This window comes from Nyctibius grandis, chromosome 1 (assembly GCF_013368605.1).
Source record: "Nyctibius grandis isolate bNycGra1 chromosome 1, bNycGra1.pri, whole genome shotgun sequence".
Classification (NCBI taxonomy): Eukaryota; Metazoa; Chordata; class Aves; order Nyctibiiformes; family Nyctibiidae; genus Nyctibius; species Nyctibius grandis.
Genome location: NC_090658.1, coordinates 13,408,757 through 13,548,221, shown reverse-complemented (window position 1 = coordinate 13,548,221; position 139,465 = coordinate 13,408,757). Strand labels below are relative to the sequence as shown.

Below are 139,465 nucleotides of genomic sequence, written 5' to 3'. Positions count from 1 at the left end.
TGAAGATTTTGTCTGTGAGTCCTTGTGCTGCTCAGTGTCACCCTCTCAACAATTTTACTTTTGCTTGTGTTTGTAGTTTTTCTCCCTGGCATTGCTTTAGCTCACACACTCTCACAACAGTCTTTCCCACAACCTAGAGATACTAGTGTTAAACTCGATTGAGGGTTTGGCATCAAATCTGGTCCTTAGCTCCCAGATGCCTGAACCCTGGGCTGAGGGGTTTGAGTTGAGCTGGCAAAAGTAAGAGCTAAGACACCAGTAAACACAAAGGTTTTTATGTATCCTGTCCCTGTGGAATGGGACGTGAACCATCTTCTCAGCTTTCCTTTGAGCCACGTTCCATCTGATACAGATCACCTTGTGTGTAGCTAAGCCTGTATTTCTATGCATGTGACCCTGTTAATGTGATCAACACTAGCATATTTCACATGTCTCTTCATGGACTGGATTGCTCAGCTGTGTAAAGTTCCCTTCCTTGTCTTACCAAAGGACATGCATTTACAGCTAACCAGACCAGAGTTTCAGAGGGATGGAAATCAAGGGATGGCAGACAGTATGGTAGAGGACACATCCTGGCAATGTCCAAGTAATGACTGTGTGGCTGTTATCCAAGGATTCGGGAAGATGAAGTAGTAGTAAGAAAGATGAATGCTTGGGAGGTTTTCACAAATCCTACTAGTAAGGTAGGACCCAAACATTCTTGGATGTAACAGCTGGTAGCTCTGATAGCATGGAGGTGATCACTTCCTGCAGGAAGAGGCACTGCTGTTTCACGTGCTAGATTTAGACCAGTTGTAGTGATTCTGTCCCGAGCATCTTACATTTCAGACTTTATCTCAAAAGACAGGTTTTAATTCTGAGAACTCACTGTATTGGTGAGTTTGATGGGATTTAGAGCTGGAGAATATGAACATGGAATCACTTTTAGTAGAGGAACAAAAACCATCAGGAGTTCATATTTGGAGGGAAGAGAGAAACCAACTAGGAAGAGCTCCCTAGATGATCATATTTAAACATGACACAAAGGACTTGAGTACTTTGAAGTGGATCTCTTGGTACCTTTTCCCTCAGGTGAGCATGCGAACATGAAAAGGACTTTGCACCTCTAGAACATCATTGTACCTTGAAAAGAAACTAAAAGACAGAAGCTGAGAGCTGCTAGATAAGGAAGCTTAAGAATTAAAGGGTTTATAAATAGTTTTCAATCCAGCTCACAGTGTGGTGAGGTCTTCCTTTTCATGCTCGCTCTCACCAGTGTTTTCAAAGGGCTCCCTGGCTTGCAGCCAACTATCCACAGTACACCCAAGTCCTGTGAAAATGTTTCTTTAGGTCTCCTCTTGAGTTCAGGAGCATGGCTGGTGTCTGCTCACTGATCTCTGGTGATGCTTCAGGCTCCAGCTGATGGGGACTCTCCCTGCCTGCCCACGCACCAGCACAGGCCACCCTCCAGGCAAGCTCAGCTGCTCTTATGAACAATGCTCCCAGGAAACTCTCTCCCCATAGAGTCCCACTTGGCCATCCCCAAGGCATAAGGAGCGAGAATGAAGCTGACAGCAAGTGTCTTGGCAGTTGTGCCATGATTCCCATTTCATTAACATATCATAAAAGACACAGTAAATGCAATACAATTGGTAAAGCAGATTTACTCACTGCTACAAAAAGTGAGCAAAGCAAGTCCATCAGCCGCTGATATGGACTGCAGAGATCAAATGCTGCAGAAATAAAGCAAGCAGAGTCAAAAGAACAACTGGATTTTGTAGATAACAAATAGTAAAATGATTATTCAGCTCCATGAATAAATAAAAAACAGCAGCAAAAAAAAAGGCCCAGGCAGGAGTAAGTGTGGCCACTAGCCAGTGAAGATGGTTAGGTATTAAAAGTAATCTAAGTGTGGTTCAAATCAGTAATTAAAATAGTGTTTATGAGGCATTAATACTCCCAGGCAGCAGCAGGAGGAGATGATTCACTTTGTCCTAATTTCATGACTGTGGTTAGGACTGAAATACCTATTTGAAACATTCGAGTATATGGTAAAATACCCCAACTAGTGTCATCATGGTCTAACACATCAAATGAGTGCTTTGTCTGAGATTTCAGATGATAAAAAACCTACAGGGTAAGAATATAATTTGTACTAGTCAATGTGATTTTCTGGAAGTTGGCTTTGTTAGGCAAATATGGTGGTTCCTTTTTTTTTTACATTGCACAGCTAATCATAGACAGCATTTGACTAAACATCCCAAAACACAAGGAAGGGCAACACCGAAGAGGTTGCACCGCAGGGCTCCCTACAGCCACATTCTCTGACGTGCTCTCAATGCCACAGATTGGCACACAGACAGACAGGCAGAGTGAAGGGAGGTGCAAAGTTTTAATGCGTGGCTCAGAAGATGCGATGCAAAAAGAGATGAATTAAGGAACTTCAGAAACTTGTGTACTGGGATGAACCGACATAAAGACATGAACTGCATGTCAGTAATTACATACGTGATGTAACATAACATGATGTTACCCTCAGCAATTACATACATGACAATACAATCTGTCTGCAGGCATATAAAATGACCTAAAAATAAAATTATGTTGGAATTTTAACCCAAAGCATAGCTGTAAATTGAAAGCTGTTAATAAGCATCCAGTTTGGATGAAGGAGTCACAAAAACTGCATCCTTAAACAAGGAATAGGTTGGAGGCAAGAAGACCACCTGGAAAGTAATACTAGATAAATGCCCTGTTCCTACCCTCTTTCCCGGGCTTCTTGCTAGTGTTGGAGATAGATAGAGTATTGGGTGAGTTTCTTATTGATTCGAGGGGTCAAAGCCTGAGTCAGTTCCAGTACTGCTGAAACTGCAAAGTGCAGAGGATCCCTATTCAAACACAGAGCAGAAAAATCAAAATGAAGTCTTGGTCACCCAAGCTAGGAGCCAGGGGATGCCTAGGTTTAAATGAGAAGGTTGGTGGAAGGAACGTAATTAGTGGAGGAAGGTGATCAGTGCAGGAAGGCGGAGCAGTTCCAGTGCTGGAGGTCTGGTGCTGTATGGTGAAGGCAGCTCCCCTGGACACTCTGCAGCTTCTCTGTACTCCTTTTGGGGAGGAACCCACTGGGAATGGCCTGGGAGGGGGAGAGAGGGCACGACAGAGCTGTGGAGATGCTGGGAGGTGACGAGCACGTAGCCACGTGGGCAGAGAAACACTGGCAGGGCAAGTGTTAGACCTTTCTTCACCCACTCAGTAATTACCTACAAATCACTCTCAGCATCCAGTCTCCCCGTCTCCTCTTTCAGTGGAAGAAACCGTGTGACTGTGCATACTTTCCCTCCCACATCTTTACTGTCTGCACAAGCTTTCCAAAAATAGTGTTCCAGCGCACTCTAAAGCCTGCTCCAGGCTCCCCAGGCAGCATTGCTTGACTTTTTGGTGTAAAACCCTGGCACTTCATTTAAGACGTAGCATGTCAGGGCCTCAAGGGCACTAAGGGGTGTTAATAGCCCTGCACCTGCCACCCATGCAGATTCTGCTTATGGCCCAGGACCTCATTTGAGCTCAGGCCAAATTCTCCCATCCCTGTCTGAGCTGCATTTGATGTGTCCCTGTCTCCTGCCCTGGCTGCTGCATGGACCTTGGACCTGCCATGTTATCTTTGTCTCCAGCCCCTTCTCCTGCTCCAGACCGGGCTCCCTGGAGGGACTCTGGTCCCGGTTCATCCCCTCACTGCATCTGGGGCTGTTGGTGGACCCTGTCCCACCCCCAGCTCTGCCAGCCATGCTGAGACCCCACGGGACTGTGCCCTGTTGGGGAGAGCATGGCCAGTGCTGGGCCACCCCCCAGCTCCTGGCTCATCCCCTCCTTGTGCTGCTCCCTGAACCAGTGGGTGTGTGTCTTGAGCTCCCTGGCAACATTTTACTTCACACAGGATTATGCTCTGCAAGTGACAGTGATTTAATCGGATGGCATCTCACCCCAGAAAACATTTGATCCTGCCTGGACTTCCCACTCCTACTGCGTCTTTCTTTCCCTGGCTGAAGGAGTAGTTTGGGTTTGCCCTTCCCTCAGCAAAGCGCAGCCTAATAATTTGGGCTGAGTCTCTGCCCTGCTAGTTTCCCAGCAGCACTGGTGAGATGCAAATGTGAAGAAAATAGTTCCACAAGATGACCATAGGAAGTGGCACAAGACAGGTCTGCGGGGTCTGGCTAGGGAGCAGATAGGGTGTGAGCGCTGGCTGTGGAACCATGATCACATGTGGCAGAAGATGTGGAAATGGCTCACATCGTTTCACACTAAAGCAGGATCAATGTTCATATTTCTGACAGGCGAGAAAAGAAGCTTCATCCAGAACCAGTTTACTTACAAAATAGTTGTCATTTGTTTGTGTAACTGAGTAAAATGACTGCACACAAGACAACGGCAAGTAATGGAAAGTACAGGAGTCTTGTTAATGTGGCACCAAGTCATAATGGCATAAAGACACTTTCTTCTAACACCAAAGATCTTCAGGAGCCCCAGAATCTCCTTGTTGGCTGCTCCTCCTCTTTCTCCAACTGAGCTACAAAATCTGGTGCGCACACATCATGCCAAGAGCATTTGGGCACACCGCTGCAGTATGGTGCACCTTAGATTGATACTGCAGGTAACCTCAGCTGACTTCGGCCAACTTGTAGGACCTCACTGTCCAAACAGCCTTTGCAAATAATAGGAAAAAATGGAGATTCTCTGTGTGTGTCACATCTCCCTCCTGCAGGCATCCCAGCCTGTGATGAGCTCCAGTTAGACGGGGACACCTCTGCCCTCTGAGTGTAAGGTTAGTCTAGCTCATTGGCTCCGATGATGGACACGTATTTTCATGGCAGTCAGGCATAACTCATAGGGGAGGGAGGATTTCAGCATCTGCAGCTTTCCCATAGGAGAAAAATACCATTTAAGCACAAACCTGCATCAACTGATCAGATCTCCAGCTACTCTGCAGTGGTTGAGATACCCGTGGGGTGGCTCTAATTGCTAAAGGAGCAAATCAACTCCCTTGCTACTTTCACCATCCAGCCTATTACAGCTCCGCACAAGGTGTTATGAAATTACTGCTGGAAACAGAAAAGCCAGCGCATTAGTGATAGAGTCATTCAATAATCTTCCCTCTCGACGAGTAGTTGGCATCCCAACAAGGAGAAGAAAGATTGCAGAAGAAAATTGTACACATGTGAAGTAAAAAGTAAACTCTTCTTTCCAGCTTCATCCATGAAAGCAGCAGCAGAGGACTCTGCCCGCTCTCACTGCTGCTGGGCAAGTCCAAGATGTTTGAGTCAGGTCCTGGGTCTAATTAACCAAGTGGTAGGGCACAGCCAATCACAGCGTTTGCACATGTGGTGGTCATTAACTAAATCTGGTGACTGGTTAAATGAACACATTTGGGTTAGAGAAATACAGCAATCAAGTGATGTACATTGTAAGCAATTGCAGTATGAACAGCAGAGCCCCAGGAGTTGCAGTGCAATGATCCGTAACCTCATTTCTGATGGGGAGGCTTGAGCTGCTTTGCAGTTTAAATATGTGACAGCATATCAATGAGAGTTTCTGTTCCTTGCTCTTAGAAGACCAGTGGTGAAGAAAAACAATTTGTCCTTTAGTTCAACTTGAGCTTAAACTGTAACCCTGGAGCCACAGCATTGTCAGATATCCCTGCTTCACTCCTGTATGCTTCCTTCATGCTAGTCTTAGGATGAGCACTGAAACGGTGCAGCACATTGAGCACAGCCAACCAGGAATGCTGCTGAAAAGACCAAAGATCTCCTAAGGTCACAGCATGGCGTCCTTTGCCTTGTAAGCGTGAGCCCATGGTGTTATCCCCCTCAGTGTGCTTTGTGCCCTTGCAGCATTTATCTGGGTGATAGTCTGAGCATTCAGCCACAGCAGGAGACTCTACGAAAAGCTTTTTCAGACTTCCTCATCTCTACCTGCTGCTCTACAGTCCTTTCTTGCTAGCCCTGTGCTGCAGGGACTGGGGCAGGCAGGCACCGGCCGAGGCAGTGCAGACAGGCAGCTCTCAGCAGCGCCTGGCAGCAGGCAGCACTTGCACTTTACCTGTACCCAGCCCCTTGATGTGCCTGCATCCCAACACCAAACCTCACCACTTTCTAGGTAGATGGCCAAACTATAGCTCCTTTAAATCAGAGCATGTCCTAGGACAACAGCTTGGAGAAAGGTTCGGGACGACACATCAGCATCCACAGACACTCAAGACTGTAGGGCTGGTGGAGAAGGGAGGATGCAGACTGTGAGGAGAGAGGCACAGAGTGTGAAGATGCAGCAGGAGATAACCTATAGCAAGCTGTCAGTAACTGTGCTACCTCACATGCACCCTGCACAGGGTGCTGCCCCTGCTTGCTGCACGAAGCACTGCTCCCTGAACCTGTCAGGATGCGACCATCTGGGACGCGTTATCCCCAGGGGCTGCCCCATGGGTCCAGCCTGTCCAGAGCACTCGCTGCAACGGAAGCGTGCCCATGTCTTGTACCCAGACATGGCGAGGATGTTAAGGGACTTGTGGGAAAGCGTCTTGCAGCCTCTCCAGACAGAGTTGGGGTAAAGCCCCTTCTCCCACTGCTTCCAGTTTAAATGCTCTAATCTCATCCCTTTTCCTAAGCTTGCTCAGTTGTGGGGCAGGGAGTTGTGTCTGTCTTGTCTTGAAGTGCCAGTCGTCCTCCAGCCAGGTCTCTGCTGGCCATAGAAGAGGTTGCACAACCTCCTGGCAGTTTTGGCAGGCTTGGGGTACCTGGAGCTGCCACTGGATGTTTTTTGTTCCTGGTCCATGGACTAGGGACTCTTCTTTGAACCATGTTGGTTGTGTGAATCAAGCTGTGCCAGCTCTGATGCCACACCTCCCCAGCTGCTGAATTTTCCAGGCACTGTTTCTATAACACTTCCAAAAATTCAGCAAATTTTCTGCTCCCTGCCACCCTGGGGTCAAAGCTTTTGCCCAGCAGCTGTGTGATACACAACTGTGTGTTACACACCTTTGATGACCAGCCACCTTTCAGCCTCTCCGATGCAATGTCCATTCTTGTTCTGCAGTGCCTCCGGCTGAATAAAGGGCTCATTTTATTGGTTAAGAGCATAAGAAGAGTGGAAACTCACATTAAAGACCCACCTCTTCCAGGAAAACGCTCCCTGAAGCAGACAAAGAACCACGGTGCAAGGTCTGTGCCGTGGTGGCAGCAGTACCTGTGCCCTGTCATGGGCTGCACACTCATTCCTTGGGCTGTCGCATCGGTCCCCAGAGCACACCAGCTGTGACCTCGCAGGAGTATGCCACAGCCCCTGACACGGCAGGCACAGCCTCTCTGCGTGCCAGCACCGCAGCTTCCATCGCTTCCTTACATGTGTCCTGGGAAAGCACTTTCCCAGGTGGAGAAAGGGACTTTGTGGGGAAACATTTTCACTTCTTCCATCCCTTGGAGGACACTGGTGAGCCAGTGGCCCTCACCTGCAGCCCACCCTTTCTCCCCAGAGTGCTCATCTCCCTGTTTGCACCCATCCAGACACTCACCTCTCTTCTCTTCTGGGTACCCTCTCACCCTCTCTGTACTCCTGCTCCCAGGTCATGACTTGACACAAGCCATACTAAAAAACCCTTAGCTGATACACAGCAATCAGGCTTCTGTGGCCGTGGGCATCCCTACACGGTGGATCACCCCTGCTCTCCTGGGGGCCTGTTTTATGATCCAGCTGGGCTGGCTGGTGATCAGCTCACACTGGACAGGGTTTGTTGCAGATCCTGAGCCACTGAATGGTACCCCCACACTATAACGACAATGCTTTCATAGCACTCTTCCCACAGCCTCCTTTCCTAACTTGGACCTCCCTCTCAAATACCAGAACAGGAGAAAAGAACTCTTAAAAAGAGAAGTCACCTCGTGCTGGGTCCACTTGAAATGGATGTGTTGTGTGCACACAGGATAATTTCTTTGGCTCTACCCCAAATGGAGAGTTTCACTGTGACTTTTGACAACTGTTCGGCACGGTCTCAAAGTCCAATGAAGCGGCTGTATGAAAAGCCATGGGAAGTTGAGCTCTAAGGACAGAGACCACTTGCCAAGCTCATGTTGCTGCTCCTTGGTACATAGCTGCTCTGAATCAGCAAACTCCATAGAAAAGATGAAATTTGAGGATCTCTTGCTGGAAATTGGTGGCTTTGGCAGATTCCAGATTTTGATTTTGTTTATCCTCTGCCTCCCAAGAATCAACCTTCCCATGCATTTCCTGCTGCACAATTTTCTTGCTGCTACCCCCTCTCATCACTGTGCAATTCCACACCAAGCGGCATTTGTGAACCTCACCATGGAGGAAGTTCTGCTCATCAGCATCCCCCGGGAGCCCGACGGCACTTTCAGGTCCTGTGAGATGTTCTCACAGCCTCAGTTTCACCTGCTGCTCAATTCGTCTCTGCAACCAGAAAACAACTCCATCATCCAGCACTGCCAACACGGATGGGTCTATGACCACTCACAGTTCACCTCCACCATCTCCACCCAGGTAATGCCTGGCCTGTGATCTAGCCAAAAATGAAGTTAGCTCAGTGTTTTGAGGAGCAGATGGAGAGGTGTTCACTGGGTGCACAGAGTCAGAGGGGAATCTTTGCATTTTAACTAGTGGAAAGGACTTGTTTAGAGAAGATTGCCTGGGATGGGGAAGCTCTCTGAAGCTCGGAGTTAGAAGCCAACATCTATTATTATTATTACAAGCATCTTGCTTAGATTGTAGTTAGAAGCCAACATTTCTCATTATAAGCATCTTAATTTCTCCAGATGATTGAGAGATTGGAGGGGGCAGGGGGAAGACACACTGATAGGATTTTCCCTGTTGGGCCACATGGCATTTGCACAGGATTACACCCTATCAGGATTTCATATGAGGCTATGACTTGCTTTCTTGATTTTCCAAACACTTTGTAACTTCTATTCCCTTGGCTACCCCTCCTCACTGATCTCCGGCTTCCCCTCTTCTTCCCAAGATCATGCTGCCTCTTTTCTCTTACCACCAGGGTCTCTTGCTGACAAGCCAAATGTGCTCTCCAAGGGCCTCCCACTGAGATGCAGCATGCTGGCCAGCCATAACCTTGAGCCTGCCCAAGGTCCCTGCCCATCAAACATTAACCACTTGCCTTCTGAAATGCTTTGCTAAGGCTACAGTGATACCTCTGGGTGTTAATGCTTTACCTTCCTTGAAAGGTGGCCCAAAGCACGGGAGGTCTTAGGGAAGGGGACAATTTGGTCAGACAAAAGGGGCATGGGTGGGTTTGAAATGATAGCAGCTGACTGTCTCAGTGAGAGCAGGGCCAAGTCTTAACCTAGAGCTGGTGCCTCCTCCCCACCACCCAACCACCCCTGGTTTTGGCAGGCACAGAGGTAAGGGTCAGATGTGCACCAGGTCTGTACCTGATTTCTGCACTGTTTCAGGCAGAAAGGTGTAAAGCACCCTTGGGGGAAAAGGCAGGGGAGGTGCTCTGAAGCAAGGATGCTGAGCATGGAGCCTCGTGATGCTGCACCCATGGTGCAGCAGCCCCAGGACATGTTCAAGGAGACGGGGCTTTCTCTGGCATCTTTTGCTCTTGCAGCAGAAAAGGTTGCTTAAGGTCTGGCTGGCCTTGTCAGAGAGGCTGTGAGGCTGGGTTGATGATTAAATTAAGTTTTGCCAAGTTTGCACATACAGAAAATTAACTCCGCAGCTTGGGCACACCATTCAGTAATGATTAGCAGCATTTGCACCTCCAAGAAAGTAAAATGATGCTCATTAACTTAATTAGGAAGAATGTCTAGACCAACTTCTCAGTAAGAAATCAGTAAGCTAGCATCAGGAGCAAGAATTTGGTCTGACTCCCCCTCTGCCCTCCTTCCTCCCTGCACAGACAACTTCAAAGGAAACTGGTCAGTGCAACAGTAACTGGAGATCAACATGACTCTCGTGAAGGCTGAGGCACGGTCTCAAGCTCACGGCACTGTGGCACCCTGCACACACCCATCTCACCAGGGCAATCCCAGGAGCATGACAGAAGGAGACATGCACCCAAGCAGGCTGAGAGCAGCTATCACAGGGGTCAGGAGAGGAAAAAGGGGATCTCTCCACAATGAGTGGTCCCCAGGAAAGCTTTCTGATGCCCAACAAGTGTCCACAGAGAGGCTGCCACAGTGGGCATAGATAACTGGGAGGCGTCTGAGTTTTGTAAGTTGCAGCTTTACATTTTTCAGGACTCCCAGCGTTGTCCTATGTGCAGTTTAGTGCAGGATTCTACCCCTCAGTCAGATTTAGCCAATATCAATTGCAAGACACGATAGCTGACCACCAGAGGGAAGGGGTGTGAAAAGACAGCTGGGCACTAAGTCTCATTGTGGCCTTGTGTTTCAGTGGGACCTCGTGTGCGAGCAGCGTGGACTGAACCAGGCAACCGCAACCTTCTTCTTCATTGGCGTTACGGTGGGGGCCGTGGTATTCGGATACCTTTCAGACAGGTTTGACCCCTTTCAGGCTGTTCCTCCAGGGCTTCAGATTCATGACGAGAACTTCACAAACCTGTGACCTGCAAAAGGCAATCAGGGGGGCAGAGAAAGGAGAAAACACAACCGTAAAGGGAGAATCCAGTCTCCCACGTGAAAATTGGATTAAAGTCCCATTGGGAAGCAATGCAGGGGCTAAATACTCCATGGATCAGCCAGTTGCAGCCCACCAGAGAAGCAGCTCTGGCCCTGGTTAGGAATAAGATACACTGCAGCAATGACCACAACACTGTGGTCAGCATTGCTGCAGGAACAGTAAAAATTGAAAAAATCCACTGTCTGTGAAACTGGTTTCAGAAAAGATAAATGTCTAACAAAGGAGAAAGACAGCTAAAGGAAACCAAAACATGAGGCTAGAAGAGTTAGCTCTTGCAAATACATGGAAATTGGTTAAGGACACCCAAGTGAGGGGCTCGGAGCAAGTGCATGTCATAGCTGAAAACAGAGTCTCCAGAAAGCAAAAACTGACTCCGTCATCTCTAGAGAAGCAGGGTAAAGGAGGTTATTAGAAGCAGGGAGGCATTCCCTGAGGAAGAGCTGAGGCAATGAGGAAAACAGGAACAAATCTGCTCTCTCTGGTTAAACGTTAGAATGTGATAATGTAAACCTGAAAAAATCAGAGTAATAAACTAGAAAGGGCATCAGTTAAGAAATTAAATATTTTTGCAAGCAGCAGAACCAGGAAACCTACCAGAGAATACATAGTGCAGGCATGCAATCAGGATGTGCTATCCGCTGTACGCCATTCGTTATTCAACGCCTGAGCTTCCCAATTTCCTTCCTCTGGGAGCAAACAAGCATTAGCGTACAGCATGCTACAAAATCACTGCACAGCAGAGGGGAACCAGCTTCACAGTATGAAGCACCCAGAGACTTAGCGCTGAAGATGGGAATCTTTACATCCGTATATTTGCATACGAATATATCAGTATACTTTTGCAAGGATCCAAGACACCTGGCTGATCTTCAAACTGTGTGTCTTGGCTTTGTATCTGAAATGGTTTTATAGCACAATTGGAGGGAAAGAAATTCCGAATCACAAAAAGGAGCAGTTAAAAATAAGGCAGAAGAGAAGGTCTCTGCTAGAGCAAAACGAAAAATAATTTATTTTTCAAATGGGTTGTGACAGGGAAGAGCCAGTAGAAGATCAAGGCATAAAAGGAGCATCTGGAAGCAAAAAGGCTGTAGTGTGAGACATAAATGAGTTTGTGCTCACAGTGGGAGAATGTGTAGGGGCAGATGCTGGAGCTGGAGCTTTGAAATAAGCTGGTAAAAGAAGGCATACAGAAATACATCAGGTGGATGCCAGTGAACTGCCAGGAGCAGGGAGTGGTCATCCTAGAGCCCTACAGGACCCTTGGGATGAAAAAAGCTGGAACACTGCTGGCATTGTGTGACCTCCACAGGGCTGGGAAGGTATCATGTATCAAATCAGTTTTGCACTGGTTTCCAAAAAAGATGTCGGGAACTACACCCCAGGTAGCCTGACATCTATCTGTACCAGGCAAATTAGCAGAAACTATTCTGAAAGATTGAGTCAGTGGCCACATGGTTGGATATGACACGCTAGTGAAGAATCGGCAAGGTTTTTGCAAAAGATCCACACCTTACAAACATACTGGGTTTCTTTGAATGTGCTAACAGGCGCGTGAACAGGGGAGATACCATCTACATGGATTTCAAGAAGTTTCCTTAACAAAGGCTCCTAAAGAAACTGAGCTGCCCTAGGATAAGAAGGAAGGTTTCTGCATGGCTAAATAATTGATTAAAAGCCAGAGAGGAGAGGGGAGATACAAGTGTTCAGTTGTGACTATGGAGGGAGACCTGTGCTTGGATTTGTGTGCTTTTCAGCACATTTATAAATTATCTGAGAAAGGAGCGACTGACGAGGTGATGCTGAGTGACCAGGCTGGTAGAGATGAGATCTGAGTGTGGAGAACTGCAGACAGTGCTTAAAGAGCTGTGTGACTGGATGGGAGCGTCAGAAGACAAAATTTCAGGGTAAATTAAAATAAAGAGAGAAACAATTCTAACTTCTCACTTAAAATTGAGGCCTCTGAGCTGACCTTAGCTGCTCAGGAGAAAGACTTTGGGGTTACGACAGACAGCTCTAGGCAAACATCCACTCAGCAATGAGTAGCAGCTGGGGGAGCAAATGGAAAATTAAGAATCATTAGGTAAGGAATATAAAATTAAAGAGAACATCACTATGCAGTAACATGTAAATGCATGGTGGCCCCACATCTTGAATACTGTGTGCGGTTTTGATTTCCCTTCACCCTCCTTCCCCTTCTCAAAAGCATGCAGAAGAAATGGAGAAAATTCGGAGAAGCTAACAAGAAAGACCAAGTTATGGCTTGACTTCCAATTAGCCAGACCAGGACCCTTCAGTCTGCTGAAGTGGCAGCTAACAAGGGTCTGACAGCAAGCTGTGCCCTTGTGAGCAGCCTGGAGCAGAGCCACCTGCCTTTTAAGACCACTTAAAAGCTGAGTATCATTAGCAACCTTCCCTTTCTCTAGCAGAGAAGAGGTTCCACTTCTTTGTGCCCACAGTAATGCAGAGATTTCATCTCTGGTGCTCCAGGGTGAAAACCATCCGGTCCTGGCATTTTGCTACAGTTCAGGTTCATTTTCTCCTAAGCCTCTACAGACATTTGGATTTGAGAACATCTCTACTGACAAATTTTACCCTGGTAAACCCTCCAACAGACTTCACTGTGAACATATATATACAAAAAAATATATATACATTGTTCCTGTTATTGTCTGCTCTTTTCCAAACACTCCTTTTGTACCTTGGCCTTGTACTGGATTGGCTGTATGATGCTTTGGCAGACTTCCAGATTGGGATATTTATGGAAATGGCTTTTTCATTAACTTTTATGCCTGTGCAGTTTGCTCATTTTATGATATTTTCTACGTGTAATCTTTCAGAGGTTGTGCTTTCCTGCCTCTCCCTCTGAAGACAATTTTAACAGCATTATTTCTAGCAGCCTCCCTGTAGCCTGCAGTTCAATCCTGCCAGCTTGCCTCTGGTTTCCCTAGCAGGTGGCATGCATTTGCTGGGAGAGTCTAGTAATGGGTCCATAAATAGCTGCCTTGCACCCTACAGGGAATCTTACGATTTTATATCCTTCTTACTGTATTTGCAAGAAAAATCTTCATTTAAAAAAATGTATCTTCTTTCTTAGGCAGTTACCCTGTTGGAAACCAGATCCAGCTCTGGTGTGTTTCTGGATGTTTGCTGCTCCAACCCAGGGGCGTTACGATGACTTTTGCAAACTGTCTCTGTTTACATTTCAAAGCAGATCCAGCAAACTTCCTGGGCCCAAGCCACGAGTTGTTTTTTCTCCACTAGATTCATTAACTAGCTCCTGCATTAAGTCATTTGATGATCATTTTTAGGAATGTTATTGTGGCATTATGTCCTGGCACATCACTTTTTCCCCTGGAGCAATCATTCTTGCCACCATCCTTCTCAGGTGGCCACTAAGAGAGCCTTAATGCCAGAATCAGACCAGGATTTCAGTGCCTATAGACTGAACATTACCTGTTTACATGGTTAATTTACTACTCCAGTCTGAACCTGAGCTTTCGTCACATGCAGTGCTGATATTCATCAGAAGACTAATGCCTTGTGCTTCATTTTGATTTTTAGATTTTCATAGGTTGTGTAGAAATACATACACACGTATTTCTGTATGTTTGTGTGTGTGTATACATGTCCATTGTGTGTATTTGATTTTCTATATTACTCCACACTCTCCACACAGGACTCTGCACCAGGGGTAAGATGGTCCCACAACTTCCAAAACCCTTGGGGAATGACCTCCTAGCAGATTCCTCATAGACCCCTTAGGACATCATTTGCACATGTGGGCTGACAATTGGATTCCTTTTATTTTCCTTTGGGATCTTTGTTTTCCTTCTAAGGATTGGGGTGAAAGTGTCACGATTCTCTCCTCCTCAAGAGTGGTCGCGGTGGTTGGTCCTGAGTGATCCATGGGAGGAGGACATGCTGAGCCAGGCATGGGGACAAATGTTGGAGGGAGCAGCGTGTGCCAGCAGCATGGGATTTCAAGCTGACCGCTGCTTTTGATGATGGTGTTGAACAGGGGAGCCCCATATATTGTTTTGATCAGTGCTGATCTTTCCATTGGAGAGCCTCGTGCCCGACGCTCATTGGGGGGCTGGCCCTCTGAATGGGATTGCACCACTGTGGCACTGGCTATATCCAGATCTGTTTCCCCTCTCTGGGGCATTGCATCTTGCGCTCTTTTGCAGAGCGGGCAATATTTTCATTTTCCTTCTCGAGTCTCTGGTTTGCCCCATTTCAAACCCTGCTCCTGGGACAAGTTTCCAGCTGCTGTAACCCAGCCTGTGCTCATGGCAGGTTCGGACGGAAAGCCATGCTCCTGCTGTCACTTGTGTGCTCTGTCGTATTTGGGATGCTGAGCGCCGCCTCCGTCTCCTACAGCATGCTGGTCATCACGCGGACCCTCACCGGGGTGGCCCTGAGCGGCGTCTCCCTTATTGTATTGCCTTTGGGTAAGTATGTGGGGATTTGTGTGTGCCCAGTTGTATGGGGGGACTTCTGACAGGCAGTGGGTAGGTAGGGTCTTGTCTACCAGACAGGGCAGAGCTAGTAGGAACAGGAGTTTGGAAATCGTTGCGTGTGCAATTTTACTACGGGCAGCCAAAACAACATCCCTCTTGGAAGGATCAAAGAATTACAATCTTCTGTTAGTCTAATTAATGCTTTAACAGTCTACTCCAAATATAACAACCACTTATTAGTATTTCTGTTACAACGTTAACACTTGCAATCCATGCTACCCAATTCCTGCTAAGGATCATCAGTAGTGTAATAAAAGCCATAGACCAAATATCTGCCCCTTTTCTCTGACACTGAGTTCTCACCCTTCAAACACACTGTTAAGACAATTCATCAGCATTGCCATGTCCTCAGCAGGAGGAGGACGGTGTGTCATTCATGGGGTGTTTCTACCTCCCCAGTCTTGAATTTGCTCACAGTTTTCATATGTTCCCAATCTGCTTTTTCAGAAAGTAATGGGGGGAAAGAACCACAAAAAAAAAAAAAAAAAAATTCATACAGAGCTAGGCAAAACTGAAGCTGAATAATTTAGGTAATTACATAGTAAAAAAAAAACTTCAGGGTACCCAACAGAGCACTGGATGATTCTGTAGATACAGATGGGACGTACTAGGCAAGACTCATTGTACCCAACAGCAAGTTACAGGTGCAGGAAAAATTTCCAGGGTTTTTGCACATACAGCCAAAATCAAGCTAAGATGGCTTCAATACTGTGAAAGTCCACACAAGACCTGACGAATCCCAAGGCCTGCTATGTTTTTTTATTGCTGTAAAGGTTGATGCCTGCCAGGCAAAGGAGAGCTTGGGGGGGATATTTCTGATTGTTAGAGGTTGTAGCAAGATGTCCAGATCTTTGGAGGAAAATTGGCTTTTACTTCACGCACACAAACAAGGAGAGCACCATCTGTTCTGGCTTTACATGTGCATTAGTATCTATGTTGTGTAGATTCCACATGAATGGCAATCTTAATATATTTCTTTCATCTGGAATAATAAGTGGGCAGAGAATGGGAAACTCTGCAGGCAAAATGGTTAGGGGAAAAAATTATCAGTTTGTTGAAGACGACCATTTGAATGCTATTGAATAGGATTTAAAAAAACATCACCTAAGGTGTTTTTAGCAGTTTCTTACTATATGTCCAGTATTTCTTCTTTTAAGGCTTTATTTTAGTTGCTTACAGCTTTGCAAGAGGTTAAGAATTGTGGATGAACTTTTTAAATGTGCCAGATGTCGGCCAAACAGTGGAACCCCCCTGGAGGAGAAGACCAGGAATGTTACCTCACTTTGCCCTTGTTAAAAAGCCCTGCAGACCCCTTCCTGAAGAAGTCCTATGTGTCCCAGCTGAACGCTGCCTCCTTTTGCAGGGATGGAGTGGGTGGACATACAGCACCGCACTTTCTCTGGGGTCCTGACTAGCATCTTCTGGAGCATCGGGAACATGCTACTGGCCATGGTAGCGTACTTCATGAGGGAATGGCACTGGCTATTAGTAGCTGTAACAGGACCTTGTCTCCTGAGCATCGTCTGCCTGTGGTGAGTGCCACGACCTGCAGCCGGACGGCTGTTGGGGATGGGAGCGGGTTATTATTTGCCTCCTCTGCTCTGTGAGCGTAGCAAATGTTGCAACACTGATCCTAGGATTGGCTCCAGCAACCCAGAGAGGAGCAGGACTCGTCTGTGTCCTGCACTCAGGTTGCCCAGGCATGGCAGCTCTTGAAAACTGGAGCAGCCTGGGTTTCATCTCTCCTCACCTCCGACAAGGCCAGGAGCCAAGGTCGCACCACTGCTTTGGGGACAAGGAGGAGGCAGGACTGGGGCTGCAGCCAGGCATTTGGTGGACAAGTTGCAGCACAAAGGAGAAGGATTTGGTGCTGCAAGCACTGTCAGACATGGCTCAGAGCAAGCAAAGACATCCCAATACAGGGAGGCAGGGCCAGGCCAGATCCCTGGCATTAATCCCAGGTAGACTCAAGATAAATAACTTATCCATCCTCTGTCCCCATCTCATTGGGGAAGATACCTCTGGTACCAATTTTTCCATATAAGCCAATGACATCTGCCTACTAGGTCAGGTGCATTTATCTCTGCACTTCCCATGACCTTTCTCAGCTGTATAACCATCCTGATGGGTCAATTACATCCAGTTTCTGTGGGCTGTTGCCCCCCTGTAGCCTTTTTTTAAGAAATACCTGACATCTCATAAGCCTTAAAATGGGAGATGGTTCATTTAATCAAAGAAACTAATTTTTCTTCTTTTTTTTCATGTAGTAACACATACTAGAATACAGGGTCAATTCACTGATACTGTGACTGTAATGTGAAGTGTATTGGATCAACTTACTCGATGATCCGAAACAGTCCTTTGAATAAGCAGCTCCATTTCCTGGCTGGACAAAAGTCCCGTGTTGAAATAAGCAAGCAGGTATTCCCACAACTGCCCCTCTGAAAACATTCAGAAATGGGGGTCTGAGTCTCCTCCACCTTAGGGTGGTTGTTTAGTTCCTCTTGGACATTGGTGTGGTGCTGGATCACACTGCAGAAATCACAGATGTGTCTCAGGGCGATGGGGAGCTCTAGGTGGAAACCATGTAGAATAAGCTCTGATTGTTAGATACATGGGCCCCAAAATTACATGCATAATCGCTGAGCAGAAAGAGTGACATTCAAATGCTAAAGTGCCTTTCAGCTGCCAGCAAAGAGGCTTCTAGAGGCTATGGTTTGCTTGCTTACTATGTCTGTCCATCAGCATGAAGCAGCAGATTAAATAGCTGCACAGATCTAGCAGAAAAATCCCAAATAATACTTATGAAAAATGGGATATAAACTGATGCTGTTGTTAATCAATTGCTCAAAAAAAGATCTACTGTTTCATTGGTGATGAGGGTTTTCTGGCAGAGTAACATCTGATATTTTCCTGATCAAGTCCAACACAACTAAAATATGTGTTCTGATGACTTTATAGTTTTAGTTGTTCTGCTCTTTCTCTAGGACAACCAGCCATAAAAAATTTGAGTCCTGGGAAGTGCTGAAATTCACATATACATTTGGACCCACCCTTTCCATGATAGACGATTTTCTTTTCTCTTATGTTAATGCCTTTTATGGAGATTAGTTCTCCAACAAATTATACTGTCATCTGATCAAAATTCAAGCACCCAAGAGGTCAGTGATTGTTGGACAATTAAAAGTCCCTTAAGTATGGAATCAAAATCTAATTTAGCACACTGTAGATATTGTTGACACAATGTCAGAACGCAGTTGAGACATTAGACAACCAAAAGACATAATATTATACTCTGCAGATGGTGGCAATGAGCGCAAAAAGCCATCTTTCACTCCGTATATTTCCCAAGGTGCATTGGGCTATAAGTTTATGGGAAGGAGCTGAAAACTTTCCAGAAGACCAGTTCTGCAAATGTTTTTGCTCTACACATCCTTTTCAGCTACTGCTTGAATAGTGACAGTAGTTGTTCATTAGGTTTTTTTGTAACCTGATTTAGGGCACATTCATCACCAACAGCTTACAGGGAATTGGTCTCAGACCACTCCAGTGGGAGACTCCAGTGAGAGATTTTTGACAGCTATGTGACCTCAGTAGACCTCATACCCACACACTTCTTCAAGGTTGTAAGTCCTCCCACTGACTGCACAGGATGCTCAGCTGAAAGTCTCCATGAGAACAGTAGATCCTGTTTTCTGCTTCTCTCAGGGGACAGATTTGGGTAGGTGTTGGCTGCTCTAGCAGAACATGGCCACTGTGGGGTATTTCCAATGTCTTCTGGACCCTGACTGCTATGCAGACCCACAAAACACCATATACACTCTAGGCCAGATGGGCTGCACAGTGGCCTGGGAAGCTCCAGGCCAAACAGGACCATGTAGCCATGAACTGCAACCAGATACAAGATCAGACAAGTCCAAGAAGAGGGAGTTGCAGATGCTAGTTTATGACAAGTGCTGGATCTTTTGCTGGAACAGACAGAAAAATAAGAGTCACAGGACTCTCACCTTACACAGGTCTGCTAAGCAGACCTCTCAGAGTTGCTAATTAGCTCTACAGTAGTACAGCATCCCTTGTCGCTCAATGGCTATCATGGATACTTCACTGGGGGCCACAGCCTCAATGACTTAGACCCCAGTTGACTGTCTTGTGCAGAAGGCTTTGATTATTGTGAAAACCAAATAATTTTAGCAATTAACAAAGTAAGTATAGAGCTTACTAAATCCTTTCTACATATTAATTTTTTTATATCCTACAGTTTCAAAGTTTAAAGAGTCCCAAAAAGCATGAATCTGTAAATATAAACTCTCCAGGGCCAATTTTAATTGATAAGAGTTTGAAACTTCAAGCTCAGAAAATTCAAGCTTTGATCACAGATCACATGATAAAAATTTTGGCTAGACATACTTCAATTAGCAGATTGTACTCCTTCAAGGGGAGAACAACACGTACATGTAACAGGGTGTCCCCTTACTCTCATTCTCATGCACCACAGTTGATATTTTTAGCTGAGGTTGAAGTCTCATAGAGAAGACCCCCTCTCTTTGGCCAGGGCCACATATGTGGGGTGGAAAACATGGTGCACCAACAGGAACACTGTCTTCTCTCTTCACACCAGGTGGGTTCCAGAGTCTGCCCGGTGGCTCATAGCCAATGGCAAAGTGAAACAAGCTCACAGGCATCTGCTTAGATGTGCAAGAATGAATAGAAGGAAAGACTTCGCTGTCTCACCAGAGGTGAGAAACTGAAGATCCAGACACACATGTTCTTCCTCTCCCATTTTCTCTCTCTCTATTTTACTTTTATTTGATACCTGAAGCAATGCTCAGCCTGCAGTGTGATCTGTGAGGCACTGTGGTCCACAGGGAGCCATGCTACACTTTACTCTGGAAAGCAACTACATCCACTCATAAAGATAAAGCCGCACCTCAGCTTCCATAAGGCCAGAAATCCCCTTCATTAGGTGGGCTGTCTTTCCATTCATTATTGCCATGACAAGAAGCCTCAATGCACTGGACACTGGACTAAATAGGCAGCATGAGAGAAGCACAGCCTGGAAAAATAAGGCAGAGGCATCACTCCCATAACAGGCAGGAGAGTGTGCAGATGAACGAGCAATTCGTGCAGCTTAGTGTTTGCCTCCTTGGTTGCCATAGTGTTTGCCAAGTGTTGGCACAGTGCTAGCAGAAAGCAGACATGCATTAGTAGCATGTAGTTAGCATATTTTCTCTCATATTGCACTTGAGATACTGCATGTAGTGTTATCCAGAAATGTAAAGGCTAGTCCACCTCAGGCTGCATTTAGTGTACATATGAAACTGGAAGATTGTCAGCCATACTGCCCCAGTGGTGAATGGGGGTGCAGAGAACATTTGGCATGATCAACCTTTTCCCCTAGCGAAAGCTCTGCTCTCAAGTCAGTCATGGCTCTGCCAGCAGTTTTAAAGGAACGTTGCAAGGGTGAGGCGTTGGGCAAAGTAGGCATGTACCCACTGGTTTGAATCCATTTTTGCTTGACCTCAGAGGTGCAAAGGATGGAGTGAAGATGCTCAGCCAGATGACTGAACAAATACAGGGGAAGGAGAACCCTAAAAAAGAGCCACCTATTTTCAGCTCCAAAGCTCAAGGTATGAGGCTGATCTGGAGATCTTCATCTTGTGCTCAGTTCTATCTTAAAAAGGTTTTTTTCGCATTCAGTCTCACAAATGTTGAGACCTTGGTCCATGATGCTTACTTAAGGACACTCTGGTGACTCCAGGGGACGGTGATAAGCTCAAGTGACATCCCAGCTCTAGGGAGGACTCAAGGGCCAGGCAGAAGGTAGCCTCTCCCTTTGGAGAGACACCAGAGCATAGTCAGTGCTCACAACAACCCTTCACAGCCAGGCTTGGATGGCTGCACATCTGTCACGTCTGACTAATTTGGTCCACATGGTTTGTCTCGACCTTCTCAAGAGCAACAAAGCTCAGCTGTGAAATCTAGTGCATATGGAAGCTTGTGGTTCATTAAACATCAATCTTTCCTTTAACGTCCATTGGTTTTCCTCTTATCAAAAGAGGGAGATGGGAAACCCCTGCCACCAGCACAGGAGCCTTGTACTTTGCTGTCCTGGTCCAGCTTCACCTCTGCGTGCTCTTGCATCCACACCGCTGTCTTATCCTGGCCAGCATGCCATTTTTTAAAAGCAATTTCTTAATGTCTGTTGAAGAGGTGATTAGCCCTTTTGATTTACAACAGAAACATGTTGTTTCTGTGAGAGTTGTGAGAAATTATGAATTTACTGTTTGTGGCAGACAGGAGTTGAGTGTGGCTCTTCCATGCCTTTAATTAAGCCAGTAGCTCTGACTAAATATGTAAAAATAACAAGTTATAACCTCTTTCACAGCCTTGGCTGATGACTCTTTTTTTCAGAATGCAGAGTTTCACCAGGAAGGACATAGGCTTGCACTCTCTTACCATTCTTAGGGTTAGGAAATGTAGCTGGGGCTTCCCCACTATCCCAGCCTTGCACCAAGTCACATCATACTGTGACCACTAGACCACGATCAAGAAAGGCTTGCAGTGCCATCCAGAGGGACCTTGACAGGCTTGAGAGGTGGGCCCATGCAAATCACATGAAGTTCAACAAGGCCAAATGCAAGGTCTTGCATGTGGGTCAGCAATGTGCACTTGCAGCCCAGAAGGCCAATCGTATCCTGGCTGCATCAAAAGAAGCGTGGCCAGCAGGGGAGGGAGGTGATTCTGCCCCTCTACTCCGCTCTCGTGAGACCCCACCTGGAGTACTGCGTCCAGCTCTGGGGCCCCCAACATAAGAAGGACATGGAGCTGTTGGAGCGAGTCCAGAGGAGGGCCACGAAGGTGATCAGAGGGCTGGAGCACCTCTCGTATGAAGACAGGCTGAGAGAGTTGGGGCTGTTCAGCCTGGAGAAGAGAAGGCTCTGGGGAGACCTTATAGCAGCCTTCCACCTGAAGGGGCCTACAGGAAAGCAGGAGAGGGGCTTTTTACAAGGGCATGTAGTGATAGGATGAGGGGGAACGGTTTTAAACTGAAAGAGGGTAGATTTATATTAGATATTAGGAAGAAATTGTTTCCTGTGAGAGTGGTGAGACACTGGAACAGGTTGCCCAGAGAAGCTGTGGATGCCCCCTCCCCGGCAGTGTTTAAGGCCAGATTGGACGAGGCTTTGAGCAACCTGGTCTAGTGGAAGGTGTCCCTGCCTGTGGCAGGGGGGTTGGAACTAGATGATCTTTAAGGTCCCTTCCAACCGAAACCATTCTATGATTCTATGGTGACACCTTGCTGGATTCATGAGGTTTATAGGGACATACTTGTTTTTTCTTGTCAATATCCAGACATGCGGGCAACACAGAACTGCCTGATTGTAGTTTGCTTAATTGACTTGACTGTGCAACTGTGTGTTCTGATGGCTTACTAAGGTAACAGCTGATTTTCCTTAGTTCAGAAGACTGAACTTTTAAAGACATATAATCTCCAGATAATTGCACAGCACGTTACTGACGTACTCTCAGGTTTAATAGCATTGTCTTATAGAATTGATTAAGGAATTTCCCAGTGTGAAATTCTTTTTTTCATTATGAAAAACTTTGTCACTCATTCAAAAACTGCAAAGAATAGTTTGCAATCAGTGATAAAATCTTAGCTCTTCCCTAGTGAAATATACTGTTACTTATAGCTATCCTCTTCCCTTTCCTAACACTTTCTTTCATTTTGTACAATTCTTTTAACCAGAGAGCTCTCTGGGCTGGGATTTCTCTTTTATTAGATATTTCTGCAAGTCCCCAGCCCCCATAACTGTTCATCACCATCTTAATTGTAGGTGATGCTGTAGGCCTGCAGATTCCCTCACCCTCCTCCCTCCCCAGCCATCACTGAATTATGTGCATTTTAAGTTTCTTGGGATTCTTCCTGTTCTGGCTCTCCCAGTTGTCCTTCCGCATGCCAAGAAATCTGGCTAACACCACATAGTGGAAGATGTTTTCCATATTAATGTCTTATGTTACCCATTTTAACAGCAAATCATGCAACAGGATAGACAAGACGAAATGGCCTCAAGTTGTGCGAGGGGAGGTTTAGATTGGATATCAGGAAAAATTTCTTCACTGAAAGGGTTATCAAGCATTAGAACAGGCTGCTCAAAGAAGTGGTTGAGTCACCATCCCTGGAGGTATTTAAAAGATGAGCAGATGTGGTGCTTAGGGACATGGTTTAGTGGTGGACTTGGCTGTGTTAGGCTTCTGGTGGGACTTCATGATCTTAAAGTTCTTTCCCAACCTAAATGATTCTGTGATTCTATGATTCTATGATTCTAACTTAAAGAGAGGACAGACTGCCATCAGGGTAACTTGAATCTAATATTGAAATTCTCAGCGTTGCAGAAGTAGTCTGTTATCGGTGCTATGATTCATCCTGTGCATTTGGATGAAGAGACTTTATTTGTATGTGAAAAAGGTAAAAAAAAAAGTTTGAAAAAAATAGCTTACTTGCCATACTACAGTATTAACAAAAGTTACCAGATCCAGAGATGGGTGTACAGAAATAAAAGAAAAACATAAGCTCAACAAACCACTAGATAATGTGGGAAAGGATCATTGAGGTGCTAAACAGACAGACACCCTGCCTGGTCCAGAAAGTCCCTGAACAGCTGGAGGCGGTGACGTTTCTAGGGTATATCTCTACATGCTTGCTTGGCTCTTCTGTAGGCTCTGCTGCAGGATGTTGTTGGAGACAAGGCACTGGAGAAGATGATCCTCTGGTCCAAGATGCTGCAGGCCCTCTTCATCCATCTAAGTTGTAGGTTCCCTATGTGAGTCTGTGGCTGGGATTAAGTACGCAAAAGCTTTTGCCGAGGATTTGCTTTCTCTGAGGAGAATATTGCTTTGAGAATACATGGAAATAGTTAACCAGACTCTCCTCGAGGTTTCCTGTGATTCATAACCTAATCAATGTTAACTGTCCTACCCTGCATTTGCTGATGGGTTTGGACATGCTGAAGCAAGGCTGTCCTGAGAGGAATTCATATCTTCCAGTGTTAGGTGTCCACATTATCACTGTCTGCAGTCTCCTTTACAGTCTGCCATCTAATGAATAGCCGATGGAGGCTAGCATGTGATTCTTCTGACCAAACACGGTTGTTTGCTCTAGGATAAAATTGCTCCATCACTTCCACTGGAGATCTCCATTATCTACACAACTATGGCAACTAGCTTAGGTATAGCTGCATTGCAGACATGTAGTTGTGTGAATCTCTTGCATCTCAGCCAGTGAGTAGAACTTACCAGCTCTCCTGGTAGTTACCCCTCAATCAATTGCTAAAAGACCTTGTGAATAAGCACTCTCTTCTTCCTTATGGGCAGGGCTCACCTCTCAGTGCCTGACTTTTTTATATGTTCTGTATTGATATAAACAGATGCATAAATAATCACACTTTATATAAATGCACTCATGAGAATAAAGCATGCAGCTCACTGTTAGCTCCTGTCTGAGACCTGACACAAGGGCAGGCAACCACATGGGGAAGAGGGTGGAACTGGCCAAGACTGACTTTGCTAACACCATGATCTGCCATTTTTCTGCAACTCTTTCTGCCACATGGGGTATGCAGGTAAGAGGGATGTAGGTAAGAGGGAAGAAGAAGCCATGGGAAGAAAAAGAGGTCTAAAATGGTAGGCAACCTATAAAGTTGTAGGAAGATGTGTCGCTGACAACGTATGCCCAGAGAATTGTTCTGCAATGGGAACATATGGAAAATCCAAGGTGGAGCTGGAGCTCGGAAGGGCAAAGGCCCCAGCCTGTCTAGGGTTTCATGTCTGGAGCCTACAAGTACAGCAGATGAGCTATTTCCTTCTTTCCACCTCTCCCAGGTCCTCAGAGGGATGGCAACAGACAAAAAGCCAGGAGAGAGTTACTCCTACATCAGCTTGTTCAGGACACCGGTCCTGCGGAAGATCTCTCTGTGTTCTGGGGCTGTGTGGTAAGCAGTGTCACTTCACACAGGGGATTTGTCCTGCAGTTCCCCGGCTGGATTTCCCTAATCCCCATCTCCACACACTCCTTGCAGGTTCGGTGTTGCCTTCTCTTATTACGGCATGAGCTTGAACCTAACTGGCTTTGGGCTCAACATGTATCTCTCCCAGTTTGTATTTGGCATCATTGAGATTCCATCCAAGATGATCATGTACGTGCTGGTGAATCGAGTTGGACGACGGCAGAGTCAGGCCTGGGCACTCATCCTGACTGGACTGTGCATAGGAGCCAATGTCATCATTCCCAAGCGTAAGACACTCTTCTGCTATATGCAGTACTTGCTAAAGGGGAGGCTTCCATTCTATGCAGTGCTAGAGAAGGAGAACTGCAGATCTTGTCCACAGGCAATTCTGTATAGATATGTCCTCCACCTAAAGGGCATCTGTGGGAGAAGGTTACTAATGTGGGCTAGCCCTAATATCTGGTGGCAACAGATGGTCTCCAGTCACTGTGAAGTGGCTAGTAAGGGTCCAGTGATGGCAAGGTGAAGTGCCTGTCTTTATTACAGACATTGCCCAACGGGAAATGTCAGGACCTATCCTTTCCTCAGTTCATCTCCCACTCAGGCTAACAATTACCAAACTTACTGATCCAGACTTTGGAGACAGCAGCTCCAGGGCTATGGAGCTCCCTCTTTTTTCTGTAGGAAGCACTGAATCTTCTTCCTTCTTTTACCTGAGGCCACAAGAAGCTTCTTCCTAGAGGCTGCTCTTTGACCATTGTCCTAAATGTCTTTTCTTTCCTCCTAGCCTTCACCTCCTTGCGCTCTGTAGTAGCCATTATGGGCAAAGGTTTCTCAGAAGCTGCATTCACTACCGTCTTCTTATACACCTCTGAGCTCTACCCCACTGTACTGAGGTAAGAGATGCCACTCGCCTGAGTGCACAACCAGAACCTTGGTGGGATGTCACCCTCAGGTCTTTGACTGGGATGTCACCCTCAAGTCTTTGACATCAGCACAGCAGGACATGTCATTGGCAAGACTGCAGGACTGCTGCCTTGCCTCTAGAAGTAGCAGGCTCTAGGGATTACACATACTTCCAAGAAAGGGGAACAAAGCTGCCCTTTTTTTTACCTGGGTTGTGTGTGGTTAGGTTATGTTGATAGGGAGATGTATCGAAAGGTGAGGAGCATTCTGTGTGGGAAGATTTCTCAACCCCAATAGTCATCTGTGCTTAGTAAAGTCTTAGTTCCCTGTGATAATCTGCCAACAGCTGTTAAAAGACCCTGAAAATAATCATGTGAAATATCAAGTTCTATAAGGGACACATACTACCACATGTCTGACAGTCTTCTGGATATCAGATGATATTAAAGCAGGGATTAACTAGCCTTTCAGGAGGAAAAAGAGAGCTTATTTGAAATATCTGGGTAATGGTGACATAAAACCAGATTTAGCATCAGCATAGTTTGGGATATAGCTGAGACGGGTGGAGGGAATCACCTCGCTCGTTTCTTTGTGAGAGTCTGAAAAAACCCTCATGGATCACAGCAGGCCTTGTGGCTTGCTTCACCTCTGTCCCTCCCAGCCCGGAGTACCCTCCTCTGACAGTTACTCCTTTAACTTTCACTGGTCTGTTGCATGTGGGGAATGATGCATAATTAAACTGAAGTGGGCACACTGATCTGCTACTTTGCTTCTCAGATTGGTTCATATTTTTACATGCTCAAAGACTCTGACAGATAAAGACAAAAATGTTGATTCTTACTCAACAAAAATGTTGATTGCAGTACTTACTCTGCATATGCACAAGTAGGTCCTGGGATCCTTGTTGTCAGCGTGAAACACCATCCCTTCGCTGAAAATCAGTAAGCAGAGTAGGTCTCAGGTCTTATTTTTGGCCTCCTCTCCAAGCTCTCCTGAGCTTATAGCTACAGCAGGACCAAAGGTGCTCACAGGTATCTCTAGTGCATGCCACCTGCCTAGAAGTACCTGGGTGAAGGAGGGACTTTGGTTTGCTCTCAGCAGATCGGAGGACTTACTAGGGGATGGGTAGAAAATGCACTCAGGGTTTTAGACATTCAAAGTGGAAACAACTTTAGAGCAGATATTTTTAGCATGGAACTGCAGCTTCTTTCTCATAACACACATAAATCTATTTCTCATAGTAGCTGCGGTTGATCTCTGGGAAATACCATCATTGTAGGAAGATAGGAAAAAAGAAAAAAAACAATCAAAAAAAAAACCTGGCAGAGGAAAAACCTAGAGGGGAGGGAAGCCTCAGTGCTTATAGAAAAATAGGGGGAAGGGGCTGCACTTTTTCCCAAGGTCTGATATGAAAGAAGCACCCATCTCTTTCTCGTGGTGGTCTGCACCACCACACTGCCCTACCTTTCCAGGCAGAACGGGATGGGGTACACCTCCTTCGTGGCACGCCTCGGCGGGGCTTTGGCCCCACTTGTGTTTCTACTGGATGAGGTGTGGAGGTCCCTGCCCGAAGTGACGTACTGTGGTGTAGCAGTGTGCTGCGGCTCGGTGGCCTTCCTGCTCCCAGAGACGCTCAACGTGCGCCTGCCTGAGGGCATCGAGGACATGGAGAAGGCACAGTGAGTCGGCTCTGTCCTGCCCTGCACACCAGCTCTGCCGAGAAGCAGGGGACCTTGCTCTCTACCACCTGCAATTCCCCGTCTGTGGGCGGCAGCAGGTGAAGGGACAGCCCAGTGGGGATCGGGGCTGTCAGGCTTCCTGCTCTTCTCTCCATCAGCCCAAACATGCCTTCTTCTCTTCCAGAGTGAAAGGGCCACCACAAAGCAGAGCCCCCCAGCGCATGCCGCTACAGCCTCTGCCGAAGTGAGGGACTTCGTGGGACAGCCATTATGTAGGACTGCAAAAACGAGCCCTGCTCTGACCCGTCAATAAAAGAGCCTTTACTGCCCACCTAGCCTCTCTCTGCGGGGACGTGGGGCTGAGGACATTGGAGGAAGGAGGCAGAATGTGAAACCAGCTGGAGGGAACCAATCCACCCTGTAATGTGGCCAGGAGCAAGAACCCAGAAGTCTAACAGGGTGTGAAAATAAAGGCACCCTGTGCTAAACTCTTCCAGTCTTTGGCCTTGTTGGACTAGCAGCACCTTTCAGATCAGTGCACAGCCTTCCAGAAACTACAGTCCCTTGGTTTACACACCACAAGAAAGACAACAGCAATAAAAAAATACTGAGTGTGAATCGTGCAAACACAAATAATCTCAAATAAACCTAACTGGATGGTGGATAAACCATAAACTGTAGCTACAAATATTTCTTGAATTTGGAAATGGTCTGGACATTTTTCACACTGGAGCTCAAAGCCAGCAAAAAGCACATGCAGGAATGTCACTGAGAACAGGACAACTGCATGCATTTGTCCCACATACACAAAGAAGAAAAAAAAAAGCTTTTGCAGATTATTTAAATCTAGTGTGCATGCAATAAGTATCCTTTAAGCTAAAAAAAAAACCAAACACCTCACTACAGGAACTTTTGCATGAAATATTGAATAATTCATTATTGGACTTCATTCTGCTTACTGGTCTAACACATCAATCTTAAACTTATGGAATGCCTTTGCCTCTTGCACTTGCTTCTGCAAACAACCGAGATGAGACACCAAATTATCTATAAATTTGGATCCCTGACAAACAGCACTTTTCTTACATTGGCAAGAGGGAAGGGCCTCAGCATCCGAGTCCCAGGCGCACCGTGATTCCCTGGGCTGTGCGGTGTTCCCAGCTGTTTCCAGTGCATGGCTCTGTGAGGACAGCACAAACTGCGGATGCACCTGAAAGCGGGTGGAGGGGCCCACCCAAACCCAGGGCGAGGAGCACTCCCTAGTAGAAATAAGCTGCCTGGCAAAATTTTATACGTCACCTTTTTGCTTTAATGCAACAAAAGGAAAACAAACTCCCCAGAACCACCCTCAGGCTGAGACAATTTTGCGTATTATTTCTGTCTTAAAGATTGGGTCAAATAACCTGCCAAATCCCTGGGACAAGAGCATCTCCCCGTGGGGAGCACTGCCTTGGGTTCATCAGCGGCAGACCAGCGCTAATGATCGGCTAGCCGCAACACGCTGACATTAGTGATAGAGCGTAACATACCTTCAAAAGTGCCCTGTGAAGAGCACTTGTTTGGGCACCTTTACAGGGCATTCCCCGACCTACAGCGAACATGTGCTGGAGATACCTCGAGGTGCTTGTGCCACAGGGCAGCACGCAAACTGTGCCGGGGAGTGGAAATCAGTAGAAATTTCTGGGTTTGGTCAAGCCTGGTATCTCCCACTAGTTCACATTTAGTAACTGCAGGAGTTTTAACATCTTCTCTATATGCCTGCGAGTATAATATAAATCATATTCGTAATGCTGCCACCAGTTTCTGACCTGGGAGCAGCACAGCCTCACCTTGTTTTGGCCACCCTGCTAGCTGCCATGGGAGAGCTGGAAAGGATGTTTTTCCTTTGCTGGCAGAGGAGCCTGAGCAGCCCAACACTGCAGCACCTTCTCCTGAGCCATCCAGGCTAGGGGGCACAACAAGCTGTGAAATTCATTTTGCCGCAACCTGGTAAGCGCTAGTCCAGGAAAACTTTCAATAAAGAGGTAAAGTTTCACTCCAGAGCAGGAGAAAGGTGAGATTGAATGTCCTGATTTCTTCCCCATCTCTTTTGTCTTGTCAAAAGGACAACCAATGGGGTCCCAAATTAACAGAGTTGAGGACTGACAGTTCCCATTCCCACTCTGCCCATGCAGGAGCATACCCACAGGCTCTTCACAGACCAAGGTGTGCACTAAAAAATTACCATGGCTCACTTCTACGTGGCAGGGTTGAGACATCGCTTTAAAACCCTTTTCTTTCCCTTAGGGAGGAATTTTAAGCTCTGATTTATATTCAGGAAAAAAATTTTAGCTTCAAAAAGACTAAATTCAGTATCCCAAGTTTCATCCCAGTAACAAATAGAATACACAACAGCATCCCATTTTAACAACCTCCACTTTGGCATTCTGTCGACGCAGATAAAAAATAATCTGACAGTTCTTTTTCTTGTGAATGTTGTCATCATCCATTTGGCCTATAGTTAAGTGTTCTGTTATTTTCCTTAAGACTGTTAATGAAATCGGTGTTTTATTATACCAGCTTAGAAACACTAGTTGTTCTCCCTGTCCATAATTCTTTCAAGGTGAAAAGCATTTCACTAAAAACATTTTGGAAAAACATTTCATTAAAAACATTTTGAAAATTTAGCGGGAGAAAACAAGAGAGCAGCCTTTTTTTTTTTTTAATTAAATTTTTCTGTCCATGAATCACGTAACACCTTGTGCTGTCAAAGAAGTAAAGGTAATAACAGTGTGCAGGTCACAACCGATCTACCACACATCTGAGTTTCCTTCAGCAAAATGGTCTTGATTTGTTGGAAAAACATCATGATTTATAGCAACCAACATTGAGCATGCAATGCTGGTGTCATTCCTCATACAGCAGCTGGAGGAAAAACAGTGATGGTTAATGAGAAGCTCAACATGAGCCGGCAATGTGCGCTTGCAGCCAGAAGGCCAACCATATCCTGGACTGCATCAAAAGCAACGTGGCCAGCAGTTCGAGGGAGGAGATTCTGCCCCTCTACTCCGCTCTCGTGGGACCCCACCTGGAGTACTGCGTCCAGCTCTGAGGCCCCCAATATAATAAGGGCATGGAGCTGTTGGAGCGAGTCCAGAAGAGGCCACGAAGGTGATCAGAGGGCTGGAGCACCTCTCCTATGAAGACAGGTTGAGAGAGTTGGGGCTGTTCAGCCTGGAGAAGAGAAGGCTCCGGGGGGACCTTATAGCAGCCTTCCAGTACCTGAACGGGGCCTACAGGAAAGCAGGAGAGGGGCTTTTTACAAGGGCATATAGTGACAGGATGAGGGGGAATGGTTTTAAACTGAAAGAGGGTAGATTTAGATTAGATATTAGGAAGAAATTCTTTACTCTGTGGGTAGTGAGACACTGGAACAGGTTGCCCAGAGAAGCTGTGGATGCCCCCTCCCTGGCAGTGTTTAAGGCCAGGCTGGACAGAGCTTTGAGCAACCTGGTCTAGTGGAAGGTGTCCCTGCCCATGGCAGGGGTGTTGGAACTAGATGATACTTTAAGGTCCCTTCCAACCCAAACCATTCTATGATTCTACGATATGAAACAACTGAAGAACTCACGGTTTTCATTACTGGTAGGTTTGTTAAGACAAACCTGATTTGGGGCTGGGGGGAATCTGATTTCCAGGCTCTGAATTTGTGAGATAAGACATCTTTGGTCTGCTGCAGACTTATGAGGACAGCAGTGATGGTTACAAACAAAAAGACCTTTCCAAAACCAGAAAAACCAAACTAGGTAACAACGCACGAGAAGGTAAGAACTCATCCTTAGGAAAACTAAAAGTTATCAAGAAAAATGTGGTTTGAAGAGTCGAATAGGTTAAGAAGATGAGACGGTCTGTTGGCTCTGCAGCCCCAGTGTCGCGTGGCTCGAAGCATGGCATCACCCCTGGGCACGGACACGGACACGGACAGACGAAGGCTGAGCGGGCAGAGCGGGCGAGGCAGCCCGGCCCTTCCCTCGCCTGCCCGCCCTCCTTCGGCAGCAGTTTGTCCCCCCGGTTCATCAACATCCACCCTGAGCCGCACACAGCACCGAGATGCGGCCTGACGAGCGCGGAGCTGGGGGGCACAGCCCCTTCCCTCCACCTGTGCCCCTGTTCGTGGGTCAGGGCCCGCGGGGCTCCCCTCGCCGCGCCCCCCAGCTCCAGCCTCTGCCACGGCTCACTGTCCCCTTCGTCCTGACTTTCACGGGGCTCCCGCCGATGGCTGCCAAGGCCGCGCGCGGTCCCCCGCCAGGAACAGCCCAGACCCGGCATCGCCCCGGGCCCGCGTCCGGGGCGGCGGGAGCGGGACCGGAGCCCCCCCAGCCCGGCCAGGCCGCGGGACCGCGGGTCCCGCAGCAGCGCCCGGCGGGGGGACACGTGTGCGCGGGGCCCGCCACCGGGGGGCGCTGCAGGGGAGGGGAGGGGAGGGGCCCGGGCCCAGCGGCGGGGCCAGCACCCGGGGCGGGGCCGTGACATCACTGCCTTTCCCGCGCGGAGGGGGGGCGGTTCCACTTCCGGGTGGGGCCCCCCCGCCCCGGGCAGGCGGCGGCCCCGGCCATGCGGAGCTGGTGCGGGCGGCAGCGGCCGCGCAGGGCCCTGCCTGGGCTGCGGCGGGGCCCTCTCGGCCTGGGGCGTCCCTCGGGCCGCCGGGGGTAGGGTGGGGCGGGGTGTCCGTCCCGTCCCGTGCTCCCCCCGCCCCCGTCCCGTGCTCCCCCCGCCGCCATGTACACCTTCGTGGTGCGGGACGAGGGCAGCAGCGTGTACGCCGAGGTGAGCCGGCTGCTGCTGGGCAGCGGGCAGTGGCGGCGGCTCCGGAGGGACAACCCCCGCTTCAACCTGATGCTGGGCGAGAGGAACCGGCTCCCCTTCGGCAGGCTGGGTAAGGGTGTCCCCCCGCCACCGCCGGCAGCGGGGCCCGCTCCCCCACCGGGCTGTGGCTGTGCCCGCCCCGCCTCGGTGAGCCCCCCCTGGGGCGCCTCGCCGCAGGCTGGCGTCCCCAACGGCCCGTCGCAGCCCCCCGTCCCCGCTGCGGTCACGGGGCTGCGGGCAGGGCGTGTCCCGGCGGAGCCCCCCGCGGTTTGGGGGTGGGAGGGCTCGAAGGATCCCCCTCCCACCCAGCTTGGTGCCGCAGCGGTGGGGGTGGCGGCGGAGGGCGCCCGGGGACCCCCCTCGCGTATCGCAGCCCCTCGGTGTCCCCTCGGCCCCGGGCGCAGCCCCCGCCCGGCTCGCCTAGTCCTGCACCTGGGGCCGCTGCCACCGTCGCAGGGGGCTTCGGGGGCCCCCCGGGGTTGGTTGGTGGGGAGGGCGGTGGTGCCAGCAGCAGCCCCCTGCCTGCCTGGCGCAGGGCAAGGGCGTCGCAGTGCTGAGGTTACCTGTTATGGGGGTGTTCCTGCGGTTTGGGATGAGGGGGGACAGGTCTGAGCCAGGAATGCTCCAACCCTGGCCCCGGAGGCCAGGCTGGTGGGGATGTGCCTCTGCAGGGGCTTGGTGGGGGGGACAGCACGTCTCGTCCCTGCTCGGAGCAGGGCGAGGGTTATTCCAGAGGCTCTGTATGTGTGTGTGTAGGGCCAGGCCACCCCCCAGCCCCCCTTTTTCCCCTGCTGTCTAACCCCCTCTGTCACGCTGCCACACACGGGGCCCTGGGAGCTCCCCTGTGCAGGCTCATCCAGTCCGGTGGCAGGCAGGGCTGCCACCCTGGCCCTCTGCCCCGCTGGCTCAAGATTAGGGGGGACAGTGCCATGCACTGCCCGGAGCCAGGAGAGCCGAGCTAGGCACTGGCAGGGTGGTGGGGTGCGGAGGGGAGCAGAGATGCACCGTCATTGCCCACGGCTGGGGGCGAGCCAGCGGGACCCACAAGGCTGGCAGGTCTCCATGCATGGTGCCAGCTGCTGTGCTGGCTCCTGTCACCAGGCCTGTCAGAGTGTGTTTGGGATGAAGATGCAGCAAACCCCAGCAGAGCAGTGTGTTTCCCTCCTGCGGTCCCATGCCTCTGCATCTGATGGCTGGCCAGGACCCTTCTGACCTCCCTCCCTGCCCTTGGCCCTGGTTTCTTCCTTCCTGGGGAGAGTTTGCAGGACTGCTTCTGGCTACAGAAATGTCGGAGCAGGAGGAGCCCCCTCACCCCAGCAGCTACAGGGCAGGACAGCTTTTGCAGCCCCTTGCTTGCAGTTGAGACCCAGCACTAGCCACTTTTTTAGATTTGCAAGTCACCAGCTCCAGCATCTCTTCCCTTGTCGCCACATGCGTGTGTGAGTGGAAAGTCCCCATCACGTGGCCATGCCATCTGGTCACCTCCCAGTGTCGGGGTGTCCGCAGCAGGCTGGGAAACACCGGGAGAGGCTTAAGCAGCGAGGATGCTAGCACCGGCCGTAGCCAGGCACAGCAAGCAGACCTGTGCTTAAATGTGGCCAGGACGCAGGGCCTGTCAGGATTAGGCTTCATGACAGTATGAGTACAGTTCTTTCATGTGAGTGGGCCCACGCAGCACATCGAGCTGTGATGGGCTCGTGGTCATCTCTTACTAACCCCTTCCATCCTTGAGAAGAGCCCTGGGGTGATGGAAGGGCTTCAGCGAGACCTTCGGCACATGTTGCCATGGGATGCCCGAAAATTCAAACCATTTCTCACAGCCAAGACACACCTATGACCTGTGGAGAGGGACCACACTTTGGCACTGGGTTCTTTAACCCATCCTTTTATAGCAGGAGCTGGTTGCCTGAAAACAGTAGGTTCAGATCAAAAATAACATGGTTATTTTGGTACATCTTCCAAAAAGCTGTATCTTCTCTGGTACATCTTCCTAAAGCTGTCCTGCTGAGCAACTGTTGCATCAAAGCTGGCTTGGTTTCCTTTTCCTAAAGGCTCTGCTTGGAGGAAGTGGACATTAATTCAGGGAACTGTAGGGATTTGTGTTACTCAGAGACTAAGCTAGATCATGACATGGGAGAGGGGTAGAAGTGGGGACTCTCAGCATGCATCACTGCTTCAATGCAGCTTTAGGGACTTCTGTTGCTCTCATTGATACCCTAATTCTTGGGGAACTGTGCCCTTAAGCTATAAGCGTCTGCTTGTAAGTCTGTATTTAATGGAAAAGCAGTTTGTGGTAAGGGGAGGGAAAGGAGGATAAGGCTGCAGAGGCCTCGTAGAATCATAGAACTGTTTTGGTTGGAACGGACCTTTAAGATCATCAAGTCCAACCGATAATCTAGCACTGCCAAGTCCAACACTAAACCATATCCTTAAGCACCACATCTACATGTCTCAAATACCCCATGGCTCAGAGGGTGCTGGACTACCATTTGCTCAGTGCCTTGGCAGCTTTTTAACCCTGCTAAATGCATGGTGCAGACCTCACAACGTGCCCCAGAACCCGTTCCCCTTCCTGCCTCGTGGTCCCTCCTTGCTGACCACCAGACTCCATGTCACAGCCCACTGCTCCATGGGGATGCTCAGGAAACCAATGAGGATGTGCCTTCCGGTGGGTCTGCGTGATCCAACAGCAGCAGTTTCAACCAGGTTTCAGCCCCTTCATCCCTCTCCTTTCACTGGCCCCATTCCTCCATCACTCGTGACAGGGTGGACTGACCACTGTGGGGCAGAGCCCACCCACTGTGGGGCAGAGCAGTGGGATCTCCTTCTGGACCTCGATTCCTCCAGGAACCAAGCAAAATCGATAAACTGGAAAGAGAAGGAAATTTGATGGGGTTTACTAGTTTCTTTCAGTAAATTAGTGCCTGAAGTTACAGATCTTTTCTGGAAGATGTTTTTCAGCTGTCTTGTATTTAAAGATTTTTGAATAAAATAGTGACCCAGGTCAGGGCCATGACTTTGGGGTGGAAATAGATATTCACTCTCTGTGATCTTGCAGCTGCCTGGTCTTTAAGGTAACGTTCGCTCCATGCCTTTTTTTCCCAGGCAAACACCAAGGGATAACTAAAACGCTGAATCCTTCTCCAGGGTCTAAAACACTCCCACGAGCATTTTTTTTTTTTTTGAAAAGAGAAGGTGAAGGTGGAAGTAATTGCCATGCTTGGGGGATCCCCCTGGTCCTAGGTTGTTTCAAACCAGAGCAGTTTTCCATCATGTTTTCCCTATCACTGCCCTCGTCAGTTGTTGTCACTGGTGACCCAGGTGTTGCCCCAGGCATCACTCACCTCTTGCATGTCCATGTTCAGCTGCACTGGTTGTGTGGGAGAGGCTGCGTGGTGTTGCCCAGATTTGCGTTACCCTTCGGCCAACTGCTGCCTTCCTGTCCCCCCAGAGAGCTTCCAGCTGAGTGCAAGTGTTCGAGTAGTGTGAGAAGGTGAAGGAAGGCAGGCTATGGTGTGAAGTGGACCACTGTTGGCAAGGAGGTACCCATCTATTTGGCATTCTGTTTGGCGCTTGTGAGACCACGCCCAGCTGGATACTGGGACCTGTTTGGGACCTTCCAGCAAAAGAAAGGCATAAACACCTTGGAGTGACTCCAGCAGGGGCCACCAGGATAGCCGGGGGGGACACAGGATGGCAGTGCAGCGCTGGGACAAGGACCTGTAGACACGGTAGGATCTTCATCCTTAAAGCTACTCGGACTTCAACTGAACAGGAGGTTGGAGCAGAGACCCCCAGAGGTTTCTTCCCACCCCAGCTATCCATCGAGGCTTGCTGCAAACTGCCAGAGGGAAACAAGGCTCCAAATGTTTTGATGTTTCCCAGTGTTTTGTGATACAAGGTCCGACAGGGAATCTTGCTGAATGTGACATTGAAACAAGGCCCTTTCCTAAGATGTGATCTTTGTATCATGGTGTGCTTCCCTGCATCCTCCTACTGCATTGAAGAGTAACTGAAATCTTGGCTTTTAAAAACTGCCACCAGCAAATGGAGGACCTTTTTGGGTGGTGCTGTCAGTTCCCAGTATGAATTAGGAAATTATTCTTTTCCTTTGGAAAATGGAAGTGTCAGATTCAAAACAGACTTGGGTAAACACATGGTTTTTCATAACTGAAAGAAAGAAACCACAGGAGCCAGTACCAGCTTAGAGCCTGTTTCTGTGATGCAGGGCAGGGAAACGGCCTCCTTTCTCTTCCCTACTGCATGGGTCCTTTGCGCCAAGCAGATGTTTTTCCTTCACTAATTGAGAAGTTTGTTCGACCTCTTTGTTTCTTCTTCTTGTAGGCCATGAACCCGGACTTGTGCAGCTGGTGAATTACTACAGGGGAGCAGACAAGCTGTGCCGCAAAGCATCTCTGGTGAAGTAAGAAATTCACTGAAATGTTACATGGGATTGGCAGAAGTGTTTCTGCTAACCGTTGTTGAGTGTTGAACCTGTTCGGAGGGTATTTCATGGAGCAGCTGCCATGGGAGTGACCTAGCATGTGCTGTCTTCAGACTCCTGTGCTGGTCGCTAGAGCTGTCTGTGTACACAAAGACCTCCTTGTAACTTCGGGGGAAATGCCATTTCCACTGAATTACATCTGCTTGAAACCGTAGAGTGTATTGAATCAGATTAGAGCCAAATCAAAAGAGAAGGAAAAAACCCAAACCTATCTGCTCTTTTTCCTTGTAGACATTTAATTAAAACCTGCTCCTTGTATTCTCTGTTTCATACAGAGATGAGACACTAATTTGCCTTTAGCTAATCAGATTTGTTGGTCAAACAAATGCTTGGAGGCGTCTCCAGGAAGAGCTCTGGGAGTTATTTCTGCATGACCAGCCATGCCAGGGTCTCCTGGGGAAATGTGATTTCGTTGTAGACAGCCCTCATCCCTGTGCAAACTCTGCAGCCATTAGGGCATCTTCATGTCAGAGCTCTTGGTCTCTTTCAGGCGTTTGATTCCATGTTAGTGTCTGTGCTGCCTCTTGCTGACACAGTCCTGCAGACTGTGTGTGCTGATCCGAGGCCTCTTCTTTCCCTGCAAAGAACCTGGTCCCAATTGCTTTCCTTACAGTGGTGATGGTGTTTGTCAGGAACTAGCAGAGTGTTTTTTGAACAAGCACTCACGGCACTCCCCAGCTGGATTCTCTGCGGCCTGTGGTCTAGAGGCAGCACTGAAAGTGCTTGCACACCTGCTTTTCTTTCCTGAAGCTTGGCTGACCTTTCTAACTGTGGGGTCAACCGTGCATCAAGCTACTTGTGAACCCAAGGGACCACAAATGACATTCCTCAGGGCTCCCAGGGTGTCGCTGACTGACTGCCATTTCAACAGAGAGACACAAATGCACAGAGAGAGTCAGCAAGTCAGGAGCTCTGCTTTTGGCCTTAAGGAAAGCACAGAGTGAGCATTCAGAGAGGTGGGCAGCTCCCTTGGCTCTGAAAGAAAACAGGCCTGGGTTCTGCTAACAGGAGTTTGCTGGTGTCTCTAGACATTACTGGTAGGAGAGATGTGCCAGAGAGATCGGAGACGGCATGATGCAAGGGGGATCCCAGACACCTCGGGACATGAAACATGTAGCTATGTCCTTGCTTTCAGCAGGTTCCCAGTGGTCTTCATCACAACTGGGACAGCTGATCAGATCTCAGTGGGGATGGGATCAAGAGCTAAGCACCAGCACAGAGAACATTACTGCCCTGGCTTCCCTTTTGCCTGTTGTGATCACAGCATCCTTCCTGCCCGGTTCCATGTTAGCAAACACACTTCCTCAGTTCCCTTGTGCAGAGATGATGCAGGGAATGCACTGCAAGCTCTAGTTACATGGAGGCTTCTCTACTGGTTGTTTCACAATACCCATAGTACCGACAAAACGTTTAATGAAACCGTGCAGGTCTGGTTCAAAGAACAGTCCGTGGCTGCAGGTTGAGGTTGCCATGATATCTTTAGGAAAACCCTAAATTTAAGGGTTTAAGGAAAATGTAATAGTTTAGCATGGACTATCTGTAAGCTGCTATTCATCACCAAGTGAAAGAGCCCAGTTAATGATGATTTTTACTTATTAAATGATGTCTATGGAGGTGTGGAGACTGGATATTTATCAGCCTGTCTCTCTTCACCCAGGCTAATCAAGACAAGCCCTGAACTATCGGAGTCCTGCACGTGGTTCCCTGAGTCGTATGTGATTTACCCAACAAACTTGAAGACCCCCGTGGCTCCAGCACAGAATAGAATTCACCATCTCATAAACAACACAAGGACGGATGAGCGGGAAGTCTTCTTGGCAGCTTACAACAGGCGGCGGGAAGGAAAAGATGGCAACGTGTGGATCGCCAAGTCCTCAGCTGGTGCCAAAGGTTCATTCTCCAGCAAAATGAGCCATCTTCTCGTTATTCCTTACTCTTTACTTAATCCATAGAGTCCTAAGGTTTGGCTGAGCCCAGCTGATATCTAGCCTGTCTATGAAGGGCTTCACCTGCCAACTCCATGCCAGTCAAGCCAGCGTAGGGCTCTCCTTTGTCTGCTTGGTGGCATGGGGCTCCTGACAAGCATTGTAACATGCTCATGCTACCTAGGCCATGGATGGCAGTGAGAGGTCCTCCGCTTTTCTAGACATGCGCCTCAAAATATGGGAAAGTTTGCTGCAGGGATAAGGCAGCCAAGACCAGCAGGCGAGGGGAACATGGAGAGCAGGAGATACCAGGGAGCAGAATAGGATATGGGGACGAGGGCGGGGGGCAGGACAGCAGCCTTCAAGGGCAAGGAGCCCAGCTGTCCATGCTGCAGTTAAGCCTGGTTTCGCCTGGGCAGAAATACCACTGCTTGTCTTTCAAGCAAACCCAGGTGCCTGGTGCCAATGGCCAACGCACAGTCATGCTGAGAGACTGGCTGAGCAGCCATGACCTTGGTGCATCCAGATTACACCCAAGCCTTCAAGGGAGTGTACCAGAGCAAAGACAAGCAATGCAATGTCTGTATGTCCCTTTAATTTGAATAAGGCAATGCATGCCTAAGTGAGAATGTGTCCCTCCTTGTTCCAGGGTCATTGCATCGCTCGCTCTACAGAAACAATGAGCTGTTAGACAAGATAGCTGGACACAGCTATAGATGTAACGCTTTGGTAACTATGTGCCGTCTGTTGGTTATGGCAGTATCATGGTCACATTATCGGAATGGCTTTATGAAACCTTGCCTTGCCATGTGTGCAGTCACCAGGCAGCAAAGCCCATCCCGAGGAAGGACCTGGTCTTTTCAAAGGGAGCAAGCCCACTTGTATTACTCATATTTGCAGAGTCAGTTTTGATGCAGTCTTGCAAAAATCACCAGAGAATGTGAAAGCCAGAGGTGGGTGCAGGGAGGCTGCATGTTAAAACTGTCCTTCATGCTGGCTTCCTTTACTGCTCTGCTCTCTTGGCTGTGTTACCAGGAAGCATCAGAAGAGTATGCTTATTTTCATCAGGGAGGAAGGGGAGATGAGTCCTTTCATTATGCCAGTGAGAGAATGTGTGTCTGTGTGGAATAACTGTCTGGCAAAGAATCAATCTGGGCAATTGAAAAGGCCAGTGCTGTGATTTGCTGCAGGATGGGGAAGTTTAAACTCTCCACATACTTTATTCAAGTGTGATCCCATCTTCCTTGAATTAAAGCAGAGTAACCTTTCATATTCATCAGAGCTCAAGCTGGGAATTAAAGTGGAAATCAGGGCCTCATGTTAATCTTCTAGGGGGAAGTTTTAAATGTCTGGGGATTACTTCTAATGAAGAAGAAAGCTTGTTGACATTAATTGCCAAGGCAGATCTAGCTCAGCCCCTGACTTGGGACAGGTCTAGTGCAAGCTTGGTCGTCCATCAGTAAAAGGAAAATTCAAGATGTCCTGACTTGAGAGATTTTTCAACTGTGGCTAGAGGTTTCGATGTTTTCTTTGAGAGAAGAGACGGCTGCCCCACATAATCTGCTTTGCTGCCTCACTGGGTTGCTGAGTAGGTGCACAGTTGAGCTAACCCCACCCTTGATTGACCATCTGTCCGGTGCAGAATAGGTGCCTGCTGACCTTCCCACTGCAGGGGCTTTACTGCCCTACAGAGATGTTGCTTCCCTCCTTCCCCCAGTGCTCAACCTGTGGTTGTACGAATGCGAGTTTCTGCCTGGCTCTGCTGTGATCAGGGGACTAAAAATCTTGCCCTGCCCCCCCCCGCCCCATAAAATGTGGGTGAGAAAGATACTTTGATGAAAGGACTTCCTTTTGGTGGAGGACACGTAGGGGGTCAATAGGGCTGGGAAGCTGTGACTCACAGGTATGCAAAGCGTGAAGCAGTGAAAGTACCTGCAGGGCTGTGTCGGCAGCCACCTTCAGAAGTCACAGCTAGGAGCATTTTCCATGGGATTATCATGTCAAATACAAACCTGTGTTCTCCCTGCAATGCCCCCTTTGAAGAGTGTTTGTTTCTTTTCACTCAGTATTTCCTCCAAAACACTTGGCACAAAGTTAAGATGTAAGTCATCAGCTTTAGTCCAAAAAAGTTAACTAAATGCCCGAAGACTGGACATAGTGCCAGAGAGGTGTTAGATGGTTTTACCTGAGCTGGTTTATCCCTCATGTGGCACCGTGCCATCCCTTTATCAAATCCCAGAAGGGATATGTTCTCTCTTTGTTGCTCTGCAACAGTGTTTTCATATCTGGACTCTTGCAAGAAATGAACAGTGACAGCTTCAGCCAAAATGTGGCGGTATTTAAGCAGCACATCTGACTTCTTTAATGAAGAACTATTACAGCAGGGGAAAAAAAAACACTGACTACATGGATGAACATTTTGAAGTAGTTCTTTTCCTAATTCAGCAATAATTTTAATAGTAACTTAACTTGGTGAGTGGGGCAACACTGCACAAGTGTGCATGTGTGACTGCCTCTGGCAGCCAGAGAAGCCAGGCAGGGGAGAAAGTCTGAGTCTAGGATAAATAACCACCGACCTCCCTCACCAAATGAAAAAAAAATTAAAAAAAAAAAAAAATCCAGTCTCTCAAACAAACTGCCAAAACCCTTGTTCTCCAAACTGCTGAAAACCAGGGAAAACCAAAACAAAATTCCACAAGTGCTGAACACGTGCGCCAACCCCCCCTCGCCAAGCCCAGCTGGAAAAACGCGCCAGAAAAGGAAACAAAATCCCCCAAACCAAGCAGCTGCCTCACTGCTTGCCAAGGTCCCTGTCTGCTGGGCATCCCCTCGCACCCAAATAGCCACCCCCTTGCAGACGCACCCCAGGCAGGCTGTGCCAGCTCAGGTACCCTCGGTTCCCTGGAACCGAAGCTTGAGCTCTGGTTACTGGGGAGCCAGGCGCCCCGTGGCATGATGAGAAGGAGATCCCTTCCCTCCGCAGATTCACTGCCTGATGCTGTGCAAACATGGCATCGCTTGGGCGTGTTGTGTGGCTTTTTGGGCAAATGAGCCATAGTCCACTTGGGCCCTGAAAAACTCCAGCAAAGGTAGGAGGATCCTCTACCTAATTTTGTCTTCGTCTTTCTGTGCCAGGGGAAGGTATCCTGATTTCTTCAGAGGCTGCAGAGCTCCTGGACTTCATTGATGAGCAGGGACAAGTGCATGTGATTCAGAAATACCTGGAGAAGCCTCTGCTTTTAGAGCCAGGGCATCGCAAGTTTGACATCAGGTAACATTTTCTGCGTCTGTAATAGCACCAGTTTTTGTTTTCATGCTGTTCCTTTCTAAGCCACTGAGACTAGAGTTTGTTCTCTCGCCCCCCAGGAGCTGGGTTCTTGTGGATCATCAATATAATATCTACCTCTACAGAGAGGGTGTCCTGCGGACCTCTTCTGAACCATATAACAGTGCTAATTTCCAGGACAAAACCTGCCACTTGACCAACCACTGCATTCAGAAGGAATATTCCAAAAACTACGGGCGGTATGAGGAAGGGAATGAAATGTTCTTTGAGGAGTTCAACCAGTATCTGATGGATGCCTTGAACACAACGCTCGAGAATAGCATCTTACTGCAAATCAAACACATAATAAGGTAGCCAGCAGCCTGTTGCATGGGCTAACTTAGGGTTTCAATTGCGTAAATTTAAGATAAAGCCATAAACACCCTAATGCCATTGCTCAATGGAAAGGGACCTTCATAGGTGCTGTTCTCACAGGGGTGTGTGTCAGTGTGTCTGCATGTTGCCAGCTGTGGCTGGAGAAGGATGGAGGGAGATCACTTGGTAAGGGAAGAGGGTAGGTTGAAAGACAGGGCTGGGGCAGGTTGAGGTTAAAAAAGGTACAAGGTGCAAGAGGGAAAATAAAGCTGGACTCAAGTCTGCAAGATCTCACTGCTTCCCCTACTGTAAGCAAGCAGCAGCACATCTCATAGGTTGTCTTAGTCCACACAGAGCCAGCTGCCTCCTGGGCACAGAAAGTGCTTGGAGAGAGATCTGAGAGATGATGGTGCTGCAGAGAATCCAGGTCTTGACAAAGTGATCCTTCATGGCGCAATTTACTTTGCAAGTACCCCATTGCTGTTATTTACACCAAAAAGACATGACACAATCTTTGAGGGACTCGGAAGCAAATGAGCTCTCAATGGCAGTTCCTTGGGGACCTGGTGCAGCCCTTTGTGGCCCTGCCTTCTGCTCCAGGCTCTAATCGCACATCATGTTTTTCAATATGTCTAATCTAGTAGTGGGGGTGGGTGCAGCTCTCCAGCTCTTTGGGAGTTAACTCAGGGGTGTCCCCACGTGTATTTTGATGGTTGCGCACTCTCACTTGCAGGGACCGGGTTACCATGACGTGTGTTGGATGTAGCTTGTAATTTGGGGCAGTCCCAGGACAAGAGGACCCCTCCACTTAACTATGCTATGCACATGTCCTCAGAAGCTGCAGTGCGACAGATGTGTCTGCAGGGCTTTTCATCTTGGGTTTCTGTTTTTCCCTTCACAGAAGCTGCCTTATGTGTATAGAGCCTGTAATCAGCACGAAGCATCTTCACTACCAGAGCTTCCAGCTCTTTGGCTTTGACTTCATGGTGGATGAGGAGCTGAAGGTCTGGCTGATAGAAGTCAATGGGGCCCCGGCCTGTGCCCAGTGAGTAATCAGTTTCTGTAATACCCTTGCAATGCCACCATTCACATGTCTCACCCAAAACATGGCTGTGTCCCAGCTCTGAGTGAAAATGGTGGAAGAAAGTGAATGGCAGGAGAGTTTTCCAGGCTAACCCATACCGGACACTGCTCTAAGTGCCAGTTGGTTTAAGTTCGTTGCTCCTGTCTCTATGTTTGGTATCCCCCAGCCTCTTTCCCATGTGAGATGGGGCACTAACCTCAGGTTTTGCACAAATGGGTTTGAATATATTTTTATTGGCACTATTGGGTTGAAGTTACATTGCAGAATTAATGCTTTGGGGGTCAGGTGGTTTCTCAGTCCCTCTTGTGGAGCCACTGTTCGCTGGTGAAGCTGAACACATGATAAATGAGCAGCATTAAGGGCAGCAGCTGGAAGCGAGTGACTGAATTTGCAGGCACAGGACCCCAGAGCACACTGTGGATGCTGCAGACATCAGATCAAAGCCTCCACCAGCCACAGGGAGGCTGGGACAGCCAAACAGCTATGGCCATGAACATCTCTGCATAGGCACAGCAGGAGGTGCTGTATGATGTGATTGAGACAATGGCAGGAGACTCTGAGTCTTTGCTAAAGGGGCATCTGTATTGTATACAAGCCCAGCAAAACAGAACAGGCTGTACAGCACTACATTAGAATTTGATTAGATTAGATGTAGATTAGGTTAGATATAGATTAAATTAGATTAGGTCATCACTGACAGCAGACAAAAAATACAGGTCAAACCTACCAGGCAGCCTGTTCAGCAGCCTTTTCAGGGCTAGGGCTTGGCGAGCTGTCTGCGTCCAGGGTGCCCTGTTTACCATGTACACTGTGGTGAAATACAGCCTTGCACCTCCTTGTATTGCTGTATGGGTGGAATTTGGTTGTTACTGGAAGTATTTGGGTTGCAGCAGTGCCCTGTTTGCTTTGTGCTTCTGTGGGCACTTGGAAGCCACTGAAAGCAGCTGAAGTAAGTTTTGGCTATTTGTGGCTTCTCCTCTTCGGGGTTATTCTAATTTCTAGCACCTATATCACAAAGTTCCCATTTAAGAGACAGAAATTGACTACTGAAAGCAGTAACATTCCCAGGATCTGAAAAAGCATCTTACTGTCATGTAGCCCCAAAGGCACAGGGTGAAAGACATCGTTAATCCTAGTAAAGACAGCTTTGGTACTAAAAATGTCCCAGATGCCAACACGTTCAGGGAGGTGTCTTTGTTTAGCCTGCACCCAGGGCTAAACAATAACAGTTTTTCTCTCACCCAGTGTCCTTTTCCCAACTGAAAAAGGAAATTGGGAAAAAGAGGGAGACTTGTGGGTTAAAATTAAACAGATTTAATAAAATAAAGAAATCAATATAAATGCTAACACAAAACACACAGAAGTATACTTAGCTACAGGTTGCAGTAGGTTGTCCAGGAATAGCAATGGTCAGCAATGAGGAAAAAAGGAAAAACAAAAGAGAGGAGAGCAAAAACAGCCTCCCCTCTCCCCAGCAAGCCCTCCCTTTTATAGTGAACTTGATTGTTAATGATATGGAATACACCTGTGGGCCAGCCTGGGTCAGCTGCTCTGGATTTAGCTGCTAATGGCCCTGATCACCATGGCTGGCCACAAACTGAAACAAAATCCCAATGAAACCAGGACAGGAGGTTAAACACATATTTCCTTCAGCTGAAAGTGAAGCTGTTGTTAACTCATTTGTCAAACACCTTGTCTCTCTTCTCCCTAATCCTGCTCTGCATGAGCTGTGCTATGGTGAAACACATCCCACGCTTCTGGAGGGTCCTGTGAAGTCTCTGTGCCTGGTCACAAGCTGATATGCACAGCTTCATCCCAGTGCAGCATTTCATCAAACCATGAATGCATCAGAGCAGTCCCTCTTGAGCACATCCCCACATTGACAGGGTCTGGTGTGATAATCATGACTCCCTGAGCTGGAAGGCCAGTGCAGGGAGGGCTCAGCTGTTGTCTGCCCCCATGCATCCTGCAGTGACTCAAGTCTGGGGCCTGAGAGTGTGGAGACTCTGCTCAGAAGCCTCTTCGACAGTAAACTTAGATAATGGGTTTTGTGGTCCCACCTGGCAGAGAGCAAATGTGGGAATGGGAGCACCATTGAAAAAGAAGATGGTTGCTGGGGTAGGCAGGGAGGAGAGGGAAGAGATGCAACCCTCCTCCTGTTTGCCACCCTGGAGCGACCTGTAATGGGAGCAGAATCTTGTAGATCCTGCTGGGAAAATGCATGTCTATGTAAAAATTGGTCAGGGGCCTGCTGGTTTGTTCTGCCTGGGCATCTGATTCTCTCTCTTTTCTCTTAGGAAGCTGTATGCAGAGCTCTGCCAAGGAATTGTGGATGTAGCCATCTCTAGTGTTTTCCCCCTCAGCGACACTGGGCAGAAGATAAACCAGGCATCATCGATCTTTATCAAGCTGTGATGACGACAGGAATGTCTCTGCTGTGCACAGGGAGAGACTGCACCCTTCGGGTCAGCACAGTTCGGTGGCTTATCTCAGTATCATGCCAAAAAGTGACAGGCATCTTCATTTCTGTGAATTCATGGGGAAAAACAACCAAACAGGCATCCACAGGGAGCTGCGATGAGCCAGAGCTGCTCAGATAACACTGCCTGCATTCACCAAAATCCACTTTAGAAACAGCTCGTGTGACTTTGATATCTGAAACAAATCTCTCTGGGAGAACAACAAAATAACCTTAAAATGAAACCCCAACAGGGATGCTATAATACTGTATTAGCTCCTCCTTTTCTGTAGAGATAATGTTGGGTTTTTTAAGGGAATTGAGCAAAGAGAACGATGGTCTTATGGGACATCGTGGCTGGGAAGTTGTCCTCCTCCCGCTGTGTTTCTTCTTTCCTCACGTACTGCATCATTAGTGCCTTAGCTCAGCCCTTTGTTCCTGCTCTATTATGTAGAAAGGAGCAAGCTCTCTTGCATCGCAGGATGCCTAAAACCAGGAATACCGAGAATTCTGTTTCCTTAGATCATTGTCCAGGCTGGTTGGCTGAACACCCAGGCAACGGCTGGCAAAAGGGTGCTGAACTGCAGACGGTGAACTAACCCAAGCAAGGAAGCAATTTTGCTCATTTATAGCTATCCCTTTTCCTAATGAGATTTGAATCAGTGTCCGTCCCAGTATGATGCAGTTGTATTCTGTTTAAAAGAGGCAGAGAGACCCCTCGGAGCTCATCGTCAGGCTGTAAGATTTCTAGCATCACTTCTATGCTAAGAGTGTTTCAAATAGCGGAAACCCAGTTTCCCCAGTTTCTTCAGAGACACTGCAGTGAATTTAAGCTCTTCTCTCAGCTTTCACCTTCATGCATTTGAGCCTTGAATCGGAAACCTTTCAACCGAAATTTTTATCCTGTTTGATGCAGATGATTTTATTCTACTCCATTTGACAAATATTGCTGTTTTCTGCCCTGAACACAGTCCACAGCTCAGTCCCAGCTAGGGGGAAGGTGGGTGAGGTTTTGTAGACCAGGAGAGAGATTCCTTGTGTGTAGGTTTGCCACATGGCTGGGAAGACACGTGTTTGGGAGAGGGGTGGTTAAATTCCTTGAGGTCAGTGAATTTCAGAGCTAAGATCTAATGGGAGTATAACATGTGCCCCTGGCGTATTGCCCACCCTGTGTGAATTTTCAGCATGAGCCCAGGATGTCCCTCCTAAGCTAGAGCACTTTGCAGAGCACAGCGGCACTTGTAACATCAGTGGGCTTTGTAGGGGGGTGTTCCAGGCTGTGTTCTGCTGCCTCTGGCGGGGAGAGGTGGTTGGCACCGAAATAAACTGGTTCCTGTTACCCGAAACAAACAAGAAGAGATTGTGGAGGTTGCAAGCTTCTGGCTGCCTGTGTGTAATGGGAAGTGAATTGAGCAGTGGAATTTCTGCCTCCCTCAGAAGATCCTAGTGCTTTGGTGTATTCATCTCTGCTGGTGACGGAAATTTCGGAGGTCTTCATGCCAGCAGATGATTCTGGCACCAGTCCTACAGGCAGGACTTAAGTGCCCAGGCCTCCTTGGAGCGATGCATTTTGATCGTGCTGTCAATGGGATGGACATTCGTTATGACACGTGGCACCATTTCACACAGGGCCACTCAAAGCCAGGAGGGAACAGAGCGCTTAGCAAAACCTGGTGGAAGCACTGCAGGGAGGGCGCATCCCAAAGAGCCACACAAGCACCTGCGAGGTTGTTGGCACCCTGAAGCGCAGCGTGGATCCACATCTTGCAGGGGCTGTGAGTGCGTCAGTTCGTGAGAGGGGAAACGCTGGGTGATAATCTAGGAGAGGGGTGTGGGGGAAGGACTGGTTGGGTTTCTTAACCTTAGGATAGCACACAGGTGTCAAAATGTCACCGCAGGCCAGGTGAAGCGTAGGGGTAACACTCCCAGGTAAAATGTAGGCTGTAACTGTTGTTACGCAGCTTGCAAAGTTCACTGCATCTCCATTCGCATTTTCACGTTAGCTCATGTGAGCTTAAAAATTACCCGGTTTTGCCCAGCAAAGGGAAGATCTAATAGCAATCACTCTGGTCCAGGGTGTGCCTGAGGTGGCAGAGGAGACATTGGGCTCTTGCAAGCTCTAGGGCAGACGAGAGCAGAGCATGAAGTGAGGGGAGATTTTCACCATCGTAATGGAACGAGAAATGCTCATTTTCTGGGGTGCTAGATCCACCCTTCTTTTACCCTCAAAAGGGAAATTGAAAAACCAAATCACTCCCTTACTGTGCAGTAAAGTGAGATCCCTGCCAACGTAGCAGGATAAGGGCAAGAAAGCTGCCTGGGTGCCAGCAAAGGCAGCGGCCACCTTGGGAGCAGCTGGTGCTGCCGGGAGGAGCAGTGACTCAGCAGACCCTGCCTGACTCCAAAGCCTTTTCCTCCCCCTTTCTCGCCCCGGTTTGCGTTGTGGCACATCAGTAGCTGGCTGCTTTTGCTGCTCAGCTGAAAATGGGGCTTCAGCTTGAGGGCAGAGCTATGACCACAGGTGATGTGGTTATTCATACCCTGCCTTTTCAGCTGGGCTTGGGGGAAGAGAGTGATTCAGGGATGCTTTAATCGCTGGCTTGTTTGCTGAATTTTTCGAAAATAAGCAACAGCCTGTGGAGGAAACCAGCAGGCATCGCATGTATTTACCAGCTGCTCTCAAAGTGCTCCCCAAGGTAAAGCACAGGAGGTAAATGATAAAGGACAGAGAGCACAGTGCCCAGGGTCTTGCCCAAAATACTAGCTAACAAGCTGGAGCAGAGCATGTGTGTATGGCTGAGGCCTCAGCATTGCAGCCATGGGTGCCCCTTGCAAGTGATGCTCACAAGCCCTTGTGAGACCTTTTTTTGTTTCCTTTTTTAGGAATATACAACAATAAATGTTTTCTAGCTTATTTCAGCTAAAAGATTGATAGAAAAGGTCTTGCTCCCTTTCCTGAGCTTTCGCAAAGGATGGTGCTGGGTTTCCAGAAGACACCTACCATACTGCAGGATGTCTCTAGTCTTGGTTGTATCCCTTCATGTCAGCCACGAAGGATTTCAGGGTGCGTTTTCCAGCAGGGTCTGGTCCTGCTGGACTCTGGGCTTCAGGTAAATCCCATGCGGCTTGTCTCATACCAGGTTAGTCGCAATTACCACGCAACAGCTATTGGGCTCCTGCCGAAATCCGGTGACCAGCTGCAGCCCACGGAAAAAGCCGGAGAAGTCTGAGAAGGCTCTGAAGCTGCTTCATCCAGCTGGCCTGGCTTCCCAGCGCCCTTCAGGACGTGCATGTCCCTGCTCTCAGCATTTCTTGTTCTCCATGTGCAGCTCCCCCAGGAGAGCAGTGCTGTGCGCTCCCTGGGTTCATCATCACGTTTCATGGCCAGTGTTCGCTACAGAAGCCCTCAGAGAACCCCAGTGTGGCAAGGATTGTGGGGTACATGCAGTGCTGCCAAGCTGGCAGCCCGCCGGCCCCGGGCACGTGTCCCCAGCTGCTCTCACGTCAGCATGTGCGTGGGGGGCCGGGGGGTGCCTGAGCTGGTGGATCTCTGGCGACTCTGCTCACATCACTCATAAACTGTCATTAAACATGCAAACCCCACAGCCTGCCGTGTGTCCTTGGGGTGGCGAGGCCTGGGGTGTCAGGCCCCCAGGAAACCTTCCTGTGGTGAGTGGTGACCCCCTTGCTGTGCAGGACCCCAGGAGCCAGCCCAGACCCCAGCGGAGGTTTCCTGACCTCGGGGTGACAGATGCCAGACAGCAGCATGGCAGGAGGGGTGCTGGGCTCATGCCCCAGGGCTGCACAGCTGGGAGTGGGGATGTTTGGGGGTCCAGGGGGTGCGGAGGCGGCAGGGAGTGATGTGGGGTGGGGGGTTTCAAAGCTTTCCCACTGCTGCTGGGGGGACATGGGTGCTGGGAGTGCCTGAGGGGGGGAGCACAGCTCTGGGTGACACGGGTGGGGGTGGCTGCGGGGCAGAGGTGGGTTAGGGATGGGGGACACGGGTGGGGGTGGCTGCGGGGCACAGGTGGGTTAGGGATGGGGGACACAGGTGGGGGTGGCTGTGGGGCGGGGATGGGGGGACACAGGTGGGGGTGGCTGTGCACAGGCGCGTTCCTTGCACGCGGCGGTGTGCGCCTTCGCGCCCCCTGGCGGCCCGGCGGCGATCCCCAGCACGCGGCCGGTGCCGCGTGCTCCCGCCCCCGCTCCGTTTCCCGTCAGGCGGCGCGAGGCGGCGGGTCCCGGCATGGCGGGGCGCGGCGGGGACCCCGCTGCACACCCGCACCGGCTGCGGCCGCGGCCCTCGGGGCACAGCGGGGCCCGGCGCGACCTGCCCGCCGCGCACATCGAGTCCTTCAACCACGCCGTCAGCGAGGGCGTGTACCGCGCCGTGCAGGTCGGGGGGGGGGGGCCGAGGGGAGGCGGGGGGGGCTCCCGCTGAACCCCCCCGCCGCCCGCTCCATCGGGTGCCGTGTTGCAGGAGGTGTCGCCGGTGGAGTTCGCGCTGCAGGACAGGCGGGTGGCGCTGGCGCTGGCCGGGGTGTCCCTCGCCCCCCCCGCCGTGCCCGCCGGGACGGTCTGCGCGGAGCGGAGGGTGTTCCCCGCCGAGTGCCGCGGGATGCGCAGCTCCTACCGCGGCCGCGTCACCGTAAGTGCCCGGCCCCGCGCCCTGCCTTCCCGCTGGCCCCCGCCCGCGCCCCGTGTGCTTCAGCTCCGGCCCTTGCCGGTTCCACCGGTCCCGGGGGTTCCCCAGGGCTCTACCCCGTGCAGAGCCGGGTGAGGCCCGAGCTCGTTGCGGAGAGCTCCCCCAAACTGAGCAGCCCCCCCTCCCCGCCGGACCGGGCCGTGTGCCCTCCCCTGCTGTCGCACCGGCTCAGGGACCTCGGAGCAGAGCCGTGTCACCCCGGGGCGCCTGGCGATCCCAGCCCCGCTCCTGCAGCAGCCCAGGTCCCCAAAGCAGCGCTGCTCCCCTGTAGCAGCCCGGAGTCACAGATCCATCCTGCTCATCGCTTTCCTGAGTCGCTCTGAATTTTGCTCGGAGGAGCAGCAGCCCCAGCCCCGGCAGACGATTCCCTCATCACCGTGACAGGGTGGCACAGCTGCTACTGTTCCGAGTTAAAGCTGCGTAGTTGTGTCTGAGCTGCGGGTTGGCACGGGGCACCCGGTGCAAGCAAGTGCTTGTTTGCAATTTCAGCTGTTTTTTTTTTTCCTTTGTCCGAAGCGTTACAACCAACAAGCGGCTCTAAGTGCGGTGTCTTACCTGAGCATTAAAGTGGAGTGGCTGCAGCTGGTCCACAGCCATTTTCCCAGTGGCTGTTCGATTTTCCTGAGCCAGAGATATTTTATTTTTCATACCTGAATTACTTCACACCTTTTTTTTTTTCCAGTGTTTGTTTGTTTAATTATTTCAAACCTACCTAACTGTTTGGAACAAAACACTGTATAGTGTCTGGTGTTTGCTCCTGCATCGCCTCGTTTCTTACAGTCAGTGGGTCCTTCTGCAGACCCACTGCCAGATCTTGTTATTGTAAATAAATTATTTCCTTTCACACGCTTTTCTTTCCCAGTTTTCGAATCACTCCTGAACATGTTAAGTGGCCAAGGCTTAGGAAAGGGCTCTGTAGGCTTATAGTGGGGGTGTCCCTTCGTTGAGCAGTTTTCGGTTTTCTTTTAACTGTTTGTTGACTTCTGAGGTTTCCTTTCACATCCTGTGGCTGCCTTTTTTATTTAGGCTGCTCTGTTGAAGGTTCTGAAAAGCAAAGGAGGCTGTGTCCGCTCTGCTTGCAGCTTCCTTACCTAGTTCTAGGCTTGCATGATTTTCTCCTGTAAACCCACGTTGACTGTTTTCCAGAGTGTAACCTCTGTGCATGTATCTACTAGTTCTGCTTTTTATTACCATTATTGCCATTTTACAGTAATAGAAGTTTGTTAAACAGATTGTGGTTATATTAAATGTGCAGTTTTTATAGCAGGAAAGATTACAAGGGCGACATAATTTGCTTGCTGTCTGCTTTGTGTCGTTTCAGGCTGACATCAGCTGGTCAGTGAACGGCGTGCCTCAAGGGACTATTAAACATCCCCTGGGGTATGTTCCAATCATGGTGAAGTCCAAGTTGTGCAACCTCTATAATCTTTCTCCACAAGAGCTCATACAGCACCACGAGGAGGAGGAGGTAACAGGGATTTTGTGGGTCAGGAAAATCTGCATTTTACGTAAGCAGTATCTCAGGCCAGCTTCTCTTTACAGGACTTGAGCGTTTATATTTTATTTCAAGTTTGACTTGTTATTTTCTCTGAGTGTACCCCATTTATGGTGGTTCCGTAGAGTATCTTGAAAAATTTGTAGTCACAGCTGTCTTTGAACACAGGGATCTCTCTGGTGCTGGTACCTACAGTTCCAGTGTACGACTTCTCAGCTGCTAACCGGTGACTGAGGCTGGGTAGCTGTGAGTGGGCCTCAGTGGAGACAAAGACTGGGAAAACGGGCATTGAAAGAGACATTTTCACTCTCAGTTTTCTTCTGCAGCTTTTTCCTTGTCTCCCCAGTACCACGTCAGCTGTGGGGAACTGAATACAGAATTACTTGTTAAAAAAATAATTCATGTCAGCTCTTCAAAGCCATTCAGCTGACGACACAGGTTTTTGGTTTTTTTTCTTTCTTCCTTTAAATTGTGGAACCTGCATCCTTTTCCTTGCACTGTGTGCTACATTTAGACTTAATAGTCACTGGCAGGGAGTGCAGCATTTCCCAATACAGTGCTGAAACATACGCCTTGCTGTGTGTTTCATAGTTAAAAATAAAAAGTTTGTTACGGCCATTTTTGTCTTTTACTTAAAATGCTGGGTTATGAGTTTCTAAGCACATTAGAGTGATTTTTCTTCTTCTGCCAGGAAATGGGAGGCTACTTTATAATTAATGGCTTAGAAAAAGTTATTAGGATGCTGATTATGCCCAGGCGAAATTTCCCTCTTGCAATGACAAGACACAAATGGAGAAACAGAGGCCCTGGATTCACAGAGTACGGTAAGCTGAACAATTTCCTGCAGCATCCCACTAGTACCTGCTTGACGGCAAACAGGAGTGACCATCTATAGCTGACTTGTGGCAGTTTCTTTTGGTGTAGCTCTTCTATAATGTTTATATTTTTTACTAAATATGAAAATAAAGGGTCAACACCACCATAACAGTACAAGCACGAGGCAGACGCTGGCCTCGGAGCTGCCTGAGCCACCTGTGCTGAGCGAGGATATGGTATTCCAGGCCTTGCAGTACCGGTAACCTTCTGTTCCGTGGAAGGTGTAACTAAAACCCCACCTTCAGCAGAAGTCGGTGTAAACTGCTGAACTTGTTTCATTGAAGTTGTTTATCCATACTTTGAGATGGCAGGTTTAGTTTACATGAAGCAGATTAACTAGATTCTTGGCTGTCCCATACCTTTGTCACATATACTCGGTAAAACGAGTTTAAAATTTAATTAAACCAGAAAAGTTACGGTTTTAAACTCGGGTGTTATCAGCTGCTGATTTGACTGGACCGTGGTGCTTGAGCACACGCTGTAATTCCACATTAATTAATTTCGAGGCAGTGCCAGTTTAAATGGTCCCATTTGGTTTATTTTGCTTTTCCTGCAGTGGATGGCGTGGAACAGGATGAGGAAACACTGCTTCAGCGGTGCTGCCCGAGCACAGAGGCGTGAAAACTTGACCCAGAGTGCAATTAGGAAGAGTACCTGTGTGTGGCTGTATCTTGTAACCTAAGGTTACAGGCGGGATAGTTGAGGCTTGGGGCTTTCCTTGCCTTAAAAACTGTATGCATCTTCCAAGCCTCTCAGCAAGTGCGCTGGCTGTCCTGAGGCGTTTGTCCACTAAGAACTGAATTGAGCAGGTGTATTTACTTGAAACGGGAGACTGATGCTGAAACTAGTGACCTGCCTCATGTTCTCAGACGTGAAATACCGACGTTTCTCTCGTGAATTGTCTCACGCCTGCTCGGACACGTCACAGCAATGCAGCCAGTTGGTTTTGTACAGCTCACGTTGGTCTTGTGTTAATTTTTGCAGGAGTAGTGATGCACTGTGTTAAGGATGAGCACACTGCGATAAACATGAACCTTCACTACTTGGAAAATGGTTGTGTCATGGTGAATTTCATTTTTCAGAAAGAGTTGTTCTTCCTTCCCTTGGGATTTGCTCTGAAGGTAAACAACCAGTGCTCGTGCTTTCTGTGTTGAATAAATACAGAAGTTTTGCTAAGCATTTTTATTTAAGTAATGAGAAGCAGCTAATGCCATATTAAGTATTTTCAGTCATCCTTCCTACACTGGCTGAAGGAGTGCGGTCCAGCTGAGCCTGTGCCTGTAACCTAACGCTTGGCTGCAGCAGAGCAAGTGTGTGGAGAGGAGGGGAGGGGAGAGTTACACAAGGGTTTCAGGGCTTTTTGCTAATGAGTGCTCTGGATGAAAGGCTCTTGGAGGGTGTAAGAGTTTGCCACCTAACGTGAAGATCTTGGGAATCTTTTTGAAACAGAATGACAGCTGTGCGTTCAGTCAGTGAACAACGTTAATCATTAAAGTCAGGTTGTCCCTTCTAAAAGTAAACTGGTGAACTGGCTTTTTTTTTTTAAGGAGAAAATAAAATACTGTCTCTGATTGCAACTGGAAGCAATGAAGATCTGGAAGGATCTATTTGAGCACATCTGATGGATGTAAACTGTTCTTTGGATAGCAGGCAAAAGTTTGACTTGAGCCAAGACTTCGTAAATTCTCCTCTAAAAGCATGCTTTCTCTAGTAGCAGAGCTGGAGCACTGCAGCTGTGTATTTTACCTACAGCAGCTAAGTGTTAGAGCACATCAGAGGCCTGTGGCACTACGTGATGGCAGCATCATGTAAACCAACCTCAGTGAATTTGTATCTTCTTTCCGCCTGCTGTATTCACGTTGTTGCACAGTGCATTTCACTTTTTCTTCAACTTTTGTTTCCACAAAAGTATTTACCAAGAGTACCTGATTACCTGTTGGTTTAATATGCAAAGGAATTGTACTGGCTTTCTTACAGCTCATGAGATCTCAGGATAAGCAGGCCCTGCTGTCTGAACTTCAGGTTCCTCCATAAGTAGTCACTCTCCGTGGGTTTGCATCCCCCCTGCATCAATCAAGCTCAGTTCTGTGCTGGTTTCCTGTGGCTTGTCCAGGTCCTGCTGCGGCAGACTGCTGCGTCTGCAGCCACACTGTGCTGCTGTTCTGGCTATGATTCTGGCTTCTTCTTGCTGTGTTGTCATCCCAGTGCTCTCCTCTGTTGGACAAGAGGCAGCACGTGCTCTGGCTGCTTCCAAATTGTGTATATCATGATTACCAAGCTGCAGAACTGAGCTTATATTGCCACCTTTCATAAAGAAATCGGCCTTAGTGTCTTTTTCTTGCGGCCCTCAGTTTTTCCCAGACTTTTTGAAGCCTACTTAAATGTGATGAACAAATAGTTTACTTAAAGAGGGGGCACATCTGTCAATAAATACAGAAGTCATTGGTGGACAACGTATTTGCTTAACCTTGATGTAAAGAAACAGCTAGGAAACCATTATAACACCAAGAGCTAAGAATGTTGGATTTAATTATGAGCTTTAGTATATGAAGTGCTGAAACTAAAGTGAATTTGTTCTCATAGCCTTCATCAAAAGGCTAAATTGCCTTTTGGTTTGCATGAGGTTAAGAAGTAGCTTGAGACGATGGTGAATTAAATTCTTGTTTCAAAGTGAGCTCATTCTGTAAAGATATTAGTAAATCTTACCTAAACAAGAGAAGCCTGTTAATTTAAAGGGTGCAAGTTTGTTTTTTTCCAAGGGTGTCATTGGATTGGGAGTACTTGTGATCACCATCAGGGTAGGAATATCCCCTGCATCACGCTCTGAGCACCTCAACCCTGCAGTATTTTTCGGTTTGCATGGTGGAAGGGTATTTCCACAGGACTGAAAACCTATATCAGTGGGGTGCCCTAGTGCTTTTGCTGCGTTTTATGGCCAGATGTTGCTGTGACTGTTTGTTTTTCTGATCTGGTACACTTCGGTTTTTCAGGCGTTAGTTAATTTCCCAGACTACCGGATTTTTGAAGAGTTGGTCAAAGAAAAGGAAGGTGACACCTTTTACATGAACTGCGTTACTGAGATGATGAGAGCGGTAGTGGATGCAGGCTGTTTGACACAGCAAAACGTCCTCGAATACCTGGGAAAGAGCTTCAGAATAAAACTTAACCTTCCAGAGTGGTACAGCAATGAAGAGGCTGCGGATTTCATTTTGAAGTACGTATGTGTACATATAGGAGTGTGTGGTTCCATGTAATTGTATTGAAATTACAGGCAGATTTAAGAGTACTCTGTCATATTACATCATACTTTGTTAACGTTTTTCACATGCATTTATAAAATGATAGCCAGTGGCCAGTTTTTGATGAAACTCCGGGATATTATGATAATCTCTACTTGTGGTGTTCAGAAATACGTATTTTAATGGGCTGACACAAGTATCCACAAAACAATTTCAGGAGAGAGTATCCGTTGTTGTTTAGATGTGATTTTCTGATGTATTTGATGAAAAACATAAATATTAAAGATTAAGGAAGAGAAGGTTAGAACTAGGTCTGTGACTGCTCCAGGCGCTATTTGTTGTACAGAAATACTGCAATTTGTGGCACTTACCAGTTTCACACAGTCTTTGGCAATTATGATGAGAATTACATTTCTCTTTTAAAATGGTAGAAATTAGATGCTTTAAAAATCTCGCTTCTTCCATGTAATAAGTTAGAAAGGAACAGAAGAGCTGGTTTTTAGACTGTCAGTGTGGCATTCAGCTGAGCAATTTCTTTTTCTGGTAAAGTAGGTGTTCGCTCTTTGAGAGGTTTTTTAGCACGTGAAAAGGAGAATTTGTGATGGGCAAGTCACAGAATCACAGAATCAATCAGGTTGGAAGAGACCTCAGGGATCATCGTGTCCAACCGTTGCCCTTACACCACCCTGTCAACTAGACCATGGCACTAAGTGCCATGTCCAGTCTTTTCTTAAACACATCCAGAGATGGTGACTCCACCACCTCCCTGGGCAGCCCATTCCAATGTCTAATAACCCTTTCTGAAAAGAAATTCTTCCTGATGTCCAACCTGAACCTGCCCTGGTGAAGCTTGAGGCTGTGTCCTCTTGTCCTATCGCTAGTTGCCCGGGAGAAGAGGCCAACTCCCACTTCACTACAACCTCCCTTCAGGTAGTTGTAGACTGCAATAAGGTCCTGCAAACTCCTCTTCTCCAGGCTAAACAACCCCAGCTCCCTCAGCTGTTCCTTGTAGGTCAGACCCTTCACCAGCTTGGTCGCCCTCCTCTGGACTCGCTCCAACACCTCAACATCTTTCTTGAAGTGCGGGGCCCAGAACTGAACACAGTACTCAAGATGCGGCCTCACCAGTGCCGAGTAGAGAGGGACGATCACTTCCCTAGACTGGCTGGCTACACTATTCCTAATAGAGGCCAGGATGCCATTGGCCTTCTTGGCCACCTGGGCACACTGCTGGCTCATGTTTAGCCGGCTGTCGATCAGCACCCCCAGGTCTCTTTCCACTGGGCCGCTCTCTAGCCACTCTTCCCCCAGCCTGTAGCGCTGCATGGGGTTGTTGTGGCCCAAGTGTAAGACCCGGCACTTGTTCTTGTTGAACCTCATGCCGTTGGTCTCGGCCCATCTATCTAACCTGTCCAGATCCCTCTGTATGGCCTTCCTACCCTCCAGTAGATCGACACTCCCACCCAGCTTGGTGTCATCTGCAAATTTGCTGAGGGTGCACTCAATCCCTACGTCTAGATCATCTATAAAGATATTGAACAGCACCAGCCCCAGAACTGAGCCCTGGGGAACACCGTGAGTGAGTGACCGGCCGCCAGCTGGACTTTGCCCCATTCACCACCACTCTCTGGGCTCGGCCATCCAGCCAGTTTTTAACCCATTTAAGAGTCCACCCATCCAAGCCCCGGGCAGCCAGTTTGTCTAGGAGGATGCTGTGGGAGACAGTGTCGAATGCCTTACTGAAGTCTAGATAGACTACATCCACAGCCCTGCCCTCATCTACTAAGCGGGTCACTTTGTCATAGAAGGAGACCAGGTTGGTCGAGCAGGACCTGCCTTTCATGAATCCATGCTGGCTGGCCCCGATGCCCCGATTGTCCTGCATGTGCCGTGTAATGGCACTCAGGATGATCTGTTCCATCACCTTGCCTGGCACCGAGGTCAGGCTGACAGGCCTATAGTTCCCTGGATCGTCCTTCCGACCCTTCTTGTAGATGGGCGTTATGTTTGCTAATTTCCAGTCAGCTGGAACTTCTCCAGTTAGCCAGGACTGCCGGTAGATAATAGAGAGTGGTTTGGCAAGTTCATTTGCCAGTTCTTTCATTACTCTGGGGTGAATCCCATCCAGGCCCATAGCCTTGTGGGTGTCCAACTGGCACAGCTGGTCACTAACTGTCTCCTCCTGGATCATGGGAGGTTCACACAGCCCCCCGTCCCTAACTTCAGGCTCTGGGGGCCGAGTGTCCTGAGGACAACCGGTCTTGACATTAAGGACCGAGGCAAAGAAGGCATTGAGCACCTCTGCCTTTTCCTCATCCCCTGACACTACACTACCCTCCTCATTCAGCAAGTGGTGGAGGCTCTCCTTGACCCTCCTTTTGCTGTTGATGTATTTGTAAAAGCTTTTTTTGTTGTCTTTGACTGTAGCAGCCAAATCGAGCTCTAATTGAGCTTTGGCTCTTCTAATCTTCTCCCTACACGACCTGGCCACGTCTCTATAGACCTCCCAAGTTACCCGACCCTTCTTCCAGAGCAAGTAGGCTCTCTTTTTTTCCTTAAGTTCTAGTCTAAGTTCCCTGTTTAACCAGGCCGGTCTTTTTCCCCGATGGCTTGTCTTCCTACAGACTGGGACAGCCTGTTCCTGAATATTTAGCAATTCCTTTTTAAAGCACGTCCAGCCTTCCTGGACTCCTTTGCCCTTCAGGACCGACTCCCAAGGGACTCTGTCCACCAACCTCTTAAACAGGCTAAAGTCTGCCCGGCGAAAATCTAAGGCAGAAGTTCTACTCTTGCCCCTCCTTACTTCCCCCACTATCGAAAACTCTAACATTTCATGGTCGCTACTCCCAAGATGGCCACCGACCCTCACATCTCCCACTAGTCCTTCTCTGTTCACAAACAACAGGTCAAGCAGGGCCCCTCCTCTAGTGGGCTCATTTACCACTTGCATGAGGAAGTTGTCCTCCACACATTCGAGGAATCTCCTAGATTGCTTCCTCTCTGCCATGTTGTATTTCCAGCAGACATCTGGCAAGTTGAAGTCGCCCATGAGTACAAGGGCCGGCGACCGGGCGGCTTCTGACAGCCGCTTGTAAAACGCCTCGTCCGCCTGCTCATCCTGGTTGGGTGGTCTATAACAGACTCCCACCGTAATGTCCGCCCTGCCGACCTTCCCCCTGATCTTCACCCATAAACATTCAACCTTGTCATCCTCACCATCTTCCTCAATTTCAACACAGTCCAAGCACTCCCTAACATACAGCGCTACCCCACCGCCTCTCCTGCTTCGCCTGTCCCTCTTAAAGAGCTTATAGCCATCCATAGCAGCGCTCCAGTCATGAGAGTCATCCCACCACGTTTCTGTGATGGCAACCACATCATAACCTTCCTGCTGTACAGTGGCTTCTAGCTCTTCCTGTTTGTTGCCCGTACTGCGTGCATTGGTGTAAACGCACTTCAGCTGGGCTAGCGGCCTTGCCCCCGATGCAGGCCTGTCACCCCTAGGTTCATTTGTGGCTGCCCTGGTCTTATCCCCCTCCCCCATCGAACCTAGTTTAAAGACCTCTTGATCAGCCCTGCCAACTTCTGGGCCACAACCCTTTTCCCTTTCTGATTCAGCTGTTCCCCATCCGGCATAAGCAGGCCCGGTGCCATGAAAGCCGCCCCGTGGTCAACAAACCCAAAGTCCCACCTATGGCACCAGTCTCTCAGCCACATATTAATCTGTTGTACTTTCATAGTCTTTTCTCTATTTTCACCAAATACCAAAGGAATTGAAGAGAATATCACCTGCGCACCTACTCCCTTTACCAAATGCCCCAGGGCCCTGAAGTCCCTTTTGATAGCCCTGGGACTTCTCTCTTCAATCTCATCCCTACCCACCTGGAATACTAATAGTGGGTAGTAGTCAGAGGGCCTCACCAGTTGAGGAATCCTCTTGGCAACATCCCTTACCCGTGCCCCAGGGAGGCAGCAGACTTCCCTGTGAGTTGGGTCTGGCCTGCATAAGTCCATGAGTACTTGTAAATAGGGGGTGGTCAGGTGGCTGGAAACACAAAGGCAGCCTGCAGGTGCTTCAGAGGGGCACTTGAAAGTGTATAGACGAGCTGGAAGCACAAAACTATGTACTGAGACATGCAAGTGGGTAATTTCAAGAAAGCTGGAATTACTCTGATTTTCTTAATTCTAAATATTCTGGTGGGTGATTTCTTTGTTTTTTCCCTCTGATATGTTCTGTACACCTTCTTTACCTCAGCTGAGGAGGTAGAAGAGGAGGAATAGTGAAAACATGAATTGGGATGTACCCTTTATGTAAGAGTGCTGGAACTGTAACTTGTCTGGACAGAACCAGCCTTCGGAGTTTTGTCTTGTTTTGCCGTGAAGTTGTGAAGGCTTTAGCAGAGGACAATGTAGGGCAGCAGTGAAAAGCTGAAAACACCCTGAGTGCGAGTGCGGATGGCAGACTATTGCACTTGTGTATTGGAGAGCAGGTGATCTCGAGTGTCTTGGAAAGCAGTCAGTTGGCTTTAGTTGGAATTAGGTGTGGCTTTCCTTTTCGCTTGTGCTAGAATGTTGTTCAGCCCACAGTTTTCCACATGTGGGTTGATAGCATTGGAGATGGGGACTTTCTGTGGCAGGACACTGATAGTGTTAACAGAAATGTTTCGTGGTTTGCTACTAGTTTCCAGCTCAGATTTGGGGTGGGGTGCATATGATTGGTGTCATAGCTACTGTAAAATAACACACAAACCTCATCTGTTGACTGGTCCTGACTCAAATTATCTGTTTACATGAACGGTGTGCTTACAAGGACACCTAATGTGGGAGTCTGTAAAATTAATCTTTGACAAGGGTCACCTTCATCTAATCAAACAGGTTAATAATAATTAATAGAACTAGCCCTTTAAAAAAAAAAGACAAGTTGATAATTTTTCAGCTCAGTCTCTGGGGTTGTTTTTGTTATTATTGCTTGGAATTTTCATGTAATCCTAAGGGCAACTGGAAAAGCTTGTGCCTTGTTAGGCTTTTTAGCCAAAAAAATTAGTTTGTGATTATTTAGGAGAAACTTGAAGAATAGCTAGCATGAAGAGACGGTGTTAGTTGTCCTCTTCCTTTCTCCTCCTCCAGCAAGTGTATCTGCATACACCTGACAAGCAGAACGGAGAAGTTCTTCCTGCTGTGCATGATGACACGGAAGCTGTACGCTTTTGCCAAAGGGGAGTGCATGGAGGACAATCCAGACAGCCTGATGAATCAAGAAGTGCTTACCCCAGGACAGCTTTTCCTTATGTTCTTAAAGGTAAGGTCCCGTGAATGTAATGGTCATCCACTCCAGTCCCCACAGTGACCACAGGGACAGGAGACGTGCAGGAGCCAGACCAAAGAACGGGGAGCCTAGATGCGCTGTGAAGGCTGAGAGAGTGCTGGATGTAGTGTAAGCAGGCAGTGTAGGCTGTCTCGGCATAGGGTACCAAATACGCTGAAGAAAAGCCTGTACAAAACCTGGAAGCAAGAGCTTCGTAGCCTTCCAGAGCAAGTGAAAGCGCCACATTCAGGGTGGGAGCCTGAGGAAGGGGGAATACTGATCCTTCTGGTGTTTGAAGAGGGTTTTGAAACAGCATACTGCTGTTGTGTCAGTGGGTATGGGAGCAGTAAAGATCTGCCTTGTGGTGGTGGTGCTGCTGTTCCACATGGCAAATGTGCAAGAAAATAACTGCCCCCCATCTTCCAAAAGCGACGACTCATGATGTTCTCATTGCTCTCCCATCCTTAAATTCCTTTATGGATCAGGAAGTCGATGGCATACGCAGTTAATTTATTGCTGGTGATGTAAAAATGCGATTTCCTAATCCATTCCAATTCAATATGAATTCAGTTTATTTCTGGAGGTTCCTAATTTTAGGATGCTGGGAGGAAAGTGTTCCTGTTCAGAAGCCTGTCTATCCCATGAAAATCATTGTGGAATAGTAGTTCCCATCCCCAAGTAAATATACTTCCCTGAGTTATTAGATAACTCTTTTTTTTAACCTTTCTTTTCCATTTTAGCCAAAATTTTCTTTAGCATTGTTTTGTTGAAAGGCTACTAAAACCTCTCTACTACTTGAGTGGTTTCAGTGAGTTTAGAAAGAAAATAAAATAAAAAGTGAGTTCTGTGAAGCATTTCAGTGCTATGTGGAACTGCCACCAGGAGCCAGAAAAGGTTGCTTTCCTGCCTGGCCCTGTCAGCTCAGCAGAGGAGTGAGTTAACAGCCCCTTTTTTGAATGCAAAGACCCTAAGCAGACTAGAGCATACAGTAGACAAAGTGTGGCTGTATGCAGTGGATTTTGACTGAGAGTTCAAAGCATTGGGTATCTTATGTCATTTTCCCTTTTTTTATATAGTATCTAAGATCACAGCAGTGATAAAATTACAGTTAAAATGAAAAACCAGTCCACTACAATTTCTGCTTTGGATTTCCTTTGTTCTTTATGAAATTCTGATGTTGTACTTTGTTTGCTGGACTCATCACTGGTCTGGGTGGAAGTGATGACAAAGCTGTTGGATGGGTATTTTCCTTGCAGGTCTCTGTTGGTATGATACCACCAGTGTTTTGATAAAATGAAGTCAGTGTGGGGAAATATGGCTGGAAAACTGTCAGTTCACTAAAAGCTGTCCATCCTACTGATTTCAGAGGATTGCTGTAGCACGTGCAACTGATGTGAAGTTCTACTTTGAGCCTTTATTTTCCTGTTTTAAATTTAAATCTCACTTTTAAACCGTAGGAGAGGCTTGAAAGCTGGTTGCAATCTGTTAAGTTCGTTTTGGAGAAAAGAGCAGAAAAGGCAGATATCAGCATAAATGCAGACAGCTTGGTGAAGGCGTTCGGCCTGGCAACAGACTTTACCAAGCCATTTGAATATCTTCTTGCAACTGGTAACCTGCGATCTAAAACCGGTAAATCTTCAGGCTTCAGAAGCCTTTTTTTTTCCTGCTAAACAGAAAGAAACAACCTAAAACTGAGCTCTTAATGGAAAACAGCTGCTTGTATGCAGACATTGTACACTGTAACTGAATTAATGAAAGTGGTTTGAGGAAAGGGATAGTTGGGGAAAAAGGCAAGATTTCTCCTCAAGCATAGACTTTATGCATGGTACAAACCAGGTTAGTTATTAAAGCAAAGGCTCTACCCAGGTAAAGAGTTGAAACTAAATTTAGCAGTATCTGAAACAGCAACCATATTTTGATTTGTTTTCCCAGAGATTATTTCTTCTTAGAAGGTGACAGAGTTAAGACAGAGAAGGGGCATTTGTTTATCAGGACTGCCCCACTGGTGATGTGAGCTTAAATGGAGAGAAACTGCTTTGCTAACGTATATTTCAAGTTTACCTGGTGCTTCCCTGAAGTGTCTAGTGTGATGATGTTGGAATGGAATGCCCAACTAGAAAATGAAATGAGATTAGAAGGCCACAGAATTTCAGTCAAAAGTACCAGCTCCAAATCCCCAAGTTGCTTCACTGGGAATGACTTCCACGTGCTTCTCAAAGGAGCTGTTTTTTAAGCAATAGCTTGGAATTTAAAGTGTCTTGGCCTTTTACAGGTCACTGAGTTGCCTGTTCACAGGCAGCAGCACATGTGCCTTCTGTTGTGGGGATCCCATGTGAGCATCTTCAGGGCTTGTCAGTGAAAAATAAGAAACTGCCTTGTAACATCATATTTTATTTGTTAACGCTGGATGGCTTCCTGACATAAATCTCAATTTTGTTCCCAAGGCCTGGGCATGTTACAGGACAGAGGTCTATGTGTGGTGGGAGACAAGCTGAATTTCATTCGCTACCTCTCCCACTTCCGCTGCATACACAGAGGGGCAGCGTTTTCCCAGATGAGAACTACCACTGTCCGCAAGCTGCTGCCCGAGTCCTGGGGGTTCCTGTGCCCTGTGGACACCCCAGATGGAGAACCCTGTGGTCTGATGAACCACATGACAGCTGTGTGTGAAATAGTGGCAGAGATGGTGCCCGTGACAGACATTCCACGTCTGTTGTGCTCCCTAGGTATGTTTTACTGGCTTGGTCATTTAATGAAGCAGTCTTCCTTTTTACCTTTCTGCCCTGCAAACCCGTGTCTGGGAAAGGTTCTCCAGATACCATCACTGTACCCTGTTAACTTGAGAAGGTGCAATCAAGTTAAACCTCTACTTGCTGTGCTTCTGCATGGTGGCGGGTGGCACGTCGCTTATACAGGCGTGTCAACCTTGTGGAGAGTGTAAAGTTCCATGTAAATGTCTCTTAGCTGTGTGCTGCAGAGTGAAGATATTCACTTAAGCACAAGGAATTGCACAGTACCAGCTCTAAGAAATTGGACCAAGCAGTGACTTTCTAATGCTGCTGGTGACTTGAACTAAACTGCAACTCACTTGTGATTACCACAGTAACAGGAACCCTTATTTCAATCAGAAGAATGGGGAGGGGAATGGCATTCTTAGTTGTGCATGCTTTGTATTTTCCATTAAGTAATCTACAGCTTTGCCGTGTAGGTCTGAATTCTTTGGTGTCTCAGAAAGCTTTTTGGTGTGGATTGACGCTTCCTGCAGAAATAACTTCTGTGTTTGGTTTGCTTTTTTGGCTGTTCCTCCTACCAACCCCTCTTCTCACAGGTGTCACCCCCATTGATGCGACGCCGAGCAAACCTTATGCGGAGTGTTACAGCGTGGTGCTGGATGGCTCTGTGGTGGGCTGGGTGGAGTGGGAGCTGGCTCCCGAGATTGCAGAAACCCTCCGCCGATTCAAGGTTGTCTTGTTTAAAGTGTTTCTTAGCTAAACATCCTCAATATGCTCTGGTCAAAAATAGGCATGTTTGGAACTTTTTAAAAAACTTCCATTTAATTTTTTTTTTAATGTGACCCAATAAGTTATCTTTGGCTGTATGTTAGTATTGGAGTGGGCTTTTCTGTTTTTCTTGTTTATATTCGTATGTTTGGTCTGTTGGTTTATGAAGTCATCATTTTTTGAAGAACTTTTTTTCTTGAAAAAGGTAAGATAGATATATTGCGTCCTTTTCTTGGGAGATTTTTCTAGAAGTATTTTTAAAACCTTTTCTCCACCATTAGTAGCTGTACCCACGATTGACATTTTCATTGTGTAGCCTGTTGGAGGCAGCTTAACTAAACCCATGTTGGTTTGTGTTTCTAAATTGGTATTTCTTTGCACAAACAGATAACACAAGAGAAGAGATTTCCTGCACGGGCAGAAGTGGTCCTTATCCCCAAAACAGGAAAACCCAGTCTGTATCCTGGGCTGTTCATTTTTACTACCCCTTGCCGAATGGTGCGGCCTGTCAGAAACCTGTTGTATGGAAGGAATGAATGGATTGGTACTCTGGAACAGGTGGGGTTTGGATATTTCCTGTATAAAGCACTATTACAGTGGTAGCCAGCGTCAAAAACAATGTTTTGGAAAATATTTGTGAAAGGAGCTGAGGATGGGACGTAGGGAGCTTGTGTTGAAGAGCTAGAATAGGTGGCAAAAGGGTTTTCTTGCCTCTTGCTAATTGGTTTCCAGTAAATATCTTAGGTAGACTGTAGGGATCTCCCTGAGGTATTGAAATCTGCTCTCGGTATTAACTTGGTGAAGCTTTTGAGGCAAAGGATTGCTGTCTTGTGTGTACTGTCTCATCTGGTGTTACATCATGTTCTCCAAATTGCCCGTGGGCAGCTGAGCAGTGGATTGCCGGGGAACTTGCCCATTTGGAACTGTTAAAATGGGAGACAGGAAGGAGGACGTGTTACTGCAGTTTTGTATTTCCAGACTTGCTTTCCTTGCAGTTGGTCTATGGTTGTGATAGGTAGTTTAACACCTGTATAGTATTTTTCTCGCCTGCTAATACAGTATGGTGCAGACAACAACCACAGCTAAAACCGAAATTGATAAAAAGACAGCAGAGGCAGCTTTGTTTTGCTTCCTTCCCTTTAAAAGAAGGGAGCGAACAAGCGTTGTCCAATTTGATGCTTGCAGATCTTCATGAACGTGGCCTCGCTGGAGTCGGAGATGGTGCCTGGAGTGACCACTCACCAGGAGCTCTTCCCTCACAGCATTCTGAGCGTGGTGGCCAACCTCATCCCCTTCTCTGACCACAACCAAAGTCCACGAAACATGTACCAGTGCCAGATGGGTAACTGCTGTAGTACCTCATGCTGCAAGTCCCTGGGCAAGGGAGAGGGAAAATAATCTCTTGCATGTCTGTTCCAGTGTGTCTTCCCGCATTCCCAAATAACAGCCCTTTCCAGCTGTTGTTTCAACATTGAGGTTGATTAACAGCCTATTTTTTTTATGGCAAAGTAAATGAAGTCAAGTTTATCATCCTGGCTGCCTTCCAGTGGGCAGTTCTAGGTTGTTGCACTCATGTTGCCTTCCTTAAGCCTTTAGTCAGTTTTGTTTGGGTTTTTTTCTTAATTGGATGTTGTTGATCGTATAGACAAGTGAAGGGCACCGCACCAGCTGTTTGGTGGTGTTAGTGTCTGACAGCTGTGCTGCCAACAGTCCTCTTGTCCCCGCAACCGACAGAGGTTAACCTACTTCTGACTGGTAGCTACGATAGCTGCTCAGCAGTAGTTAGCCTGAGGTTTCCTTGCCACCTGTTTTCAGTGAGCAACTGCTGTCTTGACACTGCAGCTGTTGAGAGGACACTTGCTATAGGCATCTGTAGTAATACAGCACTGTGGCAAGAGGGTTGGCCCAGTTGTTTTTTTCTGACAACTTTTTGACAAAAGATTTAAATAGATTTATTTGGTTCTCTGAAAGAAGTTGGGATAGGGTATGTACGTGGGGTTTGAGTCAGCTGAGGTGCAAGTAATGTGCAAGGAGCTTATTTTAAAAAGGCAGGCTAAGAGAAAGTGTGTGGGTAGGGTCTTCATGAGAGCAGGTCTCATGACCTCGACAGCATTGCTAGCATATTGTCTTTCTGACAATATTATCGGAAGAATGTCCTTAAAACACTACCACTTTTTCATACTTTTCTGAAAGCACCGGTATCTTTAAAACTTGTTTGCCTTGCCAATATATGTACACTGCAGAAGCAAACACTTCTTGGCCTGAAAATATTGTAAGGTGTGCCTCACTATGGGAAACTCTGGGGAGAGGAAAAAAAAAAAACCAAAACCCAAACCAAAACAAAAAACAACCAAACAAACCCAAAAACGACCACAGGGACCTTATTGGAGATTTTGAAATTGTAGAAAAGACACAAAATTACAAGTAGTGCTTACGAAATGCTATGAAAGGAATTGAGTGTTGTGGTTCATAGAAACTTTTATAGTTGGGCAATTATTAAATTCCAAGGGTTTTAAGATTGCTAATCCCTCTCAATTGTGAATGTTTCCAGCTTGCTTCTTAACAAGATACATGGTGGATGAAACACAGATTAACTTTTAATTGACCCTGAATAAATCCAACTTTCTTTCTTTATAGGAAAGCAAACCATGGGGTTTCCAGTTTATAACTACAAGGATCGCTCGGATAACAAGCTGTACCTCCTTCACACTCCCCAGAGCCCTATGGTGCGGCCCAGCATGTATGACTATTACGGCATGGACAGCTATCCTGTTGGCACCAATTCGATTGTGGCTGTCATCTCCTACAGTGGCTATGACATGGAAGATGCCATGGTAAGCCACCAAAAGGAGGAATTCTGCTGTCCTGTAAAGGAATTAGATGTGGGAAGAAGGGTGGTACCTAGCTGAGAAGAGCCCATTTTCTGCTTCTGCTAGTCCACAGGCTCTGTTAGGGCAGCACAGGAGCACAGTGGTTCAGTGGCTGGAGGCACTGAGAGTAGAGCAGAGCTCCCTTGGGCAAGGTAGTGGGCTTCCAGCATTAACAAATACGGGGGTTGCAGGAGGTTTGGTGACTTGCTGGGAGGCTCCATTTAGGAAGGCAATGTTAAAAAGGTAAGCATCGGGTCATAATGGAAATGCTTTCTTTGTTGAAGTTATTAGCAAGTCTTCAACAGGCCTTTGTTTCTTCTTTTTAGATTGTGAACAAATCCTCCTGGCAGAGAGGGTTTGCCTATGGGAGCGTTATCAAGATGGAGAGCATTGACCTTTCCCTTAAAGCCAGCAGGGCAGGCGATAATTTAGTATTTGGCATCAGGCCCGGTGATCCGAACGTCACGGAGAAGTTGGATGCCGATGGACTGCCTTTTGTTGGCTCTATCCTACAGCCTGGGGACCCCTTCTACAGCTTCATGAACCTCAACACAGGGGAGACCTTCACTGTGTACTATCCGTAAGTGCAGCTTGTCCCTTCTGGCTCCACATACCTGATGGTGAGCAGTCTGAGAGCGGTTGGCCCTGCTGATACCTGCAGTGTCTTTTCCTCCTGGTGTTGCCTTTTCTCCTCATGTGATAGTGTCCATGTCTTGACAGAGAGAGCATGAAGCTCATGTTGTAGGTGGCTCCCATGCGTGTATCACGGCTTTTCTGTAAGCCAGTGTGTGCTGCAGAGCCTGACTTATCCCAGGAGGAGAATCTGAGACCAGTAAAAAGAAAGAGCTTGCAGAAATGTTTTGCTGTCTCCCAAGAACTGTTCCTCTGCCCAACTCCCACAGTCATTTTCTGTAGCTTTTTGTTAATTGACTCACATAAGGTGTTCTGTCTAAAAAACCCAAAGAAACACCAAACTGAAAACCAAAACAAAGTACCTGGTCCCAGAAACCTGCAAGAAAACCTTGCAAGCAAAGTTGTTACAGGATTAGGGGTTCAAAGAGCATTTTTGTTAACACTGCAGCTTCCAAACTGCTAGAATATTAAAATTTGTCAACTACACCCCTCCCTCCCCCTGGAATATTTCGGGGATAAGTTTTGTAAGATTTTTGAACTTAAGTTGAAAGAGAGACGGCTGCTGAGGCTTTCATTAAAATCCTCTTAATTCTTTCAGGAAGCAAAAACATTGACAAAAAGTGATATGTTTAAATTCATCCTGCACTCCCAGTTGTCCGTACAACTTCAGGCCTTACCTGTGTCTCTCTACAGCATTGCTAGAGTGAGGGTAAGGCTGTGTAGTTACTCACATTGTGAGGGTGAATTAGTTTGAGAAGCACTTGGGTAATGCAGTAGCTGGCATTACTGGGGAAGCTATTGGTTATTACTCTAGAACAGATGATGCCTGAGCTGTGCTGGGGAGACTGCTGTGGGCTCGTGGAGTGAGTCTTCCTGGTCGTAGAGCAGGGCTAAGAGGTTCAGTGTGTGGTGGGTGGGTATCTGTCACCTCAGCCTTGTCCTTGCACTTGTGGAGCCCTCGTTGGCTCTCCCACCCTGCGCTCCCGCTCCCCAGCTCTCTCATGCCAGCCCAGCCTTAGTTCAGGTTCCTTATCCAGAGAGACATTTTACCTCTATACCGTTCTGCTCTTGTTCATTCTTGGTCCAGATCAGACAATTGTTTAGGTTCCTACAGAGAGATGAAGTTCCCAGCTCAGGGTTGGCTCCTGCCCCCAATTTGCCCCAGAGTCCCAGGGCCCTTAGGAGGGAGTTCTCCCTACTGTCCTAAGCATGCGCTGCGAGATCTTAAGTGTGGCTCGGAAGAGAGGGAGGACAGAGGCTTTGGCTTCAAAAGTTTGAAAAAGCTTGGAAGAGGCTTGTGAAGCACAGTTTTCTGGGGTTTTTTTTGTGATCGCCTGTGCCCTGGCTGCGTTTGGACACAGCAAAATAATAGCTTTGAAACAGAAGCTAAACTTGGGTACAGGCCTTCTGCAAACACTGGGTTCATTAGGACTGCTCAAAGGAGAAGAAAAGTAACCTTGTCTTAATGTGGGACAAAAAGTATTTATTCCTTAGCTGTCGTCTTCAAAACGAGTGGAGAGTTTGGGCTGAAAGCTCTGTAATAACGGTTAAGCCTGCAGCAGACGCCTGGCACGTGGGACATCAGGCTGAGGGTTCACCTGGAGAAGCAGCCCATCCCTGAACAAGGCACTTGGTGGCAAAGCCCTCTCAGCTCAGAGCTTTCCTCCCTGCTTTGCACTGAACCCAATTCTTTGTTTTGGCATCCCACCAAGATGGTGTGAATTTATTGGGGGTAGGGAGAGGGACTGATGCCTTAAGGCAAAACCGATGGCACTGGGATGCTGTTTGTCAGATCGAGTGCGATACAGACTGTCTTCGTTTAGCCCACACCCGCAGCTAAACAATAACAGTTTTTCTCTCACCCAGTGTCCCTTTCCCAACTGAGGAAGGAAATTGGGAAAAAGAGGGAGACTCATGGGTTAAAATTAAACAGATTTAATAAAATAAAGAAATCAATATAAATGCCAACACAAAACGTACAAAAGTATACTTAGCTACAGGTTGCAGCAGGGTGTCCAGGAATAGCAATGGTCAGCAATGAGGAAAAAAAGGAAGGCCAGAAGCGAGGAGAGCAAAAACAGCCTCCCCTCTCCCCAGCAAGCCCTCCCTTTTATAGTGAACTTGATTGTTAATAATATAGAGTACACCTGAGGGCCAGCCTGGGTCAGCTGCCCTGCATTTAACTGCTAATGGCCCTGATCACCATGGCTGGCCACAAACTGAAACAAAATCCCAATGAAACCAGGACACAGACGAACTAGGTTTAAACGATCTTCATTTTAAATCATGGGTGGCACATTACCTGATCACCTGAAAATCGTAGCTGTGCTTCTAGCGTTAAAAAAAAGCACAAGAATGGCACTTGTGTGATGCCGTTGTGTTGCTTCCTTGCCCTAATTCTTACGCAGCCTTATTTCCCTTACTACTGAACAGTACTTTTCAAGAGCAGTGTTGTTCCACAGCTGTCTCAAGGCATTTTGTGAGACTTACAAAGTGGTTTGTCTTTTTTCCTTCGTTTCCCTTTCCTAGCTAAAAATCATGAGCACGCCTGACATCTTTGCTGTGATTGTTTTTCCACCTACACAGGAATAAGGAAGTCGGCATTGTAGACAATGTCAGGTTATGCAGTAATGACCGTGGCACTGGGAAGTTCAAGAAGGCTTGCATCACTGTGAGGGTTCCCCGAAATCCGTCTGTTGGAGACAAATTTGCCAGCCGTCACGGACAGAAAGGCATCCTGAGCCAGCTCTGGCCCGTTGAGGACATGCCGTTCACAGAGAACGGGATGGTGCCAGACATCCTCTTCAACCCTCATGGCTTTCCCTCCCGTATGACCATTGGGATGTTAATCGAGAGCATGGCGGGGAAGTCGGCGGCGCTGCACGGCATCTCCTACGATGCTACTCCCTTCACCTTCACGGAGAAGAACTCCGCTTTGAAATACTTCGGTGAGACTTTAGTGAGTGCAGGTTATAACTTCTTTGGGACGGAAAAGATGTACAGTGGCATCAGTGGCCTGGAGCTGGAGGCGGAGATCTTTGTGGGAGTGGTGTACTATCAGCGCCTGCGCCACATGGTCTCGGACAAGTTCCAGGTGAGGACAACAGGGCCCCGAGACGCTGTCACCAACCAGCCCATCAAGGGGAGGAATGTGGAAGGTGGGATTCGCTTCGGCGAGATGGAGCGTGACGCTTTGCTGGCTCATGGCACGTCTTTCTTGCTGCAAGACCGCCTGTTCAACTGCTCCGACGGCTCCATAGCCTACGTCTGCACAAGCTGTGGCAGCATGACGTCTCCTGTGCTAGAGAAACCACCGCAGTCCTCCTCTGTGATAAGCAACAGGAGGTACTCCTGCTCTGTCTGCAGTGAGGTGGACACGATCGAGGTTGTCCCTGTGCCCCACGTCTTCCGTTACTTTGTGGCGGAGCTGGCAGCCATGAACATAAAAACAAAGCTCAACGTGGAGTAGCTCTGTCCTCAGGCATGGCGATGCTGCTGTCGGGAGGGAGGCAGCACGTGTTGGTCTTGCCTTTGCCCCTGGTGGGTTTCAAATGTTAAGTCAGTTCTCGGGTTCTTCAAACGTTTGCAAGATTAATTAATTTGATGTTTGTACTGAGACGGGACGGTCACCAAGCTGTGTGGTGAGGAACTGCGGCTCTGTTGAAGTTCGTTTTTACTTCCTAAAGGATCACTAGCTATTGAGATGTGACGTATGGAAATCAAGCAATATCACTGCTCTCACCGGGCGGCTGGGTTGAGAGTGGCGGGGATTCTTTGTTCCTCAAGTGCTGGCTGCAGCTGCAAAGATGAAGTCATGAAACAGCATGAAGTGAATGCTGGAAATGATGAGGGAAAAAAAAAAGAAATATATTTTGTTTTTTGAAGAAAAATCCTTGCAAAACATGCCTTAATGATGGGTACCTGTTAAAAGTGGTTGGGCGTGTTTTGTTTTGCTTTATTTCAATATATACACCTTGAAACTCACTAAGGTGGCGGCGACACCAAAGTTCTACCGCACGAAGCCACAGCCTTGACCGCAAGAGCCCCAAGGTGGGAGTGTTTGGTGTCGCTGAGCCCAGCACCTCTCTTGATGCGGCACTGCAGTACAGGAGCTTGCCCTGTTCCCCTCCTGCCACCCGGGGGACCCACCCAGCTTCCCCAGCGGTGACAGCACTGGGGAAGCTGGGCAGGTACCCCTGGTCGGCGGCCTTAAGCTTCTTGTTTAGAGTTCTTTTATACATTTCACCGCTGGGGTAGCAGCAGGAGCCCCTGCGGGCACCCCACCACAATGCCAGGTGATGGGTGACGCAGCTGGGGGCTGAGTCATCACACCCTCGCGCGCTGCAGCTGCCATGGAGGTGCCCTGGGTGCTGCTGGCTGCCTCTCTGCTCCCGCTCCTGCCCCGTGAGTACCCCTGGGAGGAACACGAGGCTGGGAACAGCCCTGGTGGGTTCGAGGGTCGGGTGGCAGCCAGGGTGGGTGGGATGTGTGAGGGATGCAGTGCCCCTAAGCCCCTGTCCCCCCAACAGCTGGCAAGGCAGCTGGGCCCCTGCCCACCCTGGCCCCACCACTGAGCATGGTGGTGGCAGGGCAGCGCCGGCGGCTGGTGGTCTGTGTGGTGAGCGACCTGGCCCCCAGCTCCAGCCATGCCGTCTGGATCTCCGGTGGGAATGGCAGCGCCCTGCAGTCCTTTGCCTACGGTGTCTCCCAGGAGGATGGTGGCACCGTCTGCACCGTCTCACTCCTCCCCGATGACCCCCTGCCCAAGGGGGATCTCACCTGCCATGTGGGGCCCAACGGGACCTCCCCAGCCCACAGCTCCAGCCCCATCAGCATCACGGGTATGGCCCTGCTGCCGCTCAGCCCTGTGCCCCAGTGTCTCCCAAGGATGGGGGCCTGGCAGGGACTTCGGGGACTGGTGGGGAGCAGGTGTGGGACCCCATGGGCCAGCGCTGCCCCGACTGGCAGGCGCAGGAAGGGGTTTGTGGCTGGCCCCACTGCACACCTGGTGGCAGGCTGCTGCTGCCTCCCCAGCTGCTCTTTCGGCCCACAGGAGATGAGGAGGTGGCAGAGTGGTGTCCCAGCAGCCTGGCTGGTGAGTCGGCGGATCCTGCTGGGTGCCTGGCAGGGATCCAGCTGGGGTCTGGGTGGCCGGGGGCAGTCCCCACACGGTGTGGGGCTGGGGAACTAGACGAGGGTCTGTCTTGGCAGGGAGGATGGGGAGGGGGAGCAGACTCTTCCTGCTCTTGGAACAGTGTGAGGGTGACAAAAGCCCATGTTGGAGCCTGTTGGGCCTGAAGTTTGGGGGATGCTCCCCCCAACCTCGCCTCCCCCCCCCCCCCCTCAGCCCTGGAGGGGAGGTGGGGGCCATCACCCCCTCCCCTCGGTCGCAGTGCCGCCAGCCCACACCAGGACAGCCTTGCTGGTGGCTGCCCGGCTGGTGCTGCTGAAAGTCGGGGTCTCTGATGCCCTCCTCACCTCCCTCCTCCTCGCCCGGAGCTGAAGGACCCTGGAAGGCTGCCCAGGGTAAGCGGAAAGTATTTCCAGTACAAGTATTTCCAGGCTTACAAGGGTAAGTGCCCCCGGTTTGCCCGGGGGGCACAGGAGGCACCTGAGAAAGTCCAGATGGGGGGGGTGGGGGGAGAGGAGCCCCTTGAGTGCTGGAGGGAGGGAGAGGCTGGAGGGGCGGGGGGGAACCCCCTGTGCGTGGGGAAGAGGGAGAGGCGGCCATGTTCGTGTGGGTGCAGGGACCCGGGGCTACCGGGTGGGGGGGGAACGGCGCCCCGAATGGCGCGGGGGGTAAGGGCAGGGCCCCGGATCTTCGGGGGCAGGGAAGGGCTGTGGGGGGGTACCCCGGGTGGGGGCCACGTGCGCGCCCGCCGCCGCCGCCCACGTGGGCGCTCAGCGGGCCCATCGCGGCGTGATTCTACGGCGGCCGAGCGGGCGCGGGGGCGGGCGGGCGGGGATTGGCCGGGCGGGCCGCGCGCGCCGCTGGGATTGGCCGGCGCCGCGCGGTTGCTATGGTTACCGGGCGGGGCGCTGCCGGAAGCGCGGCCCCGGAAGCGGAGCCATGGCGGCGGTGGCGGCGGTAGCGCTGCTGCTGGCGGCGGCGGTGGCGGGAGGCGACGACTCGGACTGGGTGCGGCTGCCCAGCAAGTGCGAGGGTGAGTGCGGCCGGGGGAGCCCGCCGGGCGGAGCTGCGGCCGTCGGCCGCCGCCCGCGGGCTGCTGGGGCCGGGGGATGCTGGCGCGGAAGCTGCGGCCGCAGCCCCGGGACCCGGCTGCGCCCCCGCGGGTCGCCCCGCCGCCCGCCTCACCTCAGGCGGGGGGGAGAGAGGTGAGCGGCGGCCGCTGCTGCTGTGTGCGAGGGGAGCGGGTGTCCCCGGTGCCCTGTGTGAGAGGTTTCGGGGTGCCCCGGCAGCCACTGCCGTTCCCAGCGGGCACTGGTGGCCGGGCGGGTCGTGGCTGGGGCCGGTCGTCTGTGCTGCTCGGGGCCCGGCCTCAGCGACGCTTCTTCCCTGGGCAGCCCCTGGATTCGGAGACAAGCAGAGGCATCAGCGGCGATCCAGGGCAGGTCACCACGGACCTCTGCTGTCTGCCGTGGTTTCCTCTGTCTTTGCTGTGCAGGGACATGTGAAGCTTGACAGCAAAGAGAAAAGGAAGGAATGACATTCTAGAGCTCTTTGCTAAGCTTTCCCTGCCGGGGAAGCAGCTCTGGGGACACTGAGGTCCAAGCTGTGCTGTGGCAGCTGCGTAACCTCAGAGAAGCATCGTAGCATGCACTGACCACATGCTGCTCCCCTCCTTGCCCAGGCCTGGAACCGCTGTCAGCATCTGGGTAACTGGACCCAGCAGCGAGCGCTCTTGGCGTGCGTGGGGACGCTGCCACAGTGTGGAGTGGAGAGGGACGTCCTTGAGGCCTGAGTCCAGAGGGGCTGCAGGAAGGAAGGAGCACTCGTCCCACCTGAGAAATGGCTGCAGTCACCTTAAGCCACTGGTGCCAGCAGAGAAAGGGAAGCACAGGAGGTGCACACGGGGCTTCTCGGCACGTGCACGGCAGCCCTGGAGAAGCCACCCCGCTCTTCTCCTGCATGCAGCACCTCTCTCTGCTCATGTCGTCGCCTGGGAGAAGAGGCCGTGGCTCATCGCTGTCAGACTGTTCCTGCTGGGGCTTGGCCCTTCTCCTAAAGCGGGGCTTGAAGAAAAGATGGCACCCGGCCAACAGGAGCCCGCAGCACAGGACAGAACTTTCTCCAGCCTCCTGGGACCCTGGCTTCGGGGGAGGAAGGGTCACACCATGCCTGGCTTCCATCCCTCTGCGTTTCCACTTGTAAACCCCCGAGACATTTCTCTTCTCCTGCTCTCTGTATAGCTCTGTCAGATTCTTTGTTACAGAAAAAATAAAGCTTTTGTTTCTGTTTTTTTAGTTTTATAAAAGAAAACACGTGCTGCTTTATAACTAAAGCTGTTGGTACTGTGGTCTCTGTTGCGGGCAGTGCCCCACGCGGTGCTGCTGGGGCTGATAGCCCCTCATGCGGTGACACGGTCTGGAGCCAGCATCTTGTCCTGCCGGTCCCCAGTGCAGCCCCCGTGTCACTGTTACTGGGTGGATTGTGTGGGTGTTGCAAGGAGGAGCCCTGACCCGCGCTGGGGCTGGCATTGCGAAAAGACGCCGTCCCCTTCCAGGGGGAAGGGAGTGGCATGCGGGGTGGCGGCAGAGGCTTCGGTGGCCACACAGTGGAGCTGCCAGGAAAACTTCAGGCAGGACTGCCACGCTCTGCCTTCCCAGCTGGGCCATAGCAGCTGGCTGCGTGGATGTGCTTGCAGCGAAGCATCAGTTCGGGCGTTCCTGCTTCAAGGGATCTCCAGTGGAATCAGTTGAGCCGCCCCGGTTATGGCCGAGGTGTCTTTCCTGCTGATAGCAGCTCTACTGCGCCCGACTCCCGGCGCTGGTTTCTGCTGCTGCCCTGTCCCCAGGTGCTGTGTCACGCTGCCCATCAGAGCAGCAAAACCCCCTAACATGCCTGCGCTTTCCTTCCCGCAGTGTGCAAGTATGTGGCAGTGGAGCTGAAATCTGCTTTTGAGGAGACCGGCAAGACCAAGGAGGTGATCGACACCAAGTACGGCTTCCTGGACGGGAAGGGCTCTGCTGTCAAGTACACACAGTCGTAAGTGAGAGCAGGACGGGGGTCTCCTGCTGCTGCCTGTGGCTGAGGGGGCCTGTGGGCACGCTGCGCTGTGCACAGCTCCTCTGAGAGCTAAACTGTGCCTGGGCTGGTGGGGTGGGCAGGGCAGGGCAGGGCAGCCAGCGGGGGCTCCTTCTGCTTGGGGGCGCCGCAGAGTGCTCCTCCATCACCCTGTGCCCTGGCTGTTCTTGGGGGGCAGTGCCGAGCCCCAGCGTGAGCCCAAGCCCTCCCGCCTCCCTGTGCAGGGACATCCGGTTAATCGAGGTGACAGAGAACATCTGCAAGCGGCTGTTGGATTACAACCTGCACAAGGAGAGGAGCGGCAGTAACAGATTCGCAAAGGTGAGGGCTGTCCCTCCGGTCCCCTGCTCCCAAGTGTCCCTCGCACGCCCCTGCGCTGCCAGGGCCCCCAAGGGGGGTTCGTTCTTCCCATCCCCTGGATCCCCGGCCAGCGCCCAGCACGCGAGGGTGCACTGACCCCCAAGTCAGGTGTGGGGTGCTGTCCTGGGGCGGTGGACAGGCCTCTGCCGCCACCTGCACATGGGGGATCCAGGGGCTGTCTTAACCTGGCCCATGTCTTCCTGTAGACTTTGGGAGCGGGTTTGTAGAGGGGGAATCGCTGCCACTCAAACTCCCTCCTGGTAGTGCTGATGCCCCAGGGACCATGATTTTGGCTGGCTTGCATATACCTGCATCTCTGGGCAGGACTGTGCTGCCAGCGCTGGGAGGGGAGAGCGGGGGCCCAGCAGGAGGAGCGCTGCTTCACCAGGCAGCACTGCTCCCCCAGGGCATGTCGGAGACGTTTGAGACCCTGCACAACCTGGTGCACAAGGGCGTCAAGGTGGTGATGGACATCCCGTACGAGCTGTGGAACGAGACCTCCGCTGAGGTGGCTGACCTCAAAAAGCAGGTACCCAGCCTGGTGGGAATGGCCCTCGGTGGCCACTGTGGACTTGTGGGCTGGAGCACAGGGGGAGAGAAGGTGTGGGGGTGCACTGCCGGAATGGGGGCATCAGCAGGGCCTGCTGCCCTGGTTCTGGTCCTGCCCTGGCGGTGCATGGCTGGAGCTGGGCTCTCCTCCCTGCGCTAGTGTGACGTGCTGGTGGAGGAGTACGAAGACGTGATCGAGGACTGGTACAGGCACCACCAGACGGAAGATCTCTCTCAGTTTCTCTGCGCCAACCACGTGCTGAAAGGGAAGGACACAAGTGAGTCCCGGCCGCTGCCCGGGGCAGCGCAGGTGTGTGAGGGAGGGTGGGGGAGCCTCACCGGGGCAGGAGGAGCCCCGCTGCTCCCTCAGGGCCCCCTCTGCCCCTTTCCTCCTCAGGCTGCCTGGCAGAGAAGTGGACCGGCAAGAAGGGTGACTTGGCAAGCGTGGGGGAGAAGCAGAGCAAGAAAAAGAGCGGGAAGAAGAAGAAGGGCCGGAAGGACAGGAGCGAGGGAGCCGGCAGCCTCCCGGCCGTGGGGGAGACCCTGGAGGAGAGCGGGGTGCAGGAGGAGGCTCCGCTCACCCACAGCCCAGCGGACGAGCTGTAGGGGTACAGCCCCGGCCCCAGGGCTGCCCGCCCAGGGGTCTCGCCCCACCGTGTCCTGCGGGTACCAAAGGAAAAGGCACTTGCGGCGTCAGCGACCCTGGGGAGGCCAGAGTGCCTGGCCCAGCCTTGCCAGCCTGGGTGCGACCCTGCGAGCGGGGGCGGGTGGCACGGAGCTGCTGCCCCAGTCCTGCTGCCTCCCAGCTGGGGCTCCAGCCACGGGCGGCCACGGGTGCTGTCCCGGTGCCGGTGCCAGCTCCTCCTGCCCGCACCCTGCCCGGACTGTGAATAAAGACGTTTTCCTCACAGCCGCCGCTGCTGCCGGCCCTGCTTCCCCCGCGGTGCCGGAGCAGGCGCAGCTCCTGCTGCGGGCGGGGGCTCCGCCGCTGCTGCCCGGTCCGGTGCCCCCGGGAGGCCGACATGGGACCCGCGGTCCGGGGCGGTGCCGGCGGGCGGAGGAGCCCTGAGCCCGGCCCCGGCCCCGGCCCCGCCCCTTGGCCTGGCCCCGCCCCCTCCGCGGAGCCAAAGGTCGGTGCGGCAGGAGGGGGGCGTGGCGGGAGCGGGGATTGGCGGGTCCGCAGGGGGCGGAGGCGGCGGGGATTGGCGGGGCGGGGCGGCTGGCGGCGGCGGGGATTGGCGGGGCGGCGGGGGCGGGGGCTGGAGGCGGGACGGCGGCGGGGGAGGGGAGGGGGCGCGGCGCAGCGGGGCCGGGTCGCTGTCGGTGTCGGCGGGATGGTGGACAGCGTGTACCGGACGCGGTCGCTGGGGGTGGCGGCGGAGGGGCTGCCGGACCAGTACGCGGACGGGCAGGCGGCCCGCGTGTGGCAGCTGTACATCGGGGACACGCGGAGCCGCACGGCCGAGTACCGCAGCTGGCTCCTGGCGCTGCTCCGCCAGCACCGCTGCCGCTCCGTGCTCGACGTGGCCTGCGGCACCGGGTGAGGCCCCAGCCCCGCGCCCGCCCGCCTCCCGAGTCCCCCCTCCCCACATCCCCCCGGGGCTCCCCTGGGCCCCGCTGTCCCCGGTCGCCCCCCGGCGCCCCGAGCTGCCCTCGGCCCCGCTGACAGCCGTGTCCCCAGGGTGGACTCCATCATGCTGCTGGAGGAGGGCTTCCAGGTGACCAGCGTCGACGCCAGCGACAAGATGCTCAAGTACGCGTTGAAGGAGCGCTGGGAGCGGCGCAAGGAGGAGCCCTTCGACCGATGGGGTGCGGGACTGCGGGGCCGGGAGGGGTGTGGGGACACCGACACCCCACCTGGCGCAGGGGCCCCTGCCCTGAGCCCCTCTGCAGCACCCCCGGCCCTCCCGCAGGGCACCGGGCCCCTGTGCCCTGTCCGCAGCCCCTCACGCACTCAGGCCCCTCGCACGGGTGCTGCTGGCCGGGTGGCCTTGCTGCAGGGACCTGCTGGTGCCGGCTGCTTGGCAAGCCCGGGCCATGGCCCTCGCCTGCCTGCTGGCCCCAGGCCGTATCCGGCAGCCGCAGGGGCCAAGGAAGGGCTGGGTGATGATGCGGTGGGGTCTTGCATGCAGGGGAGGCTGTTGGGTAGGTGGGGTGTCCCTGCCCTCACCCGCTCCCCTGTGCTGCAGTTATTGAGGAGGCCAACTGGCTCACGCTGGAGAAGGACCTGGAGAAGCCAGGGGACGGGTTTGATGCAGTCATCTGCCTGGGCAACTCCTTCGCACACCTGCCCGATTTCAAAGGTGAGGTGGGGTGGGGGGGAGGGGGGGGGGGGTACCTATGCACATCTGCACAGTGTCTCCCAGCAGGCTGAGAACGTGCCCTAACTCATGCCATAAGTCGGGCAGTGGATTACACGCTGTAGAATTGCTGTGTCATGGCACGTCTCCAGGGAGGCTGAGAACATGTCCCAGTTCATGGCATGAGTGGGGCCATTGGGTCCTGTGGTGGTGGTGGTGGAGCTGTGTGCGTCTATGTCACATCTCTGGCAAGGCTGGAGACACACCCAGACTTGTGCCAGAAGCGGGGTGGTGGGTTCCCCACGTGTCATGCTCTGCTCTGGTGAGGCTGAGAACGTGCCTGAGCTCATACCATGGGTGGGGCTGTGGGTTCTCCAAGCAGGGACTGGAGGGGGTGAGGGCAGGTGGGGACGGGGCGGGGGGGTGGGGGTGAGATGGGGCCCCAGAGGCTGTGCCATGGGGTGCAGCCAGTGCCTGGGGACACCACGGTTTCCGCCCCAGGGGACCAGAGTGACCACAAGCTGGCCCTGAGGAACATCGCCAGCATGGTGCGGCCTGGAGGTGTCCTGGTCATTGACCACCGCAACTACGATCACATCCTGGCCACAGGCTGCGCGCCGCCTGGCAAGAACATCTACTACAAGGTGGGTGGCCAGCAGACACCACCACCCACACGCCCCCCCCCCCCCCGCCCCTACACACACACACACTCCCCTCTGCCCCAACACCAGCCCCCTGGCCCCAAGAGGGCTAGGCGGGGCAGGGAGCAGGGCTGGGGGCCACTGAGTCCCCACAGGACACAAACGTCTTCCTGCGGTTCCCAGAGTGACTTGACCAAGGACATCACCACCTCAGTGCTGCTGGTAAACAACAAGGCGCACATGGTGACCCTGGACTACACGGTGCAGGTCCCCTCCACTGAGGCGGGGGCAGCCCCAGAGCTGAGGTGAGAGGGGCCGTAGGGGTGGCTCCTGGCACTGGGTGGGGAGGGGTGTGGCTGGCACTGCCCCCTCCCCCCCCAGCCTCACCATCATTCTTTCCTTGCAGCAAGTTTCGGCTCTCCTACTACCCACACCGGCTGGAGGCCTTCACAGCCCTGCTGAAAGGTGCCTTCCAGGGGAAATGTCAGCACAGCGTCCTGGGTGACTTCCAGCCCTACACGCCGGGGCAGGCCCATGTCCCCTGCTACTTCATCCACGTCGTGAAGAAGACGCCCTGAGGGGTTGGGTCTGGAGATGGGACTATGGTGGCTGAAAGCTGTGAGCGGTTCTGGGGACAAGCAGGAGGCTGGGGACATTGCTGCGAGCCACCTGGGAGCCCCCTCCTCTTAATTAAGAGCACTCGTGAGAGCTACTGGAGCCTGTGGTCCGTGTGTCCATGTGTGGGTAGGGTACGGGGCAAGGGGGACGGCCACAGCCACCTCAGTACTCCCGGCGAAGGAAGTGGCCAGGCTGGGGGGAGTACAGGGTGGGCACAGGCACAGCTTCACTCCCCAAGGCCTCAGCTGCAGGTGCTGGCCATGCCTGGGATGGGGGGCTTGGGGCTCCCCTTGAAACACGGGAAAGGGTGGGCTGGCTCCTGTGTGGCTGCACATCCCTGCTAAGCCTGCTGCAGCACTGCTCACATGGATGTACTGCAACCAGTTTTTCTCCCTTGCAAAGCCCTCCCCCCCAAAAAATGGGTGCTGGCCCCTTTTCTTGACACGCCTCAGCACCATCGAGGGGTGCCCACCCCACCTCCCCCTCCCCGCCGCCGGGGCTCCCAGGCTGGGGAGGCACCCCACACCCCACCAGCGCTTTTGCTGTGGCTGCAGCTCCCTCCTCGTCCGCCCTGGGGAAGAGGTGGAGGCCAGATCCAGCAGCGCCTTGTGGTCAGGGCCAGCTCTGCCCGAACACGCTTGGATGCCAGAGACGGAGCAACAGGGCTGGAGGCACACGGCAGCCAGGCCTTCGTGCAGGGCAATTCTGCAGCTGCTGGAGCACTGGCCCTGCGGGGAGGAGCGCAGTGGGGAGCCAGTCCTCGACACCCACGCTTGGTTCAGGGATGCGACTGCAACGACCCCGTGGGCTGGGGCACACGCTGGCCCCTGGCTTAATGTGGGGCTGGCTGCCCGTGCACCGCAGCTTCAGGGACCTGGCAGAGGCAGCTACGGGCCAGCTGGCTGCCACACGCGGCTCAAGTGTGGAGTTATTTGGCATCCTTGGCAAAGGCAGGAAGCAGGGCACGCAGGGTTGTGCCGGCAGCTGCTGCGAGGCTGCAGAGGTAGGCGAGACAGGACTTCAGGGGGTCTGGGCCAACTGGCGCTCGGCACAGGTCAGCACAGACAGGGCAGCTAGGGGCTGCTCCAGCCAAGGGCTGAGTATTTCCAAGGCTGGAGCTCTCCCTCTCCCTGTGAGAAGTCTTTCCTAGTATCCGGTGGGAAGTTCCTTCTGTCCTGTCCCACGCCCCCCCTTTCTTCACCCACTGTGGGCTCCAGCCATCATGGCACCCTTTGCCAGAGGAGGGTGGCCCCAGCCCTGTTTGCAGGTGTGCTCCCCCCCCTCCTCTACCTGGAGGACACCAGTTTCTCTGCCACACCCAGCAAGCCCGGGGGCTTGCAGGGACCTTTCCGAGCCCACAGCCACCATCCGCAAGCAAAGACCTGAGGCCAGGCAGTGAATACATAGTGCCGAAAACTTGTATTTATTCAGAGATCATGTGAAGCCCAGGCCAGCTGCAGCAGCAGTGCCCTGTGTCCTGCTGCCCTCTGGCCAGCACCCCTCACTGGGGGCTGACACCCCAAAAAGCAACTGCCTCCAGCCCCCCTCTTGCTGCCAAACCAGGTGCAGTTTGGGCCTTGCCGCCCCACACATGCTCTGTCACCCATGGAGACACTCCTACATTGCCCACAACCACGAGACTCTGCTTCCTCCCCGTGGGGAAGTCACCCTGGTATGCTCCTGGCAGCCACAAAGTACTCCCTGAGATGTGAAGAACTGTTACAAAACCCACCACCGGCTTGGCTGAGCAGAGCAGTGCTTCCACCAGGCTTTGGTTCAAGAAACTGCACAGCCATTTTTTTCACCCAGGCTCAAAAGAAGAGGGCCCAGGAGACATCAGAGAAGAGCAGGTGGGTGCCTGTGGGTGCCTGTTCTCTCACACCCCTTAACACACCGTCCCCATCACTCCTCCAGTCCCAGCTCTGCTAAGCGTTAGCAGGCAGCAAACTTCTGCTGGATGAGTCTGTACCTGAGCAGCTCCTGTTCAGAGACCGACGGCTGCAACCTCGCAGCAGCCTGCAGGAAGTCTTCCATGGTCAGGATCAGAGCAGAGCTCTCAGTATCCAGCCCTGCATGAGACAGAGAACAGGAAAGGGCTGAGAGCCACGCACAGGGGCAGCTGGCAAGTTCCAACAGCCTCCTCTCCAGTCACCAGAGACTGGAAGGAAAAACTGTGTCTCTCTCCTTCCCCCCGGGGCCAAGCACTGGAGGTGCAGATGATCACATCTGCAGAAACTGCCTGCATGCCAGTAACCCAGAGCCCAGCATCCAGACATGATCCCAAAGCTGTCGGGGCTCTTCTCACAAAGCCCAGTTACCAGTAGTGGTAACTCTCCTCTCTGCCCCTGTGCTGGGCCACCCCAACACGTGGGGTAGGTAGGGGCCAGGCTCCTACCTTCCTCAATCCATTCCACCTTGCGTTTGACAGCACACATCATGGCATCCGAGCACAGGGCGTAGATGTCTGCTCCTGTCAGCTGAGCTGGGCATTTTTCTAGGATGGTGGTGAGACTCACAGAAGGATCCAGTTTAAATCTGCCACGAGAAAAAATGCAGGTGTAAAAGCCACAGAAAAAACAGACCAGGAGAGACGTGGCAGCCAGTGTGACTGAGCAGGAGGAATTGGAGGCCCCGTGCTTAGCCGCTTCTGGACTATGCTCTGTGTGCTCCAAAAAATTAAAGGGGTTGGTTGGTTTGGTTTTTCAAGGCAGTCACTTCTCTTTGAAACATCCCCACAACAAGGTCCTCTCTCCTGCTAAGTAGGATCAAAAGCAACTTTGAGTTCTCACTCAGAGAAAATAAGTGTTCCACACACCTGGGAACAGCCTACAGCCAGGGCTGGATAAGAGCACATTTAATTACAGGCAGTACAAACCACCGTAACACCAAACCATCCCATCAGAGCCACGCTGCAGACAGTGAGCCTCCTTCAGCACGGACAGCAGCGTGGTGCTGGAGGGCACTATTGCCAAGCCATGCAGTGTGAAGATGCTTGCAGTCAGCCCACGCTCTCGCCTCTCCTGCTAGCTTACTGTCAAAAGGCGGCAGCGATCACAGCTATCCATGACAGAAAGTCCCTGCAGAGGCAGATTCACAGCTGCTCACCCAGCTGTGGTGGGTGGCACCTCTGCACCTGAATTGCAGGGCTTGCTTTTCTCCCTCCAGAGACGCTCTCAGGAGCCCAGAGCAGCTGGGGAAGCAGCCAAACCCCGCTGCTCAGTGATCCCACACAGCCAGTGTTGGGAAAGACACCCAGAGCACAGGCTGAACACCCCTCAGCATGACAGGAGGAGAGGCAGTGAGGCAAACAGAGCTGCCTTCACCCTTGGACCTGGAAACAGCAGGAGATGTGCTAGGGGAACTCTTGCAGGAAGCAAATAGGAGCTGCCTGCCGTGTTGGTATGCTGCAGTCTCATCACACTGTTAAGATCTGGCTGAGCTCCTCAAGAAGAGCATGTGGGCACAATGACTGGAGAACTCTACCAATCCCTCCACCTGGACAGTCAGCTGAGCTGCTCCCATCTTGTAGGAAAAACAGCCCCAGTTCTGCTTCGGGAAGTTGCCCCTCCTCTTCCCCTACCTGCTGGCTGTGGTCAGTGACTCAGGTGCTCCCCAGGGCTCAGACATGAAGCCAAGCTGGAGCACACTATGCATTAACCCCAGGAAGGCTGTGACCCATTGGAGGGTGGTGGAAGGCTGCTGCGAGAGCACAGGGTCACTCACTTCCTGGTGACGGCACTCAGCACCTGCAGCTGTGACTCCCGGTCTTCGTTTATGCCCACATAGACCAGCTTGTCAAACCTGTCAGCAGAAAGAAGTGACAGTCGAGAACAGGCCAAGACAAACCTGCCACTGGTGCTCAACCCCGTGAAGGGTGGCCCTGGGGCAGCTCCTTTTGCTGCCAAGTTCATGGATGATAAGAAAGCTTGGGCAGGGGGCGGGGAGCAGTCAATGATGTGCTGGAGGGCAGGGTTGCTCTTCAGAGGGACGGGGCAGGCTGGAGAAAGGGGCTGACAGGAACCACGTGAGGTCCAACAACAGCAGATCCAGAGTCCTGCCCCAGGATGGGCAAGCCACAGGCATGAGGACAGGCTGGAGGGCAGCTCTGCATAACAGGCCCTGAGGGACCAATTCCACCCACCAGTTTGGTGCTACAGCAGGTCCCTTATTGCCCTGCATGCTGCTGGGGCAATAACCAAAGAGGAGGTGGGTAACAAGCAGTGCTATCTTGTGCTGCTGCTACAGCCATAGGTACTGGCCTCCTCTTGGCTTCCTATCTCTCCCACAAGCCAGGGTCAGGGGGCTTTAGGAACAGTCTTTGTGGAGGGAACGTGTTGGGGACAGAGTCCACCTCATCACTGCCTGAGGAGCTCTGAGGAACTACCCTGGAGCAAAGCAGGGTAGGATGCAACATACCTGCCTGGCCGGAGCAGAGCTGGGTCCAGGAGGTCAGGCCTGTTTGTAGCTCCAATGACAAATACCTCTCTGGCAGAATGAAGGCCATCAAGCTCAGCCAGGAGCTGTGAGACAACTCTGCAGGGAGCAAGACAGGATGCTCACAACTAGGCCTTGGGATGTCACCCACTGTCACCCTTGGCCACTAAATGAAAAGAGGAATAAGCGAGGCCACTGGCAGGTCCACGTCTTGGACTTCAGCTCATATTTCTTTTCCCTGAAGAGCCCTGACACAGCCATCCAGACTTCTGCGTTTGAGCACAGCCAGCGAGCCTGTGGGCTCATTGCAAGGTGAGTGCAAACCCACGGTACCAAGACAGTTGTTCAGGCCTGTGCTTGGCTCTGAACCCTTCCAGGATGGCCACATGTGCTTATACTTGCTATCAGACACTGGCAACACAGACCATACACAGGCAGGCATGCATGGCTATGGCTCAGGTTCCCCGCTCAGGTGGGCTGGCTGGTCCGAACTCTCCCCGCCATGTGGTACTGCCCAGCAAGTTCAGCTGCAAGACTGCCCACGCAGCCCATGCTGTGGACACTCTGGCAGGCCAGTGAAGCTGTCAACCAGTCCTCAGGGCGGTGAACAGCACATGTTGCAGATCTAGTTCTGTGGCCACGGGGCTTAAGCTGGTCTGGCAGCACAATACTTCAGCGCTGCACAGACCTCCTGGAACGGGGATATCTCCACCAGGTTCTGGGATTACCTGAGGCAACCAACGGGCACCATACCCAGCCCCTTTCGGAGCTGCTGGACTGTGTGTGTAAAGATGGACACCGAGAGCACATGGTGTCACTGGAAAACTCTGCAGAACCCCTCATGGATGGAGAGAAAGACTGGATGGGGACTATCAGCTCAGCAGAAGAGGCCTGGGGAAAATAACCCTGTTTCTGGGTGTCTCCAAGCTGTACATACTTTGCTACTACCAGAGGCACCTGAAAGATTTCCCACCACAGGGAAACAGCAGCTAATAGGAGGCAAGCACGGCAGGGGTGTGAAGGATGACCTTGGAGAGGCCAAAGGGAGCAGCTGGCAGCCACAGAAGCAGCTGGAGGAGACTCTGTCTTAACCAAACGTTTGCACAACAAGCTTGGGCAATCGGCAATCTGCGGCAATGCAAACAGCAGTACTAATGTCCAGAGAGAGGAGACAGGCCACACAGAGGAGCTGAAGGGAGCAGGGAGGGAAAGAGTAGAGAGAGTTGGGATGGACTCTGCCTCACAGGGCAATCCTGTGCAGTCCCCCAGTTGAGGCAGGTATGCAGCTCTCCCAAGGACACATGATGCTCACTCACCTGTCCATTACGCCCCCTGAATCTCCACTCCGCCCACGACTGGGGGCCAGGGAATCCAGTTCATCAAAGAAGATAATGCAGGGAGCAGCTGCCCTGGCTCTGGCAAACACTGGGAGGAGACAGCACAAAAGGTGAGAAAGACCTGGAGGAGCAGTCAACAGCAACAGGACCTGCTACATCATCAGGAGGGAAGAGCTGTGGATAGAAACCAGCTGCCCACTGCCTCACCACCACCATCTGCTCCTGCCTGAGTGGCTCAGTGGGAGCAGGGACAGGCAGCACCCAGCACTATGGGCCCCGAGGCTCAGCTGTGTCTCTGAGGGGCTGCTGTCCCATCAGGAACACCAGGGACAAGAGCGACAGGAGCAGAGAGAGCAGGAGGGGAAGCTGCAGGGAGGCAGGGAACAGACTGGGTGTAGGAGAGAGTTGGGTTCGTGTCCTTGCTGGCAGCTGTGGGTGGGAGTTGGGAAGAGGGGTTTAAGCACTGCCTCCTTCCCTCCAGCACCACAGAAAAGCCGCATCTTCCCACAGGCAGGAGCAGGACGCATCTGCTCACCGTTACGCACGTTCTCCTCGCTTTGCCCAATGTACATGTTGATGAGTTCTGGCCCTTTCACGCTGTGGGGCAAGGAGAAGAGGGAGGCGGTTAGAGCATGCCCATCTACTGCCAGGAGAAGGTCAGTCCCGTTGCCTGGCCCCCCCAGTCTTCACCTAAGGAACGTCATGGTGCATGTCGTTGCCACGGCTTTTGCCAGCAAGGTCTTCCCTGTCCCCGGAGGCCCATACAGCAGCAGACCAGAGCGGCACAGACCCAGTGACAGCAGCTCTGGGTGCTCCAGGGGCAACTGGATTGTGTCCAGGATCTCCTTCTTCACCTCCTGGAGCCCACCAACATCCTGCCAGGACACGGAGGGGATCTGCCAAGAGAGGGAGGGTCCCTGTCAGCACTCCTTCCTGAGCCCCAAGTGGCCTGGGCAGCTTCTGCTCCAGTGGGGTACTAAGTCATCAGCCCCTTGTGCCCTCAGGTGTGTTTGGCTGTGCAGGAAGTCAGCCCCGCACTGCACCACCCAGACATCCCTGCTGCGGGATCCCCCAGCATCCACGTTCCCCCTCTTCTGAGCTTTGCAATGGGGAAAACAACCTGCACGTGTCCCCAGGCAAGCTGTGCTCGCAGCATGCCGCCTCGTCTCCAATCCTCCCTTGTGCCTCATATCACTTGTCAGCAAAAACACCCCGGGGAAAGTATCTACCAGGGTTGCCTGCAGCTTTGTGGGGAGAGAGCCCTGCTGCTGACAGCCCTTGAGACACATGAGGGAAGGTAAAAATAAGAAAGAAAAACATTAAACAAAATAAAGGAAACCCGGACCTAGCAATTATAAGCTACTTGTGTTCAGGATACCTTGTCCCCCAGGGCAGTAAGACTGTGCAAGGGCTTCACACTAGAGTGACAAAACCTGGGCTACTAGGGACCTCTGTCATGTGAAGGAAGATGTGAGAGACAGACATCCTGGAGGACACTGTACAGAAAACGAGCTGCAAGGGGGGATGCAAGAACAAAGTCCATGGATGCTTATAAGAAATAGATAGGGATGGAGTCAGCTGCAAACAGCAAGGGATCATGGCGAAGAGAGGAAAGACAGCAAACTTGAGAGGGGTGAGCCATGCCAGCGTCGTTATTTATGCTGAGCAAAACAAATCGCAGGAATGCCACAGTCTGCATGACAGATCCTCCTGAGAGTCAGAGCAGCTCTCCTGGGAAAATACAGAGAAAGCAAAGCCCCAAAACACTTCCTCCCAGCTGCTGGCTGGGTGGGGAACAGGTGCCAGCACAAATGGGGAGTTGAAAAATAGGCCAGAGCAAAATTCTTTCCCCCTCAGCCAACTGGCTCTCCTTCCTTCTCTACTTGAGATGATGTTATCTCATGCTGTTTCTCCAGCTGTGCGGCAAGTCCACCAGGAAAATCAGGTCAGACAAGATAAGGATTTCCAAGAAAAAAAATCTTTTAAAGCAAAAGGTCACAGGCCCTCCTTCTTCAGTGCCGATGAATGGAAGAGTTGCCCTGTCCCCTGCACTCTTGCTTATACTGCCTCACTAGAAAAAGCTCTACAGACATCAGCACAGGAGCTGGAAAACTGCAGCAAGGTTGTTTTCAGGGAAGAACATCGTAAGTCTAGGACATGCTGCAGACACTGCTAGCAACTGGAGGTTTGAAATTAGTTCTCTTTAGGAGGCTCAAGCTGTAACCGCAAACAAACGTGTGACTAACCAGAAAATGCAAGCAGGGAATTGAAAGTTACGTATGTTGAGAGTATCCAGGTCTGTTAATGGGCTTTCTGAACCCCAGCCAATTACTAAGAAATTGATAAAGGATTGTAAAATACAAACAAAAGTAGCTCCCATTCACACAGCTCATTGCCGAGCATGCTCTATGGTTATTATTTGTCTTATAGCAAACTTGGCAAACACACCTCAAGGCAGAGCTTGTTTCAGTCTCTAGTAAATTTATGAATGAATTGAGTCCCAGAGTAGCTCCTGGATGATGACACCAGCAAGGTGTCATCCTGCTAGGGCAGGACTGCAAGTGGGCGGCTGGGGAAGCCACCAGAATAACTGCTCCAAGGCCAGCGTTTCCTGTCCTGTGCTGAGATCTGTCATTCATGCCCGAGAGCATGGAGAAGAGGCTCTAATCACTTCACTTGCTCCTAACACCACGATACCCAGCAAAAACACCAAACACTGTATCCCTGGGTGCTGAGCTGCCAGAGATGCCCCTCCCGAGAAGCTGACTCTGCTGGTTTTCTCTGACACCACATGTCCCTTTCCCTGAAGAACCCCCAGCTCTTCAAACTGCCCCAGCTGTCAGAAAAGACCGTGCCAGCTCGAGCAGCATCCAAGGCCAGGGATCGAGTATAAGGCTTCTCACACATGTGGGGAAACTCTCTCACCAGCTTATGCCCCAGGCTCTTTGTTCCCATACGTGACGTGGCTGGTTCCTCAGTGAGGCAGCCAGCCTGCGGTTGCCTCTGCCTCTCGAAAGGCTGAGCTACACAGCTGGCACCCCTGTGGCACAAGCCAATGAAGCCATCTCCAATTAGAGGAGGGCTTCCCTGAGCAAGTTCAAAGCCAAGAGGGTGAAAAGCACTCGTAGGGGAAAGCCCACCATGGGACTGTTTTCCACCCAAGGCTGGGGGAATACGTGGAAGGATGCAGCAGGTAGTGACCTGCCACAGCACAGCCCTGTCTGGCAAGGTCTGTGAGAGGCACCTTGAGCCATATAGCTCTAGAGAACCAACCCCTGCTCCTCTGCCCCAGCATCCTACCTTCAGGGCTCCCACTGCCTGTGAATGGGTGTTGTGCAGCTGGTCCAGCGCAGCACTGAAATCCTCCTCAAGCACTGGGAACCCAGCAGTGCAAAAATCTCTCTCCACTTCCTTGCTCAGTCCGCCTGGAAAACTGGCATAGAAAGAGAAGGGAAGGTCTCAGGCTCTGCCCCACTCCTGGCATTATCAGGCTGGCTGCAGCCCTTGCCCTCCCCCACCTCCTGCCCTGTTGCCTGTGCTACCTCAAGGCCTGGATGCGGGCACAAGCAGCCCGGCTGCTGTGGGACAACAAGGCACAGAGATCTCCCAGCACAAAACCCTGTGAATGTGGAAACAAACAGCATCAGTTCAGTCCCTGACCACAGCTCCAGCTAGGCCATAAAAGGTGTATGCAGAAAAGTTCCTCGCAGAGCTGTTCTTTGAGCTTCTGTGCCCTGGTTAAGGCTCTAGCTTCTTTTTTTCTATTGGCTCTGCCTTGTAGCTGAGCTGAGCATCAGCCAACACCTCTGCAAAAGGTGTGCAATCCTTAGGCACTAGGAATCTGCAGTTAAAGATGACGTCTGAGGACCAGGGTTAACCACTGACGAAGTTGACTGGGCTGTGGGAATTGCCCCCTTGCTCCATGGCCAGGTAGGGGAGGTTGGCCCAGCACTCCTGGCCTGCCCATCCCCACATGCTGCTGTGGTTTCACTCACTGCAGTCCTGCGGGCCAGCTTGGATAGGCTCACTTCTTTGCCCAGAGGCAGACTGGCAGTCAGCATGCTCAGCATTGACCTCCTTTGCTCTTCTGAAGGGGCTTCAATTTTCACCTCGTGAAGGAAAGCAGTTTGCACGTCTGTAGGAATATCCTGGGGTCTGCAAGTTGTGCCAATCACCAAGACAGGGTGGCTGTTGAGAAAAGGGGGACAGTGCATGGTCTCAGCTCTATCATAGAGTCACAGAACACTTTGGGTTGAAGGGACCTTTAAAGGTCATCTAGTCCAACTCCCCTGCAATGAGCAGGGACATCTTTAACTAGATCAGGTTGCTCAGAGCCCCGTCCAACCTGACCTTGAATGCTGGAAGCTTCCCTCTTACATTGCCATCACGCCCCCCCCAAGTCACTCTCCAAAGGCCAGCCTTTCCTCTGAGAAATGTGCACATACTGGCCAAGGTGTCTTGCAGCCACTCTCCTCTGGCTTGCCCTTGAACTGCTTTGTGAGCCCTGTCTCCAAGTCAAGGCCCTTCAAATGACATCTTATTTCTTCACTTGATATCCCCCTCTCTGTGCCTTGGTATTTGTCATCGGCCTCAAGATTCTCCCGTGGTCGAGCTCCCTTCTGGGGTCCCTGCGACCCTTGGCATGCCTCACAGCCAACATGCCATGTTTGCTCATCTGAACAACTCAGAAACCACCTTCAGACAACAAAGCTTCCTGATTCCCTCTGCCACTAAACTGGAAGAACAAGGGCCCTCTGAAATAAACAAAGCAAGTCTGGGAGAGACTCCACTGGATTAAAAATAAAACAGGGCATGCTAGCAATCAGTGACCTTGATGTAACAGTCACTGCTGCCCTAGGAATGGCAGAAGTAAATAATCACCTCAAATGCCCACAGCAATCGTGCAGGTTCAATACCTCAGTGCTGGGTCTGTGTCCAGGAGCAGCTGTCTCAGAGTGGCAATGACCCTGGGGTCCTCTCCTAGCCTGTCCCGGTCTCTGCCAAGCACCTCGATGTCTTTCAGCAGGAGCACACACGGATGATACTGCTGGGCCTGGGCGAAGGCCATCTGTACTTTCTCCTCTGTGGCTCCACTGGTGTCACTGCACAAACTAACACAATCAACCTGCGAGACAGACCACACAACACGCAGTCTGCAGCAGTTGCAACATGGACAGCTGGGGGACCCAGGACAACGTTCACTTCCACAAAGCTTTCCACAGGCAATTCACAGCTGAAAGGAGATCTAAGCGGATGTTTCCCAGAGACATAAAATAGACACATTCAGGACATATTCAAAATAGACACATTCAGGACATATTCAAAATAGACACATTCAGGACTCTGGCATGGAAAAACGTCTGTTTCTTGCTTCTCTGCAGAAGATGAGGGGGGCAGGAGGGTCTTGTCTGAAAGAGGTGAGGCCAAGGGATGGGAGAAGTCGATATAGTGGATGTCACAGCTCAGTAACCTAAGCTGGAAGGGATGGGAGAGCTGTGGAAGAGGCCAAGACAGGGAGAACAAGGTGTCTCGGAGGAACAGTGCAAAGAGCAGAGGGGGAGACTCAGGAAACTGTTCAACCCACTGCTGCACAGGCTCAAAGTGCAAGAGCAAGGCAGAAGGTAAGGGGAGGAAAAAAAAAATGTTAGAGGTAGCTAGAAGCCCAGACACTGTTTACAAAGCAAACACTTGATGAAGTCATCCAAAAGAGAGAGGTGACTGGTGAGCCTTGAACAGCAGCTTGAACACTGCTGGAAACAGGCAGTGCTGCCTCCTGGTGCTGCAAGGTTGTGCAGGGAGAGCCAAATCATCTCTGGGATTCCCTGGGCCTCACCCTTGGAAAGGGTAGCTTGGAGCAGGGAGAACGCCACAGCTTCAAGAGCTGACATAAAGGGTAAGGACAGGGACACAGAGCAGAGGAACTCCTGTGCTCCATGTACTATAGAAAAAAAACAGGAGTTAGAGCTGGCAGCAGTATCTGTATGCAAGTACAGAAGGGCAGAGAGACAGGACAAAAACCTGCTGATCGTCAAGTGGTGGAGATTACAGTGGGGGAGAATTATTGTGTCCTGGTAGGAGAGCAGGCAGAACAGCCAGAGGAAGGGAAGAGAACGTGGAACGGTAACGTAAGCATTGCAGTCAGTGAGAAAAGGAGGGGAGAGTGTCAAAGCTGGGACAGCAGAATAAGATGGATAGAAAATACCTCTGGCTTCAATAGAAAGAGTGTTAGTCTTTAAAAGCAGCACACCAGGCCAAAACCAGAGCTGTAGCCTTGCACATCACCTGAGGCAACCTGCCAGGGCGTGGCAGTGCCACAGTGCTCCCAAACACATCCTATACATGGATCTGAAGATACTGTGAAGTCTCTGTACACTTGCACTGGGTCTCAAGATTCATGGTACATCTGCAGAAGAGTAAGAGCTCAGCACCACTAAGGATCATGTCCAGCAGATGAGCTGCACAGCAGCTGGCCAAGGCTGTATCTACCTCCCCCACTGACCCACTGTTACGGCTTCCCTTGCATAGAAAAGATCAGTTAAAGAGAGCAATGTCAGCTTAACAGGACCCAACTTTTAAACAGAAGAAGAAAACCCAAATATCCAAAATGCTTAGCTTGTTTTCTATGCATTTGCTCTAGAAATACCCACAAAAAAAGGAGCAAGCTTGTTTTCCTTCCACAGAAAGGAACCTTCCAGCTCTCTTCTTTCCATCTTTCTTCCTCCAAGTCCTTTCAGAGTTTCAGAAACTCTCCTAGAAAAGTCAGCATGTGACTTCCAATCCCCTCACTTTTGCAAACGTAACTCTACAGATCCGAGGAGATTAAAGAATTTGCAGGATACACCCAGACTGTCAGAGTTAACAAAAGGAGCGTGCAGAAGGAAAATACTATTTTTAACAAGTCAGCGAAGACAACCTTGGTGCCCAGAACCTCCGGTGCTGGGCAGAGACAGGGGCCAAACCTCATTTTGGCCATGAAGCTTACGCAGTACAGCCACAGCTGTAAGAACATAGGAATGGCTGTACTGGTTCAGACTAAGAGTCCATTTAGCCTGCTATTTTGTCTCTAAGCATGACCACAAGTGGCTGCTTAAGAAAGAGTAAGATTAGGGTAAGCACATACAACCCTCTTCCCTCAGTCCTCTTCCAGGTACCTACCGTTCCCACCAAAACAGATTTTCCCAGTCAGATGTGGTTTCATAACAGTAGATTTCTCCTCCAAATACTCTTACCTACACAAAGAACCATATCCTTTAGCTTTCCTGTTCCCACTAGCTTCATCTGTCAGCCCCAGGCCTTGTCCTGGCACAAAGTAAACACTTTCCACTCTCTGCTGACCACTCAAGATCTTGTAAACCTCTATCAAACTCTCCCTAAGTTCTCTATTTTTCAAGCTGAAGAGCCTGTTCAGCTGTTCACCACACAGAAATTGGTCTAGAGCCCTGATCTTCCCCAGTGTCCTCTGAATTTTTCCAGTTCAGCTTTATGCTTTTGCAATGGGGACACCAGAACAGTGCATGATATTAAAGCTGCAGCAAGACACAGATCTGCACAGCAGCAGCACCTACTCTTGAGTTTGTTTCCTAAAATATGATCTTATTTTTGACATATATGGAGAACAGAGCCCAAGTTTTCATGGAGTCATTGACATAAAACCAAATTCTTGATACTGACTGGTGACAGTCAGCTTGAAATCTACCATTTTTTGCTCTTGGTGGGGTGGTGGGTGGTGGTGAATGTGAACACAGTTACAGGGCAGCTCTTCTACAGGCCGTGAGGTTTAGAATCAGATCTAGCACATATGCTGTTACCAAACCAAGAAGGGCTGCATTTATTTTCTAGGCTTCCCACCCAGCTACAGAAGATCTCAGCACCATCTCTGCCTCACTTGCCAACATGTGTTTAGCCCAGCCTATGCGGGGACAATGGAAAACACCCAATGCCACTGCAATTCCTGCCCTCATCACGTCTCTAATTTCTCTCAATGTATTTTAGTTACTGCCACCCTCCGGGGTACAGTATCAACTCAATGCCCTATCAAATGACAGGAAGTCAGTCTGCTGAAATACAACTGTGTAAAGTACATCAGACTGACAGCAATAATAGCAAGAGTCAGCAAAGAAAGGTACAAATGCACACCTTGGGCCAAGACATCTCTAAATTACTGATTCCAGAGCACTGGAAGGTACATGCCAGAGGAAACATCTCTTCACGCTTATGCTCTCTTCCTGAGCATCTGTTACTGGCCAATATCAGACACAGGCCAGGGGGCTAGACAGACCTTTGGGCTGATCCAAATGGTTGCTCTGAGGTTCTGCCCACTAGCGGTCATAATCCGTGCCAGAGCGAGCTGCTAAGCTCAGCATACTCGGACTCCTTTTGTCTGCACGTGTGCACGGGAACAGCCTCTAGGTAGGCTTGTGTCATTGTTGCATCAGGGGTGTTGGTATGGCTAACTTAAAGAACATTTCCATAATTCTTTGTATGTTGTAAATCCACCAATCAATTGACCGCAGGACGAATTACCTTGAAGAGGTGGAGGTTGAGGCAGCTACACACAGCTCTGACAGCCACCAGTTTCCCACTGCCGCTTGGACCTGAGAGGAGAACGCTGCCAGCCCCGCTCAGTGCACTAGCCCTGTAACACAGAGGCAGTTCTCCCAGTGACCGGGGAGCAGGGTCCCAGCTCTCCTGGGGCTTGCTAGAAGGAATTCTAACTCACCGACCGTTCAGGTGAGGCCGAAGAGCATCACAGAGCTGCTTCAGGACATCAGAAAGTCCTGCAGGAGACAAACTGCTCCAGAACTCGTGGCTGTTATAGGCTGGGGCAGATGGGACAGCACTGTTTGTTGAACCCACCTGTGAGGGAGGGAAATAGCACTCTGTGGAACACTGCCCAAGAAAAGACAGGTAGCAAGTGACAAAGTCTGTCCTGAAATGCCATTTTTCAGTGTCAGGAGACACAAGCCTCTACAGGCACCTTCATCATCCATAGTGCAACCTCAGCCTCAGATCTCCTGTACACGCTCCCTGCTCTCCACTGACATCTTACCAGATAGAGAGAGGTGTTCTGGGTGTCCACCAGGTAACCCTCAGACTGCTCGCCTTCCGCCATGACTAAAATCTTCCTCACTTTGAAGTAAAGCTCTGGCCACCTAAGGTAAAAAGAAAAGCAGCAGTCTGAATTGTTGAGTCAAGATCTTGAAGGCAGGAACACAACAGTTGTCAACAAGAAGACAGCTGAAAGGCACAGGTAAGCAGAGATACTCTTGCCCTCTCCTTTATGGACCCCACTGTGCTGTCCAGACAGACAGACCAACAGGACTGTCAACAGTGACAGCTTCTTCTGGTGGCCTCAGTCCACAAGTACAGCTGTACTAACCTTATTTCATCTATCAAGACATTCTCTCTTCTGCCATCGCTCCTTCACTACAGCTCCGCAGAGATTCACCTGCAGCGTGTAAAACCTTACAGTGCCGAGTCCTCTAGGCTGCAGACTAGGACTCACTCAAATACCATGAGAGCCTTACAAGCATCCCGCCCCAGACACCTCGCAGGAAAACCACTTCTTCCTACATTGATAGCCCACTGGATAGATTAAGGGATCTGCAGAGGTTTTCTCCAGGATTTTCTCCACCCTCTGAATAATTGTACCACTTGCACACCAACACAGTTCCGAGCTCTTTAGGTCCCATAAACTCTGCTCTCTTCTCTGGCTCACCACAGGGCTAATATATAAGTCCACAAACAGAAGAGCTGTGCTTCCTATGGTCCTGCCTCCCTCTGAGAAACAGCCTAGAAAATACTCATTGTAGTAGTGCTATAAAACTATTAAATTTTAAAATACAGAGCGGAGCTGAGCAGCGTTACATGTCACTGGTACATCCTGCATGAATGACTCAAGGCAATTCTTCGCATCGCACACCTCAGTTACCCGTGGCAGGTCCCTCAGTGACCCAGCTGAAGCATTTATATTAACACCCGCCAAATCCCTCTGCAAGCAACCCTACTCTGACACAAAGGTGATGTTCTCTCATTTAGCACAGAACTGTTTCAAAGCCATATGAGCAAAACCAAGGAAGGCAGAATTGGTGGCCAAACAGAAAGTTATTCTAATGTGAACTGTAAGGGCTTATATTCACCCTTTGTCACATGTTGAACAAGTCCAACTTCCACTTTGCTTTCTGGCTGTCCTCAGGCCACCCCTTCCTCCTCTTCGTTTCTTCCCCATCAATTTTTCTCTCTCTTTTTCCTTTCTTCCCTCCATGACCACTTGAGTGAGCTAAGGGAGGCCTCCCTCTTAGCTGCAGCCCTCCTTAATCCAACTAAAACATTTCCCTCTTCCCCCTAAAATAAGAAGCAGATAAACTCTAAACTGCAGGGACAGATCAGAATGGAATAAACTGTCCTGTTTCAAGAGACTCAATAGCAGAAAAGAATCTTTTCTCTTGCAGCATCCATGTAATTGAGCCACGGTTTGTTGCTGCCTACCTCAGGAATTTGTCTGCATTTACTTCTAAAAACTCAGCATATCCAAACGTGGGAATGCACAGGATGTCTCCCTCCTGGACAAGCCTACAAAAAAAACCGGGAGTTTCACCAGTGAAAGAGAGTAAATCCTTCTGGTCGTGTGTCCTCCCCACCCCATACCACATGCATTTTTACAGAAAAGAATGTAGCTATTCATACCGACTCACTCCTTTGCTGTAAATGAAACTGTAAATAGCCACTTAAAAATTTAGCATGCACTGGATGCGAGTAGGTGCATGCAGACTACTAAGGGGAACCTTCAGGGAATGGTATAGGAGATTAATGCCATTAAAGAACGTCTCTTCCAGACAAAATAGCCTCCTTATCCCTGGAACAGCTGAGTATAATTCCAACAGAAAGCCTCGACAGCCACATGAAAGAGGCTTGGGAGCAGGTGTCACAAGAGAAGATGGCAACACATTCAGTTTCTTGATTACTCAACTTAATTCAAAGCTGAAAACTGGGGCTATGAACATGCCCCAGACTGGAGGTTTGCGGGCAGCACTTGGCAGCCCTCAGCATTGGATGGTAGATCATGAGGAAGGAGACTTGAAGATGACTTCCGAAGGACAGGAGAAGAGGTGTTGCGCGCAAGTGAATCATGCTCATGAGGAGAAGATGGTACAAGTGGATATTTTAAAACTACTCAGCATCTGCATTAAGGTGTTGATGATGCACATCATTGGTGTGTATCAGATCTGGGTGCCACAAACACGGAGTGAGGGTGCATCTCACGAACACTCTCCTCCCCAGGCAGCTCACCGGGACACTTCGAAGTGCTTGTAGAGGACGTGGTCGTAGCCTCCCTGGGCGCTGTAGGCTGGTGAGCGGACGATCTCCAGGTGCAGCTCCTTGGCGAAGGGGGGCACGGAGAGCAGGGACCGGCTGCCTTTCCCATCGCGAGCGCCGGACCCTTCGTACCTCTGCAGAGGCGAAGGGGTGCAGTGAGACCCCGCGGCCGCCCCCCGCCCGGCCCCCCAAGGCCCTGAGGCCTCCGCGTCCCCCGGGGGTGCCCGGCCCCGGCCCCGGCTCACCCGCAGGCGGAGCTGGGCGGTGGCGGCGGGGTCGCAGCCCAGGTTGAAGGCCAGGGCGGGGGCCAGCAGGGCGGCGCCATCGGGCGGCCCGCGGCGGGCGGCCCGCGGGTACTCCCAGGGCGGCGGCCGGGCCAGCAGCGCCGCCAGGTGCTCGCGGGCCGCCCCCTCGGCGCTCACCCTCACCCACTCCCCTTGGAACAGCCCCAGCGCCAGCAGCCCGCGCCGGCTCACCCACACCTCCGCTCCGCCGCCGCCTGCCCCGCTGCCAGGGGCCGCCCGCAGCCGCGGCTCCGCCGCCCCCCGCGCCCCGGGCCCGCCGGCTGCGGCGAAGCGGGAGACGAGGGGCGGCGCGGCGGGGCGCCGGCAGGGGGCGCCGGCGGGCTCGCGCGGCGGGGGGGGCGGCGGAGGGGCGAGGGCAGTGCGCGTGCCGTTGCCCAGCAACCCCTGGAGCGCCGGCCGCGCCTCCAGCACCAGTGGGCCCGGCCCCGGGCCCGGCCCCGGCAGCGCCTCGCCCCGCCGCACCAGCACCGTGCCGCCCGCCGGCCGCCCCGCCCGCCCCGCCGCCCCCAGTAGCACCCAGGCCAGCGCCGGCGGGCGGCGCACCGGCCACACAGCCACCCGCCGGCCGGCCGCCAGCCCCAGCCGCCGCAGCAGCGCCCCGCGCAGCCACAGCTCCGCGCCCCGCCGCCCGCCCGCCTCCAGCGCCACGGCGCTCAGCAGCACGGCCTGCGCCCCGCCGCGGCCTGCCGGCCGCACCGCCAGCACCAGCCCGCCGCCCCGCCCGCGCAGCGCCGCGCACAGCGGCGGCGGCGCCAGCAGCAGCGCGGCGGCAGGCGCCAGCTCCGCCGGCGGGGCCTCCAGCGACCGCAGCACCGCCACCGCCATAGAGCCGCGTCGCCGAGCGGGGCGGAGAGGCCCCGCCCCGCCACCAGCGAGCGGCGCGGCTAGAGAGGGCGCGGCGCGCAGGCGCGGAGCGGCCCGCCGGGCCTCCGCACGCTCCGCCAAGACCATCGAGCGGCGGGGCAGAGCGGCCCTGTGGAGCCAGCGACCGTTGAACGGGCACGGAGCGGCCGCTTCTCCTTCGCAGCGCCCCGCCTCGGCCCCGCTGGGCGCGGCGCAGCGCGGCGCCTCTGGGCCGAGCCCGCCCGCGCTGCGGCGGCGCCACCGACGGCACCGCGCCTGGCGCCGAGGCGGCCTCACCCCGCGCCGGGCCTCCGCGAGGCCTCGCTCCCCGGCCCAGCCGCCGCCGGTGCCGGCGGGCCGGGCACCGAGCGGGCGGGGGCACCAGCCGCGTCCTCCTCGGACTCCGGCGGGACCGCAACCGGGGACGCAGAGTGGAGCGGGAGGGGAGTGGCGCGCACCCCGCGCAGAAGGGGCTGAACACGGGCCCGTGGGTCACGAGAACGTGCTCGTATCGGTGTCGGTGCTGCTCGAGCCGTGGGAAGGAGCGGCCTGGAGGCAGTCGGAGCCTCTGACCGGTGCCTCTGCCCGAGCCCGGCCGGCTCTGGGGAGGGGACTGCTCGTTGTGCCCGGTGCCTGCTGGTGAGCCGAGAAGAAGTCATGAAACACACGTCCCGTAGCATCCTGTAATCCTGCATCCAGACACCCCTGCGTGCCGCCCCCCGGGTGGGCAGGGGTCTGCTGGGCTGAGGGGAAGGAGCGAGGCTTCGGGTCGCCTCCAGGACCCCAGCCAGCCTGCCCCGCTCGCGGGCTGCTCGCTGCGTCCCGCCGCCCGGCCCGACACGAGGGAGCGCTCACACAGCGTTCGTACCGGCTTCCGAGGCTCAAAGTCCGGCCGGCGCCTTGGGATGATCGGCCGAGACAAAATGCCAGTTAGAAATTCGTGTTACTGAGCCGTACAGAAATGGCACCATGAAGATGCTTCCACAAATGCAGCCCTGCAGCCTGCTCTGTTCTGGCCTGCTCTGGGCCCATCTCCAGGACAGCTGCACCACCTCCTTGCAACCCCCAGACGTGCATGCCTGACAGACAGCCTCCAATCCCATAAAAGACGAGAAACATGCCAAAATAGAATCATAGAATCACAGACTGGTTTGAGTTGGAAGGGACCTTAAAGATCATCTAGTTCCAACCCGCCTGCCACAGGCAGGGACACCTTCCACTAGACCAGGTTGCTCAAAGCCCCATCCAACCTCGCCTTAAAAACTGTCAGGGAGGGGGCAGCCACAGCTTCTCTGGGCAACCTGTTCCAGTGTCTCACCACCCTCACAGGAAAGAATTTCTTCCTAATATTTAATCTAAATCTACCCTCTTTCAGTTTAAAACTGTTCCCCCTTGTCCTATCACTACATGCCCTTGTAAAAAAGCCCCTCTCCCACTTTCCTGTAGGCCCCTTCAGGTACTGGAAAGCTGCTATAAGGTCTCCCCAGAGCCTTCTCTTCTCCAGGCTGAACAGCCTCAACTCTCTCAGCCTCTCTTCATAGGAGAGGTGCTCCAGCCCTCTGATCATCTTTGTGGCCTCCTCTGGACTTGCTCTAACAGCTTCATGTCCTTTTTAATGTTGGGGGCCCCAGGGCTGAATGCAGAACTCCAGGAGGGAAAAATGAAATAATCTCATTTCATTCTGTTTTCCCTTTACTTGTCCCTTCTTCCTTGATTGCTTTAGCAGATTGCTTAAGTCCCCCCGCCAACACTGCACATGTGGTGGCAGCTCAGGTGAAATGAAGCATGGCTGTGGCAGTGCTGGGTGCTGAACGGTGCCTCTGGTGTTACTGACCGCTCTTGCCCAAGCCACATCCAAGGGATCTCCAACCTGAGCACACCTGGCTGCTGTGGCTGAGGGAACCCCAGGACCCCTCACAGAGGGAAGCGCATGCCAGCCAGGGTCTGGTGCAGTCACTGAGATGGCTGCTGGGTCTCACATGGGCAGCCCCACTGCAGCAGAGATGTGAGCAAGTGGCAGTCGTTCCCATAAGTCAGGGTTTCTTCTTTTGCACTGTCGTGACTAGCCCTGGCCTGACCCAGCAGTGGCAGGAGCTGTGGCTGGGTTTGGCTACCACTAATCTCAGGATGGATCAAATCTGAAGCAATGACAAAAAGAATGTGCTGCCATACTCCTCCTGCTGCTGTAACCATGACATAGGGAGGACAGCGAGCACTGCCCTGCCAAGCTTAGCACAGGTAGGCAGCTAAGAGGTGAGTGACTGTCCCTGCTCTGAGGATTGCCCCACCAGAGCCTGCCACCAGCTCCTGGTGGCAACCCGGAGCTGAACCATGGGCAGTCGCTGTCATCCACTAGCACCTCCCTTCACTTGGCGTCCCCTGATCTCTCACCCTGTGAGTGGAGCGGCCAGGGCATGTCTGAACCCCAGTGGACCTGGCTGCTCCCTGTGGTTAGTTCCTGGCACACGAGAAGTGCCTCGGGCCAGCAGGCATCTCCGTGACTCCTTCACAGTGTGAGGTGGGAGCTGGAAGCCCATCAGGCCCTACCAGGAGAGTTGTCCGCACTCTTGCAGCAGTTGTGGCAGTGACATGCTTGCTCTCGCAGTGCTGCACCCAGCACAAGGCGAAGAGCCAGGCCATCTGCACGCAGGCAGGGCAAAAAAAAAATGATCGTGGGCATCCAGTGCCAGCATGGCACGGCCCAAATAAAAGGTTTGCAGATGCTGCTCAGGCAGGATTAGGCCTCCAATGTGCTAAGCCTCGGCTCTCGGCAAGCCTAATTGCTGCTGCAATAAGCCCTGGCTGGTCCTTCTCTGAACTGTGCTCCCCACACCCCCCTTCCCTGTCAAACGTTTTTTTTTTGCTGCAAAGCTTGTATTTGCCATTGCATATGTTCCCCGCCACCGAGCGGGGCCTGGCCAAGCAGCAGAGGGGAATGGCAGGACATCTGCAGATGCCGCTTTTATCACTCTGCCCTTGCCTGCCAGCATCCCACCGCTCTCCCCCTGCCCAGCCCAGTCTGTGGTTGCCTGTGTGCAGGGAGCCAAGCCCGGCAGCAGAGGCAGGGACAGGTGACAGCATCGTTACATGGCTGCACACCCCCTGAGCTGTATTTGGAGACTTTCCAAATTGGAATTACTCAGATTTTAATAAAATCTTTTGATAATTTCCTGTTATGTTTTGGCCAGCACATGAAACTGGAGGTGTTCCAGGAGAGCTGTCGCGGCATGTGCATGGGCCAGTTCAGCCCAGCCATGAGATCAGGACCCATCACAGCCAGGAGCCGGGCACTCGGATGGCCATGATGCCCTTCTGCTTCACTGTGTGTGCTGGGGTGGTGTGGTCCATGCAGCCTATCTGTGTGCCTTCCTGGGAGGCAGAGGTACCCAGCGGTACCTCCCACCGTGCATTCACCGAGCCCAAGTGAGCAGCTGCTCCTTGTATTTAACCACAAGAGACGTGGGCACACAGGGCCCAGCTCTGCACCTTCCAAAGCAGCAGGATCAGCAGGAGGAGGACAGCACTGCACAGAGACCAGAGAGGCTCCGTTTCAGACCATCTCCTAACCCATCAGCCATAGTTTGGCTCTCTGACTGGCACAAATCAGTCACCTTCTGGCATGTGGAGGCCCCTAGCCGAGACCTCAGTTCTGGGGAGACATGTGAGGGCTTCACTTTGCCCCCTTGGGACAACTACACTGCCTCAGCAGAACTCTTCAGCCTAGTTCAGGCACGAGTCTGCAGAGGAACTGCTCAAAGCTAGCAACTACCACAAGATGTGCCAAAGGAAGGTACAAATTGCAATACAGAGCATGAAAACCAAAGATACACCACGATTTTATTTATGCATGTGTAATAAATAAATGGTGGACAAAACAGGAAGAGCCACATTCAAAAATCCAGACCACTAAAGTGCTTTTAGACATAAATATAGGACGACCAAGAAACATTAACACTTTTTACAGACTATTTCAAAATATCTTCTTATGTCAATTCACAAAATGGTTTAATTGCTCTGGGGTACTATGGCTTGCTTTTCAAAAAGGTCTGTTCTGTTCTGCATAGTATTGCAGATAACATTCAAGAGTGTACAAAATCATTGCATAAACATCAATGTCTTTACCCCCTTCTCCCAAATATGAGTTAAGGAAGCTACACAGTGTAAGTCCAGTGATAAGGCTGCATTGGCAGGCCAGATCCTCAGGAGGTATAAACTGGCGTGTCTGGCAGGTTACACCAACTTGAGGATGAAGCCCACCGTGTTTAAAAACCCTGCTGCTCCTCGAGGTGGAAGAATGGCGTGTTCAGAGCGGAGGGACTTGCCACGCGGGCGCTTTGCAGGGGTGGAAGTGCTCAGAGAAGGTGGCTGTAAACTCCTGCAACGTCTGTGCACCCGCGTGTTTGAGAAGGGAGCAGCTCCCATTGCACTGCTGCTCTGTGTGCTCGGGGCTGGCCGGGGAAGCCTTCATAGCCCAGAGGGGAAGGGCGGCTCTTCCACAGCAACAGCCCACGCTGACCACGACAGAGACTTGTTTTCACGCTGCTCTTGGCCCTGCTGGGACTCCTCTCCCACCCTCCACCCTGGCTCTGCTGATAAGTCAACAGCTTAAAAGTGAGGGGACAAGGGGATGTGTCTGTGCCCAGTTTTAAAATGCCCTGAATTAGGATAAAAGTTCAATTATTTAAGAAAAAAAAATATATATCAAATATTATCTCACCAGGAAGCTATGAGGTCTGGCCTCCTCTGGGGCAGCCCAAGCTCAGTGGTCCCTGTCCTTCTGCTCCGTGGAGGGGTCCCCATTGATGCACTGCCTCAGTACGCCCCTCTTCTCGTGCTTGGATGTCCTGGAGAGGTCGATGGCTGTGTCCTCCGAATCTTTTGCAGGGCCAAGCTTGTCAGAGCCCCTCTGAGAACTGGCCTGCTTCCCTTTGAGTTCCTCCTCCTCCTGCTCCGCTCGCCAGCCATCTGCCAGTTTCTCTTGGCTCTCCGCCTTCCTGCTCACCTCCATGGACTTTTTGTGCATGCCTTGCAGAGGGGAGAGAGTAAAGCCAAGGGTGCTAGTTGCTTATTTTGCCCGGGACCGCTCAGCATCACCTTCTGCCCTCCTGCTGCTTCCTTCAGCTCTCACTTGCATGCCGAGCAAAACTCACGCTAGCTGCCAGCCTTTCCTGACCGGGAGCCCTGCCACCTGCTCTCTGCAGCCCGAGAACATGGCTTGCGGCAGAACTGGTCCGTACCTCCCCTGCAGCCAGGAAGATTTACAGGGAGAGTTGTGCTGCGATGGCCCATCCCAGCCTGGATTTCGAGTGCCACCCCAATGTAGGACCGCGTATGAGCAGAGAGGATCTCTGAGGCAGCATTAACATTATCTTCAGTTTCGGGGGGAGGGTGATAACTTCCTTAGATGCCCTGCAGATCCCACCCTGGCTGCTAGCACTAGAAACCAGTACCTAACCAAGTGCAGGCACCTGTCTGACACAGCAGTAAAAGGTTTTTCCTTTCTCAGCTGTTCTTTGCAAGGAGGGAGTAGAAAAGCTGGGGCACTTGGCAGACTGCGTACAGCTTATGGCTGAGGACCTGTTCTTTTCTGGGAAAAGGCAAGGAAGGCCATACCAAAGGGGAAGGGCTCTTCACTCCGCAGCTGCCCCCTGACGCCCCCAGCCGCAAGCTCCCACTTACCCAGCAGCCATGGGGCGCAGGATCCCACCAGCCCGCTCTTGGCGGAGTTGATGATGGACTCGGGCAGAGGGATGGAGTGCCTCACCATGGCCCCGTAGAGGCCATACTCAGCCATCACGCTGCTCCGGCCCCAGCACTTCTCCCGCTTCCGCCACTTGGCTCTTCGGTTCTGAAACCAAACCTTCAGGGGTAATAGCCAGGAGAGCACGGAGGGGTGGGATTGGGGAGGAGATGGCCCCGTGTCCGGGTGTCCAGGGCCCATCAGGCACGGGGGAGCGTGTGTGCAGGGCAAAGGGGCAGCCACGGGGGTGTGTGGAGGGGTTTGGGTGTGCGAGCACAGAGTGCGGATGTGCAGGTGGCAGTGGGAAGGCGGTCGAGGCGGTGCACGGGGAGGGGGTTGAAGGGAGGGCACACACGTGGGCGTCAGTGAGAGAAGGGGGGAAGGGGGGGAGAGGGAGCACACGTTACACAAGGCTGGTCGTGACACAGGAGGGTGATGCCAGCCAAAGTCACCCTACGCTCCGTCTGCCTGCAGGGCCCCTCCGCTGCCTCCGCGTGGAGCACCAGCCTCTCCAGAAAAAGGGGTCTGTAATGCAGTGACCGATGATGACAGAGGGTGCTCAGGTCCCTCTCCCCCACCCCCTTCCTGCATCGGAAGGCTGAAGGGGTGTAGATACAGCCTGGCTGCTGCCCAGACTACCACCCCATTCTTAAGCCAATGATCTGCTCCACAGTGGGGCAGAATCAGGCCCTAAAATACCATGTATCCCTCAGAGAGAGAAGCTAGTGAGCAAGCTGGTGGGACACAGCTTGGCCCAGCAGCTCCTGAATCGCTCTCAGTTCCTGCCTGAGTTTAGTCTCCAGAGGACAGAGCCGAGCTGCCGGCAGTGAGCAGCTGTCGGGGCCAGCTCAGTCCTCTGGTTCTGCGTTTCCATTTGGAGCCTGTTCAGTGCCGGGGAGTGGAAGCTGAGCCGCCTCCCCAAGCGCCCTGCAACATTTCGGTGCCACCATGTTCCCACCGCCTGCACTCACTGACCATAGAGCAGAAGAGACAGCCAGGTGCTGGCAGCCTGCAGACTCCAGGGGCAGAGAGGACCGTCGCAGCCACCTACCTGTATTCTGTCCTCTGGCAGCTCCGTCTTCACGGCCAGCATCTCCCGGGCATAGACGTCAGGGTAGTGAGCTTCGTTGAAAGCCTTTTCCAGTTCCTCCAGCTGGTGAGCTGTGAACACCGTCCTGCCGAGAGGAGAGAGCATCCAGTGACCAGCCCAGACCCTTACAGCAAGCAGCGGGGCTGGCACCCCCTCCACGCTGAGGTTTTCCTCCTGAAAATGCTCCCCCCACCCCAGCTGCAGCCCTTCTCTTTGCTCGCTTGGGGACATACACCGCCCCGGCCGGGGGACAGGAGGGACAGCGGGGAGGCTGGTGGCAGCAGCAAGGAGGTGAGGACAGGGACAGCCCCGCTCTCGGGCTCTACCTGTGCCGGCGTTTCTTCCTCTTGATCTGGGCGGCGGACATCTTCAGGTCGCTGGCGTCCCCGGACAGGCTGTCCTCATCTGGCAGCAGCATGCGGGAGGGGAAGAGTCACGGTCCCGCCGGGAGCAGGGGCACCAAACCCGCCTCCCCAAAACGCGGGGAGCGGGCATGGGCAGGGGTCCCCTCCCACAGCGCCGGGCGGCACGGGGCGGGAGCCCACCCTTGCCGGGGGGTCGGAGGGGCGGCAGCCCGGCGGGACGGGGATGCTCGCCGCCGCCGCGTGTGCCCGGGGCCGCAGGTGCGAGGCGGCCCCGGCAGAGGCTCCGGCCGGGGGTCCCCGCGCGCGGGTGAGCGCCCCCCGCCCCCGCTCACCGGAGATGTTCTCCTTATGGCGGCGGGCGGCAGGCGGCGGCCCGGGGGGCGGGCGGGGGCCGCGGGCGGGCAGCAGCGGCAGCGGGGCGGGCAGCAGGCAATGGGCGCCCGGCCCCCCCCAGGCCGCACAGCAGCCCCAGCCCCAGCCCCAGCCCCAGCGCCCCGCCGCCCTCGTAGCCACCGGCGGCGGCAGCGGGGGTTGACCCGGGGGGCGGCTGCAGCTCGGCCTCCAGCCCCAGCAGGTCGGTGATGGCGAAGCCCTTGGCCCGCAGCCCCGCGCCGCCCGGCCGCTCCGCCGCAGCGGGTGCCACCGGCCCGGGCACCGCCACCGCGCGCCCCCGCGACGGCTCCGCCCGGCCCGGCATCGCCGCCGCCGCCTGGCCCGGCCCGGAGCGGGCACCGCTGCCCGCCGCCCTTTTATCGTCCCGCCGCCGGCCCCGGCTCCAATCACACTCCGGACCGGCGCGGGGGGGCTCCCAATCCCCGGATTAACGGTCCGCGGCCCCAACCGCCCCGCCGCACCGGCCCGCGCCCCTCCCTCGGCCCCCTCCGCCACCGGCCCCGGCCCCCACCTCCCTCTCCCGCCGTCCCTCCCTCTGCTCCCCCCGGCCCCCGCCCCTCGGCCCTCCCCATCCCCTCGCCGGGTCCCCTGCGGTCCCCCCGGGTCCCCTCCCCAGCTCCCCTGCGGTCCCCCTCAGTCCGTCCCCAGGACCCCCTCAGCCCCCTCCAGTCCCGGCCACCCAGCTCCCCCATAAACCCCCCTCACATCCCCAGGGGTTCCCTCCCTGGATACCCCCCTGCTATTTCCCCATGTCCCCTCCCCATGTCCCCTCTTCCAGGGCCCTGCAGTGCCCTCCCCAGGTCCTCTCCCCAGCACCCCCATCCCACCCTGTGGCCTTTCAGCCCCACACTCCACACAGGGCATCCCAGTGGGTCGCCCTGTCCCTCCACCCCGTGCTCTGGAGACTGGGACAGCCAGGGGCTGTGGGGCCGGACCCTCCCTGACCCCAGGTGTCCCGCCACCATGGCCGGGGCCACCTGGAGGTGCCTGGCCTCCGTGCTCCCTTTTGCTCCCAGATTCTTGCACCTGAGCTGCAATTTTTTCCCCCCTTCCCTTCATCTGTTGATGGAAATGATTTACAACCAGCTTACACGGGCCGCCTGATCTGGGCCTTCGCTGGACAGTCAGATTAAGCGAGGGTCCTTCTGATAAAGATAATTACAAGGGGACTCCGCATTAACTTTGCATTATTAAAGAAAGACCCAAATCTCCCCTCGCAAGCTGTTCCCGGGATTAGCAGAACAATAACTTTCATTTAGCATAATTGCCGTGGCCTGCGCTGAGGGCTGGCGGGGCGGGGGGGACACCCTCTGGGCCATCACGCTGCGCACCAAGAAAGGCAAACGGGTGCAAGGGGAGCGGGAGGTGTGTGGGGGAGTCACGCTCCCAAAGCCACCAAGCAATTGGGGGTCCCCATGTGCTTAAGATGCAGGGATGCTAGGGGCACCCCCACCCAGGGCTGCCCCCTGCCTGGGGACAGGGCACCTCAGGGTCCCCCTGGGCACCTTCGCTTCTCCAGAGTGGTTTTGCTGCAGTTTTGGTGGAATCGGAGACTTTCACTGCTAGGCAGGGAGGATCTGCCACAGTAATTAGAAGCCATAATCCGGCCACCACCCACAACAAATTTCCTGTCCGAGCAGATATTAGTGGATAAAACCCTAATTTTTGACGTTGTCCCAGAATCAGCTTGATTTCAGCAGATTACGTTCAGGCTGAGCTGTTGGGAGAGATGATGAAGCCTTAAATATGCATATGGCCTGGGCATTTGGAAAGTTTGGGGATAAAGCGCATATAATTGCTCCTAATCAGTTTATGAAACATAAAAGCTCAAACCCAAGAGAAAGCCGATAGATGCAGAAATGGAAATAGTGATTAAATCTCCCCACGCTGGCGAGGTGGCCTGGATACGGCGCTGCCGCCCGGGGCGGAGGGCGGCTGTGGAGGTGCTGCCGGGGACAGGGGATGCACCCGCTCCTGGGATGGGGCAGTGGGACGGGGTGGGGGGACACACGTGCTGCCACCACCAGCTCTCCTGGCTGTGGTGGAGAGGGGCATCTCCACCGGTCCTTTGGACAGTAAATCAGTTAAAGGATATCTTGATATATGCTCATCAGATAGGATTAGCTGGGATTAGACTAATCAGTAAATGTTTCTCGCTCATTATTTTCCAGGGAAGATTTTCAGCTGATTCTCCGATGCCAAAAGATTATTAATCGCTTAAAGAGCAGAACATCAAACATCGCCCCTTGCTCTAATTTCCCTGGGGTTCCCCCCACCATGGGCAGGGGGCCTGCACCAGCTGGCCGGGCAGCCCAGGGTGTCCCAGCACCCAGCCCCGCCACAAGGGCTCTGGCCGTGGTGGTCAGAGGCCACAGCTCCCTAGCCCCAGTGCAGACCCATGTCTCCGGGGTGGGTGCTGCCCACGGCCAATGCTGGTGCACCCCAGTCCCCTGCGCTCTGCTCGACACTGCACTTTGCAGGACTGGGGGCATGGCGAGGTGGGACAGTCCCAGAGGTGTCCCCTCCTCCCCGTGGCAATCCCCTCCTCCCTGTGGCTGCTCCAGTGCCATGTCTGGCACCCACCATGCCCTGCAGCACCCCATGGGATGGCACCGTGAGTGCACATGGGATGGGACAGGTGCCTGGGGCCATCCCCTTCAGACATCGGGGACAAGACTTGCAAATCCTTGGGAAATTACAGCTACGTGCAACATTTTGGCATACCCTCCTCAGCCGATGATGGCTCTCAAGCCAGTGGCTGGTGGGTTTTTGGGGCCCCTGTCTTTGCAGGGACATGAAACTCGGGGAAACCCCAGAAGGATGTGCACTCACCTTGCAATCACCTGCTGCAGCGATGAGGAGCAGGAACCAAGGAGAAGGTATTGAAGGGCCTGGTTTAGGGGATTAGTAATGGGATAAGACAGCTTTCACCTGCCTGGTTTAGATATGAATCAGGTCAATAATAAAGGACCATCTGACAGTTTCAGGCAGCTCGGGGTGGAAGAGGGTCCCATGCTCCAAGCTGGGTGGAGAACCCCTCTCCAAAAGCCCGGCTCTGCTGTACACCCACCCGTTGGACCCGCACTGGCAGTCACAGCCCGGTGCTCCCTGCCAGCTCCGTGCCATGCACCTGCATCAGCTCCTGGCAACCTGGTGGAGGAGGAAGGTTGGAGCCTCCTCCCCAGGGACGACATGGAAGCCACAGCCCTTGGGTGCCTGCTCTGCAGGGCAAGCTCAGCCGTCTGGCTGGTGGCCTTGGTGGACCTTGCATGGGTGTAAGGTGGCCCAGGAGTGGAGCGCAGCAGGGCGAGCAGCCAGCCGATGGCAAGACAGGCAATTTGGCAAGGGTGGGAGCCTGCGGGGAAGGTCCCTGTCTCAGTGAGCATGGACAGGAGAAGGGATTTGCTTCCACCTCCTCCATGCTGGGAGCATGGGGAAGTGACGGCCGTTGTAAAAATGTTGCCTCTGACAAAAGGGTGAAAAGGAACCGAGAAATAGCCCATCACTAGGGGAGAAGGCAGCAAAGAGGGGGGCATTGCAGTGAGGCACGTCTGTATTTCCCAAGGCTGAATCCCCACCTCTGAGTTACAGGTGGGCTTCCTCCTCATGATGTGGGTGATGGGACTTCTCTCAGGCTGCAGCCAGGGCTGAGTGGTGGGTTATGTGTGCGCTCCTGGCCAGTTAAGAGTAGATATATGCAATGGCCAAATATCTTCCATTTTGGGGTGACAGATTTGCAGGGGCAGGCGGCATGGCCAGGTTAAATGAATGCGGAAATCTGTGCTCCCAGCACTGCCAGGCTGAGGAAAGTGCTTTGTTTCTAGCTTGAGTTTACGAGGGTGAAGCGAAGGGTTTGCAGGGTGAGCGCAGCCACGGCTGGCCATGCATGCCACCTGCTTAGCGCCACAGCATCACCAGCCGAGCTTACTACAAGTGCATCAGCAGCTCTAATTTGGCACCAGAGGGGTGTGTGGGGGGGTCCCTTTCCATGTCCCACTCCGCGTGCCCCAGAGACATCCCTACTAATTCCTCTGCACAGATTTCTGTCTTAAGGCATTTGCCTTTGATTAAAACCAGAAGAGCAGTCACGGTTTAAGTGGAGTTTAAGAGCAAACCATGTGCCGATGCACAGGGCTCTCGCATCTGGAGTGTCACAGATTTAATCAAACTGCTGGGAAGTGCCGCACATAGACAGCTGTCACAGCAGCCTGGAGCCCATCTCCTAATTAATTCCCAGCCAAACACAGGGCAAACAAATGACCATCAAGGTGCTACACCTACAACTGCGCCTGGAGGCATGACTGGCAATTGGTGAGAAAGGGGAGCTCACCCCGTGTATCTCCAGGAGCTATAGGTCACGTAGTCCATGGAAAGTCCTGTCTCTGTTCCTAGGGAGGAGACTGGGGCATGTCCCAGAGGTGTAAACCTTTAGGTGATACATGGGAACACAAGGGACAGGGTGTTCAGGAAGAAACCCAGGTAAAGCAGGCACAACAGCTGTAGCTCTGATTTCATAGAATCACAGACTGGTTTGGGTTGGAAGGGACCTTAAAGATCATCTAGTTCCAACACCCCTGCCACAGGCAGGGACACCTTTCCACTAGACCAGGTTGCTCAGAGCCCCATCCAACTTGGCCTTAAACACTGCCGGGGAGGGGGCATCCCCAACTTCTCTGGGCAACCTGTTCCAGTGTCTCACCACCCCCACAGGAAAGAATTTCTTCCTAATATCTAATCTAAATCTACCCTCTTTCAGTTTAAAACCGTTCCCCCTTGTTCTGTCACTACATGCCCTTGTAAAAAGCCCCTCTCCTTCTTTCCTGTAAGCCCCTTCAGGTACTGGAAGGCTGTTATAAGGTCTCCCCAGAGCCTTCTCTTCTCCAGGCTGAACAGCCCCAACTCTCTCAGCCTCTCTTCATAGGAGAGGTGCTCCAGCCCTCTGATCGTCTTCATGGCCCTCCTCTGGACTCGCTCCAACAGCTCCATGTCCTTCTTATGTTGGGCTGCTCCTTCAGCTGGTGCTTTTCGCTTCCACTCCAAAAAGTCCTGTTTACCTGCCCATCTCACATCCCTGTGAGCAACCCCCTCCTGTCCTATACAGGGTGTGTGAGTTAGGACACAGCCCTCCCTGGGGATGCTCTGCCTGGCGGTACCGGGGGCCCTGCACCAGCCGTAGGTCCTGGGCAAACTCCGCTTACTTCTGCAGCCTTCTGCAAAACTTGGACAATGGCAAAACAGGGCAGGTCCAGACTCGGTTCTCCTTGGTGCTCATTCACAGCTCATTAAAGCTAATTGAAATGACTACTGGAGCTGGATCTATGTGGGTGCCTGGAAGTCCTGGGCACATGGCACAACTAGGCTGGGAATATCCAACTGTGAGGAGCCCCAAACTAGCCGATGGACTGTCCACTCCTATTAGCCCCACAAAGGAGCTATTATTCCTCCACACTATGCTTGTCTGATTACTTTATCTTATTATTTTTTGATCATTCCTCCAAAATGTGCTAATTAAACAGAAATCATCAAGTCAATGAGAGAAACACTCATTAAAACAGAAAAGAAAATAAAATATCAGCAGAATCAAAAACGGCTGTGAGGCTCCCAAGCACACACAATAGCTGCCACATTCATTAAATCAGCATCTCCCAAAAGAGGGGTAGATATTGTCCCATTCTGGTACGCGCCCTGGAAATGAAACTTCCCAAGCAATGGAGTCAGATTTCTTTCTTTTTTATTTTTTTTTTTTAAATGGAAAAACAGAATTTTACCACCACCTCAGGTTTCTTTTACATTTGGGAGAGCAGAGAAGTTTGTGGTCCCATGAAGGTCTCAACCCAAGGACAATGAAACCCCCTGGAAGATTTTTCCTGACCTTAGCTGGTTTTGAACTGAACCAAGATTCTTAACTTCCAGACTGGAAGATTGTCAGCCCGTTTCTTCACTCAGGTGTCTGACCTTCAATCAGATAATGACATGATGTGAAAATAAGTTAAAATAAGTTAAAGCCCAGCAAGGTCTTTTGGAATATCTCCACTGACATCCACAGTTTTAGCAGTTGCCATCTAGATACGGAGGCTTGGGGGAGCTTGCCATGCTTTAGCCCAGAGGATGCCAGCAGCGATGGGCAGCTGCTCTGTGCGCTACATGGAATGGGCAGGGGGAAGGGACCTGCCCATGGCTGGGTAGCAGGACAGGGGCAGAGCTGGGAGCCAAATCTTGCTGGATCCTAGTGCAGGTGCCTTATCCAGGTTCCATGGGCATGGCTACTGCTCTGCACTTACTCTGGGTGTAACATCATAAAATATCCCAGTTTGTGCAGATACACCAGTTGCTTCCATGGGAAATCTAGACTTGGCTCCAGGACTCTGGTCTCCTGACCTGGCTGGCCCTCAGATACCCAGCAATGTGCTGGGGAATAGGGCATACCTCATCCCCCCAAGAGCCACAGCTACAGCTTGCGCCTGCAAGGGGCGTTGGAAAAGCTCAGGGACAACTGGGTTGGTTTGGAAGATGCTGGTCCCGGGAGATGAAGGAGTGATGGGGAAGTGCCTGGGCTGCACATGGCCTTTGTGAGAACTGGCTGCTCCTCTGGTGACTTGAAGGTTGATTTTTTTCCCTGCCTCACCTTTTCTCCACCTCACAGCCTTCTTTCCCTCCCAGACACCTCTACCCACCTAGCCTCCAAGTCACCCCTCTTTCCCTAAGTGCCTGTCCAGTGCTCATTGTCACACCACCTGAACCTCTCTGCATTTTCTTCTTTCTGCTGCCTCCCATGGCTTTTCCAGCACCCAGTGCAGGAGCACGGTGAGCCCCCAGGCAGCACCTTCTCCGCGTTCATAACCAGCACCTCGCCAAGCAGTAGCCTCCCAGGACAAATGCATCCCTTCCCACCTCCCCGCCCTGACCTGCAGCAAGCTGGAAGCAAGTGGCTGGCCCCACAGACACAGGGAAATCCAGGAAAACACATGAAACAGTGGTTTCAATATTTCTGTTATATCTCCTTTGGAGGTAGAAAAAGGAGGATCTAACTTTATTCTGAGCCCAAAGTGGTGGAGAGTCCAGCTCAGCTCTGGGTGAAGGTGTTGCCTAGCCTTTGCGTTTCCAAACCATGCCATGCCTAATCGTAGGCGCCGTGCTACAAGAACTTACAGAATTACTTCTCCTTTAATTAATCTCCAAGTTTGCTATCTGAGTGCTGTGCCATATGGTATTGATTTTTCAGCTCGGTATGACAGCACTTGCCATGAAAGAAGCTAACGTAATTAAAACAGGGGACACCACGCGCACAGTCTCACTCTTCCCTTAATACCGCTTTCTAGATCGGCTCCCCTGAATGCAAACAGGTGCCAAAATGTGGCGCCTCTGCTTGAAGGAGAATGCAAAGGTTTCGGCTGTGCAAAGAGGTCCAGGTCCCTTTCTCAGCACTGGCCTGGGCTTGCAACATGGCTCTGGGACTGCTGTGGCAAGTGATACCCTGGGCTTTTCCAGCTCTCTCTACTCTGCAGCTGAGTGGGGAGATGGTGTTGGCAGAAGGGCCAGGAGATTTTGCAGCATGGCTTCCCAACACCATGCAATGTCTCCATTTCTTTTCAGACAGAGCAGATAATTCATTAATGAATTTCACTGACTCCCTCCTGCCCCTTAAGCACTGGACTCCCAAGAGACAGAAACTAGGGTCTTTCAGCTAAAGAGACTGACATGTGGCTGTCTCACAGAGCCCACCTGGCATTACATGAGCAAATGACCCTTTACTGAAGCAATCTTGTCCTAAGCAGACCATCTAAAGGACCTATAGAAATAACAGAAAAATAACATCAAATATATCCCCTTGCACGAATCCTCCTTCTCGTGTGAGTAGAGGCATATGTGCTTGGCCATTTAATCTTTGCAGGCAATGACATCATTTGCTGTTAGAAACACAGATATAAGAGGTAGGGATTCCTGTATCTCACTTCACCCATTTTACTTGACCCTGCAGGAGAGCTCTTCATGCCCAGCTTCCCTCCACGCTCTCGGGGACGCGTCTTCTGCGCTCTGACACCGCATTCTGCAATTTTCTTTTCAGATGCAGAAAGAGCAGCTTTCAACCTGCATGGACTTCCCCCTGCCTGCTTTTCCTGCCGTAGCTCAGCTCTGCTCTCACCAATGTCATTCCTGAGCCAACTTTCTCTCTTCTCTTTAGCTCCTTCACTGGCAGCACCTAGTTGTAAAATGTGTAAAATTTTATTGTGGGATTAATTTTCCCTATAATAAAGGATAGATTTTAGCACAAAGGACTTTCCAGCTTTCCTACCAGCTCCTGGTCTTTGCTTTGACATGATTCCTCCAACATAGTCAAGGTGGACCTTGATGCCAAAAGGGGATATATTGTCCAAAATGAACAGATTGAACGTTGCCAACAATTAACAGTCACTTAATCACCTCAGATAAGGACTTCTATTATTGGTATTGTCATGCTCTGGGAAAAAAAGGAGGAGGAAAGGATTAAAAGTATTTCCTAGTTGGAAATGGCAGCGAAGGCTCTTGTTTCCTTTTGCTCGGTACCTAGGAAGGTTCCAGTTTCACTGGGGAAGAGATGCCCAGTTATCGGTTTCCTTCAGCATCCCCCTTGCTCACCCTCCTTTGCAGCTCCTGCAGTGCTCAGCCAGCCAAAGCTCTCTCCAGCCTCCTGGGAGGCGAACATGTGGTGGTGGCAGCAGCAGAAACCCTGGGGAACACCATTCCCTCTGCTTTTGGCACTCTGGCCGGCCCAGGGCAGGAAACCTCTGTGCCAGCCCCATTTTGGGGTACTTGCTGCCCCAGCCCAGCAGAGCATCTTTGGGGGTGGACGCAGCTCACCCAAGGGGGACCCACCGCTGAGGGCATCCTACCCCACTTCCCCTTACTTCTGTTGGCCCATCCTGGCACCGTAACGGTCTGGAGCACAGGCGAGCGGGTTACCTGCATCTCCCCTCCTAGCTGGGCGCCCACAACCCATCCTTCCATCTCTTTTTAAGTGACACTTCCCTTAGTTTCTTTAGCTCATGAGGGGAGATGTAACAAGGAGCCCTGTGGCCCTGCGTGGCAGCTGAGAGTTCATTTGTTTGGCAAAGGAGATGCTCTGGCTGGGGGAAGCCCTGGGACCTCCAGCGTGAACTGTGGTCGGTGCGAGCTGCGCAGCAGGCAGTGAGGCAGCCATCCCCAGGGGTAACCTGAGAAAACAGGCAATTAGCCAGCCCCTCACCAGCACAGCGGGAGCGGTTCAAGGGAAAAGAAAAGCCGAGCCCTGGTGGTAATGACATTTTTCCACATGGGTAAATGCATTGATCTGTGACAAACAATACCAGGCTGTGCCTCTGCCCATGGTGTGGGGGAGGAGGGAGAGGAGAGATTCCTCATGCAAGATGTTAGAGGCTGAAGTTTCCCAGCTTCCCTGCAAGAAGCTGGATGTACGTGGAGGACAGGGCCCTAAGGATATGCCTCCAGCCCCTGCTGAAACCCCAGCTCAGGTCTTGCCTAGGGACAGGCTTCCCAGTGGGTGCCGGGAACTCCTCCTTAAAGGCAAGTGCAATGCAGGCGAGCCTCATGCACGATCCCATCCCGTGTCCTCAGAAAGTCCTGCAGAGCAGAAAAGCAGGGTACAGAGCACTCAAGCAAAGCTTGATAACAGAGCCTCCCTGGGGTAAAACACCTATTCATTGAGGCTAAACCAGCGACAATTAAACTGCTTCTGTCCCTGGTACCCTAGCTCATCACTGTCGCCTTAGTTGCCCTTTACCCATCCCCTGCAGGGCTGTGACTGCGGCCTGATCCCATGCTTGTAGAGCACCTGATGTAAGAGAGCATTTGGGTAACACCCCAACTGATGCCTGAGCTGGGGCGTCTCTCCCAGGGCAATTCCTCTGGAAAAAGCCCAAGCCATCTAAAGGCTGAACCCTGGCAGACCTGGACCTCTGCTTTGCTTGGAGCAGTTCCTCCTACTTCGCTGCTTCCAAAAACAGCCAGGTGATCACATATAAATACCACTATTCAGACAGAAGTGGTGGGATGTCCCAGGAACATCATACACCCTATGGACCGGGCATCACACGTGTCTGAGAAGAAACATATAGGAGTGTATTATTAGTGTCTTGTCATCAAGTGGACAAAGTGGTTTAGGAGAGCACAGGGCAAGGCACGCATCCTGCCCGAAGAGCTTAACTTCTAAGCTTTAATCAGAAGAATTAGGGCTTTACTTTGGCTCTAATTTAATCAGAATGAATAGCGGAGGTGGTCGTGCCATTTCATGGGCAGGGTGCTGTCTGCTCGGGGCATTCCTTCCTGCCTTGCATTCACCAGGCAGCACCCTGGGTGACCTGGTGACAGGCACTGTCCTGATGGCCACAGCTCACCTCTGAGCACCTCAGGCAGGACAACAGCCCTCTTGGCTCTGGGGGAGCTGCTGGGGGTGGCTTTGCTCTCCTATTGGAGGCTTAGCTCTAGGTGGGCCCTCACAGGGCTGTCCAAGGTCTCAGCTACCTGGAAACACATGCATGCATCTGATGGCAGCTCCAGCAGGTCTCCTACATCTCTGCTCACTCAGCACTCTCCTTTGGGCTGGAGCCATCAGGAAATGGCCCCTGATGGTCATTTTAATGCCAGCTGGACTGTAGCCTGGGATCTGGTTTAGCCCAGCTTCCAGCACCCGTGCAGTTGCATAGCTGTGCCATGGGTGTAGCGGAGTTGGACCAGGTCTCCCAGGAGCAATAGCGAGCATCAAGACTTCATGGCAGACCTCTCCTCTCATGACATGGGGGTTGCAGAGGCCTTGGCAGGCCAGGACCTGTGCATGGGGAAAGGACCTGGGGCTAAATCCAGGGCAGGCATCACTCTTCCTCACAACTCAGCACCTGCCTCACCCACCACATTGTCACGGGATCGCTTTTCCTTCCTTTTTAACTGCAAAATGACACTTCAGGGAGTGACATTTCACCTGGCAAGCTCCAATTCAAGGCAGAGCCCCAAACTGTGACTGGTTAAAGCAAACTGCCCCGTCCTTCTGATGTGAGCTGCAGCAGTCGGAGGGCTTCTGTTGCTCATCTCTTTCCACTGCCTTTTTTTGACACTCTCTTCTGTTCGCTTTTGCACAGAAGCAAGCACATCCCTCATCGCAAAGCCAGACCCCAGCTGCCCTGGGCATGGTGCCACCCCGCCACTCTCCTCCCTGGCCAGAGCAAATTCCCGACTGTGGCAGCAGGCAAATACCAGGCACACACACTGGATGTGACCCTCATCCCAGCACCTCTCACTCCTCCTTGCTGCTTTTCCAGCCCACAGAAGTGGTTTGGCTCTTCCTGAGTGAGATCTAATCAGGCCTGTGTAAAAAAAAAACGAGGGGGAAAGAAAAGCCCTGACCATATTTTTAAATAATACCAAAAAGCTGTAAGTATGTGGTCGGCCTGCTTGTTCTTACTGCCTGGGATCAGCCTGATTATTCAGGGATTCATTTTTATTTCTGAGTTTTATTTTTTCGCATTTAACAGCTGCACATTAATAAAAACTCCATTTATTGGAGGATTTGGCTGGGATTGCTATAATAAAATAGAAGGATTTGTGCTGGGCACTAAAAGAACTCTCTGCAAAAAGTAGTGTTTTTCCAGTGATTAGGAGCGCCGGAACATATTGTTTTGCTGTGTAGCCCCGTCACTGCCGAGGACGGTGACAGATGTCTTGTGTTAATGTTGAATGATGAAATGCCATTTCTGAAGCCACTCCCTAGCTCTGTAGCACAGTGCTGCTTCACTCACACAATCTGCCTTCAATCTGTTCCCTTTGCCCAGAGCATCCTGCCTTGCTGACTGTCAAGAAGCCCTCATCACAACCCGGGCTGTACGCCATGCCCCAGGGCCAGCCTATGTCCAGCCAGTGTCTGGACGTCAGCCTTTCAGTCACCCTGTAAGGTCCAGGCCGACCATTATTGCAGCTCAAAGACAGAGGATGCAGCCAGTGCAAGCAGAGACAAGTACAGCTCTTGGGCTGTCTTGGTGTTCTTCACTTGCACCACTAGTGAGGGCACATTTGGTGGGAAACCTGAGGCCAGCCCAAGACATCACTATTTCCAGCTCTACCCACTGCTCTGCTAAAAGAGGTGATATGTTCCTGCACGCTTGCCTCTCTTCTATCCATAGGCCACTGCTTGTGTCGGCAGGGTCTTACTTGATCTCAATTTTAACCATTGCCTTTGAGCAGGTCAAAGAACATCACAATCATGGCTGTCTACAAAGCCACGTCCAGCTGCACTGGGGGCTCCACAAGCCCTCTAGCACTGGCTTACTTGCTTTCCAGTGTCCCCAGCCCATCTCCTTTCAGTCCCTTATTCTGCTAAACCACTACAGCCCACAAACTGCATCCTTCTCTGCCCAAAACCAGGTAGGCAACTCGGCTCTGGGAAAAAAGAGCCTCTGCCCAGGAGGAGAAGATGGGCAGGCCAGCAGCGAGGTGGAAATGGTGGCTCACTGCTGTCCACCTGAAATTTCACAAACAGCGATGCTCCTCTTCTAAAAACCTGCTCTAGCCTTGGCAAACACAGAGATACCCAGAGAGACGCACGTGCACACAGACGCATGCACAGATCCTTGATCAGAACATCTCTATCCTCTGGAAGTATGTTGTCTTTGCAAAACCATTATCTTTTTGGCATCTGTTGCAATGACCTACTCCAGCGACAAGTTGCAGGCACACCACTTCTGACCCACACGTGCGCATGCAACATCTGAGTCCCAACACAGCTCAGGGGACAAATAAGGTTGTTCCCCCAAATAGAGCTGATGTGGTGGGGTGAAGGGAGGAGTCGCCTGGGGAAAATCTGGCCATTCACATGCATTCACACATGTCGTGACAAGTCCTGTCAGTTAAGGAGAAAACATGGTGGGGGGCACTTTGGTAAGCTGGGAGGTGCAGAAAGATGTTAAGGAGGGGGATGCCCCCTCGGGAAGCCAAGCCAAGATGGTGTGACCACACCTGTTCACGCCATCCGCAAACAGCATCCTTCTGTCCACCTCCATTCCCTCTGTCCACCCTTCTCCGTGCACCCTGTGGATTCAGGGGCGATGTCCCCCCTTGCCCCAGAACCAAGTGCCACTGAACATGTTGGCCCCCAGGCTGCAGTGACCTGGCTGTGCAAGGCGGCTCTTCTGGAAAGCTCAAGGAAGCAGTTGGGCAAGGCGATGCCAAACAGCAAGAGGCCCAAATTGACTTATTTCTACCACCTCTCCTTTAAAAAAATATGAAACCTGCTGTCACTCACTAATCCATCAGCCTGACAGGTCAAGTAAAAGCAGGTTGCCCATTTGCTTTCACTTCTCCCCCAACTTAATCTCTGTGCTAAATTACAAGTTGATAATGGGTTCCCATTAATTATCGATTTTCCAGATAATACTTGTTAAAGTAGAATTAACGCTATTGTTTCTGAACAAACACTGCCCAAATACTGTGTTTAGTGGGCTTGTAATCAGCTTTACCCACTTCTCTTCTAATCTGATTGAAACAGATTTCCTACCAAATCTTTTTTATCATTTTGTTGATATTAAAAGGTCACATATTTATGCCTGCCCAAAAGTTTAATTTAAGTTACTGCAATTGATTATTATAACGTGTTTGTCAGTGAACAGTGGAGTGCTGATGGAGGCAACTTTAATTTAGACTGGGAATGAAGAAGCAGAGAGAAAACCCAAGAAGTACACTTTCTATGGTGTTCAGCGAGTGATGTTAGGCATTGTACATTTTAGCTTATTTTCCCAAGCCGTATACTATGATTCTGTTCATCATAATGCCTTTTGACCCGCTGCATTTACTCCATCATAATTATCCTTTAATACTCTTATAAATGAACTTTTAGCTTATCTTCCGTTAATTCTCAGAACAAGCAAAGCACACACGTAACAAACAAAGCCATCTAAATAAAGTGTTTAACCCTTTTGGTGGCTTTCCCTGATTGTTCAAAAGCAAGCTGCACGTTTAAGAGGTAGGTGGCTTAATTATACTTTCTCTCACGAGGTGCAGTGCGTGTGATGGCATTTCAGCCCCTCTTCAAGCAAAGACCCATCGAACAACTCTCTGAAAAGCAAAAGCAAAGAATTAATACCGAAACAAAACTAGCTGGCAAGAGTATCACAGATCAGCCTGGGATTTCTCCAGTGTCGGGCTGCTACTCAAGCCGAATGGAGCACACAGGACCTGAGATGAGCCAGTTAGAAAGTGAAGGTGGAGGTGACTTGTCTCAAGCACTTGAGAGGCTTCAATTCAATTTCCAGCTTGGCCACGAGCTCTCAGTGAGCACTTGGACAACTCAGCTCTTTAGGACGTGGAGGGAATACCCTGCCAGGTCTGTCCTGTGTAGCTGCACCTTGGAGCAGAGACTGTCTTTCACAACACAGCCATCAAAAAGCTCAAAGTACTAAAAACTGTATCATCTTTCACCTTGCTTCTCCTCCATGGCCATGCACAAGCCATGGTGGGAAATGGGTTGTTCCATTTACTGTGTTTCAGAGTTTAGCACATAATCACCTCTCAGCTATGGTCGCAACAAAAGTTTCTATAAATACAAATATTCCAGGAATACAGTATCTGGGGAGCACAAAGACCAACACTGGTTTGCAGCTGTAGCTGGGTGCAGGCGAGACCCTACAGACTGGACTGGAGACACCATCTGCCAGCAGAGTCCTCCTTGTCCTTCACAACCCAAGAGCGACAAGAGTCTCTGATACTCCCAGCACCTTGGACACCTGCCACTGATCTGGCATGTCAGACTCTCTCTCACTCTTCTGCAGATGGCAAAGCTGCAGCCCATCTCTGCTGTGACCTGATTTCCCTGATCTACCTTACGACAAGCGCAAGTTAGCTGGCACTGGTCAGCGCCTGCCTCCCGAGGTGGGGGACAGGTGCTCGGGCACCCACCGCCCAGACAGCCCTGTTGCCTGTGCATTTCTGAATGTCGCAGATGGGGACAAGATCAGTAAGGGACCCATGGCACAACGAGGGGTCACCTTCTCAGCAGGAGATGCTTGCTGCTGGTGATGCAATCGCAGCTCCTCTTGCTGTGGTCACTCCAGTCTCCTTGCTGTGGTTATTTATTATTAGCATGACAAACAAAGCAAGAGAGGGTCCCTTTCCCAGAGAGTTTGCTAAACCTGGACATACAATGGCAGAGAAAAGGAGCATTATTTTCCTTGAAGGAGCCGAGACACAGAGGTTAAAGATCAGATCCAGGCTTTAGATGCCTGGGCTCAGACTTTAGGTGTCTACGTGTAACCCTGCAAACCTTAAACACCTTCTCAGCAGCTGGTCAATGGTCAGCCCAAGTGGCTGCACATTTTCCCAATGTACATGGCAATAAGGTACCACAGGCAGAGTGAGAAATGGAGATGGGTGGATGCTTCAACCACCAGGCCGTTGTCCTGAAATGGCTTCACATACAGAAGAGACTCATCTGCTTCAGCATTTCCTTCACTGCACACATCCTGCATCTGCCTGTTCTGAAGGCAAATTGCTTTCATTTTCCATCAGTTCATTGGAAAGTATCTCACCTGCATTATTCAGAGGTAGCTAGAGGACAACTCATTAGAGGCAATTCTTAAGATCCTTTTTTATAGGCTGGGCCAAGTCTGCAACTTGCCAGTGAAAATCAAACAGATTTTCATGGAAATTTGGTGATATTCAGTGAAAAGCTATTGGCATGCATAATGAGAAAATACCTAATTCTCCCAAATAAGGTTTTATGTCCATAAGTGTATCTGCAATAACCTGAAAGGGTTAGATTATAGCTAGTAATGCCACACAGACCTCTAAAGGAGATTAACTCAGGAGTTTTGTTATTAAAGGTGTACTGTTCATGCGTCTAACTCCAACACAGTGAAAGATACTAAACAGTACTAAAAAAAGGTAACAGCCCTGAGCAGCTCTATGAGACAACTTGTCCACATTGGCACACATTCCAATAAAAAAAGATCTCAATAAATGACAAACGAAACTGCCATCCTGTTTGGTTCCAAGCCCATCTTATTTGCTCTCTAATATTTGCTCTCACGAAATCCTGTTATAGTCTTTTCCCTGGTTTTGCCAGCAAGAAGATGATTCTTTCAAAGTCATGGGGCTGGATCCTCAGCTGCTGTGGACTGACCCAGATTTGTCAGCTAATGGGACTATGCTGATTTACATCAGCTGGGAATCTGGTTGCTCCCCTGCTTCATGTGGAATGGACTCACATAGATTATCAGTTAGCTTTAAGACTATCATGTTTTTATTGTAAAGAAATCACTCTAAAAGCATTTTTCCCTATTCAGTTTTTAAGAATCCAATCTTCTGCTGTAGCTTAAGGACAAACAATTTCACAATTACCACCAGCAAAGACAAGGCCAAACCGAGAAATTTTTATTTATTTCCTGATAACATAATCCATATTCCACAGACTTCGCCATGTGAAATATTCTCCTGTGTAATACCAAAGTGTTAATGGCACAGAGTAAAACCACAAGCTGGTTTGAAATGCAGAGATTTTAAAGGAAAAGATATGAAATCACATAATGCAGCTCCATAATCACTTGACAATAAAAGATCCTTTTATCCGATTATTATATCAGTTGTGTGCCTTTAATAAAATGTAGCAGTTACCCGTTCCCCAAAGCATTCGGACCACAGTTATGACCAAAGAGCGGTGGCCTCTACCAGGAAAGCTGGGTCCTAGGCCTTCATTACCCCATGCCCACCCTGAGCACCTCAAATCTTAGGACCATCAATAGGATGAGACATAGGATCACATCATTAATTGCTTTAAAGTGCAGTAGCTCCAATAAAATCGTTGCACGAACAGTTACCGACTGGCAGGCAGGAAATAGTGATGATCGATATGGGAATATAAAGACAGCATTGAAAAAGACCGTGACTAATAGAGTCAAAGAAAGTAAGAAGGAAGTCTCTACATTTACCAAGAGCAAACATATCTCCTGCTTGTTAGCTAGCTCTCCTATAATACTCTTCTTGTTAAGCAGCTGCCATTCATGGTCCAGAATAATTTTCTTTTAGTCAATAAACTTTTGCAGTTTTAAATAAGGAAAGAAGCAGTGGTCACATCTTTTGGTGATAGCTGCAGGAAACAACCAGCTCCTTAACTTTCCAAGGGGAATTTTTCCAACACTAATAGATGACTTATTTTGTAAAGAATTTGGGAGGGCTAACACAGCACCAGGGAAGTCCTGCTTTTTATGGTTTCAGAAAAGACAAATGATCCTTTTCCATCAGAGCAGAAGCTGGCTCAAAGAATGTAAGCATGTTGATAAAATAATACTATGGCTTCTCAAAGGAATTTTATTTCAGTCTGGTTTAAAAAGAAATTAGTGTTATACAATATTGGCTGTGCCCCTATTGACCAGTTTTCAATCTATTTAACTGCTAAATCCTCAAATCAACACCAGCCTTTTCTCAGCCCAGTACAGCTTGGTTAACCCCTGGGCTGCAAAGAAACATTTAATGTTACTGGGTTTTCATCACATTTGCAGAGGATTCAAATATGAGCAGTAAATAGCACAGGGTCAGGTCAGATAGGCAGTCAAATTCAACCACCTGCAGAAATACATCCTTGGTTTCAAAAAAGCTACAGCCAAATGCAAGTCTACATCTCCATGGAAAAAATCATTACTGGAGACAGTCCTTTGGGATGATGCCTAAAACAGCTGAAGAAAAGGTTGAATAAAATGCCATGGTTGGGACACATTGTCTCTCTGAAGTGAGATGAATTTGGACAAGAAAGAAGGGAGATATTTTTCACTATGGCTTCCCTAATTTACAGCAGCCAAAAAAATGGGCTGTTCTTAACTGTGCCAGCTATGAACTTGGCTGTTCATACATGATGTCATGTGTACACAGGGTACAGTAAAATTTTTCACCCTCAGAGAAGACATTATCAGAAACTAGGGTATAAAGAGATGAGGCAGAGAGAGATTTTTCTCGTTTTGTTTTGTTTTGTTGTTGTTTTGTGGCCCCTGGGGACTGAGTGGCAGAGGTGTAGAGGGGGATTTGCCATAGGTAACTCACCTAATCACTGGGCAAGAAAACACATGTTGAATTTCTGGAGGAGAAGGTCAGGGAAGATGCAACTTCTTTTGCCTTCACAAATTCTGTAACTGTAAAGGAACAGTCCTTGCATTTTGCTTTCCAAATAGTCTACAGGAAAAAAAAATAGTCCTTCAAAATAGCAAAAGCAGCATGGGAATCATACTGCCTTGGTCATCCCTTGCTGGCCTCACTCGGCAAGATACTGGTTGTTTGGGAAAACACTGAGTAACCTGGGATGCTTCACTGCTGACTACAGACCCTTTACACAGATCCGTGACATGGGTCTGATTTTCACATGTGCTCCACTCCACCTGATTCCCACTGGAAGCTATGAAGACTGCTGCCAGGGCCAGCAACAGGTGCCCAGAGACTGCAGAAGGATGGCAGGTCAGCAGGAGGGGGCTGGAAGAGCAGCGGAAAGGAATTTCAGGCAGTAAGGCAGCTTCGTCGGGGGCCCAACTGAAACACCTCTATGCAAACACATGGAGCACGGGGAACAAACAAGAGGAGCTAGAGACGTGCACATACCTGCAAGGCTATGACCTTATTGGCTTCACGGAGACGTGGTGGGATGACTCTGATGACTGGAGCGTTGGAATGGAGGGATACAGGCTTGTTAGAAAGGATAGGCAGGGGAGACAAGGAGAGGGTGTTGCGCTCTATGTCAATGATCAGTTTGAGTGCATGGAGCTCTGCCTGGGGATGGAGAAGGAGCCGATGGAGAGCTTATGGGTCAGGATTAAAGGGCGGGCAGGGACGGGAGACATTATTGTAGGTGTCTGCTACAGGCCACCTGACCAGGAAGACCGAGTGGATGAGGCCCTCTCCAGACAGTTAGATGTAGCCTCACGTTCACAGGCCCTGGTCCTCATGGGGGACTTCAACCACCCTGATATCTGTTGGAAGGACAACACAGCTGGGCACAAGCAAGCCAGGATGTTCCTGGAATGCGTGGATGACAACTTCCTTCTCCAAGTGATAGAGGAGCCGACAAGGAGAGGTGCCATGCTGGACCTTGTTCTCACCAACAAGGACGGGCTGGGGGGGATGTGAACCTCAAGGGCAGCCTTGGCCACAGCGACGATGAAATGGTGGAGTTCAAGATCCATAGGGCAGCAAGGAGGGTGCGCAGCCAGCTCACCACCCTGGACTTCAGGGGAGCAGACTTTGGCCTCTTCAGGGATCTGCTTGGGAGACTCCCTTGGGATAAAGCCCTGGAGGGAAGAGGGACCCAAGAAAGCCGGTTAGTATTCAAGGATCACCTCCTCCAGACTCAGGAGCAATGCATCCCAACAAAGAGGAAGGCAGGCAAAAATGCCAGGAGGCCTGCATGGATGAACAAGGAGCTCCTGGATAAACTCAGGCACAAGAAAGAAGCCTACAGAGGGTGGAAGTAAGGGCAGGTAGCCTGGGAGGGCTACAGGGAAATTGTCTGAGCAGCCAGGGACCAGGTTAGGAAAGCTAAAGCCCTGATGGAATTAAATCTGGCCAGGGATGTCAAGGACAACAAGAAATGCTTCTACAGGTATGTTAGTGATAAAAGGAAGACTAGGGAAAATGTGGGCCCTCTCCAGAAGGAAATGGGAGACCTGGTTACCTGGGATATGGAGAAGGCTGAGGTACTCAACGACTTCTTTGCCTCAGTCTTCACCAGCAAGTGCTCTAGCCTCACCACCCAAGTCTCAGAAGGCAGAGGCAGGGCCTGGAAGGATGAAGAACCGCCCACTGTAGGAGAAGATCAGGTTCGAGACCATCTAAGGAACCTGAAGGTGCACAAGTCCATGGGACCTGATGCAGTGCATCCACGGGTCCTGAGGGAACTGGCGGATGAAGTTGCTAAGCCGCTATCCATCATTTTTGAGAAGTCGTGGCAGTTTGGTGAAGTTCCCACTGACTGGAAAAGGAGTAACATAACTCCCATCTTCAAGAAGGGAAAAAAGGAAGACCCGGGGAACTACAGGCCAGTCAGTCTCACCTCTGTGCCTGGCAAGATCATGGAGCAAATCCTCCTGGAAACTATACTGAGGCACATGGAAAACAAGGAGGTGATTGGTGACAGCCAACATGGCTTCACTAAGGGCAAATCATGCCTGTTAAATTTAGTGGCCTTCTACAACAGGGTTACAGCGCTGGTGGATAGGGGAAGAGCAACTGATGTCATCTACCTGGTCTTGTGCAAAGCATGTGACACTGTCCCGCATGACATCCTTGTCTCTAAATAGGAGAGACATCGACTTGAGGGGTGGACCACTCGGTGGATAAAAAATTGGCTGGATGGTCGCACTCAAAGAGTGGTCAACGGCTCAATGTCCAAGTGGAGACCAGTGACGAGTGGTGTTCCTCAGGGGTCAGTATTGGGACCGGTCCTGCTTAACATCTTTGTTGGTGACATGGACAGTGGGATTGAGTGCACCCTCAGCAAGTTTGCCGACGACACCAAGCTGTGCGGTGTGGTCGACACACTGGAGGGAAGGGATGCCATCCAGAGGGACCTGGACAGGCTTGAGAGCTGGGCCTGTGTGAATCACATGAAATTCAACAAGGCCGAGTGCAAGGTCCTGCACATGGGTCAGGGCAATCCCAAGAATAAATACAGGCTGGGTGGAGAATGGATTGAGAGCAGCCCTGAGGAGAAGGACTTGGGGGTGATGGTTGATGAGAAGCTCAACATGAGCCGGCAATGTGTGCTTGCAGCCCAGAAGGCCAATCATATCCTGGGCTGCATCAAAAGCAGCATGGCCAGCAGGGGAGGGAGGTGATTCTGCCCCTCTATTCTGCTCTTGTGTGACCCCACCTGGAGTACTGCATTCAGCTCTGGGGCCTCCAACATAAGAAGGACATGGAGCTGTTGGAACAAGTCCAGAGGAGGGCCACGAAGATGATCAGAGGGCTGGAGCACCTCTCCTATGAAGACAGGCTGAGAGAGTTGGGGCTGTTCAGCCTGAAGAAGAGAAGGCTCTGGGGAGACCTTATAGCAGCCTTCCAGTACCTGAAGGGGCCTAAAGGAAAGTGGGAGAGGGGCTTTTTACAAGGGCAAGTAGTGACAGGACAAGGGGTAATGGTTTTAAACTGAAAGAGAGTAGATTTAGATTAGATATTAGGAAGAAATTCTTTCCTGTGGGGGTGGTGAGACACTGGCACAGGCTGCCCAGGGAAGCTGTGGATGTCCCCTCCCTGGCGGTGTTTAAGGCCAGATTGGATGGGGCCTTGAGCAACCTGGTCTAGTGGAAAGATGTCCCTGCCCATGGCAGGGGGGTTGGAACTAGATGATCTTTAAGGTTCCTTCCAACCCAAACCATTCTATGATTCTATGATTCTATGATTTATTTACCCTGATCAACTACATGAAGTTAAAGATAGTCCTACAGAGCATCTATAACAGCAGCCTCCAAGATTTCCCAGAATAAATGCAGATGTCCATGTAGCACATTCATGCCTCCTGACCACAACTTGCTTTTCTATAACTTTTCACAGCCCTGGCAGTAGCCTCTGGACTGCCAAGGGTCTGGACATCTGACTGAAATCCAGTGGTCAAGAGGGTGATGATACAGCAGGAGCTGAATAGTGACATTAGGGTCTGCAAGGCATGCAAGGTAAGCAGCTGAGCTAAAACCCAGCTCAGGAGGGGCCTTGTCCTTCCTTGTGAAGGTGGAGAAATATCAGCAGTTTTAAAGCTGGATAACTGAACCCTTAGACACCTGCAGAGATTATCAAATGTGGTAAGAGCACAAATTCTTTCTTTGGCATGTACAGATTAATTGAAATGTCTGACTAAAATTCCCAAGTATGACAGATAGATAGAGCCACACCTCATCTATATTTTTCTTCTGCTGATTAGGTAGCAGTGCAGTTTGGATTTTTGAATTGGAGAACTAAATGCAGTGCGAACACTGAGCAGGACTGTCCATTCAGTTAGACTCCTTTCCTTCTAACATGACTCTCCAGCAGCTCCAGCAAATCCAGACCAGAATAAAACTGATGTCGTTAAATCACACTGAACATATTGGTGGCTCTGGTACTTCTTTGGCTATTGAAATCCCAACATGGGATTTCTCCAGAAATGAAGGAGCAGTTCAGTTACAGGATTGGGGTCACATCGCCAAGCACAGAGCATGTGCACCAGCGATGGCCATATAAGCTGACACCTATCATATATTTTCTCTCACCAGAAAAAAAAATACTATTAAATGAGCAAAAAACTTTGCACAATGCATGCCATCACTACACCAGCATCAACGCAGAGACTTAGAAACACGCAGAGGCAACATCCCTGGGAACCACTCTTTTCCTCCCAGGGATCCCACCCATTGCCTGTCCTCTCCAAGGAAGGGGCGAGAACTGCATGCGTGTGGGGAGAAAGGCGTTTGACCAAATTACCTTATTTATTCATGGGCCCTCCATAATAGTACTGATAATAAATCCTGTGGGAGCAATGTAACTAATTCACGCGCAGATGTGCAAATGGGCAATTTGCAAACTAATTGCCCCCACACAATACGCTGTGCAGACAGGTTGTCCGAACGCTGGCTCTGCGTACTTCTTGTACACAGCGGCTGCCTGGTAAGAGGCGGTTGAAATGCTTTCTGGGCAGACAATGGGCTTGTTCAAGTGTGCAACTATTTCAGAGGGAAGCTATCCCGCCCACCCCGGGTGGTGAAGGTTTGTTCTGCCTGCGTCCAGCTGCTGTGTCCTGCCGGAAAAATACAGGGGCCATGTGCAGGACAAAACAGTTTTGCCTTATAGCCTCTGCTGTCTCGGAAGGACGCAGAGAATATCAGCAGCATATGGGCCTCGGGGGATTTCAGCCATTTAACAAACATTATATGCTCCACAACAAAACAACAATATTTCAGTACTTAGATCAACCAAATAACTAAATTAAATTCCCTAGACGGTGAGGACTGGTATGCTAATTGGCTTGCCTTGTGGATTTTCTATGTAGCTCCCCAAGAAACAGATTGGCCCATTTTTCAGGCAACTGATTGTTAATTAGAGTAATGAATAGCAGGCTGGAGGGGCCGATCACTTCGCTTGGTAAATTCAAGCACCCGTTATTCATGAGGACAAGCTAGAGGTGAAGTGGTTTTCATGGGAGGTGGGCAGACGGCTGGTGCTAGGTCAACCCAAACGCGTTTTTCTTTCCCTTTACGCTGGGAACACAAGGGAAGGTTTAGCACCTGACTCCCCCAGCCCTCTGGGATGCTGTGCTCTTCAAACAGCTGAATTGCCTGTGAGAAGGGCTTCCTCCATTGACTGCAGAAGGCCAGCTGGTACCTTGGTTGAGCAAGCCTCTGCAGATCTGCTGCTCTGGCTCTGTGGTCCCTAACACAGACAACCCCTACTGCCTCTGGGAAAGTCCAGAGGTTTTGCTATGCTTTGCTTCCCTGGTAGCTCTGATGGGCTGGGCAGAAGAGCTTGAGGGGCAGGAGCAGGCTAGTGCAGCCAGATTAGCAGGACACAGCTCTCCCTTCATCATCCCAGCTCCTGAATCCTCAGCTGGCCACACAGCCACTGCTCCTTCTCCTTCCCACTCATTCACCAGCAGTGGTTCTGGTTCCCCACTATCCCAGCTTCCCAAGCTGGTTAGAGGAACACAGCTGGGGTGCGGGGAAGGTGAAGCTTGGGGTCTTGTCTGCTCTTTGAACCAGAAGACCCAGCCCTCAGGCCCGTGCTGGCAAGGATGAAGGCTGTTCCCTTGTTTCACACCCCACTCTCTCCAAAGCCTGGCTTCGATTTCAAAGAGAGTGTGAAAATGCTGAGCCCTCTGTTCCCCGCAAATTTTGCTGTAAGCCAAGCTGTCAGCATCTCCCCAGGGCTGAGCAGCCCTCTTCAGAGCAGGCTCCATGGTAGCACACAGGACACCTGCATGCTCTTCTGCGCAAGCTTCCTTGCAACTGCCTTCCGCACAAAGACCCGAGGAAATGACTGCCTGAAAACCACGGCCAAGCTGTTCACCAAAGACTATACTCAGAAAATTTTAGAAATGGGTCCCTTTAGGGTATTTCAAGTACTATTCTGCAACTGATGAGCTTTTCAGTTCATCAGCTGAACCAAAAAATAGCTTTTCTAAATTCTCAATTACCCTACCAAAATATTTTAACTTGTTAATACATCATCTTCCCAGACAACCACAGTCATAAGTTCTACTAAAATGTAGCAAGTGTTTCAGTTCCTTATTCTCCAACAAATGCACAGTTTTTGTTTCATGCTGAGCATGAAGGTGGCTCAAACCAGCACACAGGTGCCTAATGTCAAAAGTCACGTCTGAAAATCTCACAGCATAATTTTTCTGTATCATGATATCAAAGTAACGGAGCTCATCAGAGAGACTAAGATTACATTTTGCACGAGGAGACTTATTTTCATAATTTATGCTAGAAGACAGGTAGGCTACCCCATTTACTGAGAAAAAATGTGGCACAAGAGAAAACACTCTATATTCAAAAGCAATTCATGATTTTTGGTGTTTGCATTTCTGGGTGCTCAAGGTGGGTGCTCCAAAAGGCCCAGTTCTCAAAGGGGAGGGAGGCTGGTTTTGGAAAAAAGTCTTCTTAAAGTGCCTCAGGTTGAAAAGCAGAGATTTCCTATGTTTGCTTCTCTGAGCTGATCATAACTATTCATCCAGGCACGTCTGCATTCACCCTGTGAATCCATGACTGCTTTATAACCAACAGTGAGTTTATCACTGGGGCACTAGAAAATACGTCCATTTTATAGGCACTAAGCCACTGAAAATTAGTTTGCTTCTTCAAGGAAGCTTAGAAATACTGGAGAACAGTCCCTGCAGCTCCTGAAGCATAACTGATTGAAGGCTAACAACAGGCTGCCACTAATATTTATTTGTCAGTAGTTAGTGCAAGACATGAAAAAACTAACTGAGAATACTTCTTTTCTTTCAAAGGTGCATGATGATTATTTCACACACAAAACTTCAGGCACCTCCTAACAAATGAGAGGTTCACAGTGTTTCAGAGCGGAAAAGTGACTTTCTGGATCATTCTCCGTTATGAGACTCTAAGCATTCATACCCAAAGTACAGGGTCAGGCAAAACCACATGGAGGACTGGGAGCAGTGAACTCCTCCTCAAGGGACACTGGTTCAGCAAAGCACCTCCAAAATGTCTCTCAGGGTATAAGAAGTGACATTCAGCGAAGAGGAAAACAATACTGCACTCGGATCTGATGCAGATGTTTAAGGTGGGCGTAGTCCTCTGGATACAATGCCACATTTTTGAAGGTACCCTAAACTAAAGTTAAGGTTTGTTTCTGATGTGTTCCTCTGCAGCTTCTGAGATAAACACAAGAACAGCACCTGTGAACAGCTATTTACATCTCCCTCCGTAAAGCTGACATGAAAGTTCCATAGAGTGAAACCCACAGGGCTGTGTCTCAGACCTCTGTGGCTTCAGCTCCTCTTGTTGCTCACGGAAGGCAGTGTAAGAGAAGGCTGTGCTGCCTCAGACAGCACTGTCACATTGAAATGGGCCTCTAGAGGTAGTTTTTGCTTTTAATCTGACTCAATCACTTTTTTGTACAATGAGGAAACATGCTAGTAAGTCTTCAGGTCACATTCAATTTTAAGATTGGATACCTTGGGTTATATACATAGGGGAGAGTCGGCAGCCAGCTTTATTTCCGTATTTCCATTTCTACACATATCGAGCAATAGAATATTATCAATATTAAGGAAAGACAGACACTTTCAGTTTTCTGCTCTTCGTAATTTTAATTGCTTCCAACATGCTTTATATAATAGTCATTGAAAATATCATAAGACACACACAGAGAATTCATCAGGAAACTAAACGGTGTGAAAACAAGTAATCATGCGAAGATGCAATTCATCACACAAACCCCACAACTACAGCAGTCTAACTGGCAGCTGATTACTAAGGGCATTTTTCAGAGGTTGATACTGTACAGGTCTTCGTTAATGACCTGGAAGATGGGATGCAATGTACTCTCAGCAAGTATGCACTCTGCACCGGGCTGGAGGGCAGGCCTGCCCTTCAGAGGGATCTGGACAGGCTAGAGAAGTGGGCCGACAGGGGCCTCACGAGGTCCAGCAAAGGCACATGCTGAGTCCTGCCCCAGGACAGACAGAAATCCCCATGCAAGGGGACAGACTGGGGGGTAGCTCCATGGAAGAGCCCCCGGGGACCAAACTGACCAGGATCAGCAGGATGCCCTTGTAGCAAAAGCAGCCAACCATGCCCTGGGCTGTGTTAGCAAAAGGGGAGCCAGCAGGAGAGGAGAGAGACCCTATCCCTCCATTCAGCACTTGTTCATTCAACCTGGAGAAGGGAAGGCAATGAGGAGAGCTTATTGCTATCTGCAGCTACCTAAAGAAGAGAGGATGGAGCCGGGCTCTTCCCAGAGATCTTCAGTGACGGCACAAGAAATGACGGGCACAAGCTGGAACATGGCAAGTTCCTATTAGATATCAAGAAACAAATTTCACCTTATGGGTGGTTCAGTCCTGGGACAGGGCCCAGAGAGTCTCCGTCCTTGGACATACTAAAAACTCAACTGGACAAGGCTTTGAGCAACCCGATCAAACTTCAAATTTGGCCTTAGTTTGTGCATGGGAACCTCAAGAGGTCAGTTTGAAGATAAATTATTCTAGGTTTCAAATATCATGCCCAAAAGATTTCTTAAAACCAGAGCATTTTTACCAAAAGCTGCTTTTTTGAACCTTAACATCATACATCACACAGTAATAGCTCTCAAAAGCTCTATAGAAGAGGTTGGGATCAATTTTCTGCAGGGGAAGCAGAATGATAAGGCGAGAAAGGATTTTCTTCTCACTCAGAATATTCACAATTGACTCCAAGATTATGACAAGATCATAAAAATCTTTATTAACAAAACCCTGGTCAAGGCACAGTCTCTCTATTCAGTTAGACAAACCTGTGCCACTTGACAATCAGTTGAGCTAATGAATAATATACATTATTTGAACAAACGCTTTGCCCCCACACTGACTGGTAGAACATATGTTTTTGACTGCCTGGAAACCCATCCCTGACATGAGACACGGGGAACAATTTGTGGAATCGTGAACAGTTAAAAATGGTAGCAATTTTTTTCACTTTCCTCATCCTCCCCATCCATTTTTTCTACAAATCAAGCTCCTTGAAGGAATTACGGATAACATTCAACACAGTGCTATGTGACAGCCCACAGATGGATGCATTTCCAATGAATTTGGAGAAGTTAAAAACACACTGACAGCAGACATGAAAAAAATCTGGTGAATTCTCCTTAATTAGACTACACTCTGCACACCCTGTCTGTATGAATGAGGACACAGCAGTGGAAACCGCCTGACTGTATTGTTAATACGACTGCTAGGGTTTGTAGTAGCCGACATCTGTTTTAAAGCTGTGATTCAAATCTGCCCCTAGAGGCCAATCAGCCGGGCTTTGGACCTTGGTCTAAAACATGAAAAACAAAATTCATACTTGCTGGGAGCAGGTGCAATTCCATTATACTTGAAGGTATTACTGCTCACCACATCTCAGCATCAGCCTATATTTCAAACAGTTCCTACAGTCTGCAAGCGAGGCACAAGTGCAAGGAAAAATAAACCCAATAACTATAAAATGTTCAGACATCAGCAGGGTGTAGTAATGCTGTTTCCAGCCTAGAAATGTGTCTCTAACAGTGACCAAAGTGCAAAGCACACTCGGCTCCTACTCGCTGCCCTACAAGTCAAGGGCTTGAAAATTTTGCTGTATTTTCTCCCTCGTGCATAATTTTCTTGCATATAGACATGCATGAGGACGTATCGCCTTGCCTAGAAGGCTTTTTGTCTCTGAAAGCAGAATCAATTCACATTTTGTTGCAATAATCCAAGGCACATGTCAAATACGGAGGGGGCAGAGTGAGAAAATCTGGAAATGATCCTCCCATACGTCACTGCAGACAACAGGCACACTCCTCTGTATAAATAAATAACTGCTAAGCTATCCCTATTCATGTTTCCAATTAGTGCAACCAATTTAACAAATAGACACATAATATAGGTCAATTATGTAGGTCATGATAAATTTGTGAAGAACTTCAGCCTGTAAGGCACCAAAAAGGCCACGTTGAGGCAGCATTTTCAAAGTTGCAGCTCATTTCTGCACATTGGCTTGCGAACAGCAGTGAGGAACAGCAGAGACCTGCTTGGCTTTTCTGTCTCGGTACTACAGCCACAACCACTAACGAAAACATCAGTGACATCCCCTGGGAGACACCCTCTGTGATATGATCACAGAATGTGGTGGAGCCCATCCGGCATTTATTCTAGACAAATCCAATGCTAAGCCACTAAGATCATCTGTTACACACTACTATAGAGCAGGAGCAAAATATACTTACTTGGCCCGATTCTAGAGTGCTTCAGAGCTTGAACTTATGGCCACACAGTACGTTTAGCTTGAGAAAAAAAAATCCTGGAAGACAAAAAGACATACTACTTCAGATCACAGAAATCATTGGAGCATCATTAGAAAAGCAAAGACAGAGCTAGAAAAGCAAAGCAGTCAGTGGAGGGCCCACACATGAATATGGCAAAGGCATTTTTTGATCCTCATTTCCTCAGAAGAGGAGGTTTATGGGATTGTTTTGCCCACCTACTGCCCCTCCAAACCTTTTGAACCAGTTACTAGTTTCAGTCACAATTGCCGGAAACGTAGATGTCTCAAAGATATTTAATTTTATGAGTTTGTCAAAAACTGGTGGGTATCCAGAGGAGATGGAGAAATCTTATTTATGCTTTCTCTGTAGGAAAACAAATGGCAACTCAGCGTTTATCTAGTACGTTTGACCACGACCCTCTGACCAGGGACAGATGCAGCTCCAGAGAAGCCACAGTACGTGCAAAGTCCTGCCTTGCTAGAAATGTTGGGAAGGAATGATGGGGAACCACAGTGGAGGGCATCAGAGAGCAGCAGGTGCCATGTAGGGTTTCAGGTAAGTGGCAGGAATGCAGAGCTACCTATGCTGCTCAGGGATACGGGAAGGGCGTGGGGATAGAACATCACAGCAAACGCTACAGGTGTGTGGTTTGCAGCAGGGAGATACAGGGGTTGTGGGACTCAGATCCGTAGGAAAACAAGCTTGTTCTTGGAGATGAAGGGAGAAAACAGATCTTGGATGGGAATTTGAGCCATAGGTTTAGTTGCTGTTACTTTCCCTTAGTATTTTCAGAATGTTTTTCTTCTTCAGGCAATCCCAACTCCGCCTGCTGTGGGACAGGTCTTCTGGCTTCCTGGACTGCTATTAGCAGAGGAACTCCAAAATCTCCAAATGAAATATCTCAGGGAGTTACCTGAGGTACTCTTTTGTACCTTAAACATGCAATAGTATTAACAACATTATTAGTTAAGTGACTGGGGAGCATCTGGGACCCAGGACACAGCTGGGAACTGAGATGCAGAGCAACAGCACTGGGGAGGCTGGTGCCTGAGCACCCGTGGGCTGCTACATCAGCTTCAGTGGCACCAGCACCAGCAACGAGCTAGGAACAGACTCCTCACCCCTTTGAACTACCCAAACCTGAGCTGCTGCCTGGAAGAGCTGTCCCCAGGTAGGGCAGGGGCAGCAGCACCGAGAGAAACATGCTCTGCACAGGGAGCCTTAATTAACTGTGCAGCTCTCAGAGGGCAGATGTTCAAAACCACGCATGTGCACCCAGGCCCACATAAGGCAGCCCAAACTATTGCTGGCCATGTGTCAGCTGGTTGAACTCCTGCGTGCCTCTCCGAGGATCTGAGGAGATGGAGCATTATGTGTAATTTGGCATATGCTACTACCTGGCTTACACAAAACAACGTACTGAACATGTGTGGTTCATGGGTATGCTCTGCCAAAAATACCGACCTTGTATTTATATCTATAATATAATCTTGTTACTGTTTATGTTTATTCGGTCAATACTCATGACCGAACTGGTGAAAAAACCTTTTAATTATACAGTTTCTCGTATTTGTACAGTTTGTCTTTGATCACTGTTTATTAATTCTCATCCAGACATCCAGCACAATTGTTCTTAGAACACTACAGTGACAGAGATAGTTTCCCAAATAACTGGTTTCCAATAACCTGGTCAGGTTCTAGCTCAGGTATGATATATATATAACACACCAAGCTATGAATCTAAACGTGCACAAGTAAGTAATATATTTAATATGTAGACACCATACTTGAAAATTTGTTACAAACCTCAGACTATATGGCTTGAGTTAATCCTGGGAATGACCACAGCACTGTGTGTGAGAAAGTCTCAGGAACCTTTTAAACCATCTACGTTCCCTCCCAGGGCCCCGGAGGAGGCAAGGGGATTTCCAAGAACAGACTGAGAACTGTTCTTCATGCTTTTCACAGGAGGAAAAAAACCCCACAGCATTACATTCCCATTCTTTGGGATCTCTACTCCTGACTGCAACACTGTTTATGAACATATTTCAACAAGCAAGATACTTCAGCTATGAGAAATAAATACTGTACTATTTTGCCCCATCCCTGGGGAAATGGTGTTCCTGATAAAATACTGTACTCTGCTGGCCTTGCCTGCTTTTCCACGAGGATCTCACTTCCCGCAGTCTTCTGTCTTCTGCCTTCCCCAGTGAAAAGGGGAAAGAAAACTCTCTTTTGCTGGCTCTTTAAATGCATCTTTTAGCAATGGGTGACAGAAGCATCTTTCATTTAGGATTGAAAAACATTATATTGCTAAGGAAAAAAATACTGACCTCACCTAAATCTTTTGTCTTGAAGAAAAAACACAAGCAGTCCTTGAACCTGAGTAACTCTCCAGAAGTATTCCTCTTTTCTTGCAACTTGAAAGAAGAAATAGGCTGTTCATGTAGCAAGCTCCCCATTGTAATGAGCTCAGACAAGAGTGTATTTGTAAATGTAAGGTACTGAAGTCCTGTTCTGGGTTTTGGGAAACTTGCTCCTAGGTGGGAATTTTCACAGCCGCCCAAAATCCCAGTGACAACGACAGGATTTGAGATGGGCCTCCCCAGTTTTTTACTTTAAAGGACAGCTCCAGGCTTGGATAGCTCCCTGGCCCGAAACTTGTAGCATCTCTACTCCCTATCCCTGTTTTCTGTTGTTTTACCAAAAGGGGATCACTCAGACCAAAGCTAATTGAAAACCAGCTTATTTGCATTGAATTTACCTTCACGGTGCCACTAGATATCGCTGTGCTACAGCTGGTATAGCAATAACCATACAACCTGACAATTTAAATTTGATCTGTCAGCATCTCGTATTTCAGGTCAGAATAAGGTGATGACATGCTGCAGACTCACCAAGACCAGCCACCCATGCCCAGCTGCAAGTGCCATCCTCCTCTCAGACCCAGAGATAAAGGGTATTTACCCAGCAGTCAGGTTCTCCTGTCTAACTTCTTCCCGATGGGTTTACAGCTGCTGAGATGCTGGGACGGACAAGAGTGCTACAGCAGCAATTTTGGGATTAACACCAACAGAAATTACCAGAGCACTCTCAACTGTTTTTGTCAAACTGCCTGCAGACTCAGACAGGTTTCTGTGGAGAAACCACACCAGGTGTCAGGGTCTCACTGATGAGCTAGGAGAGCTAAACTAAACATAGACTCTGTTGCAATCACATCATGGGGGAGCCACAAATCATAAAGATTTTAAGTCTTTGTGCCTTAATCTTCCTTTGCAGGATTCTCCCATTAATAGCACGATTCCTTTTAAATATAACTAAACAACATCAAAACAAGTCAGAAAAATAGTTGGAAAGATCAGATTCATTTACCTGGGTAAAACAGACAGCAAGGAGTTTGATTTGAACAGTAACCATCATTTGAAATTCCTCAATGCCTGCTACCCACAGGGCTGGGAAAAAAAAACCCTAATTTACTTTCCAAACACTGCTGCGAGGGAGTCATTTACAGGAATAAATTACATGATGGGAGACGCTGCGCTTATTCCTACAGCAACACCTGCACCTGCATGGAGCTGAGGGAGCGACAGCCGGGCTCACCAGGAGGATGTGAGGCTCTTGCGTGCAGCAAGACTTAGACCTCTGCTCTGCAACTGATTTCCAAAC

At 50.9% G+C, this 139,465-nt stretch overlaps 7 protein-coding genes across 7 annotated transcripts; 5 read left to right on the top strand and 2 right to left on the bottom strand.

Moving 5' to 3' along the window:
• The first annotated feature begins 8,145 nt into the window (after nt 1-8,145).
• SLC22A7 (solute carrier family 22 member 7) lies at nt 8,146-27,998 on the top strand. The gene is made up of 10 exons (XM_068412546.1): nt 8,146-8,523; nt 10,393-10,496; nt 14,935-15,089; nt 16,522-16,690; nt 19,777-19,894; nt 25,041-25,150; nt 25,238-25,452; nt 25,953-26,061; nt 27,544-27,750; nt 27,935-27,998. Exons 1-10 carry the CDS (start codon nt 8,146-8,148, stop codon nt 27,996-27,998), a joined length of 1,629 nt encoding a protein of 542 aa, XP_068268647.1.
• A 4,318-nt stretch (nt 27,999-32,316) lies between these two features.
• TTL (tubulin tyrosine ligase) lies at nt 32,317-49,809 on the top strand. Its single transcript, XM_068406233.1, has 7 exons — nt 32,317-32,665; nt 36,940-37,018; nt 38,757-38,989; nt 42,160-42,295; nt 42,391-42,660; nt 43,566-43,709; nt 46,046-49,809. The coding sequence occupies exons 1-7, from the start codon at nt 32,509-32,511 to the stop codon at nt 46,161-46,163; spliced, it is 1,137 nt and encodes a 378-aa protein (XP_068262334.1). The 5' UTR covers nt 32,317-32,508; the 3' UTR covers nt 46,164-49,809.
• Nucleotides 49,810-50,500: 691 nt separating this feature from the next.
• POLR1B (RNA polymerase I subunit B) lies at nt 50,501-72,742 on the top strand. Its single transcript, XM_068395465.1, has 15 exons — nt 50,501-50,602; nt 50,687-50,854; nt 52,233-52,379; nt 53,098-53,230; nt 54,267-54,403; nt 56,273-56,496; nt 61,649-61,820; nt 63,284-63,455; nt 64,271-64,552; nt 65,155-65,288; nt 65,714-65,884; nt 66,512-66,668; nt 67,964-68,160; nt 68,523-68,776; nt 71,416-72,742. Exons 2-15 carry the CDS (start codon nt 50,825-50,827, stop codon nt 72,296-72,298), a joined length of 3,093 nt encoding a protein of 1,030 aa, XP_068251566.1. The 5' UTR covers nt 50,501-50,602; nt 50,687-50,824; the 3' UTR covers nt 72,299-72,742.
• Nucleotides 72,743-73,181: 439 nt separating this feature from the next.
• On the top strand, nt 73,182-78,854 carry CNPY3 (canopy FGF signaling regulator 3). The gene is made up of 7 exons (XM_068397440.1): nt 73,182-73,233; nt 73,359-73,670; nt 76,873-76,996; nt 77,260-77,356; nt 77,802-77,924; nt 78,105-78,222; nt 78,342-78,854. The coding sequence occupies exons 1-7, from the start codon at nt 73,182-73,184 to the stop codon at nt 78,548-78,550; spliced, it is 1,035 nt and encodes a 344-aa protein (XP_068253541.1). The 3' UTR covers nt 78,551-78,854.
• A 381-nt stretch (nt 78,855-79,235) lies between these two features.
• Nucleotides 79,236-81,602, top strand: GNMT (glycine N-methyltransferase). The gene is made up of 6 exons (XM_068397451.1): nt 79,236-79,484; nt 79,626-79,753; nt 80,134-80,247; nt 80,746-80,888; nt 81,069-81,190; nt 81,292-81,602. Exons 1-6 carry the CDS (start codon nt 79,279-79,281, stop codon nt 81,461-81,463), a joined length of 885 nt encoding a protein of 294 aa, XP_068253552.1. The 5' UTR covers nt 79,236-79,278; the 3' UTR covers nt 81,464-81,602.
• Nucleotides 81,603-82,903: 1,301 nt separating this feature from the next.
• Nucleotides 82,904-99,720, bottom strand: PEX6 (peroxisomal biogenesis factor 6). Its single transcript, XM_068397916.1, has 17 exons — nt 98,836-99,720; nt 98,564-98,724; nt 97,763-97,846; nt 96,324-96,426; nt 95,994-96,130; nt 95,798-95,909; nt 92,191-92,399; nt 91,270-91,462; nt 90,817-90,893; nt 90,575-90,707; nt 87,965-88,170; nt 87,810-87,871; nt 87,254-87,362; nt 85,920-86,036; nt 85,227-85,304; nt 83,899-84,038; nt 82,904-83,572 (listed from the first exon to the last, which is right to left on the bottom strand). Exons 1-17 carry the CDS (start codon nt 99,718-99,720, stop codon nt 83,436-83,438), a joined length of 2,943 nt encoding a protein of 980 aa, XP_068254017.1. The 3' UTR covers nt 82,904-83,435.
• A 4,777-nt stretch (nt 99,721-104,497) lies between these two features.
• VSX1 (visual system homeobox 1) lies at nt 104,498-107,630 on the bottom strand. Its single transcript, XM_068413040.1, is given in 6 exon segments — nt 104,498-104,763; nt 105,418-105,598; nt 106,530-106,653; nt 106,895-106,973; nt 107,266-107,383; nt 107,385-107,630. Coding segments are annotated over 6 exon segments (1,014 nt in total).
• Nucleotides 107,631-139,465: the final 31,835 nt, after the last annotated feature.

Coding starts and splice junctions, on each gene's coding strand:
- SLC22A7 (XM_068412546.1), top strand. CDS start 8,146: ATGAAATTTGAGGATCTCTTGCTGGAAATTGGTGGCTTTGGCAGATTC. Junction 16,691..19,776: donor CTGAGCATCGTCTGCCTGTG/GTGAGTGCCACG, acceptor TCTTCACACCAG/GTGGGTTCCAGAGTCTGCCC. Junction 25,453..25,952: donor CAATGTCATCATTCCCAAGC/GTAAGACACTCT, acceptor CTTTCCTCCTAG/CCTTCACCTCCTTGCGCTCT.
- TTL (XM_068406233.1), top strand. CDS start 32,509: ATGTACACCTTCGTGGTGCGGGACGAGGGCAGCAGCGTGTACGCCGAG. Junction 32,666..36,939: donor GCTCCCCTTCGGCAGGCTGG/GTAAGGGTGTCC, acceptor TTCTTCTTGTAG/GCCATGAACCCGGACTTGTG. Junction 43,710..46,045: donor GGGGCCCCGGCCTGTGCCCA/GTGAGTAATCAG, acceptor CTTTTCTCTTAG/GAAGCTGTATGCAGAGCTCT.
- POLR1B (XM_068395465.1), top strand. CDS start 50,825: ATGCGCAGCTCCTACCGCGGCCGCGTCACC. Junction 66,669..67,963: donor CATGTACCAGTGCCAGATGG/GTAACTGCTGTA, acceptor CTTTCTTTATAG/GAAAGCAAACCATGGGGTTT. Junction 68,777..71,415: donor ACCTTCACTGTGTACTATCC/GTAAGTGCAGCT, acceptor CCACCTACACAG/GAATAAGGAAGTCGGCATTG.
- CNPY3 (XM_068397440.1), top strand. CDS start 73,182: ATGGAGGTGCCCTGGGTGCTGCTGGCTGCCTCTCTGCTCCCGCTCCTG. Junction 76,997..77,259: donor GCTGTCAAGTACACACAGTC/GTAAGTGAGAGC, acceptor CTCCCTGTGCAG/GGACATCCGGTTAATCGAGG. Junction 78,223..78,341: donor GCTGAAAGGGAAGGACACAA/GTGAGTCCCGGC, acceptor TTTCCTCCTCAG/GCTGCCTGGCAGAGAAGTGG.
- GNMT (XM_068397451.1), top strand. CDS start 79,279: ATGGTGGACAGCGTGTACCGGACGCGGTCGCTGGGGGTGGCGGCGGAG. Junction 79,485..79,625: donor GACGTGGCCTGCGGCACCGG/GTGAGGCCCCAG, acceptor CCGTGTCCCCAG/GGTGGACTCCATCATGCTGC. Junction 80,248..80,745: donor ACACCTGCCCGATTTCAAAG/GTGAGGTGGGGT, acceptor TTTCCGCCCCAG/GGGACCAGAGTGACCACAAG.
- PEX6 (XM_068397916.1), bottom strand. CDS start 99,720: ATGGCGGTGGCGGTGCTGCGGTCGCTGGAGGCCCCGCCGGCGGAGCTG. Junction 90,894..91,269: donor AGCTGGCCCGCAGGACTGCA/GTGAGTGAAACC, acceptor CCACATTCACAG/GGTTTTGTGCTGGGAGATCT. Junction 87,363..87,809: donor CGAGGAGAACGTGCGTAACG/GTGAGCAGATGC, acceptor GTCTCCTCCCAG/TGTTTGCCAGAGCCAGGGCA.